Below are 144179 nucleotides of genomic sequence, written 5' to 3' on the forward strand. Positions count from 1 at the left end.
GATCAGGATGTAGAAGAGAGAGCGTATAGAGGCCGCTGTAGCAAGGCGCATAAATACATGTGCCTTGAGTGATCGTGGTTCAATCCCTTGACTGCTAAATACGGTGCTGTTCCTTGTATTGACCGTGTGGTCGTCCCCGGCGTATAAACAGAAAATTAATTTTACTTTGTATGAAATCTTATATTTGAGCAGTAGTTTTAAAAAATATAGAAAATTAATGTACTTAAACCTGTTTAAAATATGGTTGGTTGTGCGGGACTTTAATTATGTGGAGGGAGGGGTAATGATAAACTGGGCCATACCCGATGTTTTTTAAACTCCTCTCCCCCCCAAAAAAACAGTTACTTGGGGGTGAAGGGGGAATTTTTAGTGAAAAAAACATTTAAATACCTCAACCATACACAACGAAAGGGGAAAAAATAAAAATAAACAAACAAACAAAAAGCTGTTACCTCTTTCTCATCTCCGATAATGTTGTACCACTTCTAAGTCCTCCTCACAGTAGGTGAATAATAGCGGAGATCCAACATTCCGGGATACATTGAGATACGGTGTAAGAGCAGCTTGGCCATAACAGAGGGACGTTGAACCTAGGGGTGAAGAGGTGGTGCAGTAGGCAGGGAGCGTAGCCAACCATGAACTGAGAGTGCACAAAGGGGTGGAGCTAATGTCTCTTGACTCGCCTGACCACTCCACTCCACGTGCTACCGCCAGTACGACAGCAGCCCGCCAGCCGGCGCTAGCGTCTCGGTATATGAGCCGATGCCGTTGTTAAGTTGCTTGTAGTTGGAATGTTTGGCTTTTCGGGGAGTAATGTTACGGCTCCAGACGGTTGTGAGGCGAATGGAGGAGCCGCTGCTGTGATCTGTGTGCCTGTGTCGATAAAGTGGTGAACGCTGGGAAAGCAATCTGGTGATAAAACAGGTGGAACGCTACTCGTATTCTTGGCTACTTTGTGATCTGCTGCTGTGGTGGTGGTGGTGACAGTCGTGTCGGTCATTAGTTTTCTGGCGGCGAGCCTTCCGTCCTGTGCATCCACGGTAAGTACCAACGTTATCAAGAAACACCTTTTTTTGAGGGGGGGGTTCAGGGAACGTTACGTCCACCTACAACAGGAGATAAGTCATCTATCGCTTTATAGAAATCCTGGATGGGTCATTAGACTTCTGACCTAACTTTTGGGGGGAAAGAAGAAAGGGGGGCGAGGGGTCTTCCTTCCAAACTTCAATCTCTCTCTCTATGTCCAAATTAATTTTATTAACGAGTTTCCTCGCGCTCGTTTTCGTACTATAGGGGCCCGTGTTTGTGATTCTCCAATTAATAAACTCCCCAACCCGGCGCATGTGTCGTCTGCCTCTTCTCTTCTCTCCTAATGACAGCTCCACTCAAAGGCAATTATACATTGTCAGTTGCGTTGACATAGTTGTTGATCTCAACCTTAGAATCTCTCTGTAGATTATCCAACACTAGAATCGTGATGCATTAAGCGCAAACAGATGTCGTGTTTCATTGTTACAATTGTTTCCATCTATTATCCGCATAACAACGGTTACCTAGGAAACGGTTTCGATGAAGTTAGTTATCTAACTCGATATATGCGACGGATATAAAGTTCTGTTAATTGGAATTAGGCACGAGGTTGCGTAATCTGTTATTCCGGTCCTAAATTTAAAAACACTTCTCTTTTTTTTTCTAATTGTTACTCGGTTATCCGAAAACAAGTCTGGACATGCAAAAACTTTTCAAACTCAACTAACACAAGATTCTTCGATAATCCAATTAATATTTTATTAATCATCTCCACCGCCTTTAATCCAACAATCCCCGATAAAAATTGAACGCCTCCTTCCCCTCATGAAAAGTGTATAGACCGTGGTACACAGTTTAACCACAGCCTTACCTGCAGTTCTAAAGATCGGTGGGACTCCAAGCTAGTATTTCTTTACCGGTGGTGCGCGTAGCCCTTGGGGGTACGAATCAAAAGGCGGACAGGGGATACTTCAGTACCTGTTTAACTCCTATTCAGAAGTTAGGGGTACTTTGTACGCAGTTTGAAAAGGATGGGAAACTATTCTAAACCTCTGGAGCGCTAACAGCAGGGCGCTAAGCCTAGTCTAAATGTTTTCGCTTTGAATTACTTCTGCTGTCATAAGCTTATTGTGTTTGTGAATGGCCAAGGCTTTCCAAAAAGGTCACTGAGCGCCTTCTGTCTCGGGATTTATTGGGACAGAGATTCCAATTCAATTGGCTTTAATCTGACACTAGTGTGATCTGTTTTACTCAATTACAATTTCCAGAAAGAAATGAACCACCATTTGAGTCACTGGTAGATGGGATGCCAGTCCGCTATATAGTTTATCTCAATATAATCCAGTTTGGAGTTTCTGGTCATAAGCTACGATGAATTAATAACAATATTCTATTTTCCAAAGCGATAATTGCAACAATGTGCAGGAGCGTGTATTGTTGTTGTTGCAAGAATAATTTTGTAACAATAATGCGACAATGTTCTGGAGTTAATTTCAATATTGTCGTTTTATTGTTCAGAATTTTCGTAACTGAAGCTGTTGTAAACATATTTTAACTAATATCGATCAATAAATAAAAGTGTGCGCCCATCGGGTTTTTTTATTCAATTAATTTTGGCTTTATCTCACTGTAAGTTCGTTTCCTATTGGAACTCCGAGGTCGGAAAAGTATGTAAACAGCGGTATGACACATTATTGCCCAATTTCCGTTTAGGAGGGGGTTTTGCCTCTTATCAACTTCCTGGATTGCTTTTTATCAGTGAAATACTGAAAGTATTAACAACGATAGGGGAAGGGTTACGCAAAGAACCTATTGAAGCTTGAGTTCCTGGTTTTTCTTTTTTTTTTAAGAGAAAAATCGGTTGTACAAAAAGAATGCCAATGCCTCATGACCCGAGTCACCGTGTGTGGATAAAGAAAGGAAAAAAACAATTTGTAAAAATAAATAAGGGATCATTTTCCCCAATGACCAGGACAAATCCGGTTGTAAGATGACAAATAAAAAAGTTTATTGCGGTGACTTTGTGTCGTTTACTTAAAGATTTTTGAACACGAAGGTTTGGTGTTCCTCTTGATAAAACTGGATGTTCCCGTGTAATCCGAAGTACTAACAGTGTTGCATCTTTTCTCGGCGAAGTACTTAACTGTGGTCCTCTTGTCTTTGTTGGTCAAGCGACGACTTGGCAGATGAAGTAAATTCTCCGTATGTAATTACGGCGATCTCTGTTCCTTGCCATCGCTAAGTAGCGTTTCTCATTTGTCGGGATTTGCGAATTCCAGCGTTTCGCCCAAAATTAAGTCTCTCTTAAGCTTTCCATTAAAGTTACGGCAGAGGATTAAAGATGTCTTTGGGGAATATTTTATACCTCTTTTCGGAATGACTTCAGACGTGTATCTGTGCAGTCTTGACACGGTAACATTACCTCTTGTTTATTTCCTGGAGATACCCTCGACAAAAGTGGAGATTCTTGAGCTGATATTGATAATGGGTCTTAACGAAGGGTGAAATATCATATAGAAACCGGCAGTGGCAATTTGGGTGTATATCTACCATATTTGAATGAAATCCATCAATCGTTTTATGAGATGAGTTCAAAACATGGCGTTAATGGTACATTGACAATGGCAATTTGGTTGCAAATCCATCGATCATTTTGAAAATCCTCAGTGATTTTGAAACGCGGTTTTTCAATCATGGATAATATCGGAAATGTTACTTGAAGCATTATGGGATGTAAACGTTGAGTTCAGTGTCCCCAATGATCGTTACAGAGATGCTTTTATAATAAAGACACAATCACAGGTTCGCACTCGGTTTCGGTCCGATAGAAATTAATTTATCGTTAAATTTTCGGGCCAATTGTCGCTTTCAGAAAAGGAAGCCCGGCTGTGCTTCCAGCGTGTACAATCGCTGCAAATCAACACCCAATTAAAGACTTGCCACGGAAGCCAAATAATGTTGATAATTACTTTTCAAAGAGAGCAAACTTCCTGTCATTCTAAATACGTCCACCTTCCCTCCCTCCAACACCCGGGTTCGTCAAGTAAGGAGTTAATTCAGCAAACAGGGAATGTCCTGCTGAGCCCCGTAAATAATCTGCAGATGTCACCAGCTTGAGAGGCTCTGTTGGGATTGGCCAATTACTGTTGTATATCCGAAGGAGGTGATTAAGAAACACAGCTGGTTCTCCTGAGAAAGTGCCCGTCTGTATATTAGATGGGGATATGTACATCCCATGGCGCTCTTTTTTATGGCGCAAAATAATCACACAGAGACACCATGCGGTATGGGGAAAACAACTTTCTGGAATATTATAAACTTTATATATATTTGCTAAGGGGGATTTCTAGAGACAGAAAGAGGAAGCTTCGAGCGAGACGATGGTTTTCTCTGAATCTTGATTGACAGTGGAAATATATGCCCAGCTCGTGAGACATACGCTGTGGTCGCGTTCTTTTTCCGAACCCACGTCCTCACCTTCGTTCGCTCGCTGCTCGTCATCAGCAGTCACGCATCTACAGAGCAAGCACACGATGTCGCGGTTCATCTTAACTTATTTACTTAGCTGCTGCTACGAATAGATTGCTTTTCCCAATGCGCAGCGGTTAACTGTTGCTGAAATGGCGATGTCCTAAGATCAGTTTACCACTACTCCCAGAAACCTCTTGGATCGCTGAAAGTGTCAAGAAGATAGGAATATGTATTAAAAGTGCGCAGACCTTTCCATCAGTAGTAGAAAGTGGTTAAATGGGTGATCCAATACGCTTGGACCATCCCTAGAAGTTTCATCAATCCCACATGGTCAATATAAGAAGAGTTATAGACCAAATTAAGGCAGAAGAAGCTTACGCGTTCCCCACTAAGGGATTTAATGTATCAGAAAACCCCTTTAGAAAGCCTATAACCTAAATCGTTAATATCTCGAATAATTCGAGTTATTAAGATTCGAAATAATAATAAACAAACGTTTTTATGAAGAAACCATCGGGATGCCTTTTCAATCCAATGATCGTTTCATTTTTTCGATATAATTCAAATAAAAACGCAATATATTCTCGAAGTCGTATTTTATCTTTCACTTCATCTTTGATTTTGTGTCTCCTATTTCCTACCTTGTTCTTTTCTTCGTTTTTTTTATTCCCTCCGCATCTTTTTCGTGCTGCTTTTGAAGCAAGTGTCTAGAAGAGCGAAAGAGAGGCATTCTACAGGCTTGTTGTATGTGTCAGGGGATCGCAGAGTATGCCAGAAAACTATTCGCCTGTATCCTTTGATGAATGTGTAGCTTAAAGAATCTTATGTAAAAAGGCGCGCGACTCTACGGTACCCCATGAACGAATCATTGTTCACTTGGCAAGCGTGCCTAATGCTGATAAAGAAGGAACTGTTTCGACTTTGGAAGGTACAGGGGAATATGATTCTAAATTGTAATAGTCAGAAGGGGGGGGCGCTGTTGGGTTATGTCTGATGTATACAAATCACCTTAGAACAGTAGCGGGGAAAAAACAGTCAGGAACCCTGTTGCCAGGAACAGTCGTATTTGGCAACACTTAATCCGTAACAGCGTGCGCTAAACCTTGAAGATAGATGAACGTCTTGAGTTCATTAAGAAACATCAAAGATTACGAAGGAACGAAGGATGGCCTTGTCCGAACCTGCGCTTTCAAGCAAACCCTGTGCTGTACACGTAGGAAGGAATTTTAAGGGCAATATTTCAACTTCCCCTCCCCTCAGGTAGAAAAACCCCTAATGATATTATGAGGGTTGTTTAAAAAGTAGTGGCAACAAGGCTGTTACAAAAAGAAACGTTTGAGAAGCAGCTAACACCATCAGCGACGTGAAGAGGTGCGATATCCTGTTGGTCCCCCCTCCTTGTGGAACAATTCAGTTCCACAAGATGATTGGTACAATCTTCAGGAAGATGAACGAAAGCGTCATCTTCCTTTGTGCAAATGTTTGTCCAGGGCGAGCGGGAGTTCTGTTGTTGGGGTAGAATGCTGCCATCCTAGTCTTTTCCACCTCCGTGCAACTTCAATATTTAAAGAAGAATGTCTTGGTACGTGAATTAGTATCTCAGATCATCTGCAGCACACTTTACAATGCCCCCATCCAGCGAAACAACCTCTCCATTCCAAATCATTTAAATAATTGGTACAGAACTGCTGTATTCAGAGTTAGTTTTTAAACTGGGGAGGGCTCCATCATGTACAGCGACTTCATTTCTCTTCTGGAAAATTGAAATAAATATTCTTTCTAAGCGTGTCTGGTTCTGTTTATCGAACAGGAATAAAACGAAGATATATCGATGAATGGATAGTTTTAGTGTACATAGACTCTCCATTATTCAGTCAATGGAGCTTGAGTTTGACCATCTTCTTGTTTGTCAATTCGCTGAAAATCAAAAGGATGTTGTTGGTAAAACTCAAAATGCATTCGTTATATCATAACTGTCAAATAGATCAGTAAGGTGAAGTCTTAAAATCATCTGAACTTTTCTTTCCTATCACTTAAGAAGACACCAGTCGTGATAGAAATAGAAATCTTATTTCTTGGCGATTAGCTTTTAAGTTATTGTCACCTGAACGAAAACTGTATCCAAAGAAATCCTTGGATAACCAAACAGTATTAAGATTCCGAATTCAATAACATTTTACGGCACAGTTTGTAAAAATAAAACATCTTCATTACAACCAATGTTAACCTCTTAGGAGTTAGCAGGTTGGCGTGTTTACAGCTGACAGAAAATCGATGGGTAGTAGAGCCCTTGGGGGGTTCTACGTTCGCTAAGTTTTGTGCGAGAACTTAGTTAAACTTGCCGAGACCTAGACGTATTGGAAGTGATAGTTGGCTATTGTGTTGTGGCGAACTGGGTCTACCGTATTGGAAAGTTGAAAAGACTTCAATCTGGAGAAGATAAAGGCGGGTTATTCAAAGGGCATTGCGTGTATGAGATGGACACAAATATCTTATTTAGTTTTCTGCTTCTATTGAGGGGAAATTAAACCGGCTTTATGGAGTGGAGTAGTTAAATTGGTAGATGGTAATAAGGGAACGCGTACCAATAGTTAAAAATATTTATTGAGGTTGACTTTCAGCTATTTTCCTCATCTTGGCATGTTCATCGAGGGTGAAGCTATCTTCGATGATATTTTCGCGCACAAAAGAAAGTTCCTTAGTCTTCCACTACCCCATTTATAGATGAGGCAGTAGATACGTTTCATATCATGACGACATGCCAGTGTGCAGCTAACGGGTTCCAGTAATAAGCCGGATATTGTGTCCAGAATCTGATGGTGATACTAGCCAACTCTCGGTCCTATAATGTCGCTTCCTTTAATACGCGCGCACGCTGAATGAAAGAGAGAGAGAGAGAGAGACTCTGGGTCCTCACGCAGCTCGCAAAAATAAATTGCAGTTCTGCTTCCGAAAATGCTTGTTTCAAACTATGCACCTTTTGCACAATCTATCTCTTCCCAGTCCACAATGAAAAGCTTTTACAATTTCGTAACATTTTGAGGAAATCGAATTTCCCCTTCTCCAACCCCTCGATCACAAAGAAAAGGTTTAAAATTAATTTTTAACAAGGTTTGTGCCACGCTTTCAGAAAGGTACCGCAATCCATCACCATTTTAAATAATCTTTGCGGTTCCTGGAATAAAATAAGATGTTGGTGTTAATAATTAGAATAGTTAGCAAAAGCTTTAGCAGTTTCTTGTGGCCAGTTGGGAATACGTTGGTTATAAAGAAATTCATCGCCAAAAACCTCAAATAATCATTATTATTCTCGAGTTAAGGACAGCCAGATTGTCAGTGGCCACGGACTCGAACCCCTAACTCTTTGGGGCCACGCACGCTAATCACGACTACTGCCAAATGTAGATATTATCGATATTTGTCATGAAATTTCCTTAAATCTTTAAACTCTTATATTCGAAAAGAAATCAAACTTTAAGAAGACTTGGTCAAGGCCGTCCTAAGGTTAAATCTCCACAGAATGTCCAAAACATTGAGCTAATGGTGTCCATCTTTACACTCTGAGTGGACCAACAGATGGCAAGTAACAATCCTGTGTTAATAAAATTATTCTCTTTGATCTCTAATCAAAACTCCACTTTGTGGGACACGTCTGGAGATTATTAGATCGCACCATGGATTATTGAGTTTGTTTATGCTATATTTTAGATCGAAAGGTACCTTAAATTTTCATACAGTGCATGGGGGTAGATGTGAATTTTTCTGAAAATGCTTCATGCCACTACCACCTCCTGAAAAAATGGTGCCCACAGAAGAATGCGATTTTAAATCGACTGCTTATCCCCACATTACTTCGCATCCGCCTTTTTCGAGGGAAAATTCCCAAGACTGGATACAGGATGCATGCTTCAGCAGAGCTAGCGGTAAAGATAAACTGGTGCATAAAGACGGAAACTATACAGAGACGTATATTTCCATGGGTGGCGATAGAAGGAAGGAAGGAGGGCATGAATTACCCAAGTGGATCCACAGTAATCGTTCCAGGAAAAAACCATTACGGGAGACAAATATTGCACAATATAACGCTGGATAGATATTTCTTTCATGCGTCCAAAGGAAAGTTGCACCTAAGACCACTAGATGGCCTGTTGTACTTCAATCCCTCCCAAGGTACATTACTTTTAGTGCGATGTATCAAAGTAGGTAATTGTTTCATCAATAGCAGACGTTACTGCGTTCTACCAAACGACGTACGATTTTCATCAACTTTTCTGATAGCTACATACATCATAAAGCACATTTCGCACACAGTGATCAGCATAAACGCGTCTGCGATTACATTTTAAAATTACCGCGTTTTATAGTGGCAATCTTTCTCGGTTGGTAACCACCCTTTCCCACCCAATCCTTTTTTTTTTTAGTAAAGTATGATATCTATCATCCAAAATATCACGCGTAGTAGTTTTATGATTTAGTCAGGTATTTACAACTTTGTTTCCCAAAATGATTTTATTTTCTCCTTTTTAAGAAAGGAAGAAATAATTTTAGTCCTAATATTTGAACTGTTGATTATATATGTAGTGAAGAGATGGGATGTAATAGTGTTTGAGGGAGTGGTTTGGCACCTAAAAAAAAAATCGGGCATTCGTCCGCCCAGGTATTTTAACGGTCGTTTGCTCGTGCTGAGAAAGCACAACCCGCCCGATCATAACATTAAAGAAAAGTCGTCCTCTTCCACGCCAAAAATATCACCTTTGGATAAACGCAAAACAAACGGATGCTGGCACCGAGAAACGCGAACTCTGTTCGGTACTTTAAAATGAATTATTAAGCTCGTGCATTTTAATGACGCAATATTATTTTGGATATATATTTTCCTAACAGCGTTGGCAAATGGCTTTCGGGGTAATTTGGTCTGGCATCAGGCACCTGTAACACAATCTCTCAAATATTAGCAAATAACGGCCCCACTGTCAAATGTTAGTTCTAACGAGTGGCACTGCCTACCCTCCCATTAAGCGACCGTGACGCAACGCTGGAAAGAGAGAGTCGACCTCCTACCTACGCAAGTGCAAACGGAAGGTCCGTTCATAACTAACACGAGTGAGACAGTTTTCCGTCTTGTTCGCGCTACCGTGGTTCCGGTGATAAAACTCAAAGTGTCTTTTCTGGGTTTCTGTTCTATCCTTGTTCACTTTCTCACCCCAAATTATGTAACCGTAGAATAAGGTAAAATAAGAGAGTCCGGCCTAGTTGAAACACTAAATGGAGCGCTAACATTAAAAATCAGGCATAGTTGAAACACCAAATGGAGCGCTGACATTAAATGTCAGGCATAGTTGAAACACTTCGAATTTATGCAGCTTTGTTTTCGAGTACAGAGTTTATCCGAGAAAAACAAGACGCATGCGCTGTTTGGTGACACGCAAAATTTCATTCTCGAGATACGTGCCATTGATGTCCGCGTGCTTTGTCATGTTTATTGTTGCTGGAGTGTTGCAATCTATTGTTAGCGTGTTTCAGTTGTTCGCGTGTCTTGATTGGCAATCTGCATAAATGAGTTTACTAAACTTGTTTTACCCTATTACTGAAAATTTCCTTCGTTAGCCGAAGTTCTTAAAAACTAGGTTGAAAATGGAAGTAATTTCCTCTCTAGTTGATATGAACAAAAATTAAAGTGAAAAATGTTCTTAAGACTAAAAAGAAAGAAAGTAGCCTAATTTCCTTGAATCCTGAAGGTTTCAGAGAAGTCTAAATATATTTTCAGAAAAGCATCTCGAAATTTAAATTCCTTTAATTAATAAAGTTACTGAAACACTTTTTTAAGAAGCTCCATCATAGTTGCGAAGACAGCCTTCGGGGGCTGCTTTGTCTTATCCCATGGCTAATACAAGTCCCGGTTGATGAACGTAGGTTGTACACAGTAAATCAACCAGCTTAAGTCCGTGACTTGAACTTAACCCAACTTGTCCGTTTCCCCCCTTCCTCCACCCCTCTTACTTTCATCGACACCTTTCCACTATCCACTTAACCTGCCAACATCATTAAAGATGGCGGTCCTACCTTGTAAACCACGTACTGGCCAAACCACAAGCTTGCAATCATTTATCAGTCCTGGCATTCTTTCCATCAGCACATACACGAATAAAGTGGCTGCTAGTTCCCATATTTTTCTTCTCCTTGAGTTATAAGAAACGCATGCTGTATTATCTTACGTAGTCTATTGGAGAACAATGACCTCTTGTCCACCCGCCTTTTTTTTTTTATCTTCCCCACCCCATCATGAAAATTTGTAGAAGCATTCCATTTTTTTGAGGCTATTAAACTTATGACCTATTTAAATATCTTGAATGATCTGCTACATCCCCGGGGAAGACTAAATCGTTTGTATAATTTAAGATGATCTTCAGGAATCTCAAACAAGGCTGGAAATTATCTTCCAGATTTGTAAAATCGGAAATTTTCCATGCGATCTATCAGTTCAAGTGGCATCTTAAGTTATTAAGTTGAAATAATCATCCCGAAGTCTTTTGTGATGCGTATCATAACGGCCCTAATTCTAGCCACTACTTATCTCAGCTGGTTTTATTGGAGTCCAGACAGCGGTTAAAGAAATATTGAGGCCATATATAATATTCCCCTATTGTTATATTGTGGTTTGAAAGATACCAACCATTGTGAAGTTTTCCACATTGTCAATTGCATGCTGGGAGTTGTAAATCTACATAAATGAGCCTGTTTTGTACGTTAGATTTTTTGTTAACTGAATAAAAGGATAAACTAGTGTGTGGCTATCGATATTAATTAACATATGCTGAACAGAAGGGGTTGTTTTCGCTGTGGGGAGGAAGAATCGAGCTTGTATGCTGAAAAGAAACAGTTCTTTCCACGATCTCATGGAAAGAACTGTTTATTTGTATACAGACTTCTCACACGCAGGGCACACAGACCCTAAATAATGGTGAGAACGCTGACAGTTACAGAATCAATATAAAACAGTAATAAAATATTTTAGTTTTTCTTAAGCCTAATTTTAGGCTTAAGAAAAATTTTAGGCCTAATTGCTATTCTCTGGTATAAAATCCTCCTCTAATTCCTCATATTACAAAGATACTGTTTTAATATGTATTTTCCGATTTATTTTTTTAAGTTTGAATCGAATTATACGTGTTTGTGTAGTTCTGGAATAAACGTAGCCAAAATGGCCGCCGTGTTGGTTCTGATTTATTGTAACTGAAGGTGAATACAACTCTGTTGACAACGTAACTTGCAGGAGAGAGCGAGGATAGATCAATTATCATCAGGAGAATATAATTACGGAGCAAAAGCGACTTCATTAAAAACATTTTGGGTTATCAAAAAAAATATATATATATTCAGTGTGCTGTGTTAGAAATCGATACTCCCTTTCCCTGCGAAGTAATTAAAATGTAGAGAACTTTGGTTGAATTAATTACAATCAAGTTACCTTAATGTCGCAAAACTGGACTTATGTGGGAAGAAACTGAAGGGAACAGGAAGCTTTTTTTTCCCCTTTTTTAATGGAAAGCAAATAAGTTTTTTTTAATAAACTCAATCTCTTATTTCGATATAGTTCAAAAGCCGCCCGTGTTTTAATATATTTCTGCTTATTTTATAATTAACCTTTAGTTTTACGTTTCAAGTGTGAAATTTGTTTTTTTTTTTTTCAGGGTTGTTGATTGCAAGCTTGGGGGAAGTAAGTATTTTATTAAAAAAAGCTCGCTGTGATACAGTGTGCTAGGGAAACGCGCGTTGATCTTGACCCAACACCTGCATATGTTTTTTTTTTTCCATTTTGGTCGTATCTAATGAAGTTTACATGCTCGTGCTTTTAGTGTCTTTAAAGCGCCTTCCCCAAAATCCATTTCAAAGTATATAACTTCTTGTTCCTTCTAAAATTGCTCCAAGAAGAGAAGAATACTCTCCACCAAAGACCTGTGTAAACTCTCATGATTCTTCTAATCTGTCATCGAAGAATGCAAGAATTGGTGATCACCGGGTGGTTGTGATGTTGGGCAAGCAGCTCATCTGCGAAATTCTTGTTAGGGTCTCTTCTGATAATGACATAACCATAATGTTTGCCTGTTTTCGTCACATGGAAAAGGCCCTTGGAGGAATTCGCATGGTCGGCACCATAAGATTCCACCAACTCTCCTGAAACAACACGTGAATTTCAACTAATTCACGTAGACATAACCCCTGATCATGTCTTGGCTTGTATTACTCATCTTTGGATATATTCCATGATAAAGTTCGGAGGAACTTAAGCAGTTGCTCTCAACATATCTAAGATTATCGATCATGGCATAAAGGTCTTCTACATAATCTTCCACCTTATTCTCTGTGATCATTCACTGCGTGCGAATGTCGATGGCTCTACTAATGTGGAGTTCTTCAAGGTTCGGATTTCTAGACAAAATCACATTGCTAAGGAATTACCTTGACTTCTAATCTCTCTTGGCAAATCACAAAACTGCAGTACCAAATGTTCCTGCCACCATAACAGCAACACGGTCTAGACGAGGTATTTCTGCCTCAAGCAGTTAATACGATTCCCTAACTCGCCAACAAGTCCCTTAATTCTTTAGTCCCTTTAAAATGTGTCTGTCGTGGCATTAGACCTACCGCCTCCAATGGTAAACAGTCTCACTCCCCCTCTTTCCCTAAGTATCACTCAATATGATGTTTGTCGCTGGTGAGTGGTTTGTGCACAGTACATGTTTTCTGTAACAGCCTATGATTCATAGTTTGATTATACGGTGGAATCAAACTGTGAATCTACCCTGATATAAATCTTAATTTACCCCATGGGAAGGGGAGGGAATTATATGGTTTTTCTACCACATTTACATACAAACACGTGCTGCCGAGAAACCTCCATGTTCAATATGTCAGCAGGTGTCCAGATAGTTTGTGCAAGGCAGTGTATATTATAATGCAAATTTTTTTTTGACTGTTGATGAGCTTACGTAGCATAGTATCCTGAATGATAAATTGAAGAGATCCAACTAACGAATATTTATGATCAAACTTCAATGGGTTCGGAAAATATTCCTTCAAGATGGCGACTGTGGAAGAATCACAGTAGATGTTTAGTTCCCGATTATTACTCCACAAGGATTAACAATTATTGCTCTAATCTACCAAATTCCTTCTCAAATGTGACAGATACTACCTTGGGCAGCTCACCAACAACAATGTCCATTCCTTTCACTTACAATATTAGAAGAAGACTCTGATTTAAATTGCGATTTCAAAGAGCCTTTCTTATACTGGCTATCCTGTATGACGAATTAAACAGAAATATAGGATGAGTAATATTTCCTTCTTCAATGCTGGACGTTTTGAATCTCCACCTAGACATCCATGACCTTTGAGTCACAACCCACAGAAACCAGCCAACTCCATCGTACAACTAATACCCTCCGAAATCCGCTCACCAATCACGTGACCAGAGGCGAATCTAAAGGCACTGATTACACATGAAACTTTATTTTTTCCAGGTATACAAAACAGCATCGTTTATAAATGATTTAATGTGTCCACGACCCTGAGGAATTTCATCGATACCCCCACCTTGGATCTTATTTCCCCCTCAATTATCTATTCTCTAAATTATCCCTATTTTTTTGTTTTTTAATTTGTTTTCAGTCACGAACTGATGCATGCGCAGGTGTCACTGAAAGATGCTATCACCCTGGAGCTGAAGAATTACGAAATTGTCCATTGGTGCCGGTTGGAGTTGGTGTGGCAGAAAAGGTCCAATTAACCTGTCACCTATTAAGTCAACCACACGCTAAGTTTAGGAAATTTCCGCACCTGCTCAATCATGGCATGAGGGTTTTCACAGCCCCACCCTCGATGCACTTTCAAATTCGTGTGAGAAGCCTTTATCTTCAATTCGGATCAGCATGTTTAAAGGGGACAAACTTTTCCTTTTTCTCCTCTGTCCAATTCATTGAACAAAACAGATCCAGTGCTAGTTTCGTTGGGTCATTAAGAGCTGTAATTAGTTTAGAAAAAGCGCTATTTCTAAACAGAAGTTTAACAAATGTTTTAAGGCAAAAAATCCTGACTTCAAATGCGCTCTATTGAACTCCGAGAAACTCCTATAGTTTGAAAACAGCTCTTCTCTTCTCTTCTATTCGTCTCTTGAGATATCGCTTATTACTTTCTTCTTATCCTTTCTTCGGCGGTCTGTGTAATGGACGTCTTCCAAAACATGGTTTAATCTTACTCCGGTTAGACTTTTAGCGATCCATAGAGAATGTCTGTATACTTTTATGATGAAACGAAACTTTGAAAGGGTGTATAAGTCTAGAAAAATAAAACTGCGTTCCCGGCGGTTTATTTTCGTCTGCCGTAGTTAGGACTAAGATCTATGTCTGGGTTTCGTACACCTGTCCCGTTGGACATTGATTCCCGCAGAACTGAAGCCGTTTTGAATCACTAATCCAAATTATAATTCACCTTTTTAAATTCAAGCTCTAAGCTTCGTTTGTTTCTTTCTGGGGGTTGGCTAACTACGGCTTTATTTAAAGTTCCAAAAGAAAAACATGAGGGCTGTTCAACAAAGATTGATGGTCCTTTTTCAAAGTAGTCCCCATTTGATGAAATGCTCTTACTCCAACTTGTCTACTGGAAGAGTTTTCTTAGCGGCTCCTTCTTTAACTTTGGAAATAAAACCTCACCATCTTCAGTAACCATTCGTTTCAGCTTCTGATAAACCTTCATGCGAGTAATCCTGGAACTCGGAGTGCAAATGCTCATGGAGAATACCGCGTGCCTCCTTTTGATATTCTCACAATTGCAGAGTTTGTTTTCTGTGGTGGTTTTAGCTCCAGGACCACCGATTTTTGTGATTGAATCAAATCCATCTGTGAGTTGTGCTAGATGGAAACGTAGATTCACCATCAGCTTCAGCTGATGTTTTCTTGAGAGCAGCATAGTGTTCTTTGCGTGTCATGTCGATTGTTGAATAGGCTTGCACGAGCCGACTGCAGCTTGATTTGCTCTTAGAAATAGCAAGCAGTACGGTTGTTCATGAAAAATTATGATCATTCTTTATTGAACAGCTCTCGTAAATAAAAAAAATGTCTTGTGAGTGTACACGCGCCATGGTATATCTAGTACGTTTTTTTTTTAATGAAAGGCTGGAAAATTGTCCAGTAGAATTTATCTATTAAAATAAATCTTGTATGGATCTTTTACTAGCTTATAACTTTGGAAATAAAACGACATCCAGGGTCCCTGGGAATATTTTGGAACGCCTTCCCGAATATCTATTTGTATCTAAGCGAGACATTAAACACTTTTATAGGATTATGTTCAAAATATGATTAAGTTTATCGCACCGCAGTTTGGAAACTGTTTTAAACAATTACATAAGTGGTTTGCTACATCCGGACCCTTTTTCTTTTTATTCTTAACTTAACCCTCTTCAAATACTTAACATGCCGTCCTTACACCAACAAAGTGCGAGAGCTTTATCACAATGAAAACATTAAAGACAAAAAAAAAATGGCGGACCATCTATGTTAGAACGCCTAAGACGTTTGAAGGCGCAATCAGATACATTTGCTCGACAGATTGAAGAAGGAGGTTCTTACTACGAATTAATTACCCCCACTTTAAAGTCTATTTCGAGGGTGGAAGGTTCCTGATCTTGCCGTGTTCCTAAGTAGTGGGAGAAAAAGTCTCTCAGGTCAAGGATAATTGTGAACTCTCACGGTCAGGGCTGGAAATATATGGGGGGGGAGGGAAGAAGGGAACAAACTCGAGTACAGTCCCACTCAACTGCCTCTAATTCACAAGCACGCGCGAGCGTATTTCATCGGACTATTCGACTACACGAGTCCGCGTCGTATCTCAAGCTACCAGCGGAAGTCAGCCTTCGTGGCTAAACCTTAGACCAGGGGGTGGTTAAAGGCGAAGGGTTACCGATACTGACCTTTTGCCGAAAACACTCGCGCAGCCTCTGTTCTGATGAAAAGGCTGAAGGTCGGCGAGAATTGATGCTTGTTTGCAACATCCATTCATCGTCTTCATGAATATTTGGTTTTAAGGTTGATCAAAGACGAAGAAGTTTTCCATTTACAACACCGCATCGCTTATATCCGACAACGATGGATGATTTTGAATCTGTTTCACGATTTTTCAGTGAAAGAGAGATCGGTATTGCTTTAAATATTTTAGTTTCTTTCAGACACCTTTTATTTCTAAGATGGTGCCCATAGCTAGTCATACGATACTGATTGCTTGCGTCCAATGATGTAGGGACCCTTTCGATGAATTTCTCTTATTCTAAAAGCTTTAGAGTGTTTAAATAGTTCTGGAACTGTTCCTTTTCCGATATATCGGTCCTCTACATATCGTTACCAAATTTGTATGAGAACAGATCAGGGCTGCAGGGTGGATGTTCTAGTAATATACATTCCGATAGCGCTCTCTCTCATTCCGCACTGCAGAACGATGCCATGAGGCTGGCTATAGTCCTGTCACGTACAGTAAGAATCGAATCCGTATGCTACCACGATAAATATACGATCCATTGTTCATTGTTATATCGGCTGCAACCAACCATGTTTCCCTGGGGCAGAGTATAAACGGAAATTTAGCATCTCATAGAGGGGGGGGGGGTCAACATAATTTACCAACGGAAGGAGCAGTCATTGACCTTCATCTTGCAGTGCCCTACTTAATGCCCATCCACAAGAGCTTAGATTAAGATATAGCGTCTGCTGACCACTTGTTTTCCCAGCTCCAAACCATAAACTAGGTTTAATGGCGACCTCTACTCTACTAACTCAGCCCATAATCACCACCACTTGACATGGCTCCTGGCTTTCATATGTTGCAACAGACCGATTGTTAACAATCGTACGACAATGTGTCCATCAGACGATGGATCTCGAAGAAACAGAAAGGCATCTTAAGGCGCAGTATTACGCGAAACACCGTCTATGTGCGCGCGCACTTTAAACGGACCATCTGCCAAGACGGACGTGCTAAATTTCCGCCTAATAGGGCCGGGTCCCGGTATTGTAGCCCACCTTTGTCTTGTATGCAACAGCGATATTTGACGTTTAATGCCGGGGAAACTAAAACCCAAGCCATCTAATCGTCAACGTAATTCCGAAATCGAACGGACAGCGAGAGAGAGAGTGTCGTTTTAACAATTACTGCCCGTTTCCCATGACAACCCGCTTTAGGGGTAGTGGACGGGGAAAACTTTGTGAGAAATATTATCTTTAAGTGAGTTTGCCATTGTTGCCAGCTTTGTTGATTCTCGCTTCACGTATTTTATGCAATTTGAAGGTATAATGGTGCTGGCGTGTAAAGATATTGACCGTCTGTCAGCGTGTATTCGTTCGAAGATTTATTTTTTAGCACAATTTCGCATCTTTTGACAGACGTAAGAAAATGTCTTTTTTTTTTTTAATGTACTGAACTTGTTTCGATGATTACCATTTGTATTTTTAGCGAGGTTTCAATTTTCGTTATTTTATTCTTTTCTACTTTTGTCAGTCCTAGAAAAAAAAAAACAGAAGTTAACATAATTTTTCCTGACATATACTTGACATTTGTAGTTAGTTAAGAAAGCAATAAAGATATTGAAATGTTACTAGCTGTTAAAGATTTCTGGAAATTCCAACCATCCTACCTTTCTGAGAAACATTTACCAAATGTGCCATCATCAATAAAGGCTTGAAGAAAATTATCCTCTTGATGCTCTAGGAAATCGACTATTTGCTATCCTCACGCTAGATGGCGTGCAGAAAAAAAAAAGCACGTGTGAAATTTGTTGCTTTGCTCTTTAATCTCCCGCTTTAATGAGGATCTGCTGTTTCTGTGGGTGAAAAAGAAATGAAGAAAATATTTTTCCAAGTACGTCACGTGATCTCATTGTTTGCCGGATGATTCACGTGCTCTCGAGACGTAAGGCGCTGAAATAAAATTACGTGCGCAGTGTAGTTGACAATGGCATTTTGTTGAGATGGATATTGGCAATCCACGTATGGAAGAGATTTTTTTTTTTATTTATTTCTCTCTCTCTTGGCAATTCGTTACTTTGGGGTAGGGATTCGTTGGAAGTGAACCGACTAAGAAAGAGACTTATAGCCCTAAATGTGTATTTGTGATGGATGTTTAGCGGAAAAAGAAAAGACTCAACGAATGACAGATAGAAGAGCATTGAAAGAAAGAAAAAAAGCCATATGGATGGTGACACGCGATCCATCTCCAACAATTAAGCCACTGAATCTTCAATAAATGAGCATCTACTCCAATGGTTAGCTCATTATTTCAGAGTCTTTGCATCAGTTAGAAGCCAACCTCGCTCTGGAATGATCCTTCCAGAGAAAAAGACCACTTAACTCAACCTTCCAGGTCTAAACGATTAAGTCAAAATACATCTTTGTGTTCTTCTTTCCTTTATACGTTGGACATGTTTATCGATATTTGGTGTGTAATATTTTTTTGGTTTAAACGCTACCCTTAATTAACTTCACAATCCTGAGAAGAAAAAAAAGGTGGGGAGAACGGCCACAAAACTTGTCTTGACCCAAATTTTCACTTACTCTCTGTGTACAGTAGATAAAATATTATTTGGACACAACGAAAAATCCAAGTACTTTACATCCTGAAATGACCCCATTCTTTCTTGATAAACGAATAGAAGTACCTTTGATCCGTCTTACTGTATCCTTGTCTTAGATAGCACTTCGACACGAGTTTTTCGTATTTTAAGAGATTATATCTTTCTCTGTATGTAATTGTCTATGCCTATTAATAGATGGTGGTTTGAGATAGGTGGTTAAGTCATCTCTAAATCGGACTAGGGTTTATCAACTTCTATTTTTAATAACCTTTGCGGTTACAGCGATAGCCAACAAGTAACCTGCAAAGCGATCCTTTCTAAGAAATGGAAAGTATACTTATTAGGGTGGTTCTTGGCACACAAAGACGATCAATAGCTCTATAAATGGAAAAGATCTGGCGCTGGAAAACGGAAAGTTTGCGAATATGCATCAAAGGACTCCTTGATCTGAACGATTGAAAGGTTAACCGAAAAGTACGACAGTATAGCAGTCCGGTTTCTAAGGACTCCATCTCCGAATCTTCCTATTTAACCTTTCTTGTTTTATGGCTGATAACAAAGTAGATGGACAATTCTAATCTCCGCTATCTCATTATTAATTTAAAAACACCGAATTCCCAGATAGAAACTCATCTTCAGACCTAGCACCCAAGTAATAAATAGGTAGACTCTAATTTATCATTTGTAGAAAGTTTTCATTAATTTTAAATATTACAAGTTTATGCGCGAATTCATTTTTCGGAGAAAGTGAACGAAATAGTGTAGTTCAGAGAGTTAAAACTACATAAATATAGGCCTACTGAATTATATAGACCCTAATCGTTAGAGATTCATGAATTGCGCGCGCCATATGACTCTATAAGAATAGAGTACGTTGCCCTGAAATATAATAAACCCGAGACAGTGTGCATTTAAGAATAAAGAAAGAGTATTTCTCCTTCTTCCAGTTTAGAACATTTTATAAAATACTATTCTATGCTTATATTTCTCGAGAGCCTTAAGGAAGAAATATTACAAAGATGAAACACACTGCGCGTGTTCACTTTGTGGGAAATAAAGAATTTAAAGGCTAGATGTATGAAATATCAGACTAATCCTATATTATTTTGCCATAAATATATAGGAATAGTTTTATTCAAATACTAAAAGTATCGCCGATCGGGTGGGTAAAGTGCCTGCCTGGCAACCCAAAGGTCGCGGGTTCGGATCAAAGTACTGCAAAAACCTTGGGAGGTGCATTATGTCCACAGAAGCCTATGCGCCAACAACTACCAAAAGTATCTTCACTAATTCAGCTTATAAGGCTATTAAGTAGACTCCTGTTTCTAAGAATGGAGAGTAGTAGTGGCATGTGTATGAGCTTATGCAGCATCAGCCAAAAAAAATCACACCAGTTCCTCCTTAAATTTACTCAACCTATCAACTTCCACAACGAAAGTTTGTTCCAGCAATTAACCACCCGCTGGCTAAAGGCAAATTTCCGCACATCTATCGGTTCGTAATTTGAAAAGTGGAACGATCCCATCAGAATTCAGCGTGCTCAACCCATTCAAGGCCTTATACACCTCAATCAGATCACCACGCAGGTGCCTAGTCTCCAGCCACTGCAATTTGCAGAACTTAAGCCTCTCTTGGTAAGAGGATCCCTTCATTCTCCCCTCACCAATCTTGTTGCCCTTCTCTGTACACGCTCAAGTAAATCTACATCCTTCCCAAAATGAGGCCTCCTTTTCCTGTATATCATTGACAATACCCCATGACCTGCTACGTTTCTCTGGGGTTACTTCTACCCATATGCGGTAGCAAACTGCCATCATTGATAAATATACAAAACAACACCGAACCCTGTGGGACTCCACTAATAACATTAGTCCACGAAGAGCAGCGCCCATTGATTACCACCCCCTGTCTTCTCCCACTCAACAATCCTTTTATCCATTGTGGCAACTTACCCTTAATACCATTCTGCTCCAATTTTTTACAATAGTCTTCCTGAAATCCAAATATATGATATCAAAATTATTTTTCGCATCCAGTTCCTTTGTAACCACATCATAATATCCTATCAAATTTGTCAGACAAGACTTTCCCTTAACAAACCCATGCTGTGTCTGAATTATTGCTGCAGTCTTGTCTAGATGATCCTGCAATGCATCTTTAACCAGTGACTCCATTATTTTACCCGGAACAGAAGTTAAACTAACTGGTCTGTAATTACTCATGTCACCCTTCGATCCCCCTTTGTGAATTGGGGATACATTTGCACATCTCTAGTCCAAGGGTTTGCTTACTTCCTTTAATATAACTAATATATCTCATCCACATGTTTAACTTCAACTATTTCTCTTCCACTTTGCTCTCAGTTATTACAAAATCATTAAGTACCCTTCTGCCATTTTCAAACCTTAACTCCTCATGTGGATGCAAAATACTCATTCAGTTTGTTTGCTATACGCAGGATCATCAACGTCAAGTGGACCAATCAGATTCATCCCCTTCCTTTTAGGAAGAATAGGAGAGAACGCTACCCATTGTCGAAACTTGACTTCAGAAACAAAAAAACATGAAATTAATATCGCAAACTGTGAGGTCTCGGGCACAAAATATCTACAAGATTACGAACTTACTCTAATTTAGTTCGGCTTACCCCTCCCCGCGTTCTTTACTGAACCCTAAAGAAGGCTAAGAGTTTATTTGAGGAACGTTATGCGGCACTTTTGTAGTTTTTTCCCAGTAGATTTTTTATCCTGTGTGCGCTAATGGAACCAAGGAGAACGGCATCGCAAGAACTTCAGGCATGTTCTTCTCTCATGTGGCACTCCACGGGAGTGACGTAAGTCGAAATTCCCCCCCCTCCTAAAATGCGCTTTCGAAGACTTTATGATAGACTGAAATCTTGTCCAGATATGGCTTATAATAGATTCGTTTATTTGACAATGGATGTACATAATAACCCTCATTTCTTGAGACACGAGGATAATTGGGAAGGCCAATCGAGATTAGCCTCTCTGTCTCGTATTATTCATACCAATCAACTAAAGCAAAGAGTTTAAATGAAGCGATACTTGGGGTTTATCAGTTTTCCCCCATCGTTTTAATCATACCGATGAGATGGTAACCCGGAAATGAGACAGTTGGTGCGATATGCCTTAATGACCAACTCTGATCAAGAAAAAAATAATAAACTCCCAGATAAGAGCGGTCATTGGAAACAGCGTTCCCAAAATCTCCGATGCATCGAGAATTTGTCAAAAACCGCATGCACGCAATGATTGCCAAACGCTCTAAGACAAAAATAAAATAACAATAGCCAAGGTATAGAACTACGTTAAACTTTCTTTCTTTTGAACATTACGACTGGGAGGAAAAATGGTTGGAATTTGTGAGTAATTTTTTATTCAAGCGTACCATGCTCGAAATCATTGTTGTAATGCTTCTACCATAGAGCGTAGTTTCTTTCTGGGCTGAAACCATAGCAACCAACATGAAACACATGGTGCGATGTAAATTCTATATTCAACCGTAATACAATAATCTTGCGCCTTAGGCTCTGCGTTGTGGATAGCTATATCCAGTCTGACTGACCTAATAATGGCAAGAAATTTTGTACCAACAACCACGAACTTATCTCCCAGGCTCTGGAATCTGTGTATGGGAATAAGATTAAAGAAGTTGGGAAACATCGGGCACGTATTACTAGTATATCGCTTCGAAACTATCGAAAAAAAAAAAAAAATTTATAAAAATTCCATACTGTATGGTAGACAGGGAAAATATAAAGGGATCTAACCTAATCGAGGAGAGGGTGAAAGAACAAAAAAAAAAATTTAAATGCGCGAGCGAATATTTTTGTAATGAAATATAGCGGGAAATTCACCTGGGTCTGAGACTACTTTTTTTTTTACTGTGTGACGTCACAAGTTACATTTATATAAATGTAACTTGCGGTTTAGCGCGAGCGCTCATTGTTGCTGAGGCACGATCTCAATGGCCAACGTGATCATTGCATGCGAATCACTGAACTAACAGAAACTCTCCATGTGTTTTATTTATTATAAATTTTAAGTGCGTTTTTGGAGTAGCACTGGAGGGAAAAGGGTTCACTGACTTGATAAAATGTTTCCAAGCTAAAAATAGCCAGTGTGTTTCGTATTCTTGGTCGATATATTGCTGGAACGAACCCTTATGAGGCTGTATCTTCGAGCATTAACCACAGGCTTTGTGGTACAGTTTAACTTAAAGTTTGGAAGGAGAGAGAAATGGTTTTTTTATCACATAGGCAATATTTTCTTTTTAGCATTTCCATCTTCCAGGATAATTGATCAATGGTAAGTATTGACCAAACTTGGTTCCATTGTGCGCATGTAGGACCATGATGCATCGCGCTATGGTGGCCGATCTACAGATGGAAGTTTCCACTAATAATTATCGCATCGGAGATGTTTTTTTTTAAGTGGAGCTCTCGGGTTGTCTCCATAGTCTATGGAGGGAGCATCTTTTGCGTTTAAAATCTCATCGAAATCGGTTTAGGGAGCGGTTCTCTAAAGACTCTGCGGCTCCTCTGTTAATGAATGCCAGTAATGATGATAAGAGACAGGGAAATAAATAGCCAGGAAACGAAATAAGTAATGTACTCGAGTGTAAACCATGAGCAAAGTGTGCTTTTTCTCATTTCTCTTCCTTATTTGGCATCCAATGCTATCAGCGATTAGTTACTGCAGGACTTTGGAGATTTGATTAGCGCGAGCCGTAACATCGAAAACAAATAACTGCAAGAACAACCGGACATACGGAGTAAACTACGTTTTGAAGAGAGAGAAACACAGATCCATCTTGTTCTGCACTAAGTACAATCTCATTAGATTCGACTTAATGCGCAATCTCCGACTGTTCCCACAGTCAAAACGCGGATAGGTTGAGGACGGGAAAATGAGAAGGTATATTTCGCTTTCTTGGACTGGAATGTTTGCAGATGTTTCCAAAAAGATCCTGGACTGGATGAATAATATCTATAGAAACGTCAGTTGACATAAAATCAGCGAGAAGAGGATTTCTAATTAATCTAGCGCTTCCTGTTGGACATAATGGGTTTTAGGGGCACCAGGAAGGGGAACAAAGATGTCTTTTTTGGGATAATGTTGAAATTTTCTTGTCTTCTCATAGATACTGTGTATAGTGATGTACAAAAGTTACTGCTTTAAAGTCTGAGTACTCAATGCAACTAGTTTGAAAAGATTTCCGATTGTGCCAAGAAGCGTTTAATGGTTCATAATAATCAAACTGTCATGGGATCGTTGTGGAGTACCTCTTCACATTGCGTTTGAATTCTATCAGGAAGGATAGATATGCCGTAGTTAGTTGATCTTGAACAAAGACCCAACAAAACAGCACTAGAGGATTGCATAGGCAGACACGTGGATAATGGTATTTTTGTCTGAAGAGTTTCAAGGAAGATCACAGTGGCTAATCCCTCTGAAAGAATTAGCCATTATCATCCATGAAAATTAATTCAATATTTTCTGCAGAAAATCTGATGGGTCGTCGCGCACTGAGTTCCCTCGGAGAAGATATCAATTGCATAGTCGAGATAGTACACAAACCATCAGCTCTTACACGGTCTTCTATTTATTGGATATTTTGTGACATAATTGCCCCCCACCACCACCCAACGATTGCAATATTTAAAAATAAAGTCGTCTATTTTGCCAGAGGGGGATGCAACTGGACTCCTCAGAGTTAAGAATTACAATACAGATTTTGTTGAAATAATTGGAAACTGTATTATGATATGGTGTATTTTATTATTTTTTTTTTTATAAAAGTCCACGGAACATGGTGAGCCCCTATTTTGGGTTTCCAATTGGCAGGCCGGTTCACCTTTCTGCGTAGGGGACCCTGACTCTAATTCTCGGTTCCCTCCAATGGCCAGGCCCCATTTCTTAGATTTTAACTGAGTATTTCTGCGCACGCTCATGCTTGTTAAGAAAAGTTAGATCTTTTCACTATTATACAAAAGGAAAAGAACCTTGATGGATTCTCGAGCATCAAAGCCACAAAGAGTCGTCCACTATCACCCATGCTGTTAGGGGTCAATAAGAAAATTGGCCACCCAACTGTAAAATGCAGATCACTTTGATGGGAGCTGGTCTTGAAGGCCTTTATGCCAAATAAAATCATATCCTTTAGAAATGTTGTAAATCAAGGTCTGTGGGTCCACAGCAATAGGGAAAAATATATAGTCCTTTCATATGCAAGGCCATCGCCACGAGTTGCTTCACTATTGCACTTCAAGAAAAATCCATATTTATCTATTCGCAATGTAGTTTCCAAACTACGGCCATTGTAAGATCATTCCAGTTGGCTCTGGGGAGGGGAGGTTATTGCAAAACATTCAGTTTCTATGCCTACGTGATTAAGAATGTATTCAATCTAGAACAGAGCAGTTGTTGGGGGTATTCTTTCCGTTCTTGCTCAAAGTTGTATATAATTATCTTAGGAATTTAATGTTCTCCCCGATCGAATCTTTTCAAAGACCAACAGCTAAAAGCTGAATAATAAAAGCGTTCTTCAAGTTATTCAGCCAGAAACTTCAACCGGGGCTTATCCCCAAAAATAACATCGTTCCCGCATACGTGGTTAAAACTGCGCCCATCCATTTGGTGAAATCTTTTGCCGTGAAAAAAAGAAATAATCCAAGGAAACTTCCTTAGCCGAAGCAAGAAGGCAATCCATTTTCGAGTAGGTTATGTCCTTCTTCGAGGCTCAATATTTCTGAATAAACTATTTAGACGCTTCCGCTGTTAACCCTGCCAACCCATCTAAACGACACCCGTCGACATCCCTTGTCACTTTCCATCTTCCTTCTCTGCAAGCGTTCCATTTAATATCATCCTCATCTCCTTCCAACTGGGCAACTTTTAAACGATTTTCACACTCCCCCCCCCCCCCTCCGTCTCGCCCGGGATCTCGCGCTTTTAAAACGATCACGGTTCGCCCGTTCTGTAACTACTCATTGCTTTTGACACCCTTGACCTTCTTTCTACTCTTATTTCTCTCTCTCTCCCCTACCCCCGGAGTTAAGTTCTCATTACTGCAGCGACACGACGGACATTGAAAGAGGAGGGGGGAAAGAAATGGTTTCCATTGGTGGCATCACAAGATTTCGCATGAGAAATCTGTGTCATATTAGAATTCAGAGGTGGTAATTAAAACAAATCGTGTGCGCTGAGTGATCTCTGCGCATGCGTTATTTTTTCCTTGTCAAAGATAAGATCGTTCAATATTAGCTGCCTACGTTGTCCTGGAGATCCACTTTATGACATCTGGGTTCTGACCAGGGTCGGACTGAAAAGAATCACCCTCCTCCACCCAAAGAAAATAAAGTGTTTTTGAGTCTATAAATTTGCCATTGTGCTCACAGAAGAGGCTGAGCTCCTCTCTTCCCAAAAATCGAATTTAGCTTAAATTTATACTCCATTATATTCAAATCCGTCAGTGTCTAGCCATCCATGTTTGTATCTTTATTTGTCCGAAGTTACGAGCTTATCGAAAAAGATGATTGTAGTCTAGATTAGCTCCTTCCTTTCAAAAATGGATCGGTTAGCTTTGTGGAGAGAAACCAATCGAAGGCCTTGTTTATATGACAACAAATGAAAGGCTATTTAGGTACACGGGGTCATAAAACAATCTAATCACCAATGTGTACATACGAACTTGTCTTGATTGTAATAGCACATTACTTATAGGTTGATAGAGAGTACATCCTCGCAAACAAATTACTCGCATTACAGCTCTAAAAGACGGACTCAGCGTGACCGCTTCTCCTTCACAGAACCGATCAATGTCCACTTGTAGCCAAAGAATCTTTAGATTTATCCCATACAACTAAAATTTATTCTCTCCCCTTATATCTTTAATGTTCGTAAAGCTATTCAGCCTCAGCGTGTAATGTATAAACCGTTCGTTTAGCAATAGGTCACGAAAGAAACAATATTTATGTGAATGCCCCGCTATTTATAAAGTAGAACTACAGATGGCGTGTATTAGGACAATATTGTACTCTGCAGTACCTATCAGTTTCATACACTTCAAATATCATTGGCGTGCAGAGGAAAAGAACAGTTGATCGTTTAAAACCGCCTGGTTATTTACTGTAAGTGGAATTTTAAAATAATTGCCTTTTTTGTTATTATTCTCCGCTTTTCATTATTGTCCCTTCTTTTGGTGAGCAACGAAATGAGTTTTGGGACTTAAAAAGAAAAAAAAAAAGCTGTTTCATTTTCTGTAATTATACTCAAGGAAAAAAAAAATGTTATTATAGCTGCGTATGAAATTGCCTATTTGCATTTTATTAAGTCGTACAAACTGGAAACCGACACAAGATGCGCAGAAGACTTTTTTTTTTTTTTTAAAGCACGAGCTATCAAATTGTTGCCGTCTCGCGCTTGTACATTTCGTTTAACTGTTGCGTGCTTTGAGCTTTATACGTAACAATAGACACTCACTTAAACAGTCGCATGTGATCAACAGCGCGCGAAAAAAAAATCGTTTGGTTTTTAATTGTAATTTTTTTTTAAAAGAATGCAAAGATAAATACTGTTTGTCAGCTCTGAGCACTGTCAAGTCACATATATATATATTTTTTTTTTTATCAAAGAAATTATGGACGTTATTAAAGTCTTAAATGCAGAATGAAAAAGAGAGAACTTTAGTGGTTGTTTTTATATTCGATTAATGGAATTTAATCACTCACTTCTAGTAAATTACTAACAAGACCAGTAAAAAAGTTTGAATATATTTCATTTAAAGTGCTCGCAGCTTTTTGAAAAAGACTGTTTTGGTGGCTTTAGAGCTCTAGAAGAAACATGTCATTACACAACGTTTTTGAACTTTTTCTATCTGTTCTATTCCCCAGGTGAAGAGCCTTTTAGAAGCATTAAACTACAGTTGCCTGGTATTAGTCCCCACTTATGCCATCAGCAAACCTTGAAAACATTCCTTTCACCCCAATACTAATCGCCTCCATTTGCTACCCTGGTCCACCATGAAGAATATCTATTTTTGACTACCATCTTTCTTCTAGCCAGACTCTGATTCAAAGAAGGATCTTACCAATAGTCCCATTTCGCTCCAGTTCATATAACAGCTTTATTGAAGTCTAGATACTTCACGACACATGCTGTGATATATATATTTTTTTTTACTGGGTGGTCCCAGCCAGCCCCGCCACCTATACAACCATTGAACAATTATCTTAGATTCCTGCTTGAGGGTCAATTCGTTCCAAATGTAACATCATGAAAGTATCTGAAATTAAAAAAATCCCAACGTGAGGTTACGATGACCTCCAAGGATTCAAGTGACACTTCTAGGTCTACCACGACGAGTGTTGTGGTGATTATCTTTACACCTGAGCCCGAAATCAGCTGTCTCCTCTGACCAATTTGATGTGGTTACAAAAAAGTAATTTTGATACTGTTGCACATCGATAAAAGGGTGGTTATTAGTGCAGCTGTTGAGTCCCCCCATTGTTGTTTTCTGACAGTGCAAACGTAGCTTATGGTGTCTTGTCAATGGTCAGGCTGCTGGAACGAGAACAAAGGCAGGTGCCTAAGGCTTTGAATGGGATTCTTCCTCAGTGGGGACATAAAGACAGTTGTAGAATAGATGTGCGGATGCTGTATAAGTTTGCTTTCTTGAATCCTTGCGGGTGATAACAGGGCGGTTGCCAATGGATCTGAACTTAGTATTTAAGTCAATGTGCTTCTATTGGGACGTAGAGAGCCATTAATTGATGGTGGGCGCAAGGCACACTTGCACCAAGTGTTTAATAATGAAAACGTTTCTTCCATGCTGTGATCAATTGAGGATCTCATTATCACAGGAGGTATATCGTCCACCTCTGCCTTCCCTTTATTCTCCACCAGTTTATTTTTTTGTTAATGTCCTCCTATATATTTCGCTAGTTGATCTTCAAGGCGGCGACCATTTCAACTTTTTTGATGCATTATTGTTTAAAACAAACACTGGCAGATTCTACACCAACTAGACAACGTTGAACTATATTCTGAGCGGACGATTGTCATGTTTCGTGATGGTTTCATATCATCAATCGTCCACACCGATTAATTATATGGAAGTCTGTTAAATCCATCGATCGCGGCGTTTTGCATTTATAATCGTCTGGCAGTGTATTTTTCGGACAAATAACATTGAGTCCTTAAGTCACCATATTGCCTGTTTCTTGTTGGAGCGATTCAATGAATTTAAGTACGAAGTGATGGCTATCTTAAATCTCCAGAGTACCTACAAGGGTCTTTATTTGAACTGTTTTCTACGTTAATCGGAAAGTCCATAGAAATCTGAAAATTTAATTCTCAGGCAAGTTGGCGTTTCTCTCAAGGTTGATCTCAATTGGGAAATGTTGTTAATTACAAAATAGCTGTATGTGGTAAAAAATATATATAGGTTTGGGCATGCACAGAAATGAAAACGTAAGATAATAGGTATTATTTATTTATCAAGATCAGCTACATTGCAATATAGTACCTTAAAAGTTCAAGGCATCCATCTTATCCCGGAATGGAGAATTCTCTGCCCTTTTCATAATTCTCGCTGATTAAAGAAATGTGGACATAGTCCTATCCACCTCTTGACACAGAAGAGGAAAATGTCTTCAGGTTGACCATGGTTCAATCTCGCATGACTGCTAAACAGGTGCGGTTCGTGTATCCTCTGACCGTCCCTCGGTATAGTAGGGAGATATCCAAATGCCATTCTTTTGAATTATCTCAATATCCAGTTGACATCCGCACACTGCTTCTGTCTTTTCCACATGAATGGAAAGTTGTAGGAGCATGACGTTTATAGAAGTGCAGTTGGTAGTTTGAGTTGCCGAATTCTTAAAAATCGAGTAACTATTGATCTCTGTTTTTACAATAATACTCTAAAAAGTTCCAGGTGTCACTGGAAACAGGCGCTCTTGCATACATATTACTTTAAAAGACGTGTATCTGCTCGATTTTTCTATTAATCACTATCTCAAGAATTCTGTGCGAGTTTAAAAGAAACAGCACTCGGTACATACTTTAAATTTTCCAATTTCATTTGAAGAACTTTATGCTTGATAGCTTCGAGCAAATTAACCGATGTATCCATTGGCTAGTTTGCCTATAAATTTCCATAGCTTTGGAAGATTCTTCGTATGTTCCTATACGTCACTCATCTTTCTCACCACAACTTCATTTGTTAATAAAATTCAGTTTATTCAAAGATATTTGAGCATGCGTGTTATACATTAGAACTGCTTTCTATTTATGTTGCCTGTAATAAATTATATAAAATATTTTATTTCCATTTCAGTGTCTCGCTGATGTCTTCGCCTTTCCTCTATTTAGGTAAGTCTGTTATTTTTTGACCTTGATTTCTCATGCAATTATATCAAGAGCAGTTTGTCGAAATATCTTCACCCTCCCCTTTTCTTTTTTGAGATTTCCTGTATCCACTTGGAGTAGGTGGGTGAGTGAGGTACGAGTGGATTTCATAATTCTGCATTCCATAACTGTTGCTTAGTTTCCCTGTGTCTCAAGGACGACACTTTCCCGCAAGTGAGTCAACCCTTCTTTCAGTTGATAAGAATATATTCCTGTTGGAAATGGGTGTTTAAACACGAAGTTTCGTGGCCAATTTGGTGATTTTTTCGGGACTCTGGTATGATCCAACAATATTGGACAGTGCCATATTGAGAATAAACGATCGTTGTGGTATAAATACGGATTCGTTTTCGGTGAATAAGACAGTCTGAAACTGATATTTTAAAAGTTGTCTTGAAGCCAATTTCATTTGAGTCAGTTGATGACCCGAAGTGACGAAATCCTCTGCCAATTATCACTGATGAGAGAAGGGCTGTATGCCAAAGCAGGGGCACAATGAACTGGTGGGTTTACGATCCAGTGTGTACGCTGTCTGTCACGTAGCGACGCGTGAGAAAACTTGCGCGAAAACATTTGTTGGAGCGTTGGAATCTTCGACAAACACAGGCGTCAATAGACTACTCTATAAACCGTTATAAAAGGCAACGTAGGGAGGAAAGGGGGTGGGATAGGTCGAACGATGGCCGCACTAGCTCCCTCTAGACACAAATTGGGGAAAGTAAGGAGACGTTTGATAGATGGATTGTAGGCTGGAAGCTCGCGCGCGCGCGGGCTACGTAATTATGTTTTGTTGAGCTAGCGGACTTTGGAATCCCGCGTGCGAAGAAAGAACTTGGGGGGGGGGGTGCAGTCAGGGAGAGTTTATAGACAGTTTGACGGTGACTATACGCTCAGTAGGCTGTATAATTGTACGGTTGGATCTGTCCTTCTCTCCTTTGTGTCGTCTTCCGATCTTTTTCTAAACTGTCCCATTCTACGGCTTTACCACTTCTCATGTAAGATTTGGGCGCTAAGAAGGTTTCAACGCACAAAAGATTTTTTCTTCAGAGTCACGTTTTAAGAGGTGGGGTGTGTACTTTCTGAACACCTGGACATGACTTTCCTTTGTAGATCTGCACGATCGGGCCTATCAAATATCGTTGGTTATATTGATTGCTGACAGTAAATACAAAGCTTAAGGACATTAGGAGGCGTGTTATAGGTTAGACAACTACACGCAGAATTTAAATATAGAATAAAGAGTGGGACCAAACAGCTCTCTTTGTTTTCTGGTAGTTGGACATTAACTCCCGCTTACCTGTAATATAATAGTACTTTGGATTTCTTAATGACCCGCTAGGTCAATAAACATCGAACTAGGTGGCAGCACAGTAAAATACTGGACGTACTCCTAATGGTTTCTAAGCATGACAAATTCATTGCTCCTTTTGTTTCTTAAAAGAAAAAATAATGATGGACCGAACTTGTGTGGAAGAATGGTCAATCATTGCCCCTAGTTTCCCCCATGCAAACTATGATGTCAGTTGTCGAGTGACCTCTAGCGTAGCCCAAGAAATTTTAGATTTGCATTGAAAAACGCCTCTTTGTTCGGGGATCAGTTAAAATCGTAATGAGTCTGTGCTCCAGCGAGTGTAAGCCTTCAAAATGAGAAAAGCAGAATGCACACTTGCGAGAATCATGTATTGATTCTAATGGGCACCGAGCGAATTTCCAACTCCCCTCCCCTCTCTCCCTGTGTGGTAGTTCATGAAAAGAAGGGTATGCCGCCCTGACTTACGCATTCTTGAGTTCAAAGGTCATCCAAGCAATTTTTCATTTCACGGCAGTCTGCCAATGCGAGTGTCATCATTGAACATTGGGAAAGGAGGTCAGTCACGGTGAGTCAGCAAAGAGATATTCCCGTATAAACACTTGCGTGGTCATTGTCCACTCGGAGAATAACAGCGGGAACATCCACGAAGACTAGCCTAGCGGAACGTTCAGCTAGCGCAGTCATGATTGGTTTCTGTAGAAAAGTTTGATTTTATCTTCTTCATCTCTCACACACGAAAGAAAACTTTTTTTTTTTTTCTGTTTCTTCCAACACAAGAAATTCCTTACTTTTCACATGTGACCGAATTAGTCATGCAGTCGAAACTGGACGGATCATTAAGTAATCTGACTGCCCGCTCTTTAAAGGAGTCTAGAAGCTTGAGGAAGGTGGCGCCTGTGCCTACCTTGCGGATATTCGAAATGCCGTTTAAGGAAAAGATTGAGTTATCTTAGGAGCATCAGATACTTCGACCGTGTGTATTGTGGTTTGGCACAGTTGGTAAAAATACCTGAGTTCGAATCCCGACCACAGAACGCGTATAATCATATCATTCAAATAGATAGTGACTTTTGGCTTAAGTAGACTAATTTTTCACACCTCCCGCTGGCTGAGGTTTTTGCAATTACTAATGATAAATAAGATCTTTATTGTACAGTTCACCGGTACCACGACCATACAATACCCTTCACGGCACAGATAATAAAGGAATTGTAAAGATTAATTATATCAAAAAGTACTCATAGCAGATAACATTGACTTGAAAGGAAAATAACAAAAGGTTTTCTGAGAGTCTCTTGCCCCGCCATAACGTTCTGGGATAATCCGTCTATACTTTTCAAATGTAGTCTCGAAGGAAGAGCAAGAAGCTTGGGAGTGGAGCGGAGACTCTCCCGTGCATTAATGCTGAAAACCTGGTCAAATTCAGCGCGTTGGCCATCGGTGTTGTGCGCTGCTGAGCCCCACAAATCTACTCCATACAGTACACTTCCATCAGGTTTGTGTTGTAAATGTGTAGCTTGGCAACCCACCGTTTCTTGTTGAATTTAGCACAGAGTTCTTCTATATAGTGATGGAATCGTAATTTTCTGTCGAAGATTACACCCAGATCTCTTTGCTTTTCAACGCATGGACTCCGTCAATCGCAGGCTGAATTATGGGTTTAAGTGAGAATACCATGATGGCAGATTTCTCAGGGTTCACTTGCAGGTCAAAATTCGTGAGGTACTGTGGCGTTTTTGTGAAGATCTTTAAATCATCTGCATAAGTGGGTAGATGATAGCAGTGAAAAGAATTCCTCCTTGTATGATTCTGTTCTGAAGAAGGGATGTCAGAAACTTCAATACTGGGCCTGTGCATGGTAAGTGTTTTCAGTATACGAGGAACGGGTCTAAAGTGCCTGGGAAAAATTCTCCTTTTAATATGCTATTGAAAATTATTAGGAGGGGATCAAACATTTAATGATAAATTGTGGTACTTTGTCGATTCCCGCTGTACCAGTTGCAGGCAATTTATTAATCGCAGATAAAAGGTCTTGTCAATTCAATGGTTTCATTTTGCTGAACTCGTGCAATAAAGTCCATCCACCTTTCAGGATCAAACTGGGGGGGAGAGTTCACAGTATTTCTGTCGGTATGATGGACAGCCCTTATGAAGTGTGGTTGTCCTTTGGAGTACGCAATTCTCCACTTCCTGTTGCTCAGCTCAGGAGTCCACCATCCTCTCGTACGTTCAGAGATCCTTATTTTCTTTGAGGCTGCATAATTAGAAATTGTGATGAGCCAGCGAGTTAAAAGGTCTAAGGCAAGTTGATTATCACATTGCTCAAGTGCATTCCAGTGGCTGCTTCTCATTTAGTAATGTTGGGCTCGTTATTATAAGTTAATTAAAATTGAAAAGCTATTTCTGTTGTAGAATCAGGTTCACGACTTCTGGTCGGGAGATTATTAATCAGATGGATTCCTAATAGGTGAAGGTTATTTAGCAATCTGGACTGAAGATGAAAAGTTAAAGTCTCCACAGATAACATGCCTTGCTGAGTGAGCCAATTAGTTATCTCGTCGACGGGTGTATATAACTGCAAAATCAATGCGAGCAGATTTAAATTCGCCCTTCTAACTTGGTGGAGTAACAAGTATGTGCGGTGTTTTGTAGAAGAGTCCTACTCCACCTCCCCTTTTGTCCTGTCGGGAGCAGAGAATCACATTATATCCAGCCGACACTGCTCCTCATACTTGTTACGGGCATTCTGATAGAATATAAAGATGCTATTCCTTAGTACCCTCTGCGGTCTTTTTCTTTCAGATATCCTAACAGGAAGTATTGTGAATTGGCTTCCATTCATGAGTCAGCACAGGATTTTATATTGGGTACTGTTGCAGTCTAATCTGAAAGCCATTTTGTGGATAGTTGGTATACATTCAAATTATCACTTATGCCATTTTTAACGCGCTCAGAGGTTGTGTGTGGAGCCAATCGTGAGACGTGTGCTACGTTGCCACTAGTCGAGGCTGTCCCAGTTATATATGATCTTCTCGATCTCAGGTACCATCCTTGGATACGTGAGTTTCCTGACAGTGTCGGGATGAATGGATCTATCCAAAATTTGATTCGGCCTGCTGTAAAGAGAGCTAGGGGATCTACACTTTCATAAATTTCTTTTTCAGTGCGGAAGTCTGATTGCATGCTATTACATCATTCTCGTTATGTGTCATCCCATTGGTGGATGGGAATCCTGCACCTTGGCCAGGCTTCGAAGTGAAACTATTCATAGTCATGTACTTCTTGAGTGAAGAGATCAGCGACGCATTCAAAAATTCTTTCCATCTTGCCTAATCTGTTTGTAGGGCTGTGATAGTTCTCGTGTTAGAACAATTACAAGCAATCTCTGTTCCGTTAGTAACAACACAGTCAGAAGGCGGTAATGAGGTCAGTGTCTAGGATGCTGCTGTCCGTGGGTTTACGGTTTCATTCTGTTACAAATATCACATGTCCACGAAAGACAGCTCATTTGAGTATTCTCTTTACACCCCTTTAGAATTAGCATATTAGGCACACCTTTGACCTTGTTTTTCTAAGCATTCAGAAACGGGGTTAGCAACTTCTATATACTGTACTAAGCGATAGTCTTAAATAAAATTACCTGAAAACAATCATATTCAGAAGACGTGACTATGGGATCTGCGACAAAAAGAAACACTATTATTGCATGATATAGGGAGAACTTCGTTCAGGGCGACCTTACACTATTCGCGCCAATTCCAAACAGGAACCAACTTTGTTAAGGACTCTGGCAATGCAAATCCCTGGGGGAAGACTTTCACCTCAGACATCTTAGGGTCTGTGGTCGTAGGAACGAATGAATCAACTAATTGGCACGACTCGGTCAATCTTTTCCCAACTGATGACCCCTTTACCCTGCTGAAAAAAATCAATCCCAGGAAATGTCCGGGCATGGACCTTATTGAATATGTTTTCATCCTCAGGTTCTACAAATTAAGACCATCACACCTTTTGCTGCTGTTTAACAAGTGTCTACGAGAGAGCCACTGCTCCGGCTCATTAAAAAACCAAATAAGCCTTCAACTGAACCACGGTCCTTCAGGCCTATTGGCTAACCTTGGAAAAATATTAGAGCGGCTAATGGCCCAAAGAGTTACCACTTTGTTCCTTTCACAGGATTTAATCTCCCCATCCCAGTATGGCTTCACACCAGGCCGCTCCTGTGAAGAAGCCCTATTTGATCTGGTCTTGCACCTGGAGAACTCAACCTCCAAATATGAATTAGCTATTTTTTGTCGACTTCGAAGGAGCCTTTGACACTGTATGGTTGGAAAGTGCCCTAGTAGTTAAATCAAAATTTCTTCAGATCACAAGGCCTGGAACATGGTTCTCCAAAATTGGCAACACAAAAATTGTAGCATTTGGGACGATCTCACCATTATCGTGTCTGGAAACTCACGCTCTGTCCAATCTCTCCATCTGGACCAGGTTAAACAAGATGCACATAAATCCAAAATGATGATCTTCAAGAACAAGCTTGACCTGCGGAGACCCCCGCAAATCAAGATCTCTGGTGTGCAACTGCCTTTAGTTATGCAAGCAAGGGTCCTAGGAGTCACTATAGACCACACCTCCAGCACCAAAGTCTCTCGAAGTGATTGGGGTTTGTCTAAGAATACTACAAAGCAGTATTCCTACCCATTGTAACTTATGCTGCCGGAGTGTGGTTCCACCGTGCAGTTATCATAAAAATGATTCTGGCCACTCACCGTATATGCAGGAACTCTCCCGTGGGCTCTGCTTCAGAATCAGAAAAAAAATACCAACCTGTATTCTGGATATTGAGCCTAATCTCACTGCAGATGATACAATGAACTGATCAACATCTGGCAAACCAGGTGGAATACGTCGCCACAAGGCGCAGTAACCAAAAGATTCCTCCCCGAGGTAAAGTTTGCGATGACTAAAACTACAAGATCCTGGTTCTCTCTCAGTCCTGAAACGTCCTTCATGGTGACCGGCCACGGCTCCCTGAATGAAAAGCTGCACCAACTGGGGCTTCTCGCTACCGACCTATGCTTTTGTGGAGGCAAGGAAAACTGGTACCACCTTCTTTTTGACTGTGACCTGTATGAGGATATCAGAGATGAACTTCTCCCCAGATTTAACTCTTGTGAAGGGAAAGGCTAAATTCTAATTTTTTTTTTTCTCTTCCCTCTGGAATGGGCCCCCAGAGGTTCCTGGCACCTTCCCGTGGTGTGGACGAGTACCCAGAATCATCTGGCCCATCTGTAGTGATACGAGGCGGAGTTGAACAAACGTTCTAGGTGCCGCCCTTACATATACACATGTCCACTAGGCAGATGACGAGATAACTCAACATTCAGGAGCTCCAGAACGACGGCCATTTAACTGATCTTGTAGGAATGGAATCCTTTATCCCACACTCCAGCCGGTTCCTAAAAAGGGTGACAAATCCCTCCCGTCAGTGTCGATCCACTGGTGATGTTACCCATTTATGGAAAGGTTCAGTTCTTTCTTCCTATCATAACACATTGCATTACCTTGTCCTCAGGTAATTCTCCAGTGGGGCAAAGACAACTTAGTTGATTTCAACCCTTCATCTCTAACAGTCCACAAATATCTTCTCAACCCAAGCACGGTACTAACACCTCTTGTGTTTACGTAAAAAAAAATTATCTTGAACGTCAGTAATTTCCCTATCTGCTACCACAGACTCTGAGCTGATTGAATGTACATCCGGCACGGAAAGCCTAATACAAGAAATAATTAGTGTGCAAGTTGGGATCTGGTATATATATATTTCGACTTAAGACAGCACGTGGAGGGTGAATGAGCCTCCCCACACGATCTGGAATGCGGTATCAATGCCTTGTTACTCTAGAAACAAAGGATTATAACGGACTATTTTGAATTAATGTAGGTCGCAGAAATATAATGAGCTACAAACAGCCTCGTGATTTATCTCGAGACCAAATACGTTTAATTTTCGAACCTCTTGGAGAAATTTCAAAATGGCTGTTAATTACATGCAGTCTTATAATTTTGTGTCGCCGCTCGCCCACAACATAGTATTGATATATACTGCTGCAATCTCCTCATAAATGCACGTGCCCTTCTCTGTACTCGTTCCAGCAGCTCTACATCCTTCATTTATAAATACAGAAAACAATAATGGGGTCACATCTCCCATCCTTGTGTTTATCTTCAACAATTTCCTGCCAGAGTTCAATACACCTCATGTGTGAATGTCAATGCAAAATATTCATTTAGTTTGTTAGCTACCTGAGCAGTTTTCCATTCAAATCGATCGACAGTAGCTCCGTCCATATATTCAACATCTCAGCCCTCTCTAGCCATTTCGGTCTTAAACTGAACCCCCAAAAATCCGTTATTATGGTTTTTTTCTCTGAAGAAGTGTAACTAAACACAAAGATCTCCCGGATTGCCCGTCAACATCCACTTAGGCCTAAACCTTGAACAATAGTAGCTTCCCCTGTATAGAATTTAAATACTGTCTCAGTCCATCGTAGTCGCCTTTACCCCTTTGAGTAAATCCCACTTCGATCAAGAGTATTCCTCCCTCTAGTTGCCTCCCGAACATGCTGATTTAGAAAACAATCATCCACAAAAGCCTTGCTAGTGTGTGAGTGACCAGCCCACAGCATTCTCCCATCCCAGACCAGACTGAAAAAAATTCTACAGTGACCTATACTTGTTAAGTAATCACCTAGTGCATTTTCAGAGGGCAACTGCCCCTCTCAGTTATAATTGACAATATTAAGTTTATGCCATATACGAACGATAAACACGTGGATTTGATACCCTTATCGAGAAAAAGCTACTCTCCTTCTCAAGCAGCAACAACAACATTTAGTTAAACCCATTCCTTCCTATTTATAAAGTTCAAATAAGCTCTTCCCAGGGAGTAATATTTAAGTTGGCATATAAATCATAAGCATTGTTCGATCAAACACTTTTAATAGAGTGCAGCTCACCGTCGAAAGTCAAAGATACCCAGTCCTCTCACTAGGTAGTCTGGACCGATTTTGTTAATTCATCAGAGCAACTTTGAAGAATGTCATTTCCCGCTCTAACAAATAATACAGTACGCAGTTTAGACACCACAAAAAAATCTTTAATCCCGTGCAGGCAACGTCACCCTACGGAATACCCATCTTTCCTTAAAGGCCACCGTGCTGTTTCTTGTATTCTCCTCTGACCGTCCCGGAGTATAAACAGAATATTTATTTCATATCCGAACGGGACTATTCAAGACTCCTACCTACACCTATCAGAATTTTGGACATTCCCAAACTGAAAAAGTCACGTACCCCGAAGCCATCCCAACCCAATTTCTGGCTGGGCTCGATCACTCTTATTGACATTGTAGAGAATGATATTTCTGATGAAGACGTCCGTTCTTCCCAAAAAAGGGCAGATCCACTGCTAACTCTAAACCTACATCAATTAAATAGTCCACTTACATTCTGTAATATGCAGAATTCAAACCACACTCAATATGATAGCACTCACCTTTTTTTTTATAAGTACCTTTGAATATGCGAATCAAAATGGAAGTACTGAGTTAAATTTAACTCAGTATACACCCTAGAACTTGAGAAAACGGACAAATTAATTTTCTGAACCACACGTTCACAACGAAAGCCACTTTTTATGGCCTCCAGTATTGAGCACTTCACTTTAAAAAAGGTCTCTGCCCTATAATCAACAATATCACGAACCTCCACTGCTAAAATTAAAAGACACTCCGAATCAATTTTAACTTCACTGCCTTTGGTAGGCGCCAGAAAACGGGGGTGTTACAGAACAATATGATTAACTCCTCACCAATCTTAACTAAAAAAAATTTCAAAGCTACCTCATGGTCCGAACGGAACCAAAAAAAAAGCAGTCCCTGTTTATTAGTGCAATCTATTATAGTCGATAATACCAACAGTCAAAATGAGATTTTCTGCTATTCATATTACAGTTTAGCGATCCGCCATTGTTGGCCTCGGTAGCGTAGTGCGTAAGGCACGCGCTTGCTGCGTGAACGAGCAGGGTTCGAATCCCACACGGTTGTGTGGAATTCTTTTTCTCCGCGAATTTTCGCAGTACCGAGTTAATCGATCTCGGGCCGAGGCGGCGCAGGGGGGTTTTGTCCCCCCTCGCGCACAGACAAATCGATCGTTGAATACACACTAAAACAGACACCCACACCTACTTTAATTCAAAATATATGCAAATCAGTCCAATTAAGATATTGAACCTAACAACTGTCATTCAAAGTGTTTCGTGAGAAAATTCAGAAAAAAAAAAACAATCAAATTTAGCAGTCATGGGCTTGAATCCTGGTCCACTCACTGCTAATAGAAAACAGTCGAATCACCCTCTCGGGCGCAACTTTTATTCAACGTCAAGCACATCAGGGACACCGTGACCTTTGCTTAAGACGGGGGGTCAGAGAATTCGTGAAGAACAGTCATGTAGATTACTTTCACACGCCATGTAATTAACGATGGCAATTACTTTGGGTTGACACATCACAGGTGTTAATTATTGTCTCCACTTGTCTCTCTATCCTTGATGGAGATGTTTTATTAAGCGATAGCCTTTTTTTTTATATATATTGCACATAGAAGATGAGAATGTTAACCTCATCAAGACTATCGCAACCACTAATTTCCGAACACCGCTTAGAATTATGGGATAACGCCGATGGCCAAATAGTGCTACACTGCCCAGCGAAATTATTAGAAACTATACTATTTGCATTGAAATCAAGTACCCGGTATTTATAAGGAATGGTTGGATTTCTTTGGCTTCACGGATAACCATAATCCGGACTGTTCAAATCCTTGGAACCTCACGACCTGGTCCAATGTTTATGCGTCATTCACATGAGGCCCCCATTTCATCTTAAAATAATTCCAAGATATTTCTTCCTATCACACTTAAGCCACCTAAGTTCGGTTAGTGTAGTTAACCGATAGTAGTTTTTAGGCCTCAATTAATTTACTAAAAGATAAAACTTTCAATAACTCAGACTACTCCCAAGGCGTTAAACTATAAGAAAGCTGATTTGATACACAGAGCCTGGAACCTTAGATTAGAGCAAGATAACTTATTGAATACAAGAGATTTTTGACTGAATCCAAACGGCCGGTCTTTGACCCCCTTCGAAAGCCATCTGGATTAACTGGAAGTAGAGTACAGGTGAAAATCTCACTGATATACATTTTTTCAACTTGCGCACGTTTTATCTTAAAACCAACGCTGCTCGCGAGGAGTTCGTTAAGTGGGATGTTCAAGTGGATTTGTTGCCCCTGAAAAGATTTAATGATACCTTTAAGATCTTCTTTTTAATAGTTTTCCAAACAACAAAGGATCATGCGGAAATGGTAACAATAAATAGCGTTATCAATCTTTGCCCTGTCACGTTTTTTTTCCATGGTTAAGAGAACTTGATTTCTTCCCCCCCCCTCAAAATTAAACTCGTTAAAGAAGGTATTTGGAGACATAACTGTGGTGGGATGAACTCTGTCAAGTAGTTTTTTTTTTTTTTGTTTTACTCTGGAAGGAATTTTGGGCTTTTAAGTGGAGTGGATCATATAACCATAAATAAACTTTTCGCGAGGATATCTGGCCTCTTAAGACACCGTCGGAAATGTTCACTTCTACCTTAACCCCACGTTTATGACGCATAAACAGTTAGTGCAGCAACAGTAGCGAAATAAAAGCATTTGCTTGTAGCTGCTGCTATCTCTCTGTGTTTTTAAGAGTTGAGAGCAACGTCTTGCAATCTGGGGCCGTATGGAGGTGAGAAGTTGATGGCACTATGTGGGCAAAAAAAAAGCTGGTTTTGTTTCGCATACAGAAAATACTTAAATGGATCCTTGGCTGGAACGTGCTTTTATTTTGGGTCTAGCGATGGCAGCTGCAGAATTCTGAGAAATAAACACTGTAAAGATGGTGTGTTTATAGCTACTGAAACTGATTACCTCAACTGTACTGGGTAGAGGGAAAGTGCCAGCGTCAGATTACCCTCTTGACTCAAGCACTAGTATAATTGTTATCTTAATGGCAGGAAAGGGGAACTCGGTATGTTTAAGTGGAAAAGTGTTGAAGGAAACATTTTCTTTTAACTACCATTTTGCGTCATGTCATATAGAGGTACTGTCGCTGAACTGGCAAAAAAAAAACCCCCAAACACGAGAACCAGTAGTACCGTATTTGGGTTGAGAAGATATTGACATTAGACTAATTTTCAGGAAATACGTATGGAGGAAGGTTGTTCCGAATTGGACAGTGGGAGTTATAGAAGTATCTGTGGAAAAGGCATGCAGCAAAAACAGAACGACTGTGAGAGAGGAGTCATTAATTAACCTAACTGTCCTCTTCTGAATGGAATTTAGATGCAGATGAAGCAATATTTGTAATGTGTTTGTGCCAAGAGGGATTAGAAGTCAGGGTAATCCCCCAAAGAGATATAAGACAAGACCGAATTGAAATCAACTAAGTTGTCTTTGCCCCAATGGAGAACGGCAAGGTTCTCAAAAAGGTCATTAATATACAAGAGGAAAAGAGTGGAAGCTTGTTTTTCACCGAACTTTTCCAGGTAGTTTAAGAGTTTGCGGTTAATTGATTTCTCCATTACTTTAGAAAGAGTAGAAGTAATTGCATGGGAGGGATTTGTCATCCTTTTTAGGAACTGGCTGGATATGAGCAAATTTCCAAGCATCAAATGGAGTGTGTTGTTTTACCAAGATCATTAATACATGAGTTGGGCAAAAAGCAAGTTTTCTACTCTTAGCCTGATTAATAACTGCTTTACAATTGTTGCGGGCAGAAAATGAAACAAGCCAATTACGATATGCAACGTTCTTCTCTTATATATTGGAAAAGAAATCTCGCATTCTTGTAGGCAAATGAACAATCTATGCAAGGTCATTAGTAATTGCAAACATTAAAATCACTACACTGGAGAGATTCCAAATTACCAAGTCTCTGACAGGGAATAGGCGAATAATTTGGGCAATGAACTAGGAAGTGTTTGGATCTTTTTTTTTTTGCATATAAGTTTGACAATTCAATAGTAAGAAAAAGTGGGCGGGGACATGCTGTATGAAGTAAAAATTTTTGGATATGGCAAGAATATACTCAGATCCTTGACATTGCGCTTGTGCATGGAGGTTATACCCAGGATTACTAACAGTCCCACCATCGAATTTGGCCGAAATTGGCTCCACTTGAATATCAGTTCCATCAGCGTTTTAGACTCCCAGGTAGCAAGTACGGCTTGTCTGACATAATGTCTTCGACAACCTCAAGGACCAAATATGCTTTGTGAAAATGAGAAGAAAAAACAGTGGTCCAAGATTGTTTTTAGGAGCATTAGCAACTAAGGCCATATTGCTCCGGGATATGCGGTGGTACTCTTACAGCCATGCTCTATTTGACCATAAATATAATTTACAAATGAAGCTGCTGTCCGACTCATTTTTAGTTCTAGGAGCTAAAAAAATCAACCTCCCTGTTACAAGAGGTAATCAAGCGCTTGATCTTGTATACCCTAACTTTCCACTGCATGAAAAACTTAGTACGAACATTACATTTAAATCTGACCACAAAAGTATAGAATTGCAAGCAACAATCCTCGCCCCCCTCTGGAAATCACTATCCATGACGCCACCTTTCTTCTCCCATACTTTAAAAGTAAGCAAAAATACCACAGACAGTGGAAGAAATACGGAGCATTGTTTCAACTAAAAAAAAAATCATGTTATGTCCACGCGAAAGCACAATAAAAGAGCACTTTCTACAAAAACAACAGCTACCTTAGAGCATGAACTAGTTTCTGAATATATAAGATGTAGATCTGACATTTTCACTGAAGGTGTACAAAACAGATTTATAGCATTTAATTCCTATGAACAAGCAGACAAAGTGCAACATGATGTGTCTCCGGATCAAGCCCTGCTAATTAACCAAATACGCCCTGACGGCATCCCTGGCTTTATTATTAGATTGTCCAGCGTATACATCATTGATTCGTTAGTGCATCTGCGAGTCATTCCTTCCAAGACTACGCTGATTCCTAAAAAAGCTTGCAGAAATAACCATCCCGGCCATCGACCAATTGCTGTTTCGTCAATAATTACTAAAATTATGCTCCCATATCTTCAATATGCATTTTAGTCCTAGAGGGCCCTCCACAACAACAAGCCCAGCTGACACCATTGTACACATCCAAACTGCGTTTCAAGATAAGGCACAATGCGATGTATTTTATTTTTACATCAAGGATCTCAAAAAAGCTTTTCAAATACTAAAAAATCATTTCCTATCTCCAATACAGCGTAAATCGCAGACTTCTCTTCCCAACCTCAACAGGCATTCCCCATATGCCGATGATTTAAAGTTATTTATGATGTGAAATCATCGAGTACCTGAAAGATCTCAATCTGAATATATATGCAAGCAAATCTGCTCAAATTACTTATTCCCTTCAGAAACAACCCAACCACATAGAAATAAAAATTGCAGATGTCCCAAAGACCTTGGAGTTGTTTTTGATAAAAATCTCTCCTTTAATGCCCACTATTTATATGTTGCTCAAAATATTCAAAAAGCAAAATGGTTAATCAAACAAGAAACAGCAGCGATTCAAGACAGAAAAACAGTTATTAAGCATGTTCAAAGATGCATCTTTCCCATTCTGTTCTATGCTCCTCAAGTAATTCCTTGCCCTAGAATATTGGGTTCTTAGATGGCTCAATAGTAAGCTTTCGTTTTCCTCATACAATATCCAGGCAACAGCTTTATAAAAACCTAAAAACAAAGCCTCTGGAGTCATGCTTCTTGCAAAGTTAATCACTTCTGCATGCGATTCACCAAACTTAGCCAATATAACAGCTGTCCCCAACAGGGAAAATTCAAATCCAACCTCTCCAGGCTCAAACAAATGGACAGAATGTTCCCCAATGCATCTCAACATTGATTGCAACAGGTTAATCAACTCCGAAGCCTACAGGAGTCAGATCTCCGATGAAATGAAGCAAAATAATCCAACTCAGTAATTGCTACTGAAAGCCAAATGTCCTGTTCTGCATTTGTGTTAAATTCCTAGCCATTGTTAATATCTATATACATATACTCGATTATTTTATGTCATTCCCTTCGTATTTTTACCTGCCCCATGATGGAAATAATAACCTGGTTCAATCGGAAAGCGCGACATCCTGCTAGTACCATCTCAGTAGATGACCTAAGATTATTAATTTTTAATAGGAGGGGAGGATTTGCACATAATTGTATGTACTAGGGTTAGCTGAGCATTCTTCTAGACAACATACTGTATCATCTTTATCCATTGGAAGATAAACCAGTCTTCATCATTTGAGGTGCTCGGCTTTCTACTGTCCGAGGACTCCCATAAGATACGTAATAATTTTCTATAGGCCAAAGCAGCAGTTCTCATCCTCACCCAAGAAAAATTCCTAAGTGAGAGTCGAATTAGAAATACACTAAGCGTTTTAGCGTATCGACTCTTACCCCCCGAGTAGAATTTCAGTCCCTTTACTGATTGTGACCAGATGTTGCGCAGATGCCACTCGAAGTGGTAGATTATGGAAAATTAGTGGCTTTGACTCGGAGTCGACAACCATTATAATTTAATAAACCCACAGTTGGCACAATAATTACCGTTTTAGACACCAGAGAGGTGTGGACAGCTGGAACTGGATGTGTACCAAATGCAGCCAAGAGACAAATGGCTTTGAAAGTATGATAAAGCGAGTGGATGTGAAACCCATTTGTCTCCCACACACACCACTCCAAGAGGTGTCTTCGTCAGCTATTAACGGACGCAAGAGAATCGTCCGAACTTGGAGATAACCTTCAGGAATGTAGAGAGAGGGCTCTTGGAATTATTGATGGCCAGACAGCTGTTGACATCGAAGTCAGGGAGGAAGAGAGCGGCGAGATTAACATCTACAGATCAAACTGTAGGTGATCCCTGAGGGGAAAAAAGGAGAGGCACTGTGGCAGATGGACGTGGTGCACACTGCACGCTTCACAGTTTCTTCCTACCCTTGAAGTCCAGACGACTTAGTAAATATCCAAACATAATGCACGTGATATAAATGATTTTTCTTCTGCTATATCAAAAAGTATCAGTAAATTGAATTCCAATACTTTATTTTCATGAAAATGAACTTTATACGTCAGTTAAAGCAACTACATTTCAAAATAACACTTTGAATTTCAAATAGAAAGTTTTATTTTTTCGTCTGCTATTCTCCAGCGATTCGACACGCATATCAACTGCTGACGTCTGTAATCTGGCAAGTGAATGCATTTTCTTTTGTTTCAAAACTTTTTTTTAACTGAAAACAATTACGGAGGTCGAAAACCATTGAACTGAATACCAGGTGGTGGTAGTTCAGTAGAAAGAAAATAGTCTCTTTATTTCTTTTATACTCGGAGTTTGCTCTTTTTTTCCTCTCTCGTTGCAGACGCACAATGTACTGTTTCAACAATAAGAAAGTTGATTTCACTTCAATTGTTGATCCGGGAGGAGAAAAGACATTGTTGAAATTACAGGATTTAGTAACGCCATAGTGGAGTTCTTGTCACTCGAAACAGCGCATGACGTAAGGTCGATGGCGCAGAATAAAATGTCTGAAGTAATTTCGGTTCTTCTTTTTTTTATATAAGGGGTAAATGGCTGAAACTGCAAACAAAGCTGCCTTGCGTTCACATTCCAACACTTAGATTATAAAGTAAGAGGAAAATGATAACACTGCTCTCCATTTTGAAAAAAAATCACCGATGTTTTCTCAGAAAAGGGTGTTTCTGGAACAATAATTTTCAACTGGATCCTTGTTGTGAATTTGAGATCCAACAAAAATACATTGTTTTGAGTGATCGGGGCTACCAGTCGTTTGTGCCAAGCAACTTTCAAGTCAGCACAGACCAACCAGCCATATTTACTGCAGAAAAACCCCATAGAACTAGTTCTCTGCGTCTGTACCATCAGAAGAACGTCCCTTGTGCATTAAGTCTAGAACCAATGAGTTCTATCGATTCCTTTGGTAAATTTAAATCTCTTTTCACATGAACTCAACGTCTCCCCATTCTCCAGTATAACTTGAGGGCATGGCAGATAGAATAAGACCACACAATAGCCTTCTTTCTACCACAATCTCGGCAAACTTTATGTGAGTCCATTGTTTATCTTGGTCACCGAGTTTCATCAAATAAGTTCGGTTTGTTCAACCACTTGCGTGAAGGTATTTTACTCGACAACCTTAAAAAAACAAATGCCTGAAAGCAGGGTTGTCAACATGTGTAAATAGCTTAGTTTATATAACGCGGAGAAGCCCTCGCAGATGTGTATGAAGGATGACATTCTGAAGACAATATTGCGGACAAAGTCCACGAAGAGATTTCGTGATCAACAACGGTTGCCAGGGGCAACAGTTTCAACCAAATAATTCGCTTCCTCCAGGCATCGGGTCAGGGTGTGAGCTCCAGTTTGGACACACTGAGCCGCACATAAATGACCTGTTTGGTGTTAGTCGGGAGACTATCTCCCGGCTCTGTTTAGGAGGGTGGGGGAGCATTGCACTTAGTCTGCCAAAATGACACACATCGGCGTTAGTCACCCTCCCCTCCCCTTTTGCCTCTGGACACAGGAACGCCAAGCACGATCACACCCCACTGTTGTCAGGTCTTCTGACATATTTATGATACTCCAATGGAGTCTGCTCAACGCTTAGGAACCATAGTTTCTAATACAGGCGTTTAGTTTTCAAGAGCGAGACTAATGATTATATATTTCTATACAAACAGGCTTCAATCGAAAAATATAAACGAAAATAATTCCCTTCAACCTTATACACTGTTGTGCTCTTAAAATAAGATTTTCCATGTTTTTTAAGTTAACTGTGCGTGGGTTTTTATCGGTATACCCTCCCCACAGGAAAGTTTCAACCGCTGTCAAACACTTCTCAAGGCTTTTTCCACCAATGAGCAATGGAACACGCTCCAGCGAGATTCATGCCTTCATAAAACCATGGTTATGGACAGACTCAACTTCCTTTTAGCTCTCTCTGCGATTTCCATACGTTGAATGGTTTGGATTATAGAAAGTGCCTGAGCTCATAAGAATCGAAGATGGAGGAAGTGTTCCACTGACAGACATCCTAGATGCATTTAGTTGTTGGCCCAATTCAAACCCAAATATTGAAGGAATGTTTTTGTAGAATAGATGCCGCTACCTGTCTATGGTAGGCAATTAAACGAAGCATTTTATCGCCCCCACGGAAACTTGGCTTTTCATCCAGCAAATAGACATATGCCTCATAGCTCCCCTCCATCCCTCAGGCAATGGTTATTAAATTGTTGCAAATCATGGACTATTATTAAAAATGTTCACCATCGCAATATAAAATTCCATTAAAACGTAGTACCGTCATCAATGTTATTCGAATTGCGTTTTACAGCCTCTGGGGGTTGGATTAACATAACAACTAAGCTAAAGTTGTAATAATAACCCTCTTTGGCATTCTTTTCATCCATTGAAGTATTTTCTATTCGGTTTTTTTCCTTTGAAATCCAATAATATTCTTTTTGGAGAGGGGCAATGTTTAAAAACACGTCGAAATAGAGTTATACCCAGTAATGCAGTTTTAATAAAAAAAAGAGAGATCTTCCTATACCCAATAACGTTTTCAATAATACAGTTTTAATATTAGCTTGCGGTTTTCCGGTTTCTCAAATGCAAAAGACGATTTTGCATTGTTATGAGATTTCCATTGTTTGCCAAGTCTAGTGCGCAGATGCGTGGTTTTATTGCTAAAATGGAAGGCTCCACGTATATTTGGATATGAGTTGCTCCAGTATGAGATGGGAATTTGCATATTTGAGATTGATATCGTGCTTTTTTTCCCCTCTCCTGTAGAAAATTGCTTTCTATTGAAACACGCGCAAAGAATTTCTCTGCTTTTACGATAAATAAATGGAAAAAATCCGATTTTATTACTGTTGTTGACCTTTCGCATAGAATTTTTAGTAAAATAGGAATTCTTTTGTTCATGGGGGGAAAGTATCTGTTTTGTTTTCTGTTCTGAATTAGATATCGCATTTGGTGAGCGAATAACTCGTTTTAGCTCTCTCTCTCTGAGGGCCTTTTTCACAGCGTGGCTGAGTTAGTTGGTCTCAGGAGAAGGTAGCATAGTTTTTATTCCACAGAATAGATAAAATTTATACGGCTTAAGTCGCTGATGCGCCTATAAACCTGAGTACCCTCGGGTTTAACTATCGTCGAGAGAGGAGGAATTTCTGGGTGTTTTTTGACACTATGGGTTCTTCATCTCTCAAAATAGTCAACCTTCCATAGAATGTGACATTCTGATCGGCCTTCGCAGATTAATTGAATCTTTCAAATATAGAGATTCTTAACCGTTAATGCCTTGTGATCATCAATTATCTTCCATCGCAAACAATACCTAACCTGAATTTACCACAGGCGCTTGAAACTGGTTATGAATCTCAGTTTCGATGGCTTGAAATCATTGATGATGTTCTGGGAATGGAGTTAGTCGTCTTCAGCTCTTGAATTTCTAAAGGTCATCTATAACTTCACCTCCTCCTCCTCTCTGTTGGATTAATGTCTGAAGACTGACCACGGTTCGTCATGGGTGCTTTTTAAAATGATTCTGCAATGTCCACGATTTTTAAGCTGTTTTCAACAAATACACGTGGCATTAAATTTGAAGTCTAGAACAGTGAAGAGCTCCACGATGGTTTTATTTACTTCCCATCCTTAATTTATAATGTCTTAATGCAAATAATCATATTTAGACTGCTGTTGTGTTTGAGAGGAACAGAGCATCCAATCTGTTGATAATTTCCAAAGCAGACCCGTGTGCATTTGCTCCACTGATAATTCTGTTAAGGTTAACACTTCAGCAAGCACGTGATTTCTAACTGTTTCGCGTGATATTCAAAATTCTAATTAAACACAGTTGACTCAAACCGTACATCCACTTAACCTTAAATCCACTCTGTTTTAAATCGGGCAAACAATTTCTAAGTTCCAAGTGTTTTCGTGTGAAGAATCAAAAGCCGTTTCCTCCCCACTTTTGTTCACTAGGGGGGCCCCGCATTCCTCAAAGCCATATCTAACAATCGATACTTGAATATTCGATAGAAAATAAAAGCTTGGAATATTAAATATGCATTTATATACAGAAAAGACCAGCGTTGACATACATGCGCGTGTTTTTCCTATCCCACAATTCATCTGACTTAATTTAGCTTTTATAATAGCGTCATTTTCCCTTCGCGAGAATATATTTAGCACTTGGAAAACTTCGAAAGCCCTCGCGTACTTTAATATTTATAAAATAAGTTCGCCCACTCTCTCGCCGAGATCACGTGACCAGGGACACAACAGCAAAGGGTGTCAGTGACATACGAAGCGTCGGCTTTCTTGTTTCTAATTTGTCTCTTGCAGCCTGCGAAAGAGCGAATGTTTTAAATATTTAAGTACCATTCCTGTGTCCAGAAACCCATCTTCGGATAATGCTTCTGTGTTTAGAGCGTACTTAATGTCTAGCCTCGTGAAGATTGCCGGGTACATTTGATTATTTTTAGCTTCTGCGTGATCAAATACTTGATGTCAAACAGCACACCCACAGATGACAAACCCCGCTAGCTTTTGACAGCTAATTTATATATATTGCTCTTTCTCCACGGTTGTGTACCCTATATTCTTTTTTTTTAGGTGAATAATTGACACTTTTAGCCTTTATACAAGTTCAGGCACGAGGATTGATAAACTCCAAATAATAGGGCCTGTTCCGATTCTCTAATATTTTGCTACGTTAGTGTAGTATATAAGTATTCGATATCTAATACAGATAAGAGTAATAGGGTCTATTCTGGACGCTAACTGTTCAATATGGAACACCGAAATTCTTGGGTTGAGAAAAAGAAATCTGAGCTATCCACGCGCTATATTAAGGCATAAACTTCTGCGGCTTTATCTGCAGGTGTGCGCTGTCCCTTCTTAAGAAGAAAGAAGGATAATTGAGTCACGGAAAACCTTCATTCTGCGAAGTATGTTATTGGTTCTGCTTATCAGACAGGACTAGACTATCTGGCGTAAATGGAACGTACATTGTATCTAATTTAAAAAATATCCTATTCAGTCCAGACTTCGCAGCCTGCGATTTAAATTTCAAATGACTGAGCCGGGTACACCGAATTGATAGCGAAGCAAAGGAAATTTTTCTACACTAGAGGGAAAAAAAATCTGCTCATCTTTCTGCTATTGAGTTTCAAATTCATGGTTTACATCTGGATCAGGAAATTTTAAACATCCTGCCTGTTTCGATTACGATTTCTCTTTTGAAAGATAAATTGGGTTATTGTTGAAGATTGGAGTCAAGATCTCTTTGTTTGAAAAGGGGAGAAAAGACTCCCCCAGTGAATAACTATCTAAAACAATACACAAACTTTTTTTTTGCAGATTAGAAATTGCAAGGATTTATCTCGGTGGATCATTGCTGGCCTCTGTTCCACCATATCTCAATAAACACTCTTTATCCAGTGGATTAATGGTCTAGAATATAATATCTGAACTCAAGATGGGGGGAAAGTTGTCCCCTGTTTGCCATACCCTATGTATTAAAAAATAATGAGACACATGATGGAAGTAGATAAAAGCATTCGATGTGGAGTGCATTATGGTTATTTAGAATTACTGATTGGAAAGCCATGGGGCAAATCCCAAGTCACTACTATATACCATTCTTGTAGAAAAGCTGCAGTCGAATCCACAGGTCCCAAAGATCTCCGGTTTCTAGATTGGACACTGATATTGAACAGCTCTTAGAGACAACACTGGTGACGTCTGTGCAGTAGAGAAATTGCTTCTAAAGCCAGCAAAGTTGGATGGGGTTAGTTAAAGTCACCTGGCTTTTTCATTTGGTCCTACGAAATGGTAGAAACCAACATAAAACTGCGCATTCCCCCTTTTTTTCCTTATGACCTCCTCTAGTCTTTAATTTTCGCTTAGCGAAAACAAGAAATCTTTTTCGGAAACCCTGCGTTGGTTGCAGCATCACTCGGTAGAAAGACGCCACGAAGAATTGAGGAACAATTTGTCAAACAGAGCGTTCACCCTCCTTCTACCCCCTTCTTACAGCGGCACCGTTGGATGGGATTTAGCAATCCTGAAATTCCATCAGGGATAATCAGAGCGCTGCGTGTGAATTGGAGAAGGCGGAATGGATTCCATCCTACTCTTAATAACAGTTTTAATGAAAATTCTCTCAAACACGTGCCATGATTTCTTTACGTTATATCATCAACATCATAGGGATTGCTGTCCTTAACTGCCCTCCCCCCCCTAGGAAGGAGAGAAGAGGAGTAAGTTAGTAATCACCAATGGAGAATTTATCATATACTATCCTAAAAACATGGCATCCGATTCTATTGTGAAGCAAAGAACTATACACCTGCTAGACAATAGTTGTCTATCAAAGCTGTCAAGCATCGATATGCTCTCCTGGTTCCTACGAGCAACATTTTTGGTACACGTCAGACTTTGATATATGACAAAGGGAGAAAAGAACACGAAGACTGATCCTTGAGCTCAATAGCTTGCATCTAAAAAGGTGTACGTTTATCCGAGTGTCGATGCAAAGCAGTGGTTCGGAAACTTCTGGAGCAGCGCCACCTGTCTGCTGTCAAATATATCTTTCTATAAACGCTGTTACTTCAATTTACTATTGCAGATTTGTTCGGGCATTCTTAAAAGCATTTATCGTGGAATAAATCGCAGGTAGTTCTGTTTTTTTTGCGCAGCACGTGTTGAATAATGGAGGAAACAACCCCTAAAACAGCGTTCGGTTCTCCTCGTGCGAAGACGTAGCACACCGTGCCAATAATGGTGGTATTTTTAGCAGCACTAAAGCGAGAACAAAGGGATAAATTAAGTTTCTCACCCCTATCCTCTTTTGTGCTCTAAGTGTCGACTGTGTCTGTCTTCTGTTTTATTTTCTCGACTTCATTGTTATACAAATGACCGCCGTTTGCTAGGTGCCGTTGTCATGGTAACCGACAGGAACTCTAATCATGTTGAATCCGTAAGTCCTTGACGAGGCAATCAGACGAAATCAGCTGATCAGTTGAGTCCTTTTTAGAAGCCAATCAGTGGTCATAGCAGGGGCGAAAGAAGCCATCTGCGCTAGCAGACGAATTCATTCAAAGGAACGCTATTGCCCCCCCCGGCCCCCCCAAAATACGTAATCCATTATTACTGCGGTGGTTTCGCCTCCACCTTTTTTTTTTAAAGCCAGAGTCGAAGCAAAGGTCAAAGGGCAAGTACTTGAACTTGTCAGAATTCCCCGGACCCACCCTTCTTGCTTCGAATTCTCTATTACAAACATTAATAGAGGGCGGGCCTAGCCAACACCTCCAGCTAGGCCAACACACATAACAATGAACCGTCCGAATGCCTATCAAGACCTTCGAGACAGACAGCCACTTTACGAACGAAGGTGCACTCGTGTTTACTTACAGAGTCCAGAAACTCAACGGGGGTTGCGCGCCACGGTTGCCGACCTTACACTTAGCGTTCATCTACCCGAAACACCCCGCTGAAAATACTTCTGTATGTCCTTCTTCGCCTCCTCCCCACTGTCAATCTACTGTACACACCGATGCCAAGATGAAGAACAAAGAAATAATGGGGGCCCCTGTGGGCCGTCGAGATTCTAGCGCGTGCACTTCACTCAAGAAGTTAAAAAACACACCCCTCCTCTCACTCACCGCTACTGTCTCTACCAACGCGGATTATTTAATATACTAATATAATAAATAAACCACAACCAAAGTATTGTATGATATTCAATCCATCAGATTCGAGCATTTTCCCCATGGTCTACCAATGTCAATTGAGATGGAACCATCGCATTTCAAATAGTCAGGCTTTACCCATGTACCTCTTCTGAGGTTAAATGGAGGGTCACAGTTCAGAATTCGTTTGTAATGTCATTTCCGGCTGGCAAATGTTACATTATGGGTCAGGGGCTAGAGAAGGAGAAAGGAAACTTAAGTCTACAGCCCCGTATTTTGTTACACCAAACCCAGAGAAAGACCATCGGCGCATGACAGCTGCTAACTTGCTAGACAAATTTATAGACACGGTCACAGCTTTTCTGACCCTGTAAATGTTGACAGTTTGTGCCTAATTCCTTTTGGTGATGACCAGGAGAACTCAACTAGTCATAAAGGTCTCGTAATCCTCAGTCAATTAAAAAAAGAAACTCGCCCACACCTTAGTTTATATACGTTGGACTTGAGTCTTCACACAACATCCTAATTAAAAGCAGTAAAGACTGAACTCAAACTAGACAAGCGCACGCTTTGCGTGGTCCAGGTGAATGTGTGTCCAAGTTCATTAGTGAAATGAAGTGTCCTTTGGCACGTAAAGCATAGAGAGTTAGGCCTAGCTAAGCCTTGATATTCTTCTGGCTTAATAAGTAATTGCCGAGTTGAGAATCGTATACAGGAGCCAACTTAAAGAGGACGGTTATCTGTATGCATGGCGAAGTTCCCACTGCGACTGCTCACCGTTCCGTGAAACATTTCGCTCCATACTTGGCATGCTCCTTGCGCACGATACAAACCTTCGGTTGTTAGTGGTGCCGAGGTAACAGTTTCGTACTGGGGGTAAGTTAACGCGCGTGATGTTGGAGACTGCGGTGTCGCTTTCACTATCTTTGGATTTCAGCATACTTAACGCGATGTAGTTTGTTTTTTTTCTTTACTCTGCGCATCAGCCATACAGTCAGTCTTTGTTTCTTCAAATGTTAACCTTCCGTGAAGAGCATGCTTTTTATTTTTCGACCGTAATTGCCGTCCCTGACACAAGTTTTGAACATCTGTTGAATAAGTCATTACAGATAGTACGATTTAAATTCGTGTTTCCATATTGTAATTTTTGTTTTTGCTCCCAAAGAAGTATTTTGGTCTTAGCTGTTTCTTAAGAAAAAGATCTCGAAAAATCCGATATCCTCAATGCAAAATAATGGTGTCTGTGGCTGCTTACAACGTGTTAAACGATAAAACATTATAAGGAAAACTTTTGTATAATCTAAAATGCTTTTAAGATTAATAAGACATCGCGACAACAAATCTCTCTTCTTTTGAGTATTAATTATTGGCGAACAGTGATGATGGTAAAATAGTGCAATTGGAGAACTGTCTGTCGTGAGTAGCTACTGCAAATAAACACCTGAAGGGCACACGTTTCTTTTCTGGAAGTCCATGCATTCAATGAAAGTTGAATAAGGGAATTGAACATCCACCAATCTATGGCGAGAGAAGCGTTTCATGTTTTTTTAAGTGACCAGAGCCTAAGTGAATGTTGTTATTGTTTAAATTGCTATTGGGACATATACAACAAGAATTAGTACCCACTTCGAATCACATAACATGTAATATTAAGGCCCAAACTGGCCCATATTAAAGAGTCTTAGATCTAAGACTCCAAGGAAAATTAAAATCCCATTTATCCATGAAGGATATTTATTTTAAAAATTGCAGAGGGACTGAAACCACCACTACTTGTTCAGATCGTCATTTGAAATCTCCAGAGAACCACTAAATATGTACACTTTGTATGATGCAGGAGAGGATTTTCACCATATTTTACCTCCACGGCAACTTGAATTCTTATACACAATATCAAAGATTTATCTAGCTGGCGATACGTCTCCAGATCTTTTAAGTTTCGAAAAAGAAACATTAGTAGTGGAAAATGACATGTAAAACGGACGCAACAAACCAGGTATCCAAAGGCTATCCTGGAATGGATGGATGGAGTACGGGACAGCCTGAGGTTTAACTGACCAAGACACCTTGAACTGCACTTCCTATTCTCTCCAATAGTCGTCCAGTTCTTCCTTGAATTTGTGGTCTCAGCGAGAAGAAGAATCCCATCAGCATTGAGCTTGCTCAATCAGGTCACTTCGCAGGTTTCTAGTTTCCAAACGCTGCAATTTGTAGAACTGAAGCCTTCCTTATCCCTTGAGCTGTCCTGGTAACTCTAGTCCAAGTCTTTTAATGAAGCTGATGAGAATGTTATAAACCCATAATGAAGGACATACTCCAATCCCACGACATATTTATGGTTCTAGCCACATCAGCTTGCGAGTGCCGTGCTATTCATCAACCCGAACATCTACGTTGCAGCTCTTAATTTTTTAACCATCAGTGTATTAAATTAATGCAACTTCATTTGGCTAATAAATATCTTGAAAGCTGTAGATTTTATGATTTCAATTATCCTGTTGTGCAAAAGAACCAAAGACACTCGCAAACAGCGTCGCTTTAGCAGCAGAAAAATCTTCGTGCATACGTGCAGTCTTTTATGACGCCTACATTTCATCCATAATTTCAAACCTTTCCACGCTCATTTTACGCTTGCTTGCCTGCCTCTGTCCTTTTCTTTCATTCCACACATTCCCACCTAATTCGATGCTCCTCTAAAGGGTACGAGTTCAGCCAATGTTGGTCCACGAATTATTTTATTTTGAAAGTTTCCTCGCTCGAAAACTATTTGCTTTCTTTCTTTCTCTCTCTCTCTGCCTTTCCTCTCGAGCGAAACTTAAGTAGTTTATTTATTAATAGTAGCAAATTAAATTTTCATACGGGTGTGTGTGCTGCTTGTTATTTTTATTCGCCCGATGTTTTATCTCTTGAATGTGGCCCTTGAAGCATGAATCTGTGTTTTAAGCCGGCTTCTTGATGTGCACGAGAGGAAAAGAACGGAATTCCAAAGCTAAGTAAAGTTACTGACATCGATGTACAAATTTAACGTTAATTACCCTTCACTCAAAGGACTAGAAAGACACTGCCTTTGGATGAAGTCCAATTCTCTCTACCATCTTGAAATATGGTTTATAAATCATTCAGGATGAAAAGATACTGAACGAATTAGCATCTAAATGCTTGATAGACACTGCAATATTTGTTGTTCCTCAAGGGGCTCATCACCGCATCTTCTTTTCTTGCTCGCTAAATGAAACCCATAATATTGAACCCAAGAGGGGGAAGAGTATTGTCCTTCTTTGATATTTTTTGTATCTGTCCCTTGTTATTAGTTACTGTACATCTCGAGTAAGTTGTAATAACGTAATTGATATCGACTTCTGTTCTGTTTTTTTTGTTATTCTCGAAGGATACGAGCGAAATCCAAAAATCGATGCGCAAACACATAGCTGGAGTCGGTTGCAGTGAGTGATGTTTCTTTAATAGAGGTTTATTCGCTGTTCTGCGCATCTGGGATTCGAAGTTTAAAAGGCTGACTCTTTGGTTTCAAAGAAATAAGCGATGTAATCTCCTTAAGGAAAAGTTATTAGTTTTATACATTGGTTAAAAAGCGAGTCTTCGAATCTTAAGCTTGCTTCTACCAGGAATATAATCCCAGTCATGACGATATTTAAATGAAAAGAAAATACCTGGTATGGTCTGTTTGAAGGAACATCGGTAATGTACCACCAGCTTGTCATAATGGTGAAAGTGAAGAGATCCCCCCTTACCATCCCAAGTTTTAATCAAGAATCTCCCTGTACATTGTAGAATCTAGTCTTAAATTTCTAAAACAGTGGACTGATGGCTAATAATGTCCTACAAAAGACAAACTTGATAGAGGCCAGACTCGCTGCCTCAAACACCAAATCTGACGGTCTGATGACTTGGATATCATCAGAAAGAAAAATCTAGGTCATCTTAATGAACACCCAACATTTCCTTCCACCATAGGAATCAAACTAAATGGGTGGTCAGTAGCGTAGAATCCACGAGTCCATGGAAGAGTTTTGGTTGATTAGCTGTTTGATGCATCGACTATTTTAGCCGTGTTCACTGCGATTTGTGCGGGCTAAAAAACCAGAAATAAATCACAACGAAGAGACCCCTACACCCTCTTCTTAAGATTGACTAACTTAATTACAACTCCAGTTGAAGAGAAGCCTTTTTGGGAATTCGAACCTACTATATGCACAGAGGGTTTCATTAAAAACAAAGTAAACTTAGCATGTGCCATCTAAGGTTTCTAATTAAGCATTCTTGACACTGAATTCTTTTTTAAATTGCAATAAAACTTCTACTCAAAAAGAATCTTCTGCTGGATTATTGAAAAGTGTTTTATTTTCTTGAGTACTGCATCCATTTTATTTGGGGCTTAATACCAACGCACCTTTTCTTCCATTTAGTGGTTAGAGCGATCGCACAATCCTCGCGGTAAATGGTTGCATCTGGTATAAATCGTTTTACAGAGCCGCCTTCAAGTAATGCGATGTTTCTAGAGGAATTAATCCTACAATTTACCCATAATTCCTAGCTTTTTTTGAACCGTGAGATCTTTTATCGATAAACAAAGTGTACATAAAGTGCGTCTCAGTTATCTGTATTCACCAACCAGACGCAACCACACCAATTAAACTATCCTTAGAGCTTATAGTAGCAAACCACTAAGAGATATTTAAACACCATTAGCTAGATTCCTCTCTACCCGCTTTCGGGAGCACAGAGGCTTTCTTTCTAATCCAAGCAACCCATCGCTGCCCGGTAAAAACAGAAGGAGAAAGTAATCGAGGGAAACTTTTTTCTTCTTCGAAACACAACCTTGCACCGCGTGCATTTAAACAGTCTCGAACGAACGAGGGTAAACTAAAAGAAGTCAAATGAATAAAACGGACAGCCAGTAAACATCTTATTTATAAATTTCCCAATCTTTTTTTCTCTTAGTGTACATATATCGTTTCTTTATCAGATAAAACGTTTCTAGGATACAAACAAGTACATGTAGGTTCATCACTGAACAAGGGTGTAGTCCCCCTTTGAAAATCTACTCCCCCCCAAAAGTCTTGATGACAATTAGGTGGTGACACGTCTTAGGAATTTGCGAATGATATGTCGGCAGTTTAGAAGTCACTTTTGGCATGCGCTAACGACGTTACAAAAAAAAAAAAAGGGGCCCTCCCCCCACCAACAGGAAAAACCCGATAACGAAAAACTAGGAGAGTTTGATAAAGTGGTTGCCAAGAGACCGCAACGTTGTCGTTCTACTTATGCCCAGCCCGACGGACAGACGACACTAACCATCCGCATTTTGCGTTTCCCTCCCTGATGTTTCCGCTATCCTTCACAATTGTCGATCGTTCCGCAGCGTCGTATGACGGGGATGATACAAATTTGTCACCCCGCAAACTAAGAGGCAATTTGGACGGCACCTGACTTTCCAGAGCTGCTGTAGAAGAAGAGGACACATCTGAAAGATGTAAACAGTAAGCAAATAAAACGTGGAGTGGCCGTGGTACTTTTTAACAACGGCTTATGGTCTCTGTAATTCCTTCTCCCCGATGGCCTCATTCGTTATAGGTTTTCGGGGTCGAAGCGCCTGCGTTCCACGCTACCATTTAATCCGACATGGCTCCTTGGAGTTATTTAGTAGAGCAGTGATTTTCTCGTTGTAAATATGATGGGAACAGATGTTTTTTTGGAAGGATTTAAGAGTTTTTCTAAGATGACAGCGCCTGCCCACTTTTTTTGTTCAGAAGGATGCGCGTTTGAAGATGCCAAGTTATTTTAATCTACAGAGTTAAAAACGCCAAGGGTTTTGTTGAAAGAATTGGAAATATTCCTCAACGTTTTTGCCCGCTTTGGGCAATCACAAAGATCTCTAATTCGATTATTATTACCAAAGAGAGTCTTAATACGTAATGCATACATTATAACGAGGTCATGAAAAATGAATGTCTGCAGTTGTACGAATCCATTCGACCATGATTCTCTTAAGGGTTTCTTGTTCTCATTTCGAATTCTCCTGAAGTGTGTGTATATAATAGACATCCGATGCAAACTAGGTCGTCTGTAGAATGCATCTTTGAGACATTAGTCTACTGCCCATGAAACTAATCACCCCAAAAGTCCACATGTGAGCATCTGTTTGTCAAAATATTAAAGAAAAGTTAAATAGAGCGAGCAGGTTTCATTTTGCCATCCATTTCGAAAGATTTTGGCTCAATTGCGTTATTCGTAATCAAAAATAATAATACCAAGCTTCAATATAACATCCAATGGATGAAAACACTTTATTCATAAGGGAAATTTGTTAATTTAAATCTTTACTTTTACCATAGTTCTTATATTTATCCCTCCCCCCCATGGAAGGACCCATAACTTCGGAGATCATCGTGCCAGATGTACTTCTCACAATGAATAATAAACATCAAATGTTAATAACCCCCACCATGCTCAAGACTATCAAATCCAATGAGTAATTCTCCGATGGATTATATATAAACTAACCTGAGCTTTTTTTGTATACTAAAAAAAAAAGTCAGTTCTCATAAAAATCTTTATTTTCAAACCGAATAGTTCACCAAGTTGAGGCCATGCGTACTAAGATGTACAGGTCGCTTATAACCAGCATCCCCATACCACGCAAATGGTCAAGCAGCTTGGCTTCAAAGTATTTTTGCTCAATCCGACACTAAAAATTATAGCAGGAGAGAAATTTCCAGAAAGGATGTCAGTAGACGATTCCTCTTCAAGCACTTTCCTCTCTACAGCCAGTTGTACTCAGGCTGACCGATTTCTACCAATGAAAACAGAAGATTATCTGCTGATAATACTCTGCCACTATTTTTTTAAAGCATTTGGCAGTCGCCTTCAATCCTTATTTCCGTTTCTCTGCCTGTGTGCCTTTCATAAGGTCTTCCGACAATTTCTCTCATGGATTTCTCTGGTTCAACTCAAATAGGGAATATTTGGAGATAAATTGGTCCAATTTTTTTTTTGGCTTTACAGTTGGAACGTCTAATATTCTCTTTTGAATCTTAATCTATTGGACTTGAAGTATCGCATTACAATCTGAAATGCTTCTGGTCTGTCCACAATGCAGCCATGTGTAGTATTGTAACAATACCCAGAGAGTTGTTCGCTTCTGGCTGTTTCCTGCGTTGTACTGATAACAAAGACTGGGTGTAGTGTGTCAGAAAGAGAGGGGCGAGGACATAATAATAAATTCTCTTTGAAACCAACAGCGCTGTCATCTCCTCTCTGTCATCGGTTGCCACCTTCTCCTGGATGGTGTTGTGATTAGCAAACCGGAAGAGGCGATAATGTTTCCAGCGAGTTGGTACTAAATTAACGCAAGTTACTGGAAAATAGGGACAGCATTAGTTGTTTTGGTTCCGAGGGGAAGAGGAGGGAACGTTAGAGAAGGTTGGGGGAACACCGTAGGGCTTTGACAGTTTGACAGATCTCTCGGTTCATTACAGTTATCCTGTAGTTTCTCAATGAGTCTTATCCGGGTAGGGGAAAATATACAAGCTCGAGGGGGTGGAGACGAAAAATGTGTAGTTCCTCGGCTGCTGTCTGAGAGATATGCGATGCCACCACCTCTTGATTGATTGACCGGTTGCGTGTGGGTTGTCTGACAACTAGAAATTGGTTCGGGGGTGCCGGGCGAGAGACTCTAATAGAGAACCACTGTTCGATATTATTGGCAACTGTCGTCGTTTAAGGAGGTCAATATAAGTTGCCATTGTTAGCATTCTTCTAAGAGTTCTCAGAAGAGTGAGCTTCATAATAGCGGCGGTGTGTTTCAAAGTTCGGTGTAGATTTATCGATCTCCCTCCTCTGTCTCCTATCAAATACGAAGGAATTGGAATTAGATACTTGACACTATTCCAGCAGTTAAAATGCAATTATATAAAATCAATATGGAACGTAGATGTACCATTCGAAATAGATGCACATACACAGAAGCGGCAACACTTCACTGCTAGCAGCTGGATGCCATCTTTAACACATTGATCAATTTGTGGCGGAGATTTTGGATGGGTTTGTAGCAAAGAGTCAGCTGTTATGATTTCATTTGCTGTTTCGGGTCAATGAAATTCAACCCTGTCCCTTTTAATACTAAACTGCTAAATTAGAAAGGTTCAAGTAAGTGAAGTAATAACATTTACAACAGTTCAGATATCAATTGCATTCACTTGGGATCATAAATAAATATCCATCGCCTCATGGACCAAACAACTTGGAAGTTGAATATTGATTAAATCAGTCTTTCCATGCTTAATATAGCTAATGGTTATTCCATCCACCCTCATCTCGTTCCAAATGGGAAACTCTGAACTGTTTAAGACTGTTCAAGCCCAATGAAAAACATGGCTGCCTTTCAGCATGGAACTAACCATTCTTTTTCATTCCCTGTTCAGCCGTGTTGACACCCTGGTGTCAGCTGCAGATTTTTTTCCTCTTTCGAAAACCGTTTCTTACTTTGTAATACTGCCATCCTTTTTGTGGGAGTTATCTGGGCGGATTTTTATCTCTTCTCCCCTTATTTTCCATACATCCCTTGGGTATATACGCTATTACTTGATGATTCCAAGCGGAAGGGGGGGGGATGGGAGTAAGATAAAGTTAGAAACGCTACTGGCCAGCAGCAAATACCGCTCAACGCCCCTTTTTCTAACACCTTTGGGGGGAATGAATGATTAAAAAGGGCGCTGTTTCCATCATGTGGGTTATTCTACAACGCCCCTATTTTTCTCCATTTTCCCGCTCTGCTCTTCTCTTCCCCCCTCCTCCCTTAGTTTCTCTCACCTCTCAATAAACACTTGGATCACGGGGGATCATATTTCATCCAGAGGATTATAATCGTGGGAGGGGGAGTCCACGCTTATCTACTGTCTTCATCCCTGCCACACATTCTTATGATTAATGATAGTCGAATATTAAGATGTAAATTATGGGTGGATTATTTGAGACTTCTTCCTAAGGCCTGTTTAATTTTTCTCTGCGAATAAAACCTTCTGTCAGAATAACATTCCAACTTTAGAATTATGTGCGGGGTCCTACCTCAAGGGGCTGGTTTCGTTTTTTATATACTCCACAACACAATTGAGAGCTCTAAGAAATTACTTTTTTTTTGACACTTGTACTTATAAACCTACTTAAAGAAGTGGGTTTATGTACTCGCTGGAATATTTTCTAAAAATTATACTTCACATTAGCCAGCTGAAGACAACACCTACATCTGGATTTGATCACGTATATCCACAAATGAAAAACTCTTTTGTCCATTACACTACTTATACTATTTTGATTTGCAATATCAGAATGGTATACTCGTATGAATTACCTTTTTAGATCCAAAACACGGGGCCAATATCGTGAGAAAATCCATGTTCAAGGACGGTTTTGATAATGTACATTCACTGGTCAAAAAATCAGAAACCTTTATTCAGTATCTATTATCTCGTACGCATCGTGGCATGGATTCCACCATCAGGGAAGTACAAAGACGAAGCCTAATTACCCTTTCCAACACATCTCAGAAATCTTGGAAATATTCCTCGAATCATTCAGATAAAATTTTTGGGCTGTGGATAGTTGAGTTATCGTCTTGAAAGAATCCATAGCGAAGTTAAACATTCATTGGAAGTAACACGGCCATTAACGGTAAGAGTGGATCCAGTCTTCACTAATGCAACGTATCCCTTACCATGATGTACACGAGACTCGTCAGATCACACAACCCTTTCCCAGTTTCATGGTCGAGCCGAATCTTTCACTGAAAGAAGTGGTTTTGGTAGTCATGTGTTACATGTTGGAAAAGATAGTGCACATCAATGATTTCCTCTGTTTTCTGAATCTTGCTAAACGTGTTCCAACAACAACACCTTTCTGAAAATCGGAAAGACCATTTGTCTTCCTCAGAGAAAGTACAGTATTCATCTGATAGTAAAGAACTTGTGATCGTACACCGTACGCTTGATTGTGTTGATTCCAACTGCGAAAAGTTTCTAATATTTTGGGCAGTGAGTGTATAACAAATGTCAGTTGATTAATTTCCCAATTTTTAACGTACAGTATTATCACTGAAATTAAGTTAAGCCGAATAAAATGGACCTTTGTAGTAAACCTGATGTGTGAAGCCATAGAGGTTGATGTTTACTGCATTTGAATGACTTCCAAAGCATTTCCTAAAAACAGATCACCACTGATATTATCACAATAGTACTAAGCTTGCTTTACCTTTGAACGAACACACCTACAAAGTGCTAATAATTCTCAGAATTATAGGACAGGAAACAAACTACAGCCCAGTGGTTTTCAAAAAGAAAGGGACAAGTTAGTTCCTGACTGTTGACAAAGAAGGACCATGGATAACACCTACTTGAATCAAAACTTGTAAAGAACGATCATGCCAGAGTTCAGAAAAACAAAGGAATCTTCTGGAGGCTGCGGTTGAACGCATACAGGTTTAAAGTTTGTTGTCACAACAGGACGACTTAGATAATAGAAAGTTTCAAAAGCGAAATATTAAAACCAGATTTATTCAAATATGGCTGGTTTGTGAAGGGTCCTCCGCGGCAATTTTAGTAGGCACGTTACATCCCCGTCTGAATTCGATTTCCGCTCTAATAACAAATAACTCTTGAACGCTCACGAGCCATGAACTCTTAAAATTAATAATATTAATTTGAAGATGGAAGGACCTCCAGTAATTTGCATCACCATTAAAACGTTTCCTTTCTTTGAGAATTCGAATCGAGACCTTTCCAAATAGTGGCGAACCCGCTATACTGTTATGGAAGTCCAGCAGAGGTACTCATGTTGAGAACAACATGATTTCTTTCTTTGATGTCAACAGATAGAGTGGAGCTTAGGGCTGGTGGCGGAATTCAGCAATAGATTCTACCACTAATGAAATCAGGTACTCTTAGTATATATAACGGGTTAGTTGAATAGGCAGATGGTACTTATTATTAGCCCATTCGCATACCCAGTACTCCATGGCAAGATTGGGTGAGGGTTGCAATTGAAAACGTCCATCCTTCTGAGGGAACAGGTGATATATCTTCTAAACATCATTGTCCTATGTAGATTTAGAATGAGCTCACACCGTGTATGGTATTTGGACCACCTCTCCATTATGTCCTTGGATTTGGGGAGAATTGAGGCGATAGTATTGTAGATTGACAACAGATCAATGCTATACAGGCTAAATAAAATTCTGTCCACTTCTGCCACCATTCTCTATTGATACTAGTCTGTTCTACATCTTTTACCGCCATACGCTTCCCGGGTGATCTATTTTGAGGGTGATAAAAAACGTTTATTGATGTACGTTTATTAATAATGTATGTTATAAAATTTGAAAATAGTCATAACCAAAAAAGATGTTTTTGTCTGTTGTGAAAGTCAAATTTCATTTTTTTCGGGCGGTGATCAAATTTAAAAGAATTCTTGATTATTTCTTGATTGCTCGTTAATTGACTTTACTGACCCTGCGAAGGCACCCAATGGAGTGAGGTTAAAACTATTTTTGCGAAAACGAAAAAGAAAAAAAAAAAAAAAGTAAGAAGCAAAAGAAAGCAGTAATTAATGGGGAAAGGTTCACCCGTTCGTGTAAGATAATCATTGATGTAGTAGCAGTCGCAATGACACAAAGTCTCTCTAATTCTGATTAGCAAAACATTAATTACCTTTTATTGGAACAGACAGCAGTTGGAAGAAATAAATGAGCATCGCTAGCATTTCGTTGTCGGAATTGGTCGCTACTGAGAAGCTCCTCAAATGAAACAAGTATCAAACACAAACCAAACGTCATTAAAGCGCAGCAGATAGCGTTAAGAGATTTTTTTAAACAAACAAAGGTATCGTCTGCTATACGAAAAGAACATCTTGTTAAGAGACTCTTTTTTAAACAAACGGCAAGATATCGTCTGCTAAAATAAATTAAGTTTCTTTATTGTTGAAAAATCACCAATCTTGAAGAAAATTATCCGTTTCCAGTACTCCCTGATCCTTGCCAGTTCATTCATTTGATTATCTTACCATTCTCGAATCCCTTTTAAGTGATTTCCAGCAGGTAAAATTTAAATTAGACGAACCTTCTAGAAATGCTTATTAAATTAATATAATGACCCGACCGTGATTAGAAAGTACGCCTAGAAACTGTAGCTGGCTATTATAATAATTGCATTAATGAAATAAAGCTGGAATAAATTAACACCGGACTCCTTGAAGGCGAGTGAATACACGAAGATAAGAGAGTGGATCACTCTTTCCACGCATAAAAAAAGGGAAAAAATTTACGCTTGCATGCATCTAAACGCCGGAGATTTTTCTCCCAACACTGATGTTTGGGATTTCTTTCATCAGGGGTTGCTTGGATCCAAGGCTCGGTTTCTATACGCTGTCATAAGCGACTCAGCTGATAGGTGTCGGGGGCTAATTTAATTTTCTTAGTATTTCGTAATGTGTTTCACGTAATCTGCTTACAATCTTATATTAGTATTCGGTTCAGGGAGAGGCTGTCAGGGGGGGAAAAAAGAGATAATGCAATAATCAGGGTACTCTGGATGCTGCGATACTGTAAACTGTTGATTTCTAACAGCTGTGAACGTGTGGCGTTTCACCAGCGTTCGTTTTTTAATGATTCCGGTTCAATCGATGAATGTAATCGTACCCCCTCACGATAATTGAATTACTCAGGACCGGAGCAATTGATGGAGAGATGCTCGGGATGAGAGAGGAAAGCGCTTTCTGATGGGTTGCATCAGCGATGGGTTTTTTCTTTCTGTGGCTGCCGCATCTCATACGATGCTCTATTTACCACCACCACTTGCCCTTTGTTTCTTTCCTAATTAGAGTTAATTTAACTTTCTCCTGGGTCCGATCATAAAGTAATAAAATTAATATTAGAAGAAATACACCTTGAGTGTTATGCATCAATGAGTTTTCTTCTCCTCCTCCCCTTCTATATACTTTAAACCAACAATCCCACTTGGTGAGGGTACTCAAGTACTTAGATGACCATGGTCCATCGCATTCTATTAATGGGACCTTGACAAATCAGAAGAGAGGAGAACTGGCAATAATTCCATGTTCTCCTGAGTTTCATTAACCTCCTTAGAATACCCAAGTGTGAAGAAAATTCTCGACAGTCAACTCTATCTCCTTCCATCCGTCATCTTTCAGGACAGTCCATTACGGCACAAGGTTTGGAAGATCCAGACTAACCCACCCTGTCTTTGCTGTCACTACGACAGTCGCCTTTCTTAGCAGTGAGGCCCTGCTATGGGGGGGATGGCGGGGATATCACTCCTCCTTCTTATTGACGTCTACTTTGACGCGGACATTTTTTCTCTGATAGCTGAGTCGGCATAGAACGTGTCTTGGCCGTCAAAGACTGCAATCCATCAATCACAGTCACAGAAGAATCTCTCTCGCTAACTAAAACTTCTCACTGAATATGTTCTGGCCATAGTCCCGAGAACGCTTCTTGTTTTATCTAAAGTGTGATTGCAAAACGAGTTAGCAACAGTGGTGACACCTAGTAACAGTTTGTTGTTGTTGTTTTTTTTACTTCTAATAAGTGGGTAACAGAAGTATTGGATGAAATTCCCCTCTTTCTTTCTTTTTTTAGACGTTGCGTGAAATTTGTGGGCCGATACCAGCGACATCTGATGTGAATTTAAGTCTCAGTATTTTGTAGGACAGAAAAGTTTAATTCTGTCCCTCTTGGAGATCATGGTCAAAACAAAATAGGCGTTTTTGGACTTCAATGTAATGTTGCGTGAAGAGCTTAAATAATTATTTTACTGAATCTTTCGAATCTTATTCAAATTATTAACAAAAATCCAGCAAAGTGTTCTAAATGGGTTTGTTACATTCCTTATTAGACGGATCCTTTGAAGGATTATTCTACCTTCAAGATACGCTTAATTTACACCTTTGGACAATCTAAATTAGCAAACAACCGAAGCGGTTCTACTAACCCGTCCTTGAAGTACTTTTTTTTACCAAACGTCAAAAAAAAAAAAAAAAACCGAACATACTCGTACAACAGATCCTGCTCAGAATGCTTGGAAACATCTGGAGTTTAATAGCAAGATCAACCTCACAGCCAGTGATATTAACTACACTTAAATTCCACCCAGACCAACACACCTATTTTGTTAATAAAGTGCTTTTGTTCGTGTTTCAAAAACGGCCATGGGTTGGTTGTTTTCATTTTCCACGAATGCTAGCAGGAGGTCGGCTATGTGGCCTCTTGCATACAACAATAAACAAGATTAATAGCCAATTGAGCCACCCAACACACACAGAAAGAAGTTGCAAACACTTTACAGTATTTCTGTACGAATTTTCCACGATAATTTTAAAAACAAAGTGCTCACGCTTATCTACAGCACCGTCTTTGCCGGTCGAAACACCTTGGGCAATCTGCGTCCGATAACTTTCAGGAATCCGCTACGAGCTGTATTATTAATAATCCATGATAGTTTTAACAAGGTCGGAAACAAAATTAAAGACTCCGTTAACTGTGGTGCCACTGTCACCAGATCCTGACAACGTTGAATCTTGTGGGAACTTCAGTGTTTGATTGATTCGAGGTTGAGAATACCACGGTCTGTTAGACTGTGGTATTCTTGACTCAAAAGTCATTAATGTACACAGCCTTAGAAGAAATCCTCCACCACTCGTAATTAGAGGACACTAAAATCGATATCAACAACATTGCAGAAGATGACTTCTTTTAAGGGTCAAAGCAATTCCTGGAAATTTCCACCCACCCAAGTGATTTGGAAAATTCAGGAACACGATTTTTAAACAACAAAAGTTTCACAGCTACCATTGTAGGGAGGCAATCATAATGCTGATAAATTGAACTGAATCCACCACTTCAGGTATAATGAAGTAAATGAGAAATTGTCGGTTCTAACTTCTTGGGAACTTAACAGTTCCCAAGACTGAATTCAAAGTACATCAATAACCGAAGGACCTTGAAATTATACTTCTCTAGAGATCCACTTGTGTTCATTCGAATATTGCGGTGGAAAAAAATCAGATGATGTCTTTAGAAGGACAATGTTTGTCCGGCTCTGTCAAAACAGCTCTTAAGTTGTTAAATGTCTTGCGCCAATCCACCTATTAAAACCCTAATCAAATTAAGAACCCGCACTTCGTGAAATACCAGTTAAAGGTGGCAGGGAGCTTTAAACTACTGTATCAATAGTGAAATCTCTGAACGACCTTCGCGCATACCTGACACATTAAACCTTGTGATAGATTTGACTAATTCTAATTAACTTTCAGTTATCTGTTCTGATCAGCATGCCGTTTTAAATCGTGTCATGGCTGAGGTTTTTAACTTTTTTAGTTCGCAATGTAGCTGGAAATTCAGACATTTAAAACAGCGTGTGGAAGAACCCGTTGAATCCCGCACGTATATTGGTGAGAAATTGAACTTCGATCACAGTTCAATATCAAACTTTTGTAGTCTGGTAGTTCCATATTCAATTTGGAGTTCTTTAGAAAGAAAAGCCTTAAAAAGTCCCGATAAAGTCAATTTTTGCATTACCCCAGTGAGATACGGGATGAAAGGTTAATCATCTCTACTAATGGCCCCTCTCCCCCCTTTTTCACATCGAGTAATTTCTGCAATTCAGGAAATGAAATCCGATAAGAGCAACGTAGGTGAGTGAGTGTGCCCAACTCTCTGATATGACGAAGGGTTTGCTATGCGCTCGCGCTACAGCTTAAACCGCATGCGGTCATACGAAATGTGTCTGATGAACCATTAAGTGTTGGCAAAAGGAATCTTCCCTGACATTTGTTACATATACGGAACACTTCCTCGCCGTTTTACGACATCGTTATTTTATATACCAATCCCTAACAAAAGACACGCGATGTTCGTCAGCTTTTAATAGCTTTAGCTTGAATGGTCCAATGACCAAATGGGTACAGTACAAAAAGAAGAGAAAAAAATAATAAGACTCCATGACTAACACCATAACCATGACCGGGTGGCATTTAAGAGAAAAGGATTTTTAGGAGGGGAAGCAGGGCTGGTACTTCTACGCGATAGAGACGGTGTGGAAGAGCGAGCGTGAAATGTTTGATTACTCAAATGCAATTTTAAATGAGGGCAATGAATTTGGTAAAGGGAAAAATGGCCGTACTATTAGGGAGGCTTTAATACGGAAAAGAAAACGACCCGTTTGGAAGGTGATGATATGACTGAAAAGGATAAAAGAACATTCTGGATGTACGAGAATCTTTTTTAAACATTCACGTCGGCGCAAACCACCCATTCAGATCAAAATGAATTTTACAAAGAGCGAGACGATGAGAAGGCAAATACCAAGGAGTGTTTATCTTCTCCTCGGTTCACTCTTTAATCTATAAAATAAAATACATAACGAATTTTCTGGTGAAAACATTTCAAAAAAGAGCCGTCCACCAATAATAAAAGACCAATATCTTGGCCCAGGTTATAAACCTTATACTGGTCATCTTCGATGGAGATTTTTTTGGTGTTTCTGCAAAAAAAGCCGATGGAAGCAAAAAATTGAACAGTCTTGTAAGTTGAATAAACATTAAATATTGTTTGATGGTACACTTAAGAATGACTCAGTTCTGTGTTTTGAAATCCTTTCACTTTCATATTCAACATCTTAATTGATCCAGTCAATTAAGGTGATTATTTTTTGGAAGATATAGGAACAACCCCTGGCTCCAAAATCAAAAGCCAAATGTCTGAGTAATCCATTACTAAAACTGTCTAATTTTTTTCTTTCACAATCCATCTACCATTGTTTAAATGCTGACTTCCACCTTTCTCTCACAAAATACTGTATCTAATCATTCTGTACAGAAACACTTCACCAACATAATATCATTCTTTCAATTTTTAAACCTCGTATCTATTAAAACTTCAAAGGAAAACGTTTTTGGGGCACAATTTCAAAGTCTTCAGCCAAACCTTTGAACAGCAAAAGCTCTGGAAGGAAGTTGTTTAAAGCAATATACGTGGCACTTCAAAAAAATTTTTTTTAATCCACCGCTACTCTCTTTCCCAAGCCTGTGGCGCCTTCTTTTTACTACCTTACAATAAATACAGCGACGAACGATAACCAGTTGAAGTAGAGATGAAGGCGTTCTTGCCTAACCTCCGGCTAGCTATTGCAACTTTATTAGATTGGGCCGTCAGGACTTCTAAGAACTAAAACTGGCGGATAGAGAGAGAGAGAGTTTCGTCGATACGAGACCCTCTATTATCCACCAGGATAGCGCAGAATCAGCGGGAGTATTGAATGGTTAGTTGGTTGAGATTGATATCAAACATTATGTCGGTCGTAAGGCAAAGGCAGCTTTTCTTTTTCAACCGGCGCTATTTTAGTTCCCTATACGTACTTTGTCACCTTTCAGTCCCCCTCCCCACTACATCAACCCAAAACCCAAAGTGTAACTCAATAATCTTCTCTTTGTCTACTTTAAGTGCAGCGAATCAGGTTAATAACTTCTGCCATTTTATTGGAAAACTGGAGACTCTTCGCTCCTTGTTTTTAAGAGTACGTATAGAACGATTCTTCTATTTCTTGATTATGTTATGTTTGGCAAAAGTCAATTTTGTCCACCATCTTCTTCCAATACGCGCGAAGAGTATAGAATAGAAATTATTAGTTTTATATATACCGTAGTCTTTAGAATTATAGAAAAATGTACGATTTTTATTTATTTTCCAGATTAAAGAGTTTGTCTATGATGGTTTCGAAATGACAGAAACTACTTCGTTACATTTAATCCTCTGGATGGTTTAACAGTGCCGGAAATGGTAAGTTATTTTTAATTTTGTACAATAAAGATATCTGAAACTTTTTCCATTGATCCAGACTGGACTCGGTTGTTGAATACTGACTCCTTGGTTTCTTCAACCATAAAACTGTAAAGAGAGAAACGTATTTTTAGAGCTGCTTTGGTCTTCTTGAAATTCAACATCTGGATAACGACACCTTGATTGCTCTGAAGGTACGCCCGTTTGGAAGATTGAATAAATTTCTATCTCCGACCTGTTGTTTACAGGTACACTTTGATGAAGTGCCTCTTCCTTTTATTTTTTTTTTAAAGTGTAAGCTCGGGGGATGGGCAAGGATACCCCCCATCTTTGCAGAGGAAAATCTAAAATTCTTGCCCGTTCCATAATGACTGAGATCCCGAGTCGACACACTCATCGCTATTTAATGGTTCTTGTAGCACAGTTGGCTAGAGAAGAAAATGACTGGGGGTTGCCTAGCAACCAGAAGCCACCGGGCAACGCACACATACACGATGGAATGTGATCGTTTGGCACGTGTTCGTGCCAGTCCGCTGTCGCTTGATGCCGGACCTCCTTATTGTTGCAGTTCTGCTGGGAAAGGTTATTATTTGTCGCTTATGCCACTAACTGTCACACAGGCGTTCTTTCTCCATCTCTCTTTCAAAGAAACATCTGCCTTCATATGCAGGTAAAAGTTCTTTGTTGAGTATCAAACCCGCACTGGGAACGTAAACAGTTGGATCCTTCTCCTTCTTATTACTAGCAAAGTCGAATATCATTTGCTGCTCACGGAAGGAGACACAATGACAATACAAACACCCCGGATGGCCCTTTCTATCTCTTAATTCCTCTTGAATTAAGTATCCACCAGAATAAACACAGCGAACCTGTCCCTCTTAACTTCTTCGCCTTGGTATATAATTTAAGGAACATTCATCATATCGTTGTCAGCTGAATCTTTGCAATTTCGGTTGGTTTAAGATAAAAATGTTTATACGTTCGCTCTTTCTGTCCAGAGTATTTCACAATTTTCCTGAAAGACCAATCCATCTACAAGTGTGAAAGAAACACCTTCGATATGAATCCTGGTAGGTGCTAACGGTAATTCCAAGAGACCATTTGAAATGTCCACGGCAGACCTGCAGTTCACGTGCCCCACATAATGAAACCTTTGCAGAGTCATCCATGGACTCTGGAAAGAGGTTTTGATCACTAAATTTGGGTTGGTGAATATGAGAAGAGTGCCACCTACCACACTGTAAGTGCTTTTCATAGTTTAGACTAAGATTGTCGATGAACCTCGATGCCAGGCCGTATGTTGTTGTTGTCATTGTAACCAAAGGTGGAACCACAAATTATAAAGCATGGGGTAATGTAAAGAAATTGTCAAACCCAGAAGGACAGGCCTCCTCCCTTTTGAATTGGAATGGGGGAAAATCACGAGGTCATTATTTTTTAAATTACCCATTAAGCGGTCTCTTTTAATTTGGTTTATGAGTGCATTTGAGGAACGCGGTGTGATCACCCCCCCTCGACATCCCCTTTAAAGGGACTTTTAGGCTCGCCCCGAAAAAGCGATGGTTTAATCGACTAATTTGATAATTAACTCACATTTAACAGCTTTTCCGTCTCCCTAATGTTTGGCCGTTCCTGTTTGTAATTGGTTCAATTAAGAATGAATTTCTTCCAATCGATTCTGCTTTTTTTATATTTGTCAAAATCATTCTGTTATTTTTGTTCCCATTACCGGAATTATGAGGGAAAAAAAACATAATTACAACCAGGGAGATTTTTAATTATACTAATTAAAAAATAAACGTTGTGTGGTAGTTAATGGTCTTCAATGATTGCGTTTATCCATAAAGGAATTTTTCTTTTTTTTATCCACAATCCTGAAATCTTTAGTGCACGAACAAGAACTTTCAAGACTTCGAAAATAATTATTTGAACATCAGACGCATCTTGTTTTCTGAATTTTAAATAACCAATCATTGGGAGATTTTATTTTGTCTTTATCAACCGTATTAAGGAAATAATATTTTCCTTTCAACTCCAGCGCTCCATCTGTCACCAAATAATAGATACGTAGATTTTAAAGTGAACAGAAATCCTCTGATGGTTAAAGCATTCTCTAATGATTGGGTGTCTCGTTAATCAGAATATGTAGTCTCGAATCCACCGAGCAATATTTCATTTGAAATCTCCTCTTAAGTAAAACGTGAAGATATTTTTAGGATTAACACATTCCAACAAAGCAGCTTTAAGAAACTCTTTAGCGATAGAGGGACAAAGAAAAAAAAAAAAAAACCCCGACTTAAAGCAAACTCGTTGCAGAGTCAAAGATAGTGAGAAGACGTCTATAATTTATCACCGTCTCTGTCTATTTGGCATTCTCATCATGCCTTGGACCTGCACTTGCATTCAAGACACCCTGAGAGAGAGAGAGAGAGAGAGAGAGCAAGACTGGTCCGTGAGGTTTAGATATTGAATTTTCTTAGCATGACGGCGATATCTTCGTTCAAGAGATATCAGACCCCTCCCAGCCCTCCGTTACCTGACATCCATCCCCTACTATCCACCTCCTTTATCATGATGTCTCGGGGAGTGATGTACGAGATTCTAGCTAGAATAGTTGGAGGGGGATAAGGAGGGAAATGGAGTTCTAGACAATGCACTTCGCAACAAACCCTATCTCAAAGTGTGGCGACGTAGTTGATAAAGACCATGAAGGTTTTGAACACAAGATGGCAGAGGGAGGGGGAAGAGGGTCTCAGCTTGTCACGTGTGTCTTTTCTATCCTTAACTTTCGAGAATTCGTCATGGAGTGGTAACCCTCAACCTTGCTAAGCACTTGTAGCTATGATTATAGAGAACACGACTTTGCTATGGCAGTATATTGCAGACCCGTAATCATAATGCAGCTTCTACGCAACGTGCATTTGACTGGTATGGCTGACAGATAAATGCACATATCCCTAACCTGGGTATTAATTATCTCGTCTGTGTACATCAAGAAGTCTACTGCATCATCCTGGATGTTTAACAAGCAACGTGTTATTTCCCCTTTTTACTGATCGTATTTGATCTGAGCAGGTAAATAGGGCCCCCCCCCCCATTGCAGATCGATGTGTCTAGGATAGTAATAGGGCACAGTTTTGGGGGGGGGGGATACGTTCAACATGGTCACTTAATAAAATAAAGTAATGGAGGTCGCAGATGGGGCGACTATGGTGGTGGATTTAAAATTACGTGTGGCCAGTCAAGTATTTGCATCTCTCTGAAACGATGTTGGGTGGAGTACTTTAGGATGGAATTCACAGTTTTAAACTGTTCATTATCATTGATCAATAGATCAATTTACTGATCTATAGTATATTCTATTTTATTCCCTTGTTTTTAGAAACACCTGATCCAGTTTCCAAAATCTTTGTTGTAAATTTTCTTCCAGCAAACTGAGTGCCCAGCATTGTTCGTGTTAAATCAATATTTCACGCATGACAAATAGAAGAACGGTAGCCTCATGTTTTCCGATAAATGGCTGATTACAGGTGTCACAAGGAGCCCGTGCACTCTTTTTTGGTTTCATGGATAAAAATCCTTGATAAACTGTTTTCGATAATTTAATCGAAACAATATTACTGGTGTACTAAAGGTCCAGGAAATGGAAGATTGTGTGTATTGGTCAATGTATCCGATTATCCGGCGCTCCATACTATTGAGATCATTTCACAAAGCCAGGATTAATCAAAGATTCGTAAGGGTTGGACACAATGATGTCTTTTTTATTTTTTATCCCCTCGCGTTGTTGAATTTTTCCATATTTGTTTTGCCAGAATATTGAAAAAGACCCAATTTAATTTAACGATTGTAAAAGAGCTTTAGAAACATGTATTGTAGTAAAATGGACCAATAGAGATTTAGAAAATCAGCACACCAGATGGGATGGGGTGGCTTTCCAATAGGGGTGGGGATTTGAGTGTTTACCCTTGTTGAGAGGGGAATCATAAAGCCCCAACTCAACATATCACTGATGCAGTCTCAAACATTCGTTGTTTCCACCATAAGTTCAGCGATCTGTTTGGCGAAAAGGGGTATACAAATGCACCAAAACAGCTCCAACATTCCTTTTCTACGAGACTCTGGTCTTGACAAGGTAGGGAGCTGCAACCACTTATCCGATTTTCTTTTCAAGTAAGCAAAGTTTGGCCAAATCTCAAGTAATCCTCTGTAGATGTATATACAGTACTGAACTGTGTTTATACAGCTCTAAAGAGGGAGTGAGGAGGGTCGTCTATGAACAGCGGGTAGCTCCGACAACAGCTGCACCGTGTGACGTCGGCTGATGGTTGAATATGACGTTCCCTCCCTCGCTGTTCAGCTAGAGAATGGCCCCTTCTTTCATTCCGTTCTTTCTTCCATTTGCCCCTTTATACTGCGGAGTTTTCCAAAGTGCTTCCGTCGTTGTACCGAGCTATTATCGTAGATTCCCCCCAAAAGTCAAGTAGCGCGCGCACACGTGCCTGCGAAAGAGCTTTGGGTGTAAATCCTTATTTTTGTCGCAAAGGTACACTTTTACTGGCAGCTCTGCCGCACAGTGGAGACACTGACGAACTAACCGGTGCTGGTCGAAGCCGTTGTAGTCTCAAGGTTAGCACCGAGTGCGAAAGGAATCATGGGACATGTCGATTTCGGCTGTCTGTCTTGACAGGGAGCAAGACACGAAGTGTTAAAGGGGAAAGATCTCGCTACTGTTCGAGCTTCGGGAGAAAGCCACGAGCTGTACGTTTATATTTTCAATTTCAAAGGTAGCCATTGACCACATTTTGGGGAAAAAAACCACCGAAGCCCCATCTGTGTGCAAATTAGTGTACTAACGAACATGGAATACACAAGCGCCATCTTTTGTACATTTTTTCTAAAAAATATTATCAGAAAAAAAAAAGTTTACTAATTACGAGGGATGGCAGAACTTTGCCACACATCCCACGTGCCTTAACTTTTGACTTCTTTGAGACAAAAGAAAAAAAACTTAAAACTGCCTTTTGTTTTTTTATTATTCGTAAGTTTTTAATAAAATATCCCTGCTAAAGCAATTTCACGAAAACGCCGGCCTGGTGCTTCCACTGAACGCCGGTTGCACAGCTGTATGTCATTCTCGCCGGTAATGCTTTCATTGTTGTGGTGTCTGTATACGTCATCTTAAATTTTTCTACAATACTTGATCTTCAGCTAGAAGATTTCGCATGCCGGTGGGTGGACTTTGGACTCCCCTACCCCCCATATTAGATATTCTCCTTTATTATTACTTTTTGTTGGTCGTGAAAATATATTACTTTCTCTCTTTTTTTTATGAATTCTTGTTACTTTCAGTGCGCTGGGTGCAAGACTGGGCCAACAATTTATTTTGTGGTGGAATTCCAAGGACTATTATTGCAATTTTTTTACAGCCAGATAACCTAGAAATTGTTCCAAGTACTCGGAGTAACTGCACAGAATGAAAGGATCTCTATTACTGTTCCATTACGATCACATTTAGTGAGGTCTTTGTTTGATCCTGGAGTACATGGACAACTGGAATTTAAAATTTTATCAAGACAATTGCATTAAATCGCCAGTTTACTAATACATCTTTGGGAGTAATTCATTTTCAATAAAGACTATTGTGTGGATTCCGCCTCTGGTTTCTCTTCTGTCTGGGGACTGCTTGAATACATCTTTAAGAACTATATTAAGCCAAAGCTACATTCTAGCAGGCATAACCCCATACCAGGGAAGTCTCTCTTTCTTTCCTCTCCTCGCCTCCATACAAACAGCGTCGGAAGAACTTTGCAACGCCTCCTTGCCGATTACTTCCTTCTTCCCCCCCTCCCTTTTTTTGCATCCCTTATTTTTCCCCTTCGCTCTTTTGACCACCCAGGAGCGCGTCCCGCTGACGGTCACGTGATTCTATTACTGTCGCTCGGTCCCCTTCTTTCTGACTGGAACTTTTTCATTTTGGAGTGCGCACGGACAACAAAGAACGTATCCAGGGGAGGTCGCCGGCGTTCCCCTTTGTTGAGGGTTTACCCAACCTCCAGTAAAGCACACTTCAAACAGCGCTTGGGAAGTATCTGGTCCTCCGACTACTGTATGGTTATTGTTGGTGGGTTTCACCAAGTACGGGCGCCTGATGCTAAGACGTCCTTATCCGCGAGTCATTCTACCAAATGGAAAAGAATGTTTCTTGTATAAGAGGCAGACGCGATGTGTTTCGTCTGCTGTTTATTTTTCATCAGCTACATCTCTCTGTATTCCTTAGCTGTCTTTTAAGAGGAATGTCCCTCCCCCAGACAGGTGTTGCTTTAGAATGCACCCATTCCAAAGGAATAAACATAAACTGGACCTTAAATTACGTATAGAATATAAAATAATTCCGGCCATTAATTTTTATGTGCGAAACATTAAAGACAGGTTCTGAATAGTTCATCTTGACCTTCCGAAAGTCACCGTAAGATATTTTTAATCTTATATTAGCCAACATTGAGCAAGGACAAAGGACCGCATGCCAGAATATGTCCCAACAACAATCAACTTCCCATGTTAGCCAATACTTCAGTTCACATCCAACACAAGTCTGAGTGACAAAGCTTTATCCACGCTCTCCGGCAACATTAATCTTGTATAAAGCATAAAAGCAGGCCCTTAAGGGAAATAAATATTTGCATATATAGTGGGCATAGTTTCCTTTCCAAATCCGTGTCTTCCCTAATATTGCCCGTAATGGAGTGTGTAAGTTAGGCTTAATTCTTACGATAACAGTAATTTGTCTCTGATAAATATTTATTAAAATCGGCTGCCAACACTTTTTAACGTTAGCGCCTGGATATTTGTCACCACGCGCAGTGATCACATGACCCCCAGTAACACCTTGCTCACCGGGAAAGGAAGGAGGAGTGGCTAGAACGTTTGTGGGAAGGGTATGGTAGAGGATTGGCCTGCAGGGTAGTCTGGTATAGCCGGTTTTCTGTATTTACATTTCTGCAACCCTCCTAGACTAGAAACGCTGCTGTCGACAGAGTTGACGAAGCTAGCAAGGTGGGCCCACAGCTCACGAGCGAAACCTCCCGTGTGGCGCCGTGAAAAATCCCCAATTAATTGTGCTTTAATAAATCATCTCTCAGCAGCTGGTTGTTGCTTAGCGTTAGGCCTAACCGCTGATCTGAAGTGGTGTGACGACAGGCTGCCCGGGTACCCTTGTGTCTGAAGAGACCAAATGTGACTTGGCAGATCGTGAATGGCTTGTACAGTGTGCCTGTGACATTGATGGATTGGGGTGATGTACGCCAGTAATTACCTAAATTTAACAATCATTTTCGTCCTGGTGGCGAAAGAATTTCTTGCCAAATCTTTAACTTTAATTGTTCGATTTTTTGTGGAGACTCGTTTGATGGTTTTGGTAGAGACTGAGTAATGAAATTAATTAAAAATTTGCATATATTTAGTAGGGTTTCAATGCCTAAGGTCGGCATATAGGTGGTAACTTGACTTGTTCAAGTCAAAGTGGCACTTGCCCGATTACGGTAGTCTGTGGTAACTGATGGCCCTGTTGAGAATCTTTGCTGTCTGTACTTCTTTTTTATTCACTTATGATAGGTTAAACAGGTGGTATATAGTAGCTTGATCTCCTTTAAGAAGTTAGCTGTTGTCGTATTACAATGACGCATTACTTAATATCAGATGACTGCGTCAATGAATTTTAATTAATCGCGTGATTAAAATTCATAATGAAAACATCATTTTGGTGAGTTCACCAGACTTACCAAAAATAAAACGCGAGAGTAATGTTTTCCATTATTTATCCCCGTGGATTTTCAATGGTTAATGGTTTCTACCATCCGTATTTACAACAGTATCATTTTCAAGACAAAAAATGAGTAATATGCGCAACCGGAAAGATTGAGGACTTTCATGTCATCGAAGTCGATTAGAATACAATGAAAATCCCATTAAATCTCGCATTAATTTCGACGTCCTAGTAAAGAATCTTAATCCTTTTATATAATGTGGGAAAAGTCTTTCTGCAGATTCGCAGAATCTTGCTTTCTCCTTTCGAATACAACTAAAGATCATTGGTATACTCATTCAAAGTAGCCAAAACCTTCGACACCATTATAGCTTACTGAAGGAGATGGCTTCCATCAGCATCACCTTAAATATAAAGCCATGACTATACACATATATACTCCATTCTCTGAATACTCCAAAATGAACACAATTTTTAAATCATCATAGCTTCCTCCTCACATGACCAGACTTAAGTAATAAACCTTCCAGCTTTGCAACAACAATACATTTTTCAATGTATCCAGTGTAAATCCGTTCTGTTTAATCTTCTTCCAAAATATTTTTAAAAGCACACATCGATGGAAGTGAGTGGGCTACATTTAAAAAGGAAGTTCCCGAGGCCCAATTTTATATCTTCAAGGATGGTTAAAATTTCTAATCGAACTCTATCTACCTCTTCAGTTGCACTACTTAAAAAAACGTCCCCATGTTTCAAGTTCGGTCATAGAATCTAGTAACCGGTCTTGATGAAAGCAAATCAAAAAGATTTGCCCTGGAAGCGCCAGCAGCTCCATTTCCACATTCACACTTCCCACATACGAAATGTGCAATGACAGCCAAACATACCTAATGTTTCATCGGTAGGTAGTCAGGTGGAATCAACGAATTGCATCTCCAAAGTGGACTGACTGTGTTGAAAAGTAACATATTACCAGACTCCTCAAATAAACCCTTCAAACTCAGGCCAAGAACTTTTCAGACGCTCCTCGTAGATCCTCTGAAAAGCCACTGATCTTGAAATCTTTCCTTGAATTTCTCTTTTTGGACACAAAATGTCCAATTGTTGTTTTCTGCGTTCTTTTCACAAACAACACAGAAGAATATTGCCATTCGTATTAAAATATTTTGAATTGACAATTCAAGGTTCCATAAGTTTAGTTGTAGATTTGATTTATAACATTTTGAGCGAAAGCGCCATCTACCTATTTCATCCAACATCATTGGTGGCATGTGTTGTTCTCTCTAAGGCTATGGTATGAGGCGTCAGTAATTGCTAACATTCTCAGTCAGTTTGCTGGAAGAAAAATCCAACTTCTAGTGGTGTGGGGGGGGGGAGAGAACCATGCAATTTTCGTCTGAGACCAGTTCAGCCACGTTCTGAAAAAGAACGTCCATAAAAATCCGTCTCGTCGTTGAGGATTCGAACTCGGGACATTTCCATATAATCTGAACCAAGAAAAACAACAACAATGAATCTAGTCAAAGGCTGTGGACTCGTCTATAAAAGCCCAGCTATCCTGGAGATGGCGCTTGTTTTTTTTCTTTTTAAATATATGTCTCAAGATGAGATTCCTGGCAAATATATTCAAGAATTTTCTTTTAAATAATCCCGAAGCGCACTCAATCTTTCTCCCTTCTTGTCAACAAACAGCGAGGACAGAATATTGATGTTAAAATAAATAAGCATGAAATAAACAACTTTTTTTTTTTCTACGAGTACGAATGGATCATCCATGCGTGAGATGTATGAATTTTATTTGGCCACAGAAGCAAAAATGGGTTTCGAACTCATTTTTCAAGTGATGATAATAAATAAATATGAAATCAGTAATGCAGTCACTATAATAATAATAAAAAAAAAAAGATCGAATTCAAATACCAAAACATTAATTTGGACCGTGCCATATTATTATGTTAATATAATGCCAATGACACTGATATAGAAGTAGAGAAACGAATCTATTTCCCATCAGTGTAATTGAATCGTATTTAATCTCTCTCTCAAAAAAAAAAAAAACTTTCTGTTTTGCTTCTTCGAGCGAAACATGCAAACGTTCCTAGATAGAAATAACTTAATTTATTTATCGTTCCAAGTTCGCGTAATATCTTAATCCTAATAATTTTCCCTTAACAAAAAAATAAATAAAAATATAAACCTAAAGAACGAACGAAAGAAGAAAAAAAAAGATAATGGAATTCATCCTCCAGCATCCCTTAGACGATACAAAAGCAGCTCGAGAAAGGCGATTGCAATCTCATTAGTATGAGAGATCACATCACACTGATAGAATTTCTCTTCTGCTACTCTTGAGACTTTTGGCGTTCACCCAGTCTCTGCAGAAGTTGCAACGCTGTGTCCGTCAATGGACGAATTACTCCACTCTAAGGGAAAATTATTTTTCCTTCAGCGTCGGAATGATTTTTTCCTCTTCTTGTTGGTGTAACCTGGAAGAAAATTTCAAAGATGTTCTCTTTGCTTCTTTTCATTCTATTTTTCCAAAGCTTTTTTTTAAACATTTTCGAAGGAAGGAGAGAAAGAGAGAGACTTCTTTTTTATCAATTACGTCTCCCTGTTTATTTATCCTGGTGAAGCAGACGCTCGGATATTTAAAAAAAAAAAAAGAAAAAAAAAAAAGAACGCTCTCTTTCTCTCCCATCCCCCAACCTCGAAAAAAAATTCTTTGACTATTTTCTTTCAATTTGTCTGACTTTACAGTTTGTTTGTAAAAGGGAAAATTTTGTTTGAAAGATAATGCAGTCAAAAGACAGCGTTCTTTTGGTTTTCTACCGAAAATGGGGCACTGGTAGAAGGCATAAGACAATTTTCACACCACCCCTCCCATCTTCGTCTATTATAAATTGGCCAAAATATTCAAGAGAGAACGCTTTCCTTAACTTTTTTTAATATATATATACACACGCATCTCCTACGCCGTACGCCAGTACATCCTGTAATTTATGTATCTCAGGAAGTGACCTAAGAGGCACAACACAGTTCATGGACCACGATACGTTGCCTTCGCTTTTGTTTAGCGTGTGAAACAACTTTCTCTACTTAATAACTGAAACATACAACTTGATGGAAAGGGCTTTCACAAGTTTGTATGCGCGTCTGACAAGTACGGACACAACTTGCAAACGATCTAACTTCCCGCTTTTGTTAGCGTTGATTGAATGCTCATTAAAGTCTACGATTTTTCCGTGAAAAACTTCGCACGACGTTGACTTCTGTGGGATGTGGTAATAATAGGTTAACACCACCCTGTTTTAACCTACCGAAACATTATTTTTTCGGTAATGGGCAAGTAAAGTTTACCTTCCACGACACGTGATGTTCGTATATGGATAGCGCGTGGCGTTTCGTTGCACGCATGATGTAGCTTTCATTTTTGCTAGTGGAGCGCGTGGCACCCAGCACACGCTTTTGTTGTACATTTCATTTAGCGCGTATCGCGTGATTCATTTTAGTAACGCTACTGGCTGACCACAGCACGAGATTCTCAACACATTGTTGATGTAGACTGCAAGAAATATACATTTTTTTTTCACATTGTTGCATGAAATATAAATTTTTTTTCCACATCATTGTTGACGTAGACTGCTAGAAATATACATTTTTTTTCGCATTGTTGCAAGAAATATACATTTCTTTTCACATTGTTGCAAAAAAAATATATTTTTAATTCAATAAAGCAATGCGCGTCTTTATATTTCTACAGAAATTCTAGAATAACGTGATTATACTTCTATTTTTGAGAATTAATTGAAGACAAAATGCGCGCCACCTACCACTAACCAATAGAAATGTCATATTTTAAGGGGAAAAACTACAAAAAAAGAAGAAGAAACGAGTCGTTCACCACATTTCTTTAGCCGCTAGTAAATTTATATTCTACACATTCTTTCTTCTCTCGCCTGGGTTTTTATGAGAAGACGTCGCGTTAGATCGAAAACCCGCTACTGCAGACAAATCATCCAAAGCTTGATATTATTTTATACACGAGCGAGCAGGCTATTTCATACAACTAAGTGGGAAACACTCGAAGGAATTTCAACTTGTTACCGAAAAAAAAAAAAGTTCCATTTTCTATAAAAGAAACATGTTTGAAATGGCTAACCGCAATCATATATGAAAAGATGTTCTTGTTATCTATATTGGAAGATTTAAATGTCATCTGAGTTGGTTTTCAGTAACTGGAATGCACAGGAGTGTGGTTCCAAGGCTCCCTCTCGCCGAACCCGCTGTTAATTGATTGACAGCGCAATATAGAGGATTCCTCCTCTTCCAAAAAGCCCAAATAGAGCAATATAAACCTTTTCCACCTCTACCTATTGAACTCAAACATTTCCTGACTGTAAATTTATATTGTATGTATCCTTTATTCAGTTGATCGAGTCTTTTATGAAGCCGGGAAGGCATAATAAACGAAACCCACTGTTGCGAACAAAAACTCTTATTTTGACAATGGAGATCGCTAAGGTTAGGCATTGCTAGATTGTCCATAAGTTACAGAGGGCACAATAAAAGAAAAAAAAGCACTCCCTCTGCAAAATATGCTTTATTTTTTTTTCCCTCAGTTGCCCTCCCGATCCCTTACCTTTGTCTGAGCACGAAACAAGCGGAATCGGAAACCTGCTATCGACGACAGAGAGTGGTATCGTATGACAGCCTTCAAAAATCACGTGGGACTACGAGACCCCGACCCCCTTTTCCTTGCGCTCGTCTACATACCTCGTCTGCTGATAAAAGTGAGATAATCTGCCGTACGAGCGGCACACAGACGGGTCGTTCGATGTCCCTCTCATTGTCCCTGGCGGCATGCCCGGCCTAGAAGAAAGTATGAGAGATCTAATGAGTGAGCCTCCATAATTGTATTTGCTCACGACAGAGGCCGCTATTATTCTCGCACCCGAAGCTCATTATTAAGTCTACTGTCGACTTAGGACGCTTCATCGGAACGTTTGATGTCGGATGCTAGTCGCACACCATCCCCATTACATAATGCGGGCAGGTTTCTGTTCTCCGTTCCTATGTGTGTTAATATATCTATATTCGCTTCTTTCAGACATCGCTGGCTTATTACTGTTATTATTTTTTTTTTTTTTTCAAGCGGAATTGACGAGGAGAATCATTGAAGGTGTCATGTGGTCCTCATTGTACTGGTCAAAAGAGTTTTCTTTTTATATATAAGCTTGTTAGTACCTGAATAGCAATTTAGGGTCACGTGAAACAAAAAAATGGATCGTTTTCATTGGCTGGTACTAAGGTCCATTATTCCTCCTGGATATTATCTGAGCTCGAATCGAGTTGGATCCAAAAATCTTTATAAAAAGTAAAATTTAAATACATCTTCTGTCCGTAACCAATCCAAGATGATCAAATAAACTCCTCTGACCTTATGGGACCATCTAAGAGAACGTTTTATTTATTCGAGCAATATCCAAAATCACCACATTTAAGGCCCTTTGTATCGAATCATTGTGATAATCGACCTTTCATTCTCTCCAAAGAATCATACCATATTAATAATATCTCATCCTCACAAGATGGACGCTCTGGAGTAACACTCATAAAATATAGGTATAACGTGGTTGTTTAGCCAGTGCAGGGTTTGCCAAACAGGAAAGACGAATGCCCATAGAGTTACTTGAGTTCAGGCGACTGCTAAATCCAGTACTGTTTTTGTATTCTCTCTGTCCTTATGAGGTACTCCCTAATTGGTTAAGAAGTTTGAAGAGAAAGCCATGATATGTAATCAGCAGTCGGAGATCAGTTTGACCACTCAGGTACCGAAATCGGACAGACCAAAGGTTCAAACTTTCTTAGAAGACCTTTGTACCAAATGTGATCAGCTGCTGTTCAAGTTTCAACTGACTTTTCCTTCTGTCACTCCTTTAGAATTCTCTTCATCTGAGGCAGTGGCTTAAAACGGACACGTAGAATAAACCTTTCTGAAGACACCATCCAAATTTAAACAACTTTTGTCCGTTATTTCCTAATCCTAAAGGGGAGAGGGTTACAAACAAATTCTAGAGCGAATGTAGCTGAATCTTAAGAGTAAAAGTGAAGACTAACTTTGAATCGACGCGGATTCAAAACTACAGAGATTCCTGCAAATCGTATCCAGGAATACAAACAAAAAACAGATGGTCATATACAAGTTTTTCTTTTCTCCAATCAAGCCCTATTTCCTCTTGATCTCGGTTTATCCCATTGTCTATCTAAGCGGCATTCTATCTATCTGAAAGGTTCGAAATGCAACCACCGTGAGAGTTTTTCTGGCCGGTTCAATAAATCTGGTTATTAAAAAAAAGAAAGAAATCGGATCATATCCCTTCACGTAATTTGATTTCTTTTTTTCCCCTTTTTCATTATCGGAAGCAAGAAAAAAAAATAATAATAATGAGCCAACCAATCGTGTTCCTTAGGGAGAATCGTGTGCCCCCTTACCCATTAAATGCTGGCAAATTTCGCGAGGACCTAAACGCATGCAGTGGCGCGTGCAATAAATGGGAGTCTCTCTCTCCTCGTGCCCCTCTCTCCCCCGTATACTTCCAGCCGAAAGAACGGCTCCTACGGTTGCCCATCGACACTCCAAGTCTTATTCAATTACCGTAGTCATTTACGCTAGAGGGAGCTGGACAGGAAGTCGATGGGAGGTGTCATTGGTCATTCACGGAGGGCGATAATGCATCCATTCTGCCGCCACCAGCTTTCTCCTCTCTCTCTCTCTGCCGCCACATCTTCTCGTTCCCCTAGCGAAAAAAGGGGTGAGTGAACGCTGTTCCTCTGGCTTCCCAACTATTCTCATCCTCCAAACATGGTTTTGCTAGTAAAATAAGCAGGTGGTAACTGACGCCTCATTACCTATCCAACGATGCGATTCGCCGATATCACAGGGCTCGGTGTCGCCGCCTTTGACATTTGCGGCCAGCTTCACTGGACAGATGGCTTACTCCAATGCTCCTCAAAATGGTCTAGGCCAAGCCTAAAAGTATTCTTTCCAAAACTGGCATAATGGGGAGGAAAAAAAAACATCTGATTGATGGACGATGGCAGTTGAAAAAAGATGAATTTGAAAATATCAAGTACGTTTTATTAATGTATTGAGTTAACAACGCCATAAAACTGGACAGACATTGAAGATTGCCGATGAATGTCTCGTACTTTGATGTTATTATGGTGAACTCCCTTGCGAGGTTTGCTCCAGTTTCATCCACATTGGAATAATGAATAATTTCATTAATAAACATAAAAAAAGATCGCTGCTCAGCCTTCTAACCCTAAGTGGGCAATACATTAAACTTCTTAGATAATAATCTGTATGGAATTTGGTTGCCACAAGAACCTAATAAAATTCTAGGCAATTTCCGATGGCGAAGCATCCAAATAATGCCAGCATAATCGAGTGTGGGTAAGGCTGTTTGCGTATATAATTTAATTAATACCACATCATCACAGGCGAAAAGTTTCAGAGCTTTCTTAATTACCAATTCACTAAGTCTATTTAAGCGACATTGCAATTCAAACAACACCCCGAGGTCCGCTTTATAATGAAGCCTGCCCGAGATGTTATTTCTCAGCATGTTAATTATACATTAACCTATTAGTTTGAAGAGAAAGGAAAATTAATAATTCCATTCCATGGTCGACCTTTCGGCTAACGTAGTAACAACATGTACAGTCGGTCAAAAAGAAAATTACGCTGAACAAAGAAACTGGAGATCGAACGCGGCACAGTACAAGTGCAAAAGGGGTCTCGTTTATTTATGTTGAGACTTTGATGGAGCCCTCGATTGGGGCCCTGGTGCAAGTTATTAGGAAATACAATTTCCTAATCCCATTCCAAATGGAATTCGTTGCCGATAAAGATGGCTTTTATTGATTGATGTTCTTCAAGGTTCCACTTGTTAACGTTGGGATAACTTAAATGTTTTATTGCCTTCGAATGCGAAGAGTTCGTCCACGAATCTTCGTGAAGATTTCCACATCAGAACTGATGATGAAATAGATGCGGATAAACCGCATTAGTTTCTTTAATTTAGCCGGTAGACATCTTTAGACAGATCTAACATTAAGAACTTCGTGTGTGTCAGATCGGAGGGAAAGAGTGAGAAAGAAATTTTCGCTAGTTACGCCAAAAGTCTACTGTCATTTTTGACAGTTCATACGAGCATATAGGTAGTCGTTTTAGAGCGAGTCAGAGTATTGGTCATTAAAACTGCATTAAGGGACAAAAAGCACTCGGCGGCAGACAGCTGACTTTCTTATCAGTGTCTCCTTATCTTGTTTTGTGAAGTCAAGTTGTCTAATACACTTCTTTCACTCAAGGAACCCTCCCCTCTTTCACCCCCTCCATCTCCGTTTTCGACGCGTCTAACAGCAGTGGATTTCACGCTTCCATTTTGAAGAATTCTATTCTTGAAAGCATTTCTTTTGCCAGCAATCAAGCACAGTTTTATTAGTTTATTTTCTGCCTTTTTTAATACTTCTGTTTCGGTGCGAATGTGGCCAACACACGGGTTGCCTTTTCTGTATTTTGGTTTTATTTTAAAGAATATTCCAGAAAGTTGCAGAAGATTCCTGAATGTTGTTGATGATTCCAGAGTGTTTTGCAATAATTCTCTGGGCGCTTTTTTTTTTCTTTCACTCCCTGTTAAAATTCAGAATGATTCTTGTAGATTTGATGTTGCTGAATCCAAATATGACAACCATATTGCTGTAATTCCAACCAATTTTAAGGGAGAAGGGATTAAAGTCAAAAACTAAGTTTCTAATAAAAATATTATTTTGTCTTGTTCTGCCTTTTAACTGTCCATTGGCGTGTCCCGTACGAGATTCCAACAGTAGTCTGCTAACAGATTTAGACTCCTTTTTCCATTTGAGAAATACCTTGAGAAACCTTTCACCGTGTTCTTCGGAGACCGCTCCCAGTTTTCAGTGGTGGTGGGGAGGGGAGTCTCAATGGGAGTGTAGGAGATGAAGCTTTAACAACATGTTGCATATCAACTTTCTGTATGCTAAAATTAGCTCATCCATAATTTCAATGTAATTTCTCATTGCCTGAAAAGGTTCCAGCAGACGTTTTCGAATGCCTTCCAGGGTCTTATTTCTCTAGTATTTAATTTTTTAGTGAATTCCTCATCTTGGAATAGCACTTTGATTTGAGGACCTAAAAAAATTCCCTCTTTTATCTTGGCCTCAAACAAGAAAATCCTCCTCTTTTTTGTCCATCGCTTTCACAAACCTAGTTTGATGTGCGATGGAGGTAAATAGATATTTGACGTATCCACCAAATGAGGATTTGCTTTATTTTTCTGGCCTCGTGTAGTTTTTGAACGGTGTGGCCATTTCTTTTTTTTATCCTGCAGTGGTATTTAGTGTATCCACCTTGTAACCCAGTCAGCAAAGCCGGTATAGATATTCCATTTGTAATCTTGATAGCGTATTGTAGGTTCTTGTACGTTTCCTTCATGTGAACTGCATGTGCCAATGGTATAGATGGATATTTATTTACATTGTGGAGTGAAACTACTTTCAGACTTATCTTGGATGAATCAATGAAAAGCCTCCAGTGCTCAGGGACGTAACTCTTTCATTAATTTCTGGACATAATTACAAAAAAACCAAAGCACCAACCGTGTTGTAAAAAATGACGCCATGATCCTTGGTTTTGGACAGATCCAAAACCTATCATACGCTGTGATCCCAAACTTTTAGGGGGGAATATATATATATATAAACATTTTTAATTACTGAAATTTACTGTTATCGATACAAATTTAAAAACATTTGGCAAGTTTTAAACAATGAAATGTTTTCTTCTGCGCGAATCTTTCGCACGAGATTTAAACAATGAAACTGATTTGTCTCGAGCTCCATTTATGTGTCACGTGAAATTGTAACAATGCCGTTTGTGTTTACACAAGGTGTTGGTTATTTCACGCACGTTCTTGTAAAGTTGGGGAAAAAAAAAAAAAAAACGCTAGAAGTGAATTAAGAATCATTGAATACACATTTCACCAAGTGATACTTTGAAAACGGATAGGATGTTAATTTATAGTTCCCTCGATGATATTGGAATTTATTTTTTTTCTATTACCATTTGATAAACTAATTTCACTTGAAGCATCTTCATCTTAAAATGGCCAACTCGTATTTAAGAAAAGAAAGATTATTGATAATCTTTTTTCTTTTTGGAATATTTAAGAAGGATTAAGCACACCCTAGGCAACTTTGGCTTTCATAAGTATTGTTTTAAGTAAATTGCTCTGCGTTTAAGCAATTTTTATTTAAATCGCCTATCTGCGCTTAACGTAGCAAAATATTATTGATTAGAATGTCTTAACAACCTAGGATATAATCGTATCACATTCTTTTTTCGTACAGACACCTAATGACAAATAACAAGACAAAAAATATATATTATATGCAGCTTGCCACGAGAAATATAACTCAGGAGAATTAGCTGAATGCGATTTTTTTTTTCCCTGGGCCAACAGCCTCTCGGAAACGTTGTCGGGGGAAATGTACGCGTAGATGATAAAAGATGAGGAAGAGCAAGATGGCGCCCGTATGTACCATTTAGAACGAAGCTCCTAAAACTTTCATAGCTTCAAGTGTTCGAGGAAAGGTTTGAATAATTGATGTTTATGCAGCAGTTAATACGAACACTTGGACTTGTTGATATTTCAAATTTTCCTCAAAGGGGAGAAATAAATAAAATACTCGAGGAATCCCCGAGTCTTCAGTGAGCGTTACAGAGATGGTTGTTGGCACAAGAGGATGAATTATTCAGAAATGGTATCCGAGTACAAAGAAACCAAGTTATGTACTCGGACGTCTACCCATTCTTTTTAAAATCCCTTGTGGATGAGAGTCTAAACTTCAAATGTGTCACTCAGGAGTGCGCAGTTGAAAACCCAATTAGATGAATTAAAAAGTGTACAAGGGAGGATGGGTGGGCAATAGATCCTTTAATGCATTCGTATTTTTCTCTCAGAGATGCTCGGAATTGCTAATAGATGAATTGAAAGATTAATTTACCAAGAAGGATAGGATGGGAGTCGAGCTTTCGCAGAATACCCAAGGGGTGAACGAATATAAGCGTCCAAGCGATGATCTTTCCAAGAGTATTCTTGTACAATATTCGTATCATATCAGATTCTCAATAAACATAACAAAATCATCAAGGCAATAGTTCCGTTTTGCAAATTTTATATACAATATATAAATGAATCCTGTTTCTCTTGGTTTCTCCAAGAACGAGACATATTTTAATGTCCATTAACGGACTGTTGTTGTTGTAATAGGGTTTTAGGAGAATCAGCAACTAAGGCCTTATTCCTCCTTGTATACTGTCTGAAAAACCATGCTGTTCTTGCCTGAAACCAACTAACTCAGCCACGTTGTGAAATTCCTCACGTCATTGACAGGACTCGAACTCAGGTCTTTTCCACCCAGTCGTGGGAGGTCGGCGATCCTACTGGGCTGATTTTGGTGAATACTTATACGTATATAATACGTTAAATCTCCTACTTTGAAGGAGATTTACCCTCCCCATCCCTGTAAGCAGTAGTGTCTTAATTTTCATGGATTCAATTTCGATACTGGTTGATAATTTCTCATATATTTGTCTCTTTTTACTTTTATCTCTGAATTTATATAAATTACATTAAGTTCCTCTAGATGCATTTTGAATGCGAGCTCGAAATCTTATGGTATTCAAACTGTTCATCTACTCTCCATTTATGTGTGTATATATTACTAGATGCTTAAGGTAGCTTTCCAAGTTGTTTTAGGTTCAGATGGTTCCATCTTGATGTTGTTATTCACCTATTTCATGAGATCGCGTGCATGTTTATTATAAACATTCAAAAACGATTCCAATTGAACCAAAATTGTAAAGCCCAGAGTGAAATCTTCTGAAATTAACTTCAAATTGATAAAATATACAGTTATTGCAGAGTAGAGGAAAAACACATTCATACCAACAAGCAGCATACAAATCATAGCAAGCTGTAGTGTTCAAGTTGTGGACTGCAATGGTCCGAAGACAACAAAGAGGCTGAACACGTGAAAATAATTAAGAAAATTAAAAATCTTTTGTATTCAGCTTTTAAATTGTCTGGTGAAAGCCGCTTGTCTGTTCGTAATCGAGCAACATTTGAATGTCGCAGATTATGTGGAATCTTTTTCCGACTACGAATAGATTCTTTCAACAGGAGCTCATGCTCCTGAACCAGTCTTTACAACAACGATAACCAAGAGGCCCTTCAGAACGCAATACTCGTCATGTTCCTGGAACATGAGTGAGTTCAGATAGCTAAGGCCATCTCGTGAATCACCAAATCTCAATCCAATTGAGAACTTGTAGGATAAAAGGCGATTCGCCATTTCAAAAAATATACCCTAGTTCTATAGGAACTGTAGGGTATATTTTTGAATATATATTGTAAGGAACGACCCTTTAGGAGATCCTCCTCGTAAATACCTACATCCTTATATTCTAAGGAAACTCGTCACGCACAGGATGAAGGCACCCTCCTCAGTGGAAATCCTCGCTCAACCATCAAATCTATCCTTCCAAATGGAAACCGACCAAAGTCGGTCTCAAACATGCTCGACTCCTTCAACGAATTCTGGGTCGATTGTGAAAGGACATGTGTGGAGAAAGCTCACCTGATAACTCTACATAAAGGCCAGTATGATGTGAATCCAGATTGTTCGAAGGGCTGTGGTGGAACCTGTTCTCTATTTAGTGTGCCTAATGAAGAGGTCACCGCACATACTTGGATTTGTTTTTGTTTTGTTATTGGGTTTTAGACACATCAGTCACTAATGCCATTTTGCTTCGTATATACTCAATGCAGACTGCGTCTGTTCCGTGGTCGATTTTCTGTTTTCCGGGAGAAAAAACCATGCTGCTCTCGCCTGAGACCGACTAACTCAGCCACGTTGTGAAAAAGGCCCATAAAAATTCCTCGCGTTATCGACGGGATTCGAACTCAGTGATATATGATATCTAAATCGTAAGTTTTGCCAGATTTCTCTCCATGTTGGTCACTAGTGAGGATGCGCTAAGAATTCTGAATTATGGCTCACGTTTGGAGTTCGTTTCTGGTTTCTTTCCTTATGATGTGCAGTGAGAAGGTAGCTAGAATTATATTTTTGTATTCAGTTCAAAGGCAGTACTAATAGCTTTAAAGTTAATTGGATTCAAACTCCTTTACCACACATCATTGTGATGATCGCATACAGGAGTATCGGTGTCAGACTATGCTGCAAAGAAGAAGACCATTTTCTATTTGAGTGTGCTGTTAAAAAATCCAAGAACAACAACAACATCGTATTCTATTGTTCATCTACGCTTTTGTCTTTTCATTGCACGTGTCTCTGATAATCCAGTTCTGCAGAGACAGGCATTAAAAGTACGACCAAAGTCTCCTGATTAAGCAACTCCTTTGTCCTACACCTGTATGGAGAGACAGATAGTAATAACCAGTATTGAATGCGATTCTCTGAACCGACAGAGGAAACGAGACGAAGGGGGGGAGGGAGGAGGAGGCTGCTTATCACTTAGTATGCATTCTGCCGCGTGGTCGATGCTACCTAGTTCTGTACCGAAATCATAATGTAATTACGTAGGGGTTGAGGAGTGGGGGGGATAGAAAAGCACATGCTCCTAGAACCGCCTCACTTCAGCTCACGATGTCGTTCTATCACCCTAATCAGTGCATTAGTTGTGACTCTGGTCCCGCTACAAACAAAGAGCAAATTGCTGAAGGACCAGTACAAGCTTTTTCTCTTCCCCTTCCCCGTGGCCCCCTCACCTCAATTCGGATATCTGGCTAAGTGCTCTTACATCTAGAGGCAATACATTGTGCTGATGAGGCGATCCTGCCCATCTGGAAGGGTGTGATGTATGTTACTTGATGGGGGTAAGAAGAGGATGCATCACGACTTAGAATGGACAAATCATTGAGAGCGGTGGGGGGGGGGGTACCGAACGTGATCATCGGCTATTCCATTGGACCACTCTACCCAACGCATCGCCCTTAGGCTTAGCGGCTAGACTTTAATCAACCTAACTGGGTTTAAAATACTGCATAAAACAAAACCCACTTACAATCTTCGCTGTGGAACACTGCGAAGATGGTATTCATAAACAATCTCCGGAATACCGGGACGGTCACGTAGCGCGAGCGCACGGAACGTTGGCTCGCCATTATTATTTTCAGTACCGACGATTTTCAGGGCGTGCGCTGGAACAAAACGAAAACGGACCTTTAAATAACACCGAACTTCAAAGAGCGATTGATCGCAGACGGCGGGAGGGGAGGTGAGGGAGATTGAGTACGAAACGCTGTGGAAAAGCGGAGCGCAGTCGGGGTGTCATTGTGGCCTGGACGATCTTTGTGTGATGCCGACGACTTCCGTACCTTCCGGACATACAAAGAAAAGGCACAGCAGGCGAAGGAAACGAAGGGGAAAAAAAATGAAATAAACAAAAAAAAAAGAGAGAAGCTGTTGGCAGAAGCTGTAAAAAGCAATGGAAAGAGTGCTAGGAATACATGTGAAGACCGTGGCAAATTGGCCTGGTCGCGGGAGGAATACGGAGGGTGGGGCCGACAGAGAGAGAGACTGGTACACAGGCATGCTAACAAAGCAGGCACTCTGACGGGGTGTTTGGGCACTGACGCAACGCTGACTGGAAAAACTGGTCGTCTCGAGCGATGTTATCAGCACGCAAAAACCTCGGCCGGCCAAAGAGGAAAAAGGCGAAGGGCTCGCCAGATGCCATCATACCTTTCGCTTATCTTTACGGCGTTCCCTCGGCCAGCTGTGAACAGGGTAAATCTTTCTCTCTATCTGTCGATAACAGCATCATGCACCTTGAAATAGTCCCCTGCAGCTACGCGTGCTAGCTGGCCAGTGTGTGTAACGAATAGCAACAAAGAACAGGAAAGTAAATTTGCGGAGACCTGTAAGGTTATACTTTGAACGGCGGCGCGTTTTATTTAATCGAGGCGTTGATGACGTAACTGGCGGTTTACAACCCGCCTTGAGTAAGAAATCACGGCTGACCTCAAACTTACCTAAACAGGTAATCACGAGATGGCGGGACTGAAAAACGTGTTAGCATCGGCCAGACGCACTTTCGTCTGTTTAAGATACTGCCTTAATGTTTTTTTTCTTTTCTTTTCTTTTTCTTGTCTTAGTAAGACGAGGGGGAAAAAAAATCCCTCGCCATTCCTTAGGTGTATGCATTCATTACGCGTTCCGTTGAGTCTCTACTCCTAAATTAGAATATGTTTGCGTCCGTTTAATGTTTTTTGGAGAGTTGGTCTGCCGTATGCGTTTAATTTTGTAATGATCAGAGGTTTGCGCTTGGATGGTGTTTCTAATGAGGTTTCATCTATCGCTGCATCACGAAAAATGTTATTGGGGAGAAAAAAATTGTTTTGTCCTTTTTTTTTTTGACAAATACTGGTTTTTGTTTATTTATTTCTGGGGTTTAATAATCTTCTGTTAAAAAACGTTCGACCATGAATCCCTCATCGCGTGCCTGGCTCTCTACGCTTGCGCAGAAAGTAGAAACCAAGAGTTGCGTAAATTTACTGTAAACGTTCACTATATATACACTCACTGGCCAAAGAATTAGAATCCTTTCGAAATTGGCTTCAATGGATAATTGAATATGGTATGCAAACATAAGTTGCTCCATGGTATGATCGCTAATTCCTTGATATCAGAATAATATTGGGCGCTTTCCAGGGGCTTCTTAGTCTATTCCGTCATGGAGAACACGGTGATCTTTCCTATTTTCAGAAAGATGGTGTTGTTAGGGCATGTTTAGCTGGAGCCACAATTGAGAAAACAAAGAAAATTGATGGTGTGTCCAAAGAAATCATCTCAGAAGACGTATTTCCAACTGAATACGTTGAAGAATCTGGGATGCGGTTGTCGCGTCTATATTTTTTACAAAAGCCACTTCTTTCTTTAAAAAAAATTCGAAAGATTCGACTGGAACCAATTCAAAGACGACTGTGGAATAGTGGAAAAAGATCATGCGGGCTGACGAGTCTCGATTTACACTTTTTCTTTTTTTTTTTTTTGCTCCAACTATAGGATGAAAGTGTGGTGCGAACCTCATGAAGCCATGCATCCCGGCTATAAAGTTCAACACTCAAGAAGCTGGAGATGATATCATGGTGTGGGGTACGTTCTATCGATAAAGACCGAGTCCACTTGTACGTTAGACGGTCGTGTTACTTCCAGTGAACATCTTAAGAACCACCATCTGAATGATATTCAAATTTTACCTTTGCCGTCTGATTCTTCAGAGCTGAATCCAATTGAGAATTTATGGTATGCGGACAATTCGGCTTCGCACTTCTCTATCAACCACAGTACAACAGCAAAATGGTTAAATCTGGAGCTAGACCTTCTCAGACACCTAGTGGAATCTATGCCACGACACGTTCTAATGTTTTGGCCAGTAAGTGTTTAATACAACCCCAATTATTAATGGTGCTGACGTCTGAGTGTTCCCACTAAGCTATTTATTTACGTTTATCGAACCTTCGGTTGATCAATAAATAACACTGTATCTGAAATGATAATTTTACTTTAAATTATTAATTGGAATGCTGAATAGCCTAAACTAGATCACAATTACATTAGTTGGTATATTTACCATCTGTTATTATCTACCTCTAGAGGGAGCCTGGAACTTGGATTTCACTTTTATGTTGTAGGATTAATAATGAAAAAAACACCGAGAACAAACAGCTACGCTTTAATTTCCTTGACTGATCAACCACTTTCTCGTGCGATAGCGAGAGAATCTCTTCTTTTAAATAATTAAATCCCCTGTCTCAACCACTCTGTAGAAGAGCTTTATGAGTGCGTAAACCTATATGAATATTGTAGATGTGGTCTGTTCGTTGTACTTCTATAGATTGCTTCTGTTCTATGAAATAATGATGAACTAAAAATATAGTTTTCTCGCTTTTCAATCTACTCCACGCATTTCTTTTCATCTGATTATTTATTAAAATCCATTTATATTTCTTCGACAAGCTATCTCTATCGTTTTTAAGAAAATTAAGTTTTTAGTGCGCTCAGTCCTTCATAACTATTTAAAGAACGTGTGTCATCTGATGTTTGATACATTGCTGCGATGTACACATCGCTACAAAAGTTAGAGTTCCTTAAAGAGTTCCTTTTGATAGTATCATTGAGGACTCCTGAAGGGTTCATTAGAAGAGTCATGGAATTACGCAGATTAGCGACACGGGTGAAAATAGCTTCTCTCCCCACCCTGTGAATATTTGTGTCCAACCTACAATTGCCTTATGCGCAGAAAGAAACATTGAAACAGGTGCACAACTCACCAGCAGTCACATACCAATGGAAGAAAACGTGTTTGAGAAATTATAAAGAATTCACCAGGACTGCAAACAGCCTAAAGATAGTTTCATTTGTTTATATAGTAATTACAGGTGTATCGAAAATGCATTTTATGAATTGAGTTTCTTATTGAGAAAGTTCAAATCAAGTTCAGATGGACGTTGAGTCTGTGTAGTGCAAGATGGGTTGCGATAAATGGAAGATGATAGTCAGGGTTTGTTACAGATAAAATAATGAGTGTGACAAAAAATCTCTTGTACAAATCGTAGATCATCAAAGCGCCATCGGAAATGATTATTTATTCCAACATATCAGAGAAAGTAAAAGGAATTCTAAAGTGCTCAGTTTTTCTCAACCAAAGAACCAAACCAAACTGCATTCGGCATTGAGATTAGAACCAATAGCTCCAGTGATCGCAATGGCATAAAATGTGTAGTGTCCAAAGGAAGGGCTTCGATTTCGAGAGTGGAGACTTTATATGAATGAGGTATTTCTTGGATTCTGCTAACTATAAGTTGCTGGAGACGAGTTCATTATGTAAAGTATTCATAAGATCTATCCTGGAAGTTAGCAATGCAATTGTTCTTGTGTAGAAGTCCCGCAAAACAACAGTAATAAAATAAATTGATAAATATTTTGCTTATGCTCTAGGTCGACCAAATAAAGTCAGAGGAGTTCAGAAAAGAATTGGGATAGCTGAAGGGATTATAAACATATACAGTGATGCTCAAAAAATGGCATCACCCTAGTGGCAGCATAAATACAGTGCATATGCCACGAGCCCCCAGTATTCTGTGCTATTACAATGGAAGTGGACGTCCACGAATATATTCTGCAGCGCAGGACAGACTTCTGGTCTGTATGTGTGTCTGAAACAGAAGATCCTCATCGACAGATCTCAAAAGAGCATGAGAGGATTCAGGAGTAAAGGCAAGTACTGCTCAATACGTAGACGCCTTTTCTCATCAGGATAAGTAATACATCGACCAAGAAAAAAACCACTTTTGATGAGCATGCTAGTTGGTCTGAGGATCAATGGAAATGTGTTATTTTCTCTGATGAATCAAAATTCAACTTGCATGGTTCGGATAGCCAGCAGACTGCTAGACGAAGAAGAGAAGAATTTTATCCTCATTGTATCGTCTCCACAGTGGAACATTCTGCATCTCAAATGATATCGAGCTGCATTTCGCATAGTTGGTCGTTTTTAAATTTGCCAAGGGTACAATGAATGCTGAGATGTACAAAGACATTCTAGAGACAAAATTACTTCCCACAAGTAGAGATCACACTATGAGGATGTTGCTAATCGCATTTTTCAGGATGACTTTGTCCCATGTCATAGAGCCAAAACCGTAAGTACTACTTCATAAATTTAGCAAAAGTTTTAAAATTATGATACGTCGCACAATAACATGGCCTGGGTACAGTCCGGACCTCAATCCAATTGAAAATTGTTGGAACAAAATGGGTGTTTCAGTAATGCAAAAGAAACGAAAACACTTAAAAGAGTTTCAGGAGACATTAATCCGTGCTCGGTACCATGAGATTTCTCAGGAATACATTCAGAACCTTATCCAGTCGATGCCACGACGATGTCCAGCAGTCATCAAAGCAAGGGGTTGGTCTCAACGAATATTAAGTATTCGTTTTATTATTTTTGGATATATAAGGGCATGTCGTCCTAGTATGATCCAAAAATCACTGCTTTTAAGAATATTTGTTATCATACGAACCATGTAGACATGTATAGTATCTTATGTAGGACTGCACCTAAACGAAAGTTCAACTCCATCTTTGTACACTGTGATGATTACAGAGCACTGTAAAAGGCCAGAAATGTGTGTGTGTTGTTTCTGGCCATTTTGTCACCAGGCAGGCGATTACCTGGAAAACCTGCCCAGTGTCCGTCTATACCACGAGGAGGTAGGCCACAACTACGCATGAACCATGGCCAAGCTCAACGTCCAAAGCGAGTTTGGAGCCATTCAAAAAAGCCCGTGCCAGCGCACGCACAGTCATTCCCAGGAGACGGAGAAATAAAGAAGTGAATACAGTAGCATAAAGTGAAAAAAATTCTTTATCCATGTCTTTGCCCAAAGTAGACCACAAAGAGAAAAGGTGTATTATCAAACAAAAGTAGTAATGTCATCCGCAACAATTCTGTTAATCTGAAGTCGCTGGTTGATGACGGTATCACTTTGCAGAGGAAGGATTTAATTGTGGAGACTCTTAATAAAGAGTGAACCAGAAAATGCAGCATCTGTTAGGACCTACGTGTGTTCTTGAAATCCAGCAAAATTTTGGACATTACGTCATCAGGACGCATTTTCATTTATGAAGTGTTTTCAGTTTAATTGCTTGTATTAACATTGAAAGACTTCCTGCGATTAAAAGCAGCATTGCAGAAGGTTTGAAGGGCCTGAAAATTATTGAGAGATATGAGTTCAGACATCCAGGAGACAAGTTTGGAACTGTTGCCTTAAGAGCAAATCTTAGGTCCTCGTAAATGGAGCATTCAAAAAGGACGTGAGGCGAGTCTTCCGGTAGCCCACATCGACAGGAAACTGTATTAGAAAGTCTGAATTGGTAGAGTTTTGCGTTAAACGAATCATGTCGTTAGCATTAGCATAGGCATATGATGCAAGAAAGCAAGCTTTTTCAGCATCAGCCAAAAAAAAAAAAAAACTCCCATTTCACCCCTCCGTTCGTTCGAAATACCTGCCCAGCTGAGCCTTAAATTTATTTAGGCTATCAACTTCCACAACAAGGGATGGAAGTCTGTTCCACCAACCAACTACCCGCTGGCTAAAGGCAAAATTCTGCACATCTTTCCTCAATCTGAATTTATGCCCTCTCAGGTGATTATTCTGAGCAAGAGGAAGAATCCCATCGGCATTAAGCATGCTCAAACCATTCAAGGCTTTATACACCTCTATCAGATCACCTTGCCGGTGCCTAGTCTCCAGACACTGTAATTTGCAAAACTTGAGCCTTTCTTCGTGAGAGCAACCCTTTGTTCCATTCACTAATCTTGTTGCCCTCCTCTGTACTCGTTCCAGCAGCTCTACATCCTTCTTGAAATGAGGCCTCCAGACCTGTATACAGTACTCAAGGTGTGGCCTGACCATTCCCTTATAGAAGGGAATAAACACCTCCCTGTCCCTGCTAGAAAAATTCCTGTATATCATTGACAAGACTCCATGAGCTACTCTTGCAGCCCGTCTGCACTGCTCAGAGAACTTCATATCTGCCGGCACAATTACCACTGTCAGTGTAGTACCACAGAGTTCATACGTTGCTCTGGGGTTGCCGTTTCCCGTATGTAGTACTTTACATTTGTCAATGTTAAACTTCATTTGCCACCTCTCAGCCCATCTGCTCAACCTTTCCAGATCCTCTTGCAGCAGCACAGCGTCAGTAGTGTCCTTAACAACCCTGCCAACCTTTGTATCGTCTGCAAACTTGGACATTAAGCTTAATATACCATCATCAATATCATTTATAAATACAGAAAACAATAATGGACCCAACACTGAACCCTGAGGGACTCCACTAATAACATTAGTCCACGATGAGCAGTGTCCATTGATTACTACTCTCTGTCTTCTCCCCCTCAACCACCCCTTTATCCATAGCAGCAATTTGTCTCCAATGCCACATTGCTCACTCCAAATTGTGCAGCAGTCTTCCATGTGCAACAGTATCAAAAGCCTTTCTAAGATCCAAATATATAATAACAAAATTATTCCCTGTATCCAGTTCTTTTGTGACTGCATCATAGTATCCAATCAGACAAGACTGTCCCTTAACAAAACCATGCTGTGTCCGAGCTATAACTGAAGTCTTGTCTAGATGATCCTGCAGTGCTTCTTTAACCAGTGCCTCCATTAATTTTCCTGGAACAGAAGTTAAACTCACAGGTCTATAATTACTTGTGTCAGCCTTTGATCCTCCTTTGTGAATTGGGGTCACATTTGCACATCTCCAGTCTATGGGTACCTACCCTGATTCCAAGGAAGCTCTCATAATTATGCCTAAGGATTCTTACTTCCTTTGCTGCCTCCTTTAATATAACTGGATAGATCCCATCCACCCCAGGTGCCTTTCTTGTGTTTATCTTCAACAATTTCTCCTCCACTTTACTCTCAGTTATTACAAGATTCTCTACTTATTGCCAAAGTTGAATACACCTCTGGCATTCCCCCATGTGTGAATGCCGATGCAAAATATTCATTTAGTTTGTTAGCCACCTGAGCAGTGTCATCAACAGTTGAACCATCGATATCAAGTGGACCAATCTGATTCATCCCCTTCCTTCTAGAGTTTACATAAGTAAAGAACTCTTTGCTGTTTTTCTTTGCATCCCTTGCCAAAGATTTCTCGTAATCTGCCTTCGCCCGCCCAAAGGAGGTTAGGCAGGCGAAGGCAGATTACGAGAAATCCTTGGCAAAAGATGCTAATTAAAACAGCAAGGATTTCTTTACTTATATAAACTCAAAAAGGAAGGGGATGAATCTAATTGGTCCACTTGACATCGATGGTTCGACTGTTGATGATCCTGCTCAGATAGCAAACAAACTGAATGAGTATTTTGCATCTACATTCACACATGAGGAATTATTAAGATTTAAAAATGGCAGAAGGTTATCAAATTGTAGCAGGATACTTAATGATTTTGGAATAACTGAAAGCAAAGTGGAGGAGAAATTGTTGAAGTTAAACATAAGAAAGGCACCTGGGGTGGATGGGATCTATCCAGTTATATTAAAGGAGGCGGCAAAGCAACTAAGCAAACCCTTAGCCATAATTATGAGAGCATCCTTGGATTCAGGGGAGGTCCCCAAGGACTGGAGATGTGCAAATGTATCCCCAATTCACAAAGGGAGATCGAAGGGTGACACGGGTAATTACAGACCAGTTAGTTTAACTTCTGTTCCGGGTAAAATAATGGTGTCACTGGTTAAAGATGCATTGCAGGATCATCTAGACAAGACTGCAGCAATAATTCAGACACAGCATGGGTTTGTTAAGGGAAAGTCTTGTCTGACAAATTTGATAGGATATTATGATGTGGTTACAAAGGAACTGGATGCAAAAAATAATTTTGATATCATATATTTGGATTTCAGGAAAGCTTTTGAAAGTATGAAACAGGTTAGGAATGACAAGGAACATGGATTTGATGATATTTGGGTTTCTGAAAAGGAAAAACATATGGTTGAGGAGTCAAAGTCTAAAAGAATCTGAAGAAGAGGAGAAGAGTGCATGCCTTCGATTATACCTGGGAATAGTCGACTGCATGTGCCTGGAAATGGAAGAAAGATACTCTTCACTTTCGAAACTTTTTTCAACTCTTTTGTTCAAAAATGACCAGTATGCAAAAACTTTTCCTGATGGTATTCTAGAAAAATTAAAGGATTTCTACAGACCAGTTTTTGACTACATTCGTTTGAAAAATGAACTAAAAGTACTTTTTTATTCTGATGAAACTCTTGCGAGGAAACCAGTGCACCACCTATTAAAATTCATGCAAGAAAATCAGCTTCAGGTTGCATTCAAGGAAATTTATAAATTAGCAGAATTTTCACGACGATTCTGAGTTCTGCAACAGTCGAGTGTTCTTTTTCAGATATGAAGAGAATACATACGTGTTATAGAGGAACACAAATTGGAGCAGAATGGTATTAAGGGTAAGTTGCTACAATGGATAAAAGGATGGTTAAGTGGGAGAAGACAGAGGGTGGTAATCAATGCGTGCTGCTCTTCGTGGACTAATGTTATTAGTGGAGTCCCACAGGGTTCGGTGTTAGGTCCACTGTTGTTTTGTATATTTATCAATGATATTGATGAAGGTATATCAGGCTTAATGTCGAAGTTTGCAGATGATACAAAGGTTGGCAGGGTTGTTAATGACAGTAATGGCAGTGTGCTACTGCAACAGGATCTAGATAATTTGGGCAGATGGGCTAAGAAGTGGCAACTTAAGTTTAACCTTGACAAATGCAAAGTACTGCCTATGGGTAGAAGTAACCCCAGAGAAAAGTACCAACTGTGTGTTACGTGTTACTACTCTTAAAGTGGTAGAAAATGAAAAAGACCTGGGAGTAATTGTGCAGTCAGATATGAAGTTTTCTGAGCAATGCAGACAGGCTGCGAGGGCAGGTCATGGGGTTTTGTCAATGATATATAGGAATTTTGCTAGCAGGGAAAAGGAGGTGATTGTCCCTCTGTATAAGGCAATGGTCAGGCCACGCCTTGAGTACTGCGTACAGGTCTGGAGGCCTCATTTTAGGAAGTATGTAGATTTACTTGAGCGTGTACAGAGAAGGGCAACAAGATTGGTGAGGGGAATGAAGGGATCCTCTTACCAAGAGAGGCTTAAGTTCTGCAAATTGCAGCGGCCGGAGACTAGGCACCTGCGAAGTGATCTGACGGAGGTGTATAAGGCCTTGAATGGGTTAAGCACGCTGAATTCTGATGGGATCCTTCCACTTGTTCAGATTGCGAACCTAAGGGGGCATAAATTCAAATTAAGAAAAGACAGATGTAGAATAGATGTGCGGAAATTTGCCTTTAGCCAGCGGGTGGTTAATTGCTGGAACAAACTTCCATCTGTCGTTGTGGAAGTTGATAGTTAAATAAATTTAAGGAGGAACTGGACAGGCATTTGGAGGGAATGGTGTGATTTTTTTTATTTTATTTATTTATTATTTTTTTTTTTTGGCTGATGCTGCATAAGCTCATACAGTTGCTTTCTTACATCACATGCCACTACTACTACTACTACCTCCTTTGTAACTTGGTTACAGATCAACTTGTATCTATCATAGGCTTCCATGTCACCCATTAATTTGTATGTATCCCATGCATTTTTCTTCTCTGCCATATGTCTCATTAGTTCATCTGACAACCATTTAGACCTGAACCTTGAACAATATTTCTTGGTTGATATGTAAATATCAACCAAGAAATATTGTTCTGGTAGCTTCCAAGATTAGTTCCTTGAATGCTTCCCATTTTGAATTTGCTGTTGGTAACATCATCAGTTGGTCCCACTGTATAGAATTTAAATACTGTCTCAGTCCATCGTAGTCGCCTTTACGAAAGCAATAACCCTTCCCTTTACCCCTAATGGTAGTTACCTCTTTGAGTAAATCCTACTTCAGCACACTGTGATCACTGCCATCTAGTGGTTCCTTTATCTGCAGATTCTTAATGCATGAAGAATCACTACTGATAATCAAATCAAGAGTATTCCTCCCTCTAGTTGCCTCCCGAACATGCTGCTGTAGAAAACAATCATCCAATAAATCCACAAAAGCCTTGCTAGTGTGTGAGTGACCAGCCCCCAAATTCCAGTCAATATCTGTGAAATTAAAATCCCCCATTATAAGACTCTCTGATTTACTGGCCCACTCTATTTCCCTGTACAATATATTATTATACTCATCAGAGTCATTAGGCCTATAGCACACTCCTACTCTCAATTTTGATCTCCCAATGCTTATGTCACACCAAACTGACTCGACACTGCACTGTCCAGCGATGTCGACTGGCTTCACTTCCTTATATCTGTGTGACACCATCTCTCTGAAATCCCAACAATATCTGCCTTTGATGTTTTGAGCAATAACTCAAATTCATCAAATTTATTTACCAAAACATTGGTGAACATTGGTTACCAAAACTCCTAACATTGGTGTATACGCAAGTATACATGCACCTGTTTCTATTCTTAGCTACCCTAACACAACCCCTAGCAGTCTGTGAAACATCCTGCATCTTGTTTTTCAGGCTTCTGCTCATTCCAATAGAAGCAGTGCAAGAATCACTTTCACCTCTGCCAGTGGCTACTGTTAATCTATTAGTCCTAGTATCCCCACCTAACAGTTAGTATGTATGAGGTAAACAGTGAGGGCGAAAACCATTTTCTGGAGGTGATGAAAGTAGTGCAGTTACGTCGGGAACGAATTTTTTGGTAAAAGTTCCTTTTTCGGCAGAATTCCATCTATTCTGCCAGGTGTTCACTAACAAATTCCAGCATCGGGTTCCTTCAGTTTTGGGATCAGTCTGAGGGTTAACAATGATTCCCCGAAATTCCGTAGAAATGCCTGGGTGGATGTAAAAACAAAGACCTCTAAACACAACATGCAGGTCAAGTGGTATAGGAGCTGCTGGAGTTGATACTGTTCGGCAAACGAGCCCCGGTACCATTTTGGCGGTCTGGGTGCACTGTTCTTTTTGCTTTGATCTGTTAGAGTGATCTCAGTGTTTCCAATAAGAGATTTCTTATTAACCTGTGCAGTGACTACTGCTAGCTGGTTGGCCCCACTTCCACGCAGTCCGGGGTGGTCGGCTAAGTAGGCCTTGATCGACGGACTATTGTCGGTCAAAAGTGACTTGTGTAGTTTGGGACTCTACAGGAATTGGACATTGCGTGTTCCAGAAAGCTCATAGTTTTGTGCCATATATATTTTTTAAAGTATTGTTGCAAATAGTCTGTATTTTATTAAAGCCTGACCATATCTATGCAGCCTAAAGGGAAGCTGGTTCCAAAGACTTTGGACAGTGAGGCGATGGACGTTGCTATTCCTGGTGGTTCTAACACTGCGGACGGCAGAGCTGGTACGCCAGGTTTGGCACAAGTAGTGATCAAACGATTGTCTACTGACCTCGAGATCTTGACTGATAGTGATTCATCCAATGATTCGACGGTTGTTGAATCATTCCAGAGAACTGCTGCGAAGCGGCTCAGACAGGACTCCGACGAAGATAAAGGAGATCCGCAGGAAAACTTCAAAGACATGAAAGTTGTGCGTCAGCGACTCCATGACTTCATGCTCAATGACTCGAATAAAGTCAACAGAGCAGCTATGTACGCCATTCTAGGAATGTGGGATCAGCTGGAAGCCAAGGCTATCGAAGTGTATGCCGAGAACCAGTCGTTAAAGGCGATGTTGAAGAGTCAGTCCTCTGTTAGCGTTGCGCCCACATCGTACGCAGATGTCGTGCGAAGCCAGAAGAGCATTATTCCTAAGAAGACGGAAGTGCACGCCGTTCTGGTTAAATCGGACTCTGATACTCTGAGGACCAGTGATGCCGTGAAGCAGACTGTTTTGCAGGCCGTCAAACCAGCTCTGAAGAGTGTAAATGTCCGCCGATTGAGAACTATCAAGGATATTGGAGTCGTCCTGGAGGTTTCCAGCAAAGAAGATGCCCGAAAGGTACTAAACTGTGAGACTATAAAGGCAAAGGGAATGAAGACTGAAGTCCCCAAGAAGCCTGGTAACCGTCTCATCGTCTACGACGTAGATGCTGATGTCGAAAAAGAAGATTTTCTTTCTGAGCTGTTTGAGCGGAACTTTAGTTCTCATGGCGTGAGCAGAACACTATTCCAGACGAGTACTATCGTGAGGTCGGTGGCAAAAGTTGCGAATAAGGACACGAAGAACTCTATCATCAAGGTTCCCACAGAGTTGCAGAATATCTTGATTGAGAAAGGCAGAGTGTTCCTACACTGGTCGTCTTACAAAGTCCGAGATATACACTTCACAGTGAAGTGTTTCAAATGTCTGGCCTTCGGGCACCAGGCAAAGAACTGTAAATTCAAGACTGTGTGTGTGGCCACGAAGCCTACTTTTGTGAAATGCTTGAAGCGTGGTAGTGCCTCTGACCATTCTGTTCGTAGTAGGGATTGTCCCATCTATAAGAACTGCTTAGAGCAGATTAAGAGCAAGGTTGTTTATGGATAGTTCTCCATAACAACTGCTACTAAAGGGTTCAGCCTTTCAGTTAGGTCGGAACTCTTTCCAGTTGCTCTGCAGTCGGCGATGTGCTCTTTTTGAGGTGTTGGCTGTTTCCTCTTGCGTGAGCCGTTCACGGCGAATGACAAGGTTCGAGCTTCCCTATGATCTTTGGGTTGTTCAAATAAGTGTACAGAACTGTAAATAAGTGTTTATTTATTCCCACATGCTAGCGGATGTTAGCATTATGTTGCAACTGATTGTCGTTGCTTAATTTAGTGTTGTATTTTGTATATATGGTGCATTTAACTTCTAAATTTATTTAGATTTCTGATTGTGGTTTATCAAAGCAATCTGATCTCTATAAACTTGTGTATAAAAATATTAAGGATAATAGCAACCTGCCTGCACGAGGCTAGGGATGGTAAACTTCCCTGCTGTATTTCAGCACGGAAGGCTAAATAGGTCGATGTAAACAGCTAAGTTGCGTTGTTGAGCTAACTGCTCGGGAAACGCTCCAATGAGTGTAAATATGATGACGATGTTCGGCAAACGAGAAAACAACGTTGAAAAATAGACAGCTTAGTTTGTCAGTTTTAAGGGTAATACGTCTAAACCAAAGACTGGCAGCATAGGTTGTAATTGGGATTATGGCAGCATTATAAAATAGATGTAGGGTTTTAGTGTTCAATCCCCAGTCTTGTCTGGTAATTTGGAGCAGCATTGAGGTAAAACTCTTAACTTTGACGGACAGATGCTGAATATGTGCAGTAAAGGAAAAGCAGTCGTCGATGATGGCTTAGGACAAGTGGAAGTTATTTCTTATCAAGTTTTACAACTGGTGGTCTGCCATAGTCTAATTTGTGTTTAAAAATCATAATCTTCGATTTGGTTGGAGATAATTTCAATTTGTTCTTAGAGGACAAGACGATAGTTCAAGGAGTACTTTATTGGCATGGAGTTCTAAATCAGATCTTGAGTTTCCATTCACCAAAATGCCAAGGTCATCTGCATATACAAGTTGTTGCACATTTTGAAATTCAGTCATCCTAAGCAGCCAATCATCAAGAACTAGGTTCCAAATCAAGGGACCCAAAACTGATCCTTGGGGGCAACCACGTGAGACATCTGTGAAGGCAGTGCGATCAGCAAAGTAATTTCTAACAAGTTTATAAAGCTGAAGAGAGCAATGATTGGAACGGAGTCTACCAAGGGCGCTCTCCCACCATAAAGTATCAAAAGAGCCCTCAAAATCGATAAAGATCGCCATAACGTACTTGGAAGTGGAGCTATCAATATGGTGGTGAAGTTCTAATAAAGCGTCTTCGCATCCAAGTCCTTGCCTAAAACCGTATTAAAGAGAGGATGTGGAGCTCTCTGCAGTGTGGTAATATTATTGGCGATTAGAGTCTAACACTTTTCCCAGGTGAGAGAGTAAAACTATGGGGCGGTAAGATCTGGCATTGTCTAGCGCAGGCCTGGGCAAACTTTTTTGGCTGAAGGGCCACATTAGGAATTCAAAAAGAAGGCGGGCTGCACGTAAAATACTATTTTTAGATATATATTGTTTGTTATCATGAAGAAATACAGTGGATTCCGGTTATTTGGGCCACCAGTTAATCGGGGCAGCCGTTTATTTGGGGAAAATCTTAAAAAACAGAACCCAATCGAGAAAATAGCCAGGATTTACTTCGCTTAATTGGGACAAAATGCCGTTTAATCGGGGCAGAAGACCGCAGCACTGAAGATTACCCTACGATTGTCCCCAACCGTACCACGTAGTTCGGTCGAATTTCTGGAGGTCACAACCATAAAACAATAAAAACAATTAGCAGTCACCTGTTTATTGGGCTTTTGTGTTAGTGAAATCTATCATAAACTGATAGTAAACTCGATCTTATTGAATTTGCGATAATACCGACAGCTGGAATTCTGTGGGTTATTATGGTAAAATGTGTTTACACTTCTTTGGAATCTTCAATCATATAAAAAAAAATAATTTTCAGGCTCTTCTCTTCATTCCTATTTTTAAAGCTTCGGAATTTGTTACTTCTCACTTGCGCGTATCGTGTTACTTGCAATTTGTGTGTGTGCGGTGTTCTTTGTTATTGATTGCTTATCTTTTTACTGTTTTAGATATTAACCCCCACCACAAATGACATTGAACAGAAATGTCAACTAGTTTAGTTAGTATGTACATATTACAGTACGTATTAATTATTTCGATTATCACGTATATTCTTCCGAATTTCACGTATCATTTAATTTTTTAATTCGTAGGTAATAAAGGGTAAATTTGTACTTAATATATCTACTTTTATAGCCTATGGATAATATTCCTCCTATTTTCGCTAATTACAATCGCTGTTTAATAGAATTAAAATTCAATTCACAAACGTGATCACAATGACCGGCGCTTATTACACATCGTATAGTGATCGGTACTTTAAATGGTGACTCCATCGTAAAGGGCGGGGGGTGTGCATTGTATTTTTCACTATTTACGTGAAACTTCGGATAATTGGGGCAGCCGCTTAATCGGGCCAAAATGCACTAGTCCCGATGTGTCCCAAATAACCGGAATCGACTGTATAACAAAAATTATTCTCTAACAACCAAGAATTTAATGAGATGAATGGAACTGTTTTACATCTTTTAACATTTTTTTTTAATTTCGGGAGTTAATTTTGTAGTTGAGATTCTTAAAACTGCTTGTAAATGTTCATCGGTGATGCTTGATCGTAAAGAATTTTTATTTAGATTCATGATGGAAAATGTTTGTTCCAGATTTCCAAATTACAGATTTCCTCACGACGGTGTAATTCCCTTAAATCGGTATCACATTGCAGATCTATAATCTGAAGTTGTGGTTCACTCGGTGCACTATCAATTTCTATTGAAAATGGGTCGCGCACTATTGCCAAACTTGTCTCAATTTTTCAGAAGTCGCCAAGATTTGGCGAAAAGTAGTCATTCAGCGCGTTGATAATTTCACAATATTTTTCAGGAATCTTCAGCAACTTCATGGTTGGAAAGTGGTCTACCTTGTTAATTAATAAATGTCGAAGGAACAACTGAAGTTTTAATTGAAATCCATTCAAACTTTTTACCATATCATGGGCGTATAAATTTTTCCCTTGTAACACGGTGTTGAAAGTATTTAAGTGTGTCACGATGTCCAGGGTAAACGCAAAATCACAAATCCAGTTATTATCAGTTAATTCGGGAAAGTCCATAATATTTTTCAGTTTTAAAAATAGAATGATGTCATCTTTAAGATCCCATACTCGTCGAAGAACTTTTCCTAAACTAAGCCATCGAATTTGGCTATGATAAGGAATATCTGTGTACTCGGATTCAATATCTTGAAGAAAATTAACGAATTGTCCGTGTTTCTGGCCCCTCGATCGTATTAAATTTACTAGTTCAATAATACAAGATGTGACATGTCCAACATTTTTACCTGTCAAACTTGGGGCTCCGTAAGTTGTCACGCTTACCATTTTGTTCCATTGTAAATTATATCTTGTTAAGCATTTTTCAAATATATCAGCTCCCGTTGTTTGGTCTTTAAGAGATTCCATTGAAAGAAGCTCTTCAATAATTTCAAAATTAGAGGTACATCCACGTATGAAAATTAATAACTGCGCAGTATTCTTTTGGTGGTTACTTTCGTCGAGAGCTTCGAGTACCATGTTATGGATTCTACTGATAATAATTGCTCATTCAAATTTGTATCGATACATTCAGTTCTTCTTACTACGGTTCGCCGAGATAAACTCAAATTTGTGTTTAATGTCAGGACATATAATTCCACAAGCTTCAGTCTCCATCACAAAAAGGCTCGTTGCTTTTTGCAATTACAGTCAGTCCTCGTATAACACGAACCGAATTCGCTTATGCGTTTACAAGAAATGGCAGTCGAACGCAACAGGATAGAAATGAAGAGAAGATTCTGAAAATGTATTTATGTGTTTTATATCAGTGAAGGGAAAACACATTTCACCATAATAACGTAAAAACCAACAATTCCAGCAATCGGTATTATCGCAAATGCAATTAGATCGAGTTTACTACCAGTTTATAACAGATTCCATTAGCAGAAAGGCAAATGGAAATTGTTTTTATTGTTTTATGGTAGTAACCCCTAGAAATGTGCTTTAGTAAAATGTGAGGTGTTAATAGCGTATCTCTGCCTTTATGGTGTTGTTTATTCAGTTGCTACAGCTTTGTTTATGTGTATCAAGCGTGCCTCCTCGTTTTGTAATTGTGCTTTATTCCCTAAAAATGAGTAAAATACTTAAGCAGTACTTTGGGCCTTAGGTCATAAAAATGTTTGATCATCGCCAGGACATTTGTTTGACTGAATTTTACTCAGGATTGAAGTTCCTCTGCAGTGAATGGAACTTCAGAGTGAATAGTACTCGCTGACCACATACCAGGTTCTACGTACATATTTCAATGCTAAACCGCAGAAATACAGATAGCAATAAGTGAAACTGACCACGCTTGTTAAATTCATAACAAAAGAAATGGATACTCAGGTTCCTGATGACATTATTCGTGTACAAGATTACCAGGACAACATCAGTAATAAAATATTGGACCACATGTTTCATGCAAACTCAATACAAACTCAAACACGTACGAAATAAATTTTAAGAAGTTCTTAGAAGATACAGAAAACAGTTACTGACCGATGCATGTAAGACGCAAAAAATATCACTCTTTGAGATGACAAGATTGTCCAAGACTAAAAAGGACTAATCGGAAGATGGGACATCAACTTTTAAGGATATTATAGGAGAGGATTTCAGGAGTTGCCTTGTGTCTGTGAAGTCTGATAATCCTGAATTACTGTTTTGCACAGACGACATGGCCCGAGTAAGAAGAATGGATCTCATTTGATGGACGATGAAAAGCTGTCGTGCAAGAAATTTGTCGGATGACGTACACCATGCAATGATTCATTTTTTCCACAAGGAGATGGCCACTTTCAAGATGACAAATACGACTGTCTATCGCTCTAGACATTTTTTGAACCTGGGGGTGAATTCAGTCACCTTCTTTGCACTCCCCCATCCCATTCCTTCTATTTTCCGCTGACTTAAAAGTTACACAAGGTTACTTTTTTTCTTACACTGTGTGAAAGGTGTAACTGGAAAAGCAATTTTGAAAAGCAGTGTATACTTAGATCTTTTTAAATCAAAAACCAACAATCTAATTAGCACGAATTTGATTCGGTGGAGAAGTATCTTAATCTCCCTCTTCTCCAGAGCGTATATCCAGGATTAGAGCTAATCAAAATCGTTGGAATCAATCGTGGAAGTAAATCAAAGTGCAGGTTTGGTAAGTTTATGGCCAGAACACAATCCATGCTGAGGATGACAGCTTTATTACTGACGTACATCTAGACTGTCGGTTTCAGGGACGGCAGGGAGCACGCGTCATTACGCACAACTTGTCACTTCTTCCTTTTCCCTCAGAGAAAGCTAGTAACAACCACATCAACCACTTATTCCATGTCGAAGCAGTTTTACCGAGTTTTTGGCCGAGCGAGATTTGAAAGACACCCCTGTTTGACGGTGTGAAGTTATGTTTGAAGGGTGGTGGATTGAGTACGATGATGCATGGGAGGAAGTGGCTGTCGGAAAATACCTGAAACGCGACTACGGCACTTTTGATGGATACATGGCGGAAACACAAGGATGGATCGATCGGAAGGGATGCACTTCGTTAAGTTTTTATTAAAAGGTTCGGAACAATAAATCACTGTCTTGATGAAGACGGATAGGGCTCAAGGAACAGTCCAGTGTCTGCCGCTGATGCGGTGCGTTTTAAAATTTCCTGTGGTAACTCTGTACTGTCTCGTGGATTTGGACTTTCAATTTTCCTGAAGGGAATATTCCGCAAGAATCGCTTTCGTAATATTTTAGCGTTATCGCGTCAAAGACGTGCAGACGCAAAGTTTATGTACAGTAAGTGTAAACTGTAATTCACACTTAAAATAATCAAAGCAGCACTCTATTAAAGTTAAGGATGCAATAACTAAAATTTAGGTTCCATTACGTCATCAGTTATTAATTCCTTGACTCACAAAATACGGGATCAGTTTGTATTTTGTGAGGACTGAAACACATATCATAACTTAGAAGTAGCCTACTGTATCCCCTCCTCTTGAGATCGTCTAAAGTACATCGTCCATTGAAGAGGACTTAAATTATTTCATTCATGGATGGGAATCGAACGCAGTCCCCTCGAAATCAGTGGCAGACCTAGCTTTATTGGACTAAGCCCCGATGGAGAACGTAAGGACAGTAGGATTGCACAGTCAACTGAAATACACATGGTGTATCTCTCGCCGGAATATTTTGGTTCAGATCGCAACCTTAAGGAAGTTAAAACTCAATTTGTAATGTTGCAGCACATAAAAAAAGTTCCATCTTTTGAATCCATTGCAGGATGAAGGTCTCTCCAGCAACTTTCTACTTCCTTCTGATTTGTGCAATGGCCATCCATTTACAGCAGCCTAAACTCTTGAATTTCATCTATCCATGTTTCTCATCCAACAGCCTCGTTCCATTCCTCGCTGTGTACTTTTAAGCTTCACTTCCACAACTCATGGTGGGGAGTATATATTGGTTCATTATTTTAGGAGCATTATCCCAATTCAGACAAATTGGGATAATGCTCCTCAGTATACGACTATATTTCCTGAATGCTATCCATCCAAAGCCAAGATGATAATAAGAGTGTCGGATCGTCACCTTCCTTGCTTGGACGAGAAACACCACATTTAAATGATTTCTCCTAAACATCAAATATTTGCTCAGTCTAGATTATCTAGGATAATAAGAAATTCGGTGTTGACCTTTTACCAAACATCCTCTGTCAGCAACCGCATTTTGCGAAAGAAATTTAATCCCCGTAAGGATAATACACTTTCGTCAATACGCAAATGATGTCACGTTGCCCGGGAAACGGGCACATACAGCGGTGTCAGAACAAAGGCTTGCTATAAGTGAGCGTGTTTACAACGTGGTCACCTTATTTTCACCAAGAAACATCCGCATTTAGGCAGTTTAAACAAACAGCTTTTTTTTTTTTTGCTTTTCACCTTCACTTCGTGTCAGAAGTGGTTTCTATGGCAACGAAGCCATATTGAACACGTGAAGAATTCCAAAATTCGGTGAAAGTCGCGAGAAATCCAGCAGATCAATGTTCTTCTGAAAGCCACTGATGGAATATTGTCAATGGAAGATTCATCTACCAATATAAGTTGATAAATCCGTTTTGTGATGGAAGCGGGGGTGTTTATGTGTGGATATGTAGATGGAGGAAGAGCTTAATGGCAATATTTGTTTACCAGTCCTCGTCTTGCCTTTTGTTTTAAGTAACCGGTAGACTGGGACATACAAACGAAAGATTAATAGATGCTGGTAAGTTGCCTCGTACGGTATTCGCCTTTTGCCTAACTCTCTTGTAAACCGTTTCTTTGATGCTATTTTTGGCAAGGCGCCAAAGACAAGGGTTTGTCTTATTTATGGGAAACTACGAAAAGAATTTAACTGTTATTTTTAGAGAAATAGAACTTTATTTTGGTAGCTAAAAATGAAGAAGCCGGTTTTTTTTTAAAGTTATTCTCCATTCTATCTTTCTTTCTACTTTCAGTTAGTTCTGATGCCTTTTTTAGATGTCTGCAGATATAAGAACGATTTTGATTTTTTCCCCCCTATGGTCATTTTGACATCGTCTGAAGTTCTGTTATGCGCATGCGTTATTTTTTGATCCGCTTTAATTTATGCTAATTGTATTAATACGCCAAAGGAAATTACCATAGTCTGCAAATTTCGAAGTTCGCCAACTTTCGGGGTAGTTCGGAGGTCACCATTAACACTTTATGACCTTGAATTAGACGAAGGTCAAATTGAGTGTTGGAAGAATGTAAAAATTAACAAGCCAGTCCATCCGTGTCTTTTAAACTGGGAAGTGAGGGTTGGTGGGGGGGGTGACTAGATAAAAGTGCTGCACGTCGCGGGCTGATAAGGTGGGATGTTGCTGATTGAAAGATTAAGCGAGTGAAGTCCCTGACGGGAAATTCTGCGTCCGTATTCATTGGCAAATGGTGGCTTTTAGCACACCACCGATTCACAAGTACACTTATCTGGACATTAATCAAAATGCGTTCCGACGGTCTCATCCTTCGCGGAGGATCCATCAGAAGAGGAAGAATGCCGCGTTCATTGATTGCCACTGCCGTTATTCAAATTAAGTGTTCTCTGAAAATTTGTGGGGACCGACAACCAAATTACCAACGTCAGAAATATTGCTCTCACTTGATTTGCAATCTAACGCAAGGACTCTAGGGGGTGGTGGTGGTGGTGGGGGGATATGTGTTCGCTCCACTACACTATTTTCAACCCCTTCTTCCCCCCACACACCCACCAAGTGCAAGCGGCATCATTAACAAAGTGGATAAATCAACAGCATATTCTGGAAAAGGGCCAAATTGCATCTCTGCGACTCCAATTTCTATCCTTTTATCTTTGCGCTCTCTTAAATGGATGCGAGTTGCATCTGTTTCTCCAACTGTGTTTATTTTTCACAAATAGGCAACGAGCCGAGTGAGTATTCGCTAATTAACCTGTATCTCTCATCGACAAATCGGAGAAAACTCGAAGATGTGGGAGCAGCCAGTGAGGAAATTATACGTTTATGATGAGCGAGATGACAGAAATAATGAGATGGAAAGTATTGCTTTCTGCAGTAATGATTCCGCGTAGGAACTAGGAACTGTCACAGTCACCGTTCATTGGATTCATTCGTCTATAATCGAATTGCGTTTAGAAGTTAGACAATGGCGATTGTTTACGGATTATTCGACAAATCTTTTGGGTGAACTCAATATAGAATTGGAGAGGGGGGATAGCTTTAATGAACCGAGGGGGATGACTTCAAACAATGTTAATAGCCGCAAAAGTAGGGCAGTGGTCACGCACTGGTGATACGATTGAAGAGGACCTGAGAAAGCTCCGCTATGCCCATAACACTCACCGAGAGTGTTTGCGTTGTTCTTAATTCGCTATTTTCCACCAACGACACTTCTGCAACCCCCCCTCGCCCCTCCGGGATGTTTGTCATTTACTGATGGCCTCTTATCGCAGCGACCCCTAGGGGCATACAAAGGTGTGTTGGTGGTCAACTATCGCGCTAAACAGAGGGGATAAAAGCGTTGCACACTCGTTTATGTCCATTGTTTCTTGTTTCCTGCTTCGCCAGTCCGGCTGCCTTTTACGGGGCTCATTTAAAGGCGTCCACACAGGTGGTCCGCCGCTAACAGATTTCCACACCTAAACACGTCCAAAGAATCTCGGGATCGTAAGCCGTCCGCTTGTGACACCACTGTTATAAATGACGCCTTGTTCAATGCCAACTAAAGTACTTTTCCTTTCTTTCTTTTGCAGGGAACGAGCCGGATTCGTCACACGCAGGTGAGGGTGTTGTCGTAAGCGAAATCCGTCGTCCGACCGGCCTGTTGGATTCGCCCGTTGTCAGCGAGCGTCTCGAAAGGGACCTGCCCGTAAAGCTGATGAGTGTGTAAGCGTATAAACAACCAGGCGGAGAGGTCATCGAGAGAACCAACTTTTCGCGTAGTCAGTTAACCTTCCCCCCCCCCCCTCGTGCATCTCGGCAGCGCCCTCCCGGCAATAGGAAGTGGGCTTGACCTTCGACAAGAACTCCGTCATTCCCTATCACTTCGGTCGCAGTCTGCAGCAGCGAGAGATTCGTCAGGAACTGAACTACGGTCAAAACCTTCCCCCACCCCTGCACCCCCAAACACGCGGCAGGACCGCCAACCTTTTACCCCGCAGGAAACTGCCCAGTGATGAATGTGGTTCTGTGCCGAAGTCGTGCCACCTCCAGTTCTCCCTGACGGCATGTAAAGCCAACGCTGCGTTTTGTGCGTGTGTGTGTGTCAGCGGCACCTTCGTCGTCGTCGACAGCGCTCCAGCCGTTCGTCCGGCACTCTCCCTCTTCCGTAAGCCTCGATGTCACCTCGCTTCTGACTGGAAGACATTGCCAGCGTTGGAGAGCGTCTAGTCCGTGACCTCCTGTCGTCCAGCAGCCGGGCATGCACCGTCTCACTGCCAAAGGTGTGTCTGCTTACTTCTGATGCCGTACGGTCCCGTAATGCGCTTCGCCGTGAGGATCCGTCGGTAGTAGAGCGACGTTCTTACGGGATTATTAATGGCTTCGGATTACAAGGTCATGTATCGGACGAGGAAGTGGGTCGCGGGGATCCTGGTGGTGTGGGATCTGTGTGTGATACTCCACGCCCTGCGATACGTCGCACCAGAGGACTGCCACTGGGAATCGGCCAGGACCTTCGGCAGAAGCGACGGCGTGGCCCTGACGTGCAACCTCCGAACTATCAACGGCGCCTTCGACAACACGAACTTCAGTCTCATCCAGGCGGAGCACACGGTGGGGTTGACTCTGCGGTGCGAAGACATTCTGTTCGAGAGTTCCCTGTCGAATAACTCGTTCGATCACCTGAGGGAGTTGCGATCGCTGACGATCGAACGGTGCAAACTTCAGGACCTCCCATCTCTGGCGTTTAGTGGCCTTTCGGAACTTCGCAACCTCACCATCCGGACTCACAACACCGAGTGGGGAGAGTTCTCGCTCGCTCTACAGACGGACTCCTTCACGCACCTACGGAAAGTGGAGCAGCTCGACCTCAGTTGTAACAACATGGAAGCCATGCCGTTGGGCATCCTGTGCCCTCTCCGGCAGCTGAAATTTCTCAACTTGACCCACAATGATTTTCCCGACGTTCCTAGCGTGGGACTGTCCCTACGGAACTGGGGTCGCAGCTCTTGTGAGGTCGATGCGCAACACCTCGACCTTTCGCACAACAGGTTAAAGGTTCTTCCGGACAAGGGGTTTGCGGCAGCGAAGGATCTGCGCGTGTTGAGACTAAGTCACAATGCCATCGCCAGAGCAGAGGAGTCGGCTCTCTTTGGACTGGGGAAGCTCCAGTTGCTCGATCTCTCCCATAACCAGCTTGTCGCTCTTCCACCGCCTGTCCTGAGGCCCTGCGAAGAGCTGTCGGAGCTGTACCTGCAGAACAATTCCGTGAGTGTTTTACCGCCAGGCCTATTCGGTAGTCTTCAGCAGATGCTTATCCTGGACCTCAGTAGGAACGAGATTACCAGTCACTGGCTAGGGACGGATACTTTCGCCGATCTTATCCGTCTCGTAGTGCTGGACTTGAGTCACAATCGCTTGACCCAGGTCGACTCCTTGATATTCCGCTCTCAGTACAGCCTTCAGATCCTGCAGCTACATCACAACGAGATCGAGAGTATAGCCGATAATGCCTTCTCCGCTCTCTACAATCTGCATACTCTCGTCCTCAGTCACAACCGCCTGTCTCGAATCGACCCTTTCACCTTCAATGGGCTATACATAGTGAGCATGCTTGCCTTGGACAGCAACGATATTTATCACATCCATCCAGATGCCTTCCGGAACACTAGCGCCCTCATGGAAATCACGTTATCGGCGAACAGGTTAACCACTGTCCCTCAAGCCGTCCATTCACTACAGCTCCTCCGAAGCCTCGATCTAGCCGATAATCAAATCCAAGATATCCACAATGCCTCGTACCAAGGACTGGATCACCTCTACAGCCTCGTTCTTAGTGGTAACCGTATTGGAAATCTGACGAAGGGGGTTTTCGAAGACTTGCCATCACTTAGAATTCTTACTTTGGCCAGCAATCGCATCCAGGCAGTGGAGCAAGGAACCTTCGACGACGTTTTGTATTTGCACGCACTTCGATTAGACTCGAATTTCCTGGCAGACGTAAATGGACTGTTCAGTAACCTTCACGATCTCCTGATGTTGAACATCTCTGCCAACAGGATTGCCTGGTTTGATTACGCCCTCATTCCCATAGGCCTGCAATGGTTGGACCTGCACGAGAATCTCATCGAGATACTGGGAAATTACTTCGAGCTCGAAGCGGTTCTGAAACTACGAACCCTGGATGCGTCTTACAATCGGATCATCGAGATCGACTCTTCGTCTCTTCCCAATGGCATAGAGATCGTGTTTATCAACAACAATAACATCAAAACGATACACCCGTTCACTTTCATGGGCAAACCGAATCTGACCCGGGTCGATTTAACACGTAATCAACTAGAAAGTCTAGAAGTGAATGCTTTCAGACTCACTGAAGTGCGCAATCGCAGACCGCTCCCAGAGTTTTCCATATCGGAGAATCCTTATTTGTGTGACTGTAACATGGAATGGATTCAAAGGATTGGATCTCTAGACGAATCGAGGCAGTACCCGAGAATGGTAGATTTAGAAGATATTGTTTGTCAACTTTCTTTTAATCGACGTCAGACAGTGGTATCGTTGGTGAAGGCCCATTCTTCTCAGTTTCTTTGTAGATATAGAAGTCATTGCTTTGCCCTTTGTCACTGCTGCGAGTTTGATGCGTGTGACTGCGAGATGGTTTGTCCAGAGAACTGCACTTGCTATTACGACCAAAGCTGGAACACCAACATTGTTGACTGCAGCGTCCAGGGCCACACCTCAGTGCCAACAAGAATACCCATGGATGTGACAGAGCTCTATTTAGATGGCAACGATATTCTGGCTCTGTCCAGTCACACCTTCATCGGTAGGAAAAACATGAAGGTATTGTTCTTGAACAACAGTAATGTCCACGTGATCAACAACAGGACGTTCAACGGGTTGAAATCGCTGCAGATGCTCAACCTACAACACAACAAGATAGCGGTCCTGCACGGATTCGAATTCGAACGCCTCTCCAATCTTAAAGAACTCTATTTATCATTCAACCATCTCACCACCATTGGTAACGTCACTTTCGCCTCCCTGCGGTCATTAGAGGTACTACACCTCGATCACAATTTCATCATGGAGTTTCAGGTGTGGCATTTGAGTCAAAACCATCGCTTACTGGACGTCCAGTTGTCCCACAATCCGTGGGTGTGCGAATGCCAGTTCGTCGGCGATTTCAGTGATTGGCTACAGTTTCACGGCGAGTTTGTGCGCGATTTATACGCCGTTCACTGCGTGTATAACGACACCACCAGTCTGGCGCTGGTGGAATTCAACATGACCACGTGCACGAACTTCAGCGCCACCAGTTACGTTCAGAGCTTTCAAGTTCAGGAATTCATGCCACTTCTCATCGTTATTTCGTCCCTTTTTGTGCTTCTGGTGTTCGTAATCGTTCTTGTGTTCGTGTACCGCAAGCAGATGAGCGTCTGGTTCTTCGCCAGGTACGGCGTTCGTCTCTTTAGGACGAGAGGTTCGCGAAACGAGGAGGAGAAATTGTTCGATGCCTTCGTATCCTACAGCAAGAAAGACGAGGTATTTGTCACCCAGATCCTCGCCCCCGAACTGGAGCGTGAACACCTTCCGTACAGACTGTGCCTTCACTATCGCGACCTGCCTGTCGGGGGTTACCTGTCGGATGCTATCATCGAAGCCATGGAGAGCAGCCGACGAACTATAGTGATCCTATCGGAGAACTTTCTTAGAAGTGAGTGGTGTCGGTACGAGTTCAAATCGGCGCACCACGAGGTCATAAGGTCATGCAAACACAAACTTATCGTGGTATTTCTCGGCCATCTTTCACAGCGTGACCTCGATCCAGACATTAGGCTGTGGTTGAAAACAAATACTTTTATTCGTTGGGGGGACAAAAGGTTTTGGGAGAAACTGCGGTACGCCATGCCCGATGTCCGACATCGGAAGACGGAAAGGTGTCGAAATGATATAAGTGTAGCTGTGCATATCTGACGGACGGGGTGGACACTAGTTGCTGCAAGCGATCTAAGTCAAACAAGAGTAATGGCTGGAAGTTGATGTAATTTGGTGATAGGTTTCAGAACAGAGTTTTCTGAGGGCTTAAATCATGTTTTAATCGATAATATATTTAATAAAATAGGATATTACTGTTACTGTGTATTGGGTTCTAAGACAATGAAAAGGTAAGAGCTTACACAAGATATCTAAGATTATATTTGAAAAGCTTTGTAATAAACATCCTTGCTTGTATTAATTCGCTCTAATTTATATTTATTAAGTGTTAAACTGTGAAAAATAGAATATTTTTTTGTTTTATTGGCATCGGATTTTATTACACGCAGAATAAGTTGTAAGTAGAATAAACACAGTTTATACAACAATATCATTTAGCTATATTTGAAAGCTCCCGAGGCGCATGCGCGAAAGTGCTTCCAAGCGCATGCGCAAAGCAAACTTCCGCTGTTAACAGCATATTGATGTCCACTATGCCTTTTTCTCGGACACTCTGGTTGTTTTTCCTGCTTAAGCTTTTAGTATGAAGATGATACCCGGGTTATAAAGCCATTATCCGCTGAAATATTTAAGAACTTATTAAAAAGAAAAATATATAAAGCCTTCAAAGTTTAATATTTTTATTCGGAAAGTTGTTCTAGAGATTGATGTAAAATTACAGGAGAGATTGAAGAAATAGGTATATAAATATGTCAGTATTTAAAGATATAGAATGTACCATAATAGAACGATAGTATTTTAGAATACGTATTTTTGTAGAAATAAAAGTTAAAGAAATATTTAAAACTCCATCCCCAACTGTTTTTTTTTTTTTTTTTTTAATTAAAAAGTTTGTCGGAGAGGAGTGAAAGAGAGAGAGAATTGTGAAGCAATAAATATTTAAAAAAAAAAAAAAAAACTTTAACTAACGAATCTGATATTCTTTTAAGTTTTTATTTTAATTATGATAATTTATTGCTAATTCTGGAATGTCGCAACAATTACTTTTATTTATGTCAGAGATTTTCCACCAATCAAAGCTCACCTACTGAGACTGCGCAGTCTCTTTAAAGTGATAACGGTACTTTTATGTGTAAGATGTATCTTTTGGTACTTTAAAAGAAAATCAATATATCTTAAATGAGTGTTTAAAGATAATACTGTATTTAATACGAAGAATATACAGTATAAATATATATTCTTCGTTTTAAGTATATAATCTGTTGTGTCCCAGGTTGTGCTGAATATAAGTAATGTAACATTTTTCTTTCATTATATTTTGATATAAGAAAACGCTTCTTTATGAACTGAGACTATTTATTGGACCTCATATATACAGCCAGTAAATGGCAAAAAAAAAAAACAACTTGTCCTTTCCCAGGCTATGATGGAAAAAGAAATGTAATATTCCTGTTACTATGACAACACGGTTTGCCCTCAGAAATCTCTGCTATTTTTAGTGTCTGTTCCAAGTGAGAAAAGTGTAAATAGTTGTAGTGTGTACAAAATAAATGAACTGATAATTTATGCACTCAACGGACACACACATGCCTACACTCATTCATACACTGAACGAATGAACTCGTACTACTGTGATGCCTCTATGCACCCCCTTTTTCTTATTCTGTGGACAGGAACAATCATATCAAGTCCTTCCTTCCTGACGGGAGGATATAAAAGTCCTCGGACCATAGCTACATCCTGAACTAGAGCAATCAATTTTAAATAAAAAATACTAGGCTTAATTAAGAAAAATTAAATAAAAAGTTGCTATATAAAAAGTCTGGTTTTTCATTTATTGTCTCTACTTACTGTTGGTCAAAACAAATGAACAACCCCCTTCAAAAGTGACGGTTAAACTTAATTCATGTTTTTTTTAAATTAATTTTTCTACTCACAGGTGGAGCTACTGTACGCAGTTAAAAGTTGTGTATATATATTCATATGGCCAAATGCCTCAAGAGTCCCTAAATCCTTGGATGTTAGCAGATGCCGGTTGCCATGACAACAGCTCTCCAACTTCATTATAAGCGCACTTAAAATACAGAAACTACAGCTCGTTCTATACCTAATATCAGAGCAGTTTAAAGTCGGCATGCTTAGTGGGTCTGTTAATTGGAGATTCAAACACTCCCCCCCCCCAAACAATTCCACAATACTGCCTTCCAACTTTCCCTGATAAACCAATAATTCTAATTTTAAAATATTTGAAGAGTTTTCTCCGATAAACGAATCGTGTGTTCTAAGGCTAGTTGGAGCGCTTTCAGGCCAACTACTCTCACCTTTATATTTGTCTCTCCAGATCAGTGTAATAGCTATTCCTCATTATTTGTTTACTAAAACCAGCAACCTTCATTTCAGCGCCAACTAATATCCACCCGGTTTCCTCCTGGGTATTTGTGCAGGAAGCACCACTGAACATCGTTAAACATATCATAATCGCACGGATGAGAACTCAGTCATTGTTCAACTTCCTCGGCTATGCAATATTAGCCGAACTCGGTGTGTTCTCAGTTTGACTAAGCGTGATGCTTCCAAGCCCGTATTCTATTACAGTTCGAGTGGGTATGCCAGTTATATTATTTTCCACTCCACTTATGGTACAACTAAATAGACAACAACATGTGGAAGCAGGCTGCCATTACGCTTTTAAACATCCATATTCTTTTAACTCTACAAAATATTGCCATAAAATCGATTTAAGTTTTTAAAAGATGGCCGACAAACAAAATGGCCGACAAAGTCGGCCATCTTGTTTTTGGCTTTTAAATTGTGACCAAATTTCATGAATACGGGTGGAAGGGGGCTGAAATCCAACAAAAAAAAAAAAAAATACATATTACCTTCTGAATGTAGAAGCTCGAGAGTATCAGGTTAAATTGAAACGAGCGGGGATCAGAAGGTCAAACAGTCGCACTAAATGAATTATATTGGAGAGAAAGGAACCCGTTGCACAGACGAATCTGCTTAGTGAAAATTAAATGAATTTCTACAAACAGCGAGACAGAAACTGTTACATAACTTGGGACACGTGTAATAGTGTTAACAAGCTGTGTAATCAGATAATAGGCTGGAGATAGCGTATCTGCAACTCCCTCCCCCCTTAAAATCACCTTAGAAGGAGAAGGAACAGGCCCCTCTTGATGCAATTTCTTAATATAACGAAACTGTGCAAAGAGGCGGATGTCTTTAGACCTCATTTCTAAGAGATACATTAATATGCACGTACTTACCTGTTAGGAAATAAGTTTAAAACCGACTAGAGACTGGCGATATTAACGCCTGAGGGAACTTAGTGTCAAATTATGAAAGATGGCTGTATATAGCAATCGTGTATAACAGCCTAAAATCTCTGCTAATTTCAATAGCGATATTACTCGTAATATACAAAACGGAATATGATAATCGGTTGCTAGGCAACGCGATCCGTGAAACGTAACTTAGCAACCTAACAATGGAAGCTTCCAAATCTTCCATAAAGGTGATTACAATGTCCTAATCCTACATTTTATGACGTCACAATCATCAGACGCAGCGATTCGTTACAACAGCATCTTTTGGCATGAATGGGCAGTTGTCGTCTGCTATCGTTCTGCGAGTATTCCTTCGCCAGGAACCGCTAAAAGTGTCTTAATGTTATCATAAATATAAAGGGAAGGAAGCGGAAATTATACGTTATAAATCACATGACAATACGCTATTAATCACCTCTTTCAGCACTTTGGTCACACTAACACACGCTAGAAGATGCAAGCGAGGAAGTTTTTACCTCCAGGTGGATTTATCCTAACAGGAAACGTGTTAATGTTATGTACCAGTTCCCCACAAGTCCCCAAAATTACATGTCTGCAACAAATAGGACAAGTCTACATGCTTATTTGCTTTAAGGCACGTCCACAAAATCAGTCCCGAATAGTTACTCAACACGCATTCATTAAGAATATCCATCTATGGGTGATCCACGGTGTTGGGGCATTTCTTTCTTCCATTGAAATGACGGGGGATACTAGATTTCCTCCCCCCATCATACGAATTGAATGGAAAACTCACTCTTACTGACTTTAATACGCCAAAATGCATTTAATTGGAGCTGGATAATTATCAAGGAATGAATCGGCAAATCCTTGCCCATCTCTGTCTTCCATTAGTCATCATTCAAAGGAAGCGACTCCATTATCTTGATGGACTAATGATTTTTATCCCCCTCGTAGGAAGCTAACAAAGTTCCAAAAGTTGAAAGGGAAAAATTGAATAAGTAATAGAAAATTAAAAAAAAAAAAAATCTACTGGATATCATAATTAAGATAATGTACCCCCCCATCCCCCACATGTCTTCTGAAATTGTTCCCGGACCCCTTTCTCCCTTAAATCGCTAAGCATCTCAAATAACCCTTATCTGAATGCTCTTTTAATCTGATGAACTGGCGCGATATCGTCAGTCAATAATCCAACTTCCAAGAAACATTAGTTCGTAGACTTAAAAAAAAATCAAAAAGTATCGCAAAAATTAAAACAACGCGCGCAAAATGTTGTTGGTTCCCTCCCTCCCCCCACAACCCCCCTAAATATACACAGTAGCAGTCGCAATACTTTTATCATTCGCTGTCATATGTATAATGAGTAATAGCGCGATAAGGATTAATATAAAAATCAATACCACGCCAGACTCTCTTTTCAACGAACACACACCGTAGTTCCTGTTTGAAAATGGGGGTTGGGTGGAGGGGGGGGGAGAAAAGAGTGAGAGAGAAACCGTAGCCAAATAAACGGGCAGAAGACAGATGATTAATATTCGAGTGCAGTGAAAAATTAAAGCAGCCATATAATTCTTTAATAATCAGAGGATTTAATCGTACATGTGTCATTTCTCCTTTCGAAAAGCCATTACCAAACGTGAAGAGCCATCCATTTCGATAACATCATGCTTGCGCGAGCCACAAGATTCAATATGAGCGCGAGATGTGGCACATCTGTGTTGCTTATAGTTGATTGTTGTTTAAAAACGCGCCATGTATTGAACATTGACAGTTCGTTCCATCTTATTTATTCTGCTGGTGGACTCAAAATAAATAAATCAGTGTTCATTTGGATGCATAATTCTATTTTTTTTTATGAAAATACCCAGAATTAAAAACTTTAATTGAGAAATATTTTCTTCAAGACATTATAAGAAAAAATAAAAATTACTTCTAATTCCAGGGATATTAATTTATTTTATTAAAATAAATAAAAAAATGGATCCACTACTTTTTGAACAGCCCTTTCGACAACGGATATTCATTTCATGCGTCTGTTTTTTGTTTTTTATTTGATCCACTACTTTTCGAACAGCCCTTGTCACTAGATTCTCTTATCTGCGCGAACTGTTGTCATCATAATCAATAGCAATACAGTTCTTTTGATTTTCATCCCTCTGAACGATGGTGCTTTCGTATTTATTCCTTAGTAGAAACAAACATGAAAAATTGTGTATAAAATCCTTCAGTCAAAGATAAAGTGAGAATGTCCCAAAATGGCTGTAACCTGGATATTCTTTTTAAATAAATTGCGCCCCATTTTCGGAATAACCCTAGACAAGAGCTTTTGGGTATTCTTAGTCCCTGCCCCCTTTCGCCTTAAGGCTTTATTTTTATCTGAAAGATTTCGGGTAAATTTGTCATCAGCTTCGTAATCTACAGCACGAGACAATAAACTGTCCTAGCGAAATAAAACAATTTCTACGTCTGTTAGTGTAAAAAATTGGTGGTGGCCCATGCACAAACGTTTGGCTGGCCGATTACAAAACTGGCTACTTGGTAAATAATCAATCAACCTTAACTACCAAAGAGAAAAGGGCGAAGATTTGTATTCTTTTGATAAATGCATTTCTTTCTTACCCACTAGTGCATAAACAAAGATCTTTCTTGACACCAACTAGCCAGACGTTTAATGCAACACGATATTTCATTAGAGTTAATGATTGCCGAAATATATTCCCCGATTGGTCCATTAACAATACAAGCAACGCCTCGAGATCTTCCTACTTTAAAATGGATAAAAGAAAAATAAATAAATAATCCATAGATCAAACTTTTCTATTCGTAAACATAGTACGAATGTCTTCTCATCTCTGAGGAAATCCATTAATTTTGTTGCATTGTCATTTGAGCAAAATATATGGTTGTTGGGCGGAGGAAAAAGGCTTAACATTAGTCCATTCTGTTAGGGCATCTCTGCCCAACTTAATGTTGTGATTTACTAATACCGGTTTATATTTCAAAAACTGCATCATTAAGGAAGGATACAAAAAAGCGCCCTCTGTCTGAAAAACGAATTTTTTATTTATTATTTTTTTTTTTAGATCTGCTGTTGACACTTAAAATTGTCATTAATCATAAGATGGAAAGAAAGTGGATGCCTTTTCTTAAAAGAAATCTCTTCTTTTATTCGAAGAAAATAAAAATAGTGTCACTCCTCTGAAGACAATGAAAGTCAAAAGAGAATATTAAGTACATGTAAACTATTGTTTCATTCATGTTTTCTCTTGGTTTTTTTTTTTGTCACGTGTGTAAAGAAACAAAGGCCACTGACACGTTTTCAGCCAATGAACTGTAATATCCTTGGATGAAACTGGCACAAAATTAAGGCACTGAAGGAGATATTAACGTATTTACTAGCATATTCATTGTCGTATAGTAGAGAGAATATCAATAGGCGGATAAAGTTCATTCACTTGCCCCATCTGATCCACAAACTAGGTCTAAGGAACGGCACGTGATACTCGGTAGCACGAATTAAGTGGGTGAAGACATACGAGATGACAGAAGATGGAATGCCCTTCAATCACCTACAGAGTTTCTCTCAACCGTAGTACCATCCTTTGATCTAGCGTTTATGGTAGAAAATATTAAACGACAATAATACTTTCATATTATTGTATTTTTAATTTTTCAATTTACGCAGTGGTGTTATTAAAGATGGCGGGTTTTTTTTAGGATTGGCATACTTCACTCATTTCAGAACCTTCACCCGCATTGAAAATATGACTAAGAAAGTAGTTTTGAGTAGAGTTGGCGATTTTATGATCACCACAGTTGAAGAAAATCGCGTCTATAAATATTTTGTTAGAACCGAAGGTGATGGTATTCGTAAAGAAAGAAACTAGCTTTGCAATTTCTTCCTCTTTCCATTATTCGTAAGATGTTTGATTTTGCAAAAAAAAAAAAAAAAAGAAGAGCATATCGTATTTATGACATCGACAAATTTTCACATTAATCGTCGGTTCCGTTAATATTAAAAACGTGCAACGATTCTGCGAGTAAATACGGTAAAAATAGTTGAAGTCGCCTCTCTTGAAGGAGTTTATCAGAAAATATGCCAGCAAAAGTGTTGTGAATATTCCGTTATTGAGGAATTTTCTGAACTCCGAGAATAGAAAAAAATCGAGTTTTTTCAGAGGTGCTGCAACATCCTCCCTACAGTTCAAATCTTCCTGCATATGATTCCTAATGTTTATTCTCTTGAAAATCAAACTGAAAGTTAAGCCTTTCGGTATGAACGATACCCTTTGAAAGTAGGTCTAAAGACCAACGTTAGAACCGAATTCGAATATCATTTGTTCTGTCGACCAACTTTTGAAAGATATAAAAAAAAACAACCCTTATATTTGGTAACACATAACGAGAGTCCTCAATTTCTACATAATCTTCAGGAAAAATACAAAAAATATATACATTACATTTTTAATCAACTTCATATTAATGTATAATGCTATTAACATAATGATTAAATGCATTTAAATATAAATATCTATCAATTACAAGATCCAGTACACAGGGTGGTTATGATCAAAGTAAACTATTTTAGTATGAGGAGGACACAGTTTTGGTGCGAAGCTAAAAACTGATGAATATAATAGCTTTCCTTCTGTGTCTAACATGGTGTCTGATCCACTTAAAATTTTTTTTTTTTTTAAATTTCTACATGAAATCAAATCCTCCTGTGTACCTCTGCCCACCAATATTCTCTAACTGATTATACAGCATTCTCTGCTTTCATTTCGATATACTAAGAATACACATTAAATTTTTGTTTGGCGTTTAGCAGACGCCAAGTGAGCAAAAGCGTGTTTTCTTCTGGACAACTCCCATTCTTGTCTGTACAATTCCATCGATACGTGTCAAATATTGTGATACATCGTGCCGGCTAAAGGCGAAAAACTGATAAAAATACAGACGTTCGCTTAGAGTCTGCCAGACGCCAAGTGAGTGTCTGGGTTTCAATATGGGAGGTGGACCAGTGACCTGAGAATTCTAAAACAAATGTAGCATCCTGATGTCACTTTAGATGACAATTATTTCTGTTTACACTGTCTATACCAAACCATCTCTATCTGATTCGTGGTTTTTCCATCTATAGGCAGTCAGAGTAACTTTAATTACACCCACCCTGTATATACTCGTTTTCAGTAATGGCTACATCGTATGTGACTAAGGAAGCGTTGTCCCATTAAGCAGTAATCTCTTCAAAGCACGAAGTAGCTTCATTCTAGAGAACACCAAGGTTCAGATCTTAGGAGGATGTTGCCAAGCTATTAACAAATTACCACCACTACATTCCACGTGCAACAACAATACACGAAAATTTAAAACCGACTAAACCTTCTACAGTGTTATGTAATAAATTCGAGTCACTGATTGTCTACTCAAGTTCCACAGCATTATCTACCCGGCATGCAGAAAAGCAAACAGATTCTTCGAGCTGTCGTACTGCATTCTTAGCATCACGTGAATAGTTCGGATTTATCGATTATTCCATTTTGAACAGGACTGCCGTTTTCCTCCAACAATAGGTTCAAAACGTAACCGAAGTGCAAATCTTGAGAAAATAAGATATTCCAATAGTGCCTTACACAAAGAGGTTTTTCAGAGAGAGAGAGAGAGAAATTTATTTGAAACATCCATACGTAAACAACCTGTGGATTCCACACCTTTCCTTGTATTTATAATCGATATTTCCTGACAGACGAATGCCACATTTATAAGTAGAAAACTATCCAGCATTTCCAAGTGTTCGCTTTAAGAGAGTTTTGCTTTAACAGAGTTCGCTACGGTTATGATTCAGTTATCAACACATTTCTTAGACTTCCGTAATTAATTCATTATTACTTTGGTCACTCATGAATAGGAGACCAGAGAAAGATGGTAAGGGCCATTCCACATGATTTAAGTTTAAGACTATATGATTATTGCTTGAAGAAGACAAGGCTCCTCCAGTTTCTACATTCAGCCAACCGACGACTCAGGTAAGACTATTTATTTGATAAATAGCTCCGTAAATTGTTAAAATTGGAGAAAAGAAGGAAAGTAATGTATCGAACAGATAGAAAAGAACATAATCAACCATAAATTTATGCCAACAATCATTTTTAAACAATGATATTTTCCAACAATTGTTATAATCATTGTTATAAACGATATTAATAACAATTATATTTTCCAACAATCGTTTTTAAACAATATTTTCCGACAATTATTTGCCAACAATCGTTTTTAAACAATATTTTCCGACAATTCTTTGCCAACAATCATTTTTAAACAATATTTTCCGAATTCTTTGCCAACAATCATTTTTAAACAATGATATTTTCTTTATGCGATTTTTTTTTTCCAGAAAATGAGCTTATTGTAAACAATGCAATCGCTTTCAAATCACCTATTTTGAAATCATCATTATCGTATACATATAAAAAAAAAAATTCGTTTTAAATAATCTGTCGCTGTACACGCACAATATTTCCCAGTGCATGCATATACATAAAGAAAACGGTCATATATATATCGGCAGCTCAGACTACAGCTGTCAGAGTTAATTTCTTACTTTTTACACCATTCATTGTAACTCTAACACCTGGTCAGTGAGGGCAAACAGCGGTGTCATTGCTGTCACGAGGGCTCCCTTGTTCCTCGTGGCACTTGTACCTCAACACTTGAGACGCTGTCGACACCAGATTTAACAAACACACGTCCGAGGAAAGGCAGGATAACTAGGAATCGTCGGTAAACACAGATTACTCACTCCGGGACGCTGTCAGACGTCTATAATTTTGGCATCGCCGAGCAAGACCCCATCGCGCTATTTCTTCACTGACTACGAATGTACCCCATACTTAAAAAGACGCGAAAGTAACTGCTTCGGGCTCTTGCGTCCCGGTTTCGGCCTTTGGCGAGAGGAAGACGAAGGGAAAAAAAAAAAATGATGGCTTTGTAATTTTTTTCTTAAACTTCAAGTCCAAGGTTCCCCCTCCTCCACCCCACCCCTCCTCATCTCATTCTCTACTCCTCCTCGTTTCTTGGCACTGGTTCAAGATTTTTCCCATTAAAAGTTGGTAAGCGAATCTGGGAAACTCTAACACACCTGTCTGGTTCTCGATTATTGCCAAGCAGCGCCCCACAGCGGCGTCTACTTTCTAGCCCGTTTGTTTTAGTACCTGTTAACGATTATTGCTTCTATCGAAAATCTTTTATAGCCTGTTTATGACATAAGAGCGCCTACGGGTTTGAACGATTAAGTTTTGTTGCGCATGTTTAGCGTGCATGCTGCTCTAATGCGACCCCCATCAGGCTTAGACTACCAGAGAAGGTACAAGAGTGAGAAAAAGATCTCGCTGACGCTTTGAACTGTGGTGTTACGACCTCCTCTCAGCAGGAATGCTAAAATACATAAAGTGTTATTTATTATTTTGCATTATCTTTGCTCGCGTGATGTAATGCTTCAGTTAATCTGTTGGCAGATTTACATCGCCAAGTTTGAAATAATGTTCACACTGTCCTTAAGAGCGCGGCCACTGATTTAGGAATGTGTAGGATGGTGAGGATTCTTCTATCACTCACCAGGCAGCTATTGATTGGAAGCGCAGACATAAAAATACATTATGGAATCCATCTGCATCAAACAACAGCGTTGAAGATGCCTTCAACGCTTGGCTAGAATTATTGCAATCCACGGAAGATTTGTTTCGCTGACAGTATTCTGAACAAACCCGCCTATTGCATACCTATCACATTTAGAAACATTAACCTCCAGTTTCCATTTTTTCTCTTTTGTATATTCACCTGAAACACGCCATCTAGTTCTAGTCGAATAATATTTGCAATCTTGCGTGTCAGTTTCTGGGTACACACTTTCTCAAAATTTTAAAGAGAAATTTAACACCCCACTTCTGCTTGCGCCTCTTTAATGACCATTCAAGATAATGGACAGTTCATTTACAGAAATCAGGCGTCATCATCTGGTTTCTCATTTGCTACTCCAATAAACCCGTCCTCCAAGATGGTATAGTGGGTTCAAATACCGTGAAAGGGAAGACTAGAGGAATTTTTAAAGTCCTCTTCAATCGAGGTTATGGTCAGCCGATCTCTGGCAGATTGGAGTATGGTTCCCCCTGAATTTTCGGCCTACGAATACATACGTACAAGCAGAGCTTGACAAACACGGTTTGTCAAGATTGTCTATTGATATTCTACAATGTTGCCTCCTTCTCTACCACTGGAAACCAGTACTGCCATCTACCCGCTATTAGAATTTAGTATAAAGGCAACTCAGACAATGATATCTTCTGTATATCTAAGCGGTCTCTCGGAAGAAGAAAAACAATGGCAGACAACTCGTCGATCGAAAAGAATGACAATTTCACTTATCGCGTTTTGTAGCGTTTCAAAGATCAAAGCCATCAAACTCCTTTTTGCCAGATAATTTCGGTAACTCCCGCACCACCCTCTGTTTCGGAGTCCACACAGATTTGTAGAGACATAGAAGAGTTCAGAGATGAGTTTTCTATCGATCTGTCCCCAGCGAAATGTGTGTGTTCCATCAGAAAGTCATTGGGTGACTCACACCTCCGGATTAAAGGGATCTTCCGTAGTGATCTACTGGCACTCAGTGACAGCAATGGCATCTTCGACATGCGCTAAACAATCCAGCTTTAATTAGGAGACAGCACACTCAACTAAAAGCCCGAAAACTGTGCACAGGTACAGACTTCCAACCTCCTACACTTTTTCAATTCAATCTTTTCCCTTGTTTTCTTTATTCTCCTCTTTCATTAACGATAATCTTAACTGCACTTGCTTCCGTATGTCTTGTTCCTTCCATTGACTTCTTAAAGATAAAAGAATCCAAATCCGTCTCGTTATCGGATTCATAGTCATTCGCACTGCACAGCATACCAAAAGTGGTGAATTAGTTCCTGCTCACACATACACACGCTTTTAAAATTCGTTCACTTTATGTCGTTTTTATAGAAACTAAAATCAGCGAAAATTCCTTAAAAGGGCAGGGAAAAATTTAATTCACTGATCAGACAGAAAGAACGCGATCAGCAATGATTATCATTCCTTTTTTATGTGATTATTTTAAACAATGATTTTTTCGTAATCACTTCAATGATTGTTTATATTTTCAAACAATGATTTTTTCGTAATCATTTCATAGATTGTTTATATTTTCAAACAATGATTTTTTCGTAATCACTTCAATGATTTTTTCGTAATCATTTCAAACAATGATTTTTTCGTAATCATTCCAATGATTGTTTATATTTTCAAACAATGATTTTTTCGTAATCATTTCAAACAATGATTTTTGATTTTTTCGTAATCATTTCAAACAATGATTTTTGATTTTTTCGTAATCATTTCAAACAATGATTTTTTTCTTTAATCATGATTATATGATTATTTATGCAACCGTTTTTTGGAAAACGAGTTTATCGTAAACAATGCTAACGTTTTCAAAAATCAGTTCTCTTAAAACATAAGTGTTTGTTGTAGGGTTTTAGGCGCATCGGCAACTTAAGCCATATTTCGCTGTATATAATGTGTCTGTAAATTGCGTGTGATCTGCGGTCGGTTTGCTGTTTGCTGGACGAAAAACCAGAGTTTTCGGGAGAAAATCCATGCTACCCTCGCCTGAGACCAACTAACTGAACCCCGTTGCGAAAAATGCCCATAAAAATTCCTCGTGTCATCCACGGGATTCGAACTCGGGTCTTTTCCACCTGACGTGTTGAGGAAGAAGACCTGATGGCTTTTCTACCAACTTTGCTACACGCGAGGACAACATTACAGCAAAATATAATTAAAACTTAAGAAATATGTTTATAAATTAACATTTATTCAGACACCTTACAAAAGGTTCATTTTATTTTCTATCCATTTGATTCATTCATCCATCTCTCTTTTTATTTTTTCTATTTCATTCATATTTTGCATGTTTTATCCATTCTCTCTCTCTCTCTCTCTAACTACGAGCAAGACTAGTGCAATAAACTGTACTGATGGAAGTTCTCGGATAAATTTATATTTCTGTTCACGAAGAACCCTCCTCGTAGCAGCCAACTGGTATAAAATGGCGAGGATATTGAGAAGCAAAAACAATAAGAAAGAGAGGAAGAGTTGTCGTATGAATGCACAATTGCTTTAATGTATTTCTCACACGGGCAGCTGGTAATCCCACGAACCACCTGACAGAGAGCAAAGCTGAGGCCAGATGAGAGTTGTAATTTCGCTCCATGATTGATACGAACTTTACCCGTCGGATATCGGAAAAATAAATATAGAATTCGAAACTAGTTTTCTTTTAGATTTCGCTCTCCACTCAGTTCAGGTATTGATGGCTTTCGTTATAAATAGAGATCGCGAAGACAGGCTGGCATTATGCGTTGCTGGCAAAGGATCCTTGGCAATCACCAGCCGATATATGTTTACGTAAATGACCTTTCTCATAAAAAGAAATCATCTGCTCTCTCTCTCTCTCTCTCTCTCTCTCTCTCTCTCTCTCTCTCCATAGCTCGATGTGGAGAGAACAGACGATGCTGCAGACAGATGTTTCGCATTACTTGTCACGGGCACTCAATCAATCCCCAGCTTTTCAACCTCGATAGTCGATCTTTGCCTCTCAATATCTTCCATAATTGGACTCATGACAATTTTAACAGCAGTAAAAAGTCAATAAACATTTCTTCGGCTTCCGTTTCCTCTTTAGTTCACTCACGTTTGTTTGCTGCCAGGCTCACAACCTGGTTCTTAATCTTAAGCTTGTATATTCTGTGGAGATTAAAGCGTATAATCCCAAGAGCTTAAGTTTTAAATAATTCTTATCTCTGAGGATGGTACTGATCACAGATGAGGATTATCTTTCTCCATTTACATTCCTTTTCTATCGAAATGTTATACTGAATTACTAATCATTACAAATCCAGTGTTGGATAAACGACAAATTAATCCTTATCAAGCTTAAGAGGATCATTAAATTTAAAATCCTCTGAAAGAGATAAATCCAAAGACATCGTAGCGATCTAATTACTGTAAAAGCATCAACTTTTAATGATTTTAAGGACCGTTATTCAAGCGCGGTATTCAACTCTTTTAATTAGCGCCCCTTTAGTGAACTAAAAAAACTTTCGAGTCTTTAAATATTGAAATAATTCGTATACATGCGTAGAACACCTTCCTAGTAGAATTCCAACAAGGATTTGGGTTGTTGTTAGTCCAAATACACCTTGGACTAACTGACAGCGTGGTCTACCCTGCTGACGGATATATGGCGAGGGATGACGCAATATTTTCGCGTTAAAGCAAATTTCACATTATCAGGAAGGAATTATGGGAAGTAATTTTTGTTAATAGATTAGGATACAGTAATTTAACAAACTTTCAGATAACTGTGGCATATAATTCAACTATTGTTCGTACGCGTGCAATTATAATACAAGCTGCAGTCCATAGAGTTGCAAACACTTCACCCAATCTATCTTCATTGAATGCACACCTAATTAACTACTCACAAACAGATATGAGCGCTGTTTATTCTTTGTACGTACGTTTTCATCTATGGAATACGTCCGTACCATATTAACCTACTTTGTCATCTAAGTTTGACCTCCATTCATTATCCTTCAAGTTCTCATCACTCTGGCATTGCACACAGAAGTCAGCTACGTGCTGTTGACTGTCCGTACAGAGTTTAATTAACTTAGTTTCTACCATTCTCGGCTCCTTTTTGACATTGACAATTATTCAGACCTTTCTCCTGCATCTGAGATGCTCTTAGTTTCAATAGATCATCCGGGATCAAGTTCATCTAATTTAGCCTGCGACATAACGTATGTGAATAATTCGTGTGTATTCAACGCCGCTAACTGATAATAGCATTAGTCAGGGGTGGCTGTAGGTGTAATTACTTCAGAGAACAGAATACCAACTTCTGTATTTGTTTTGCATACACGATCATCCTATTCTCTTGCGATTGTAGCATTATGCATCATTCCTACTTAAAGAGAAACAAAAAAAATGCCATACACACCCCCCAAAACGCCTTCATATGCACCTGCGTAACTCAATTTATGAATTAATACGACATTTACGTCATCGCATGGGTGCTGCCATCTGTTATCAAACAATTTTACAAAAATTGTATGATAACAGATGGCAGCACCCAAGTATTTTTATAATATTCTTATTACAGATTCACTTAATAGTACTAATATCAGCGGTTACTTTATCTTTTCTTTTCCAACAACATCCCCATCCCCACAACGAATAAACCCTATTTCCACATCATACTGTGCACACGCGTTTTAGGGATCCATCGACTCCTAAAATAGAATACAATGAAGCAAAACAGCATTTATATTAAGAATCATAATAACAACAACAAAAAAAACAGCTCGTTGACTGTTCTCAAGGGTACGACACGCCGGTTGTTGACCGTGAACAAAGAAACCTACGGGAAGGGCGTTAACGAAGTAAAAAGTCCGAAAAAGACCCGAACCCACCCCAAAAAAACAAAAAACAAAATCGTTTAGCATAATCGACATAGATTAGGTGCGAAGTACTTTGTTAGGCTTATCATTACGTCTCTATGGCAACGTCTGCAGACGTTGCCATGGAGACCCGAGCCTCTTTCCAACGATATTCTTCAAAGCTGAATAGAGATAAATCAGTTTCTTAAATGATCGAGAGACTTTATCCTACTTTCTAAAGAGGGAAAGAGGGTTTATGAGATGGCCATGTCTATGAATAAGGGTCGTGTGTCCACCCCCCTTCCCTAATAATTCGCACACGCTTGCTTTACAATCCTGGATTTTTCATGAACCCTGGAAAATTGCGTATAAATAATCGGAGCTTAACCCTTTAATCCCATTAAGGATATTTGGGAACAACTACATCCAAGATCGTATCCAGGGAGATCAACATCCGAAGTACAAAAATTACACAACATTAATAATAATCTAATCTAATCTAATCACATACGCAAGCTGATTTTGTGGGCCTCCTCTTTGGAAGATATGATGTTATAGAAATCAGTCATTTAATATCAAATTCCTACGGGGAAGTGGGGGGGGTGGAGAAGATATATTAATGCAGTCCACGTACACAGAATTAATGTTTGTACCTACTGAACATTGGGCAGATAAGACTAATGAATTTATGTGTCAACAAACTTTACAGAAAGCAGTATTCAAGTGTGCGTACCGTTTCTAAGGGGCAATCGATCGAAAGCACAATTAGTCTTATTAACAAGGCTAATTTCACTGCACCCAATTCGCGACCACATCTATGTACACTCCAATGCGAATATTGACTGTTGGTAGTTTATTTACCTTCACCAGTCATATTTGTAGTCAAATATTTAACTTTCATAACAGTGGGGTGTATCTGTTTGTTTAATAGTTCCTTGGCTGGAAAGAAGAGGGGCCAAGAGGGGAAGGAAAAGGAATTAATAAACTTTTCCCCTCTTTCATCGTAGTAATCAGTAAATATCAACAACATTCCGTACTGTTTAATATCCACAAAGTTAGCTTTCACCTCAGGCCATGAATCCAAGTAAGCTGGCAGGTGTCAAAGAATAATACTCGAGGAATTTGCATGTGTCAAGTCTGACCAGTGAACAATTGGACGCTACTTTTAGTTTGTTTAAAGGATGTTCTTAGAAGAAGTAAAGACCAATTGGTGCATTTAAGACAGGAGTTTGTTACACAAGCTGATTAAACAGACTGGATCTCTGAATGAAAACTGACAGTAATAGTGAAAGCGATTTAATATACGTTTAAAAAAGAGAACCACGCAAAATTATGGACTCTCGACGACAGGAGCCCATGAGGGATCACTCCCCAAGTAGAAGCAAAGAAAAAAATCAAAGCCTTTCGTCACTCAAGCTCCCCTTCGTGCTCTTCTGTTTTTTCCCCAGTCAGCAGACGCTAATTCAGTTTTCTCTGAATTCATTTCCATCCTGTTTAGTAATACAGAAACTGCCTAGCTTCGCTCAAAATAGTTCGTGAAAAATTCTGATGTCGTCTGCAAAGTCTTCTGCATATCATATTTCATTTATTTCATCTAATGACAAGATCCCATGAGACTTCTTCCCCTCCTCTCCCCATCAAAAGAAACCATTCACAGGAAAAATCTCTTATCCACCTAGCTTTGAAAATGGTTGATTTAAATGGATTTCTCTTGAAGGCCGCTTATGTTCATGACCTTAGTATGGTCCTCCAATTTTCTTCTTTTAATATAATTGTAATTTTCTTAGGAAGAGAATAAATCCATCAATGAATTCCTCAAGGTCTTTGCGGCTATTGATGATTTGGTGGAAAGTATATTTGAGCAATCCACAAAGCTGGAAAATATTTGAAGAATAAAATACTTTATGTGGCTCATTTATAATTGAAGTGAATCCATAAAGACACCCATGGAATTATGTTTTAAAAAAAATGAAGGGGTGTTCCAATTTTATGCACTAAAAAAGCGAAAAGAAATCTTTTGAGATTATACTTCAATAAGTATCCAACCTTCCAGTTCATATAATATTACGATGTAACAGTAGTAGTAGTAGGGCCCAGGATTTAGAAAAAAATAAATAAATAAATAAGCACCTGATTCTGGAGTTCATGTTAAGTTTTTCGTGCTTGGTCAGGCAATGAAAATCTGAATAAGATTTTCAGGTTTTATCTGACAGACTTCACGCACGTGAGCACGTTCTGTAACTCAATACAAGTGATCTAAGACAGCGAGTATTATGTTTCTTTTTCCCCTACTTTGATTCTTTTAAGATCACCTGTACTAGTGACGGGGGGGGAGAAAGTTTCTCTGAGGTAAGATGCTTAAGGCTTTTTTTTTTGAAGGCAGACAAACTTGAGCGTTAAATCCAATAGTGTTGAAATAAGATATTATTCGTTCTTTCTTTTCATGTGAAAAAGTCTTACCCGTGAGAAGGAATGCAACTGGAAAAAGATACCCGGGGTTCGGAGGATTTTCTTCTATTGGTGTACCTTTCGAATTAGCTTGCATCGCGAAAATAGGATATTTTCTTGAGACAAATGCGAAGAAACTGGAACTTCATTATATCGATGCTATTTAGAAGTGAGGATTGGGAATATCCCATTATCGGAAGAGGAGGGTGTTCATTTTAAAGAGTGGTAGGATTGTAAAACCGAAAAAAACAGTTAATATAAGTATTTGTACTAATAATAAAACAAAGGTTGATTGGGATTTGTGATCCTATTAAGTTTTCTTATTTCAAATGAATTCTAAGTCGAGTCAATATTAACTTACACTCAGAAGTATTGTCTATACCGAGAAGTTAAGAGCTGATTAATTTCTAATTAATTAGCTTTTAATTAAGTACTCCAAAGTTCGGTTCTTTCGCTTACAATTTTTCTTTTAATACTTCTACGACCTTTCACTTGATTGATGAACCTCGCATAACTTAATCTGGATGCTAGATTCTATTAAGTTATTCAAACGTTTATTTATCTGTAAAAAAGAAAATTTAACCTCTCCCCACCCAGCTAAGAACAAATATGTTCAAAGTTGAATGTTCTGAATGTTCTTCAGAAGCCAAGAATGTGTTTTGTCTTTTGGATCTTATTTATTATAATTATTTTTTTTTTCGCTAACCAGATATTAACCCTTTACAAATCCGAAATCTACCTTTACAGTGAATACTGCTCATCTAGGGAGGTATCTCCAACCCCCTAAACTTCAAAACAGAGAAGTCAGTTTAAGGAACCTTCCTCTTCAAGAAATACGAGAATATGGATGAAACATCTGACATGAAAATATGATGACCTTACCAACCAACTCCTAAAAATCCTTGGATTTTTAGGAGTTTTCATTCTTCTGGTTTCTCACAAGGAACATTCAATAATTCTACATGGGGGACAACTTTATATCCTCTTAATAAATCTCAGTAATATTTGATAGCTTAAACAAATGCGAACTGAATTCCATTCTTCAAGACGATCTCTTATGAACATATTCCAGGAACAGATAATTTTTGCAATACCAAGAGACATTGAGTAAAATACTTTTAAAAAAATTGCCTCTAACAAATAAGACTCTCTTCATCGCATTGTACAGCATTTTCCCTAAAATAACTAACACTACAAGGAGTCTGTGTATTTAAGCCTTAAATCTCGTGCATTCTATGGTGGTTTGTCTCTTTTGTGGGATGAAAAACTAGAGTTTCTGGATGAAATTGTTCAGCAGTCCCCCGACATCAACTAACTCGACTACAATGTGAGATAAGACCATAAAATTCTTTCCGTGCTGATGGGATTCAAACCCAGTTCTTTCAAAACAGTAGCTGCGTTATCCACGAAGGTTACCGATTTGTATCAAAAAGCTCAAAGAGTGTATTTGATGCTGATATCCAACTTTTATTGCTTTACATGCACAAAGCAGACTGGGACAGCGTGAAATCTTCTCTATTGTTCACTGACTGTAGATGATTAATCATTCTGATGAATACAAGGTATTTTGGAGATGGATATTCTCCCAAACGTCAAACAATATCCAGCTAAAATCCCAGTCGGTTCATAAAATAAATCACGTTACCAAAGACCGCTTTTACAAGATTTCGAGTAATCGGGAAAAAAAGTGTAAAAGCGTGATAAAGGAAGTTTTTCCCCTTAAAAGAAGCTCATAAACAAGTTCCCAGTTCCCTCAAGTGCAAGCAAAAAATCTGATGCTATTAAATCTGCATCCAATATGTTTACTAATTTCTCGGTTAGATCAACAGTTAAAAACTCTCAAAGGACAGGTATTGCATTAACAGTTTATCTGGATGTTGACAAAATCTGTAAGCCACAGAATTTCTTAGATATTTGTATTAATTCTTAGAAGAATTAATAAAAATATCTAAGAAAAAGGCTCTCCAGATTTCAGTGGGATAATTGAGTTGAATCTCAATAGATAAATTCAGATTCAATATTTACATTTGATTTCATTTTATCTATCCTGTTCTGTATTCGTGATCAGGTCCGTGTAAATGGGGGGTGCAATGGATGCGCCGCACCAGGGATCCCAATCGAGGGAACCATCAAAGTCTCAACATAAATAAACGAGGCCCCTATAACTCCTTTTGCATCCATATTGGCGCAAAAGCATTATATTGAGATTCCACAAGTTTTAATAATATTCAACCTCTTCGAGGAGATTTTCCAACTTTTTCGCATGCTGATCCAGAGAATGGTATTAAATATTCGTCATCACAAACAGGGCAGTGCAAAGGTAGTTGGGAACCCGGATGCAAAAGGGGGTTAGGAGCCTCGTTTATTTATATTGAGATTTTGATGGCTCCCTCGATTGGGGCCCCTGGTGCTGCGCATCCAATGCACACCCCCATTTGCACTCTCCTGATCACGAATAGATAAAATGAAATCAAATATAAATGTTGAATATGAATATTTATCTATTCAGATTCAACTAAAAATTTCAACAAGTATCTTCTTCTCTCTTCTCAACCTACGCAGGTACTAAATTACTGTAGTTCTAATACCTATCGGGTTACAACAATCTCCCGTTACAACACACAAAAAAAATTCTCGTATATGGACCACTCAAGAAGTTGCTTCATTTGGTTAAAGAAGATCCTCCTAAGAGAGATGGAGACGCACCTTTGACCTTCTCTGCATTAAAGCGGAAAGAAGCCAACTTTCATCTAAAATCACCTTTCTTCCAGACCATTCAAAAGCAGCATTAAGCGTGCATTTAAGAATAAAAGCCGTAGAAACAATACGCCTAACGGATACGAATCTGCTAAAGTGGGGTCAAGTACGTGCGATCATTGGAAATATTTAAAATGTCTAGACGGGATATAATTTCCGTCTGTTCCTTTTGGAATTTTAATAAGTGCAGTAAAAAGCCTGCATTGCAAGTCTATCACTTTCTTACCGTTTCTCAAATTACCCTTAAATGTCTAATGAGTCTTGGTTTCAATCATTAATCATAATGCAAATTAAGTCATACAGCAAAGTATCCTTTACAGGGGAAATATGCAGATGATGAACTGTATAATTTCTCCTATAGCGCTTCAATATTAAAAAAAAAAAAAAATCTAGGTCTATACCTACCCTCAGGATCCCCATTTGTATCTCTCATCATTTAACAATCCCTCATTTTTCTCTTTTTTTATACTATTAATCGACTTTATCCGATACCTTCAGGTCTGAGTATCTATACCTCTTCAGGGATGCTCGCTGGATATTTATCTTTCTATCTTAACCTCCCCTTTTTCGCTCTGTCTGTGTGTGGGTAAAGACCATAATTCTTTACCAATGTGTTCAAATGCCACTTTAGCCACTCTAACGTAAGAAATATTCACATAACAACCAATCTGTCCAACTTCTCCATCCAAAATAAGGCGTTACACTACTCGATAATAAAGAATAATAATTGTAATTCCTGACCATAAACCCAACCCATTCACCCCCAGGAGCAATCGGGCCGTCAAAACTGCTAAACACCCGCGGAAAACTCCGAACTCGAATATATTATCGGACTAATGATATTTTTATACGATTTTAATTTAGTTTCCCTCACGGCCAAGGTGTTTAAACTTTTAATAACCCAAAACTTGTCCATATTTATAAGTTTTAAGGTAAGCACCCCGAAGGTAGACCAGTAACGTGTTAATGAGCTGCTGTCACAGCGTCTGATTGTTGCTCGAAGGAAGTTGCTCCATTGTTGCTTTTGTCAGTCAACGCACGTGAGCCAAGTAGCCAATAGTAGTTGCGGATTAATCTCGAGCTTCAACAATGGTAATTTGGGGCAATTTTTCCACGCTCAAACGACTAACTACGCAACAATTCCCGTCTATTTCATTTGGCACGTGTGTTGGGGGGGCATTTGGGGGGCGTATATTTCACGTGGAACAAAAGGCTTTAAATTAGATTATCCGGGATGAATTTTTAATGGATGAACTACATCTTCTCCAATGGATTGCTCATCTAAAGACGAACTGTATCCTTAAATTCGCTAGAATCTTTTAAGTCATTGACAAAAGACTGTTTTTAAGTGAAGGGAATAATTAGTTTTAAAGCCTAAATATAAGTTATTGATTAATAATGATGCTATCAGTGCGTGGAGTGATTCTTTCAGTGGTATTACTCAGCAAGCGTGACATCAGACAGCAAAGAAGATGCGATGGATGATTTATAACAGTAGAATGTTGTTTTTATGATGTTATGTACACGCTAGCATTGGTCCAGCCGGATGATTCGAGTTTAATCTCACTGGACACCTGTTTAGTGGAAAAATAAATCGAAAATAAAGACAGGCCACCAAATCGATATATACATTAGTCAAAATTGTGGATAAATCAATACCTTAGAGGAATAAAATATGAAAATCAGACCATCAGTGACGTAGACTTTTCTTTGAAGGAAAATGCATGTAAATAGCTTCCTCTTGTATGTTTTAAGATATCAAAGAGGTTAAATGCAAATAGTTTCTAAAAATGGAATAATCAATTATGAAGGAACTATAATGTGGTTTTTTGAGTTAGGCTTGTACGATAGTATAAGTAGGGGGGGGGGGGGTTACTCTAGAAATGCATAATACAACTTCAAAAATACGAAATAGGACCGGTCATCTTGATTTCAGTTGCTCGAATACCCGGACGTTTTTGATCCTCTAAAGATCTGGAGCACTGATTAAGATGCACGTGCCATAGATGAGAAGGACATGAGGGGAGAGTATACACGAATATTTTCGTTGGATACGCGGCTAAAAAGTTTAACAAATAACCCCTATGATACACTTACAAAGTGTGCGCAAGCGGAATTAGTGGCGACATCTATCGGTACCCAGCTTAACTTAATACCAGACGGCGTGAAGTTTTGTCGTTTGGTTGTTTTTAACTGAAGGGAATTTTATGCCCCTCAGAGAGCTAAATGGTTAGGTCATAACCATGATCGTTTGGACTTTGTTGGACTCTTAATTTGCCATCAGTGATCAGAGGAGAAGACAGTTGATTCAATGGCTCTTATTGCCTATGAAATAAGCTGCCATTTGAATTGACAGCTATTTGTATAACCTGAAAACCACGTATTTGTTATGTAATGTACGTTCGAATCTATGTACCACAAGCTACCACGGCTTACGGCGGTTGGAGGTGTCCATGATGTTGTCCCTTAACGAAATATCCAAAAAAGAAACTTTTGTCCATCCAAAAAGGAAAAGTCAATCCATCCAAAAAGGAAACATTTATTAAACAAAATGTGAGTTGTATTCAACTGTCCAAAAGGGCAATATTATATATATGAAGGATAGATGATATCACTTTCAGTCTCTCAATGTCGTGCATACCAACTGCGCGTTACGTCAGCCTCTCCACCATTTTTACCCCTGTCGGCAAGTGACTGAAATTAATTGTTTTGTTTCTTCCCAGAAAAGACGAGGGTTGTGACATTTTCTTGAT

General features: G+C 39.6%; 1 protein-coding gene across 1 annotated transcript; it reads left to right on the forward strand.

Annotated features, from left to right (window-relative positions):
• The first annotated feature begins 799 nt into the window (after positions 1-799).
• On the forward strand, positions 800-120556 carry LOC150091392 (toll-like receptor Tollo). The gene is made up of 4 exons (XM_090375326.1): positions 800-1040; positions 30482-30516; positions 71533-71621; positions 116054-120556. Exon 4 carries the CDS (start codon positions 116838-116840, stop codon positions 120438-120440), a length of 3603 nt encoding a protein of 1200 aa, XP_090231452.1. The 5' UTR covers positions 800-1040; positions 30482-30516; positions 71533-71621; positions 116054-116837; the 3' UTR covers positions 120441-120556.
• Positions 120557-144179: the final 23623 nt, after the last annotated feature.

The sequence above is a fragment of the Mastigoproctus giganteus genome, chromosome 1 (assembly GCF_048544385.1).
Source record: "Mastigoproctus giganteus isolate SK-2022 chromosome 1, ASM4854438v1, whole genome shotgun sequence".
NCBI classification, from domain to species: domain Eukaryota; kingdom Metazoa; phylum Arthropoda; class Arachnida; order Uropygi; family Thelyphonidae; genus Mastigoproctus; species Mastigoproctus giganteus.

Bases quoted from the DNA above. Each gene is read 5' to 3' on its own strand.
- LOC150091392 (XM_090375326.1), top strand. From the start codon at position 116,838: ATGGCTTCGGATTACAAGGTCATGTATCGGACGAGGAAGTGGGTCGCG.